This window comes from Dermacentor silvarum, chromosome 2 (assembly GCF_013339745.2).
Source record: "Dermacentor silvarum isolate Dsil-2018 chromosome 2, BIME_Dsil_1.4, whole genome shotgun sequence".
Lineage (NCBI taxonomy): Eukaryota > Metazoa > Arthropoda > Arachnida > Ixodida > Ixodidae > Dermacentor > Dermacentor silvarum.
This window is the reverse complement of record NC_051155.1, coordinates 155925574-156066168: the sequence shown is the minus strand read 5'-3', so window position 1 is coordinate 156066168 and position 140595 is coordinate 155925574. Positions and strand designations below refer to the sequence as shown.

The following is a 140595-nucleotide window of genomic DNA, read 5'->3' as shown; positions in this document are numbered from 1 at the left end:
GAATTTTTCTAGCGAGACAAACATTTTTGGTCGCCAACCTGAACTTCGGAGAACTAATTAAAAATAACCTTGCTCACAAATTATTTTTTAGTGGAACCTTGTGCGCAGTTGTTTATAGATCATTTGGAGGCAGTCACAGCCTCCCACTCTTTTATCTCGAATATCGCATTTATTTCGACACATTCAGCACCGAATTTCAACGCTCAATACAGTCATTATCGAAACCCAAAGCGCCGGGAGTGCAGAAAAGGCGGCCCCGCAATCACATCACACGGAAACTCCCCGCGACTAAAAGGGCGATGAAGTTTGAAACTGAATGTCGCGGCCATTCACGGGGAATACTGATGCGGCACGTTCTGTTTGGCAAGCATCTAGCCCCCATGTGCCGTATCAGTATTTGCCATGGCATATCATCCTTCAAACTTTCATCTCACACAGAGTCACACTTCGTCATGGGACGTTTCCGTCTGACGCAGCAGCAAAGCGCATTCGGGTTGGACGTTACCTGGATTGAGTGTGATAAATATCTCAAACTAAGTGCGATTTTTATTGAAGCGATGCCTACCTCGAAATATACCATATGCAAAGCAAGGCCCTAATAAAAAAACAGTTATTTACCAAATGCTTGCTCAGTGGTTTTTCTGAATCGCGCGTTATTAGCGTAAAACTATGTCCGCCTCGCCTTGAACACCTCTGTAAAAAGCTGATAGACTTTTTAGTAAAAAATTTGTAGCGTACAAAAAAGAAGAGGGAAAGCACCCTGTATGGCTGCATGAAATCTGACGCTGTCTGACATGCCCAGCTGGAGCTCCGACGCTCCTTATACCTTTATCGAGAGCATACGCCGCAAGAAAGCTTCGCAGTCTCGCGCATACCATCACGTTGAGTTACTGGCGTACTCCGCAGAACTCTAACCGTCGATTACACAGCCACGACCAATCACTATAACTGCAAATGCCAACAAACTTTTCACGACGTGACGCAACACTGATGTATCGGCCGTGGGTAGGAGTATACCCTTCACTAACTCCAACAGCCATCGTATTGGAATAGCGGACTCACCCATGTGCGCTAAATGTAATGTGAGGAGACCATCGATCATCTTCTGTGCAACTCTTCTCGCTTCGATAAACAACGCAAGACTCTCTCACCACACGATCTAGAGGTCACCACGCGCACACTGAGTACCACAACCGAGACACCAGACATAGACCCCCATTTACGTCATCTTTGGAATGCCCGGAGAGGGGTTGAACACGGTGATGGAAACGACAACGCCTCAACCGCAAACTTAGGACCGTACAAACCAAATTACGCGGGAATCCCAGAGTGTGCAGAGACCCTCACGAGTAATAACTGGCGAGGATTTTGCGACTGCCTCACAGGCACATTGAGCACCGCAAAAACGTGGTCGATTCTTCGCTCACTCACAGACCCCACTACAACAAAAAGAAAACCATTTCAACAACTGCACATCCTAATACACGAGTACAGAGACGATGCCTCGACACCCCAGGGAGCTCGAGAAGCATTCATACCCACAGGCCTGCCGCCGCAGTACCCTGACTACCCTTATGTAGGCGAGGCCAACGATTTGCTGGATTCAGACATCACAGCTGACGAGGTACGGGTGGTCTTGTAAGTCTACGCCGCAACACGGCACCGGTAGCCGACCACATCCGATTTGCCACTCTTCGTAACCTCAGTGACGCGTATATAACCACCTCACCCATATCTTCAATGAATGCTGCTCAAGGGTAACGCTTTCCCAAGCATGGCGACACGCCGACATTACACTGATCCCAAACAGGCAAACGGTAAAGGTTGGAAACTTACGGCCCATCTCCCTAGCATCCTGCATTGGCAAGCTCATGGAGCATGTACTCCTGCGGCGCCTGCAGCCCTTCCTCGAAGAAAAATAATTCTTTTCTCACTCTCAATTCGGGTATCGAGCTCATCTGTCTGCCAAAGATGTGATTTTACAATTACGGGATGAAGTCATAGGACCTCTGTCGCACGCCCAAACGAGAGCACTCTTCTCCTTAGACCTGAAAGGCGCATTCGATGATGTTGAACACGACCTCATGCTTCGCAATGTTGCACAGTCGCACCGTGGAAGTCGTATGTACAACTACATCCGCGCATTCCTTCGAGATCGCACAGCCACCATAGGATTGGGACCGCATTGATCCGGTACGATACGCCTTGTAGGACGTGAGACACCCCAGGGCTCAGTTCTTTCCCCTACTCTATTCATATCACGCTTTCAGAGCTCCCCCGGCTACTCGACCACATCCCCGATGTCGCCCATGCTATTTATGCGGACGACATTACTATCTGGTCGACAAGCGGTCCCGACGGAGCCATCCAGGATTGACTGCAGCAAGCAGTCGGCCTAGTCCTCCAAGTACGCCAGAAATGGCGGCTTAAGATGTGCTCCGCAAAAGTCCGAGCTCATAATCATTCGCCCCCGTAGCCGTTCTTGTACTCCCCCTATAACTGTGCACGTTGATGGCATACCCATACCACAGGTTAATCGTGCTCGCATCCTCGGCCTACACGTCCAAGCGGATGGCAGGTCTAACCGTACTGTTGCCCTTCTATCCGGACAGATTGAGAAAATTCTGGCCATGATCCGGTGGGTCTCCAATAGGCATTCGGGCCTTCGAGAAGAGCACCTGCTGCGCTTGGTCGAAGCATGCGTGATCAGCCGGCTTACATACCATCTCCCCTTTCAGTGATTGACCCAAGAGCAACAACTTCACATAGACGCAATGATTCGAAAAGCGACAAGGCTGGCCGATGGCCTCCCGAACTATACTTCCGCATGCCGTTTCCTTAACTTAGGGGCACATAACACACTAGGCGAGTTGCTGGAGGCACATTGGGTCAGTCATCGCCAGCGCCTCCTACTCACCCCTACTGGCCGCCATCTTCTCACACGGCTAGGATTCTCTATCCCACCACTTGAGACTGAAACCCGTCCAACGACCCCTATCGTCCGCGATACGCCAGGTACTAAGCATTCATTCATTGCCACGTTATATGCACCCCGAGCATGACAAGGGACAGCGAAAAGCCCGTGTACGATACCTTGGCCGCATGCTTGCAAAAATCCCGGAAACACATATACTTTATACACGGGCACAGCACGCACTCAAGAGGCCTACACCTCGGCAGTGTTGGATAGCACTGAGTCCCTGAGGGACTGTGCTGCAATGCGCGGAACAAATGCACCTTACGGAGAAATTCTAGGCGTTGCTCTTGCGATTCGATACGCCATCCGTGTTTCCGAGGAAGTGTATATATTGACGGATTCGCAAAAGGCACGCCGGGCGTTCCTATCAGGACATGGCATCCTGAGAGCAGCACACCAAATTCTCAAACAGATTCTGCAAAATGCATCAACCACATCTCCCCGCATCCACTTACTCTGGACCCCTGGTCATACCTCGATGCCGGGTAACCAGCACGCACATGCATTTGCCCGAGAAATTTCCCTCCGGGCGGCTCGGTGTGGTGAGGCGACTAGTCCAGGGTGGGGGGAGATCCCTTGCTTCGTTACAGAGACATCCTCCATCATTATACACACATTCGTCGCACCTACGGCGCACCACCACCGTTCTTCTCGCGAGAGGAAGCAGTGGCATTACGCCAGTTGCAAACCGCTACTTTTCCAAATATTCTCTCTCTCAATAAATTCTACCCAGATGTGTTATCTACCCAGACCGTTGCCCTGGCTGTGGAAGCTCGCCCACAATCTTCCGCATCACAACTGAGTGCACTGCAAACCTCTTTCCTCCCTTGCCAACACTCCTTTACCCTCTACGCCACAAAGACCTGTGGGACGATGCCCTCCGCGATGAACCACCCAAGGTTCTCCGAGCCATGATACAATGGGCTCGAAACATCGCCGGAATCATCTTAGGGACCCCGGACTGAGGGTTCATTCCACGCTCCTCTCTCCATTCAAATATTATTAATAAAGATGTTTTACTCTCTCTCTCTCCAGTGTGATTTGAACAGACTGGATGATAGGCCATTTACAGAAGCAAAAGCCTCGGGAGCCTGGCCTCACAGATCATCAGCCCAGAAAGCCATTCGAGCTCTTCTACAGTGCCTGAAGGCGACAAACCTGAGTACCCGATTTTAGAAAAATGTCGCAGTTTCACCCAAAAGGCGAAGCATTGATTGCGATAGCAAATTAGTAGAGAGCTATTCGGAGTAGAGATAGTGGTTTTATCGGCTGCATAAACTTGGGACACATTCGCTTACTAACTGAATTAACAATCGCGGTGTCAGCGCGCACAAGCAAACATGAATAGATCACACTGAATGACCGCAGACAACGACTGTCAAAACGCCGCAGCGGGTGAAGGCTCGCGCGGTCTATCGCTTCAACGGAAACTGAGCGGCGAATGCACAGCGCATACAAAGGTCAGAGCCGTGTGGAGATAAGAGACGGTGCGGGCGACCGCCAACGCAGGGCAAGTTGTGTAGAGGAGAAGTTGTTGGCAGAGGAGAAGCTGCCCCCCCCCCCTCCTTCCCGCGCGGCCTTCCCGCTTTGTTGCTTTCGCGTGGGAGATTGAGAGGCAAGATACGCCTTTGGTGCCGGAGCACAGCGCCGCCCCGCCTCCCTCTCTCCCATACCCCCATGGCCTTTCGCGCGACGGTCGCGTTTGCTTTCCGCCGTGCTTTCGCTCTCCGTGATAGCGCGCGGGGGAGTTCGCCCTCCGTGATAGCACGCGTCCCCCGAGCGCTTTCGCTCGCGCATACGGCGCGCGGCGACGATTTTATCGCCCTTGGCATCTATACGGAACCTCACGGCGACGGCGACGCCGACGGCAGAAATCCGGTTGAAGTGTCCATATAATTGCTATCTCAATAATATGCTGCGCCTGGGGCTTACTGCATGGGAAACTGCCATCAAGGCTCATGTATTCTCTCTCTCGCTCTCTCTTTCTTTCACTCTCCCATCCCCCTCCCACGTGTAGGGTAGCAAACTGGACAAAGTCAGGTTAACCTCCCTGCCTTCCCTTCCTACCCTCTTTCTCTCTCTCTCTCTCTGATCGGGAATAGTAAGGGATGCCAAGGTGCTCGATCTTTTTTTTAATTACAATCATGTAAAGCAAACAGACAATGAGGCCAGAGAAAGCATATGTGGGAAATTATTTGTAATCTATTATTCAAATATACTTGTTAATAAGGTAAACTGAATTAAAAGTGGACGAAAATACAACTTGACGCAGATGGGAGCCGAAGCCACATCCTCCAGATTACTCTTGCGGTGATTGCCTAGTTAAGCTACCGCACCGGCCACCCTCCCGACTACTTTTCTGGAAATTATGTATTTCTTATTTATTGATATTTTTGATACAAAGAGAAAAAAAGACAAATATTAGTAAAACAACATTTGGCGTCCTCCGGTCCTATTTAACCTTAACTCGCTCGCAGCCCGCAAAGCATAATAGTATACGTAGTCTCCACCCTTCAAAACTGGGACGAGGCCATCTCAAGTACGGAACTCAAGTTCCAGTCCATGGCCGTCCAGAGGGCCCGTGAAAGAGCGGAGAGGCTTGGCCTCCCGATTCCGACATGGGAGCAGCCAGCGGCGAGCCGGGGGCACCAGCGGGTCTCCACCGGCTAGTCCCTCAGGACCTCAATAAAAGTTAATTGTCTGTCTGTCTGTCCAGTACACTGGCTGCATAAACTAAAAGCAACATTTCTAGACCGTGCAAAAATATTTTATATTTTGTTTTGTGCCATTCATATCAAAATATACCACTCCTTCCCAGTATCAGCCGTTGTGTCGTCGCATTAGAGAGTGAGAGCGCAAGCGAGAGAGGAAACGACCGCTTAAGTTATGAGCCCATAGCTGCCGTTTGTCATTTGATAGGTGTGACATTTCCTGATTAGTTAGCTATCACCATCCTTCCAGTCCAATCTCATTAACTAACTGTTAGGTGCCTACTTTTCGCTCTTCGCAGTGTAAATTTTTACAATCCCTCAATGTAAATGAAATATGTTTTTGGAAGCAATAAATTATCTCACCCTTCGATTTATTTTTCATTCACAAAAATACAAATACCCAGTTCTCTTCCGCTATCAGTGATAGTGATGTACTCGAAATAACTGCTTAGGTGCTGAGCCCATAGCCGCCGTCCAGCAATGTGTAGCGATAACATTCCGTGGCTAATCAATTATTATCGGCCCACAACTATTCCCGCGCCTTCGTTTATTAATAACCCGACAAATATCTCACAAAGGACAGAGGGAAAATACGCTATGATTAGATTGCTCACAAAACCTGCTTCAGTTTCGTAACATTACTGAATCAAGTAAAATCTTACAATGACGATTGCACGCCAGCAGACAACCTCACATATTAGATTCCGTTTATTCGTGGATTCCACTCGATGGCTGGAACCTTTCTAACATCATCCAAATCACTCACTCGGTGCTCAAATCGTACAACACGGGAACTGTTAAAAAACATATAAAGGTAATAGTTCATTAACTTCGCAATATTCAAAGCCGATACATTACATGCATCCGTAAAGTAACTCAAAGGCGCATCGATGTGAAAGAATGTCGATGCTACAGAATCGTAACTTTCAACACTAAATCACTAATAATTGGTAAACTCGAAAACACGATCATATATAGAAGCGTGTAATGATCATGTTAATTGTAAAACGTTTGTGTTTGACCCTTCCCAAATTATTATGTGTTCGCTCAGATATGAGGTCCCCAACTGCTGTGAAGCAAAGCAGCGGTTGCAGTTTCGTGCATATCAAGATAAAGTTGAAGCAGCTTTTATGTTGCCTGTAGGGTCCGAAAAACTACATTCTCAATGAACGTTACTGACAATTGCATCAGCGCGTTCAACACTTGTCAGGCGTCCTCTAAAGAAATGATGTTCAACGCAAGCACTGGCAGTCAGAGTATGCATTCAATGGACCGATGAAAGGGTGGAACTTGGCATACCTCTAGCGGGACGAAGTTTAGATGACTATAATATTAATCATGTGCAGTAACGCGAACGGCATTCGCAGGTAAAGCATCGGACCGTTATTATTGTTACAAGTGTCTACAGAGAATAAATATGAGACCTGCAAAAGCTGTAAACACTTTCTCCAGAAGGTGGGTGCACCGAAAGTCACGAAGGATGAGCTTACAATTAATATCACTTAATTGTAGTTCGCTGACACATAAGGAACACATCAGGAGTACTTGGAGCATACAACCAAAGAAATGAAGAATTTGATATAGCAACTGGAACGTATGCAGAGTCAAGCAATGGATGATAGAAGCTTTTTTCGGTGTTTTCGGCGTTTCGGTGCAGATCTGCGCTTGCAACGTGCAGCCTCTTCCACTGACTCATGTATATCACTGCGGATTTCACTGAAAAGAAATCGGCACGGCCCCTCTCTATTTGAATAGATTCGAAACGAAAAATGGAATTGCACCAATTACGGCATTGTGGCATTGCGGCAATAACGTTGTTTGTGGCATTTAAAATACAAAGTAGCATCACGCTGACAGAGATGTGGTAAGAGGGTCATGACTTTTGACCTCGTCAGTGTGTAGTAATTAACAGAAAACGATATATGTTAGGACAACAGCTATGCACGGAGTCTGAAGACAAGGTATAGCCAAGAAAAATACGGGGGAAATTCGCTGTTCTTTCAACTGAAATTCAGAAATAATCCCTACAAGCTTTACAATTAAATTGTACGAGTGAAGTGCAGAAAAAATTATTAATATCTCTACCTTTCAATCAAAAGAACAAACTTTTCTACTATACTTTTTTCAGCTTCATTGTCTATCAGCTTTATGTGCTTGTTACAAAACAAAAAAGAAACAATCCCCTCGGTTTTCTGTATTCATTTGGCTCACAAAGAAAACAGGAACGACCTCTTACAGGTCATGAACCCCGCAACAAAAACCGATATTAATTTTCAACAAATTACTACTGAATAGAGTATAAAGTGCACAAAATCAATGCCTCTCAATACACCCTTTATTAATTTCTTACTTCGGCAACATCACCTTTCAAAAGTCACACTTACACTGTGGCTGTGCAATGTAAACATTTATGTTATATGTTAAATTTGTCCATTTTAAACGGTCTCTCAAGTTTCGAGTTATGGAACTGAGGCACCTGTTGTGTGTTGCGAACTAATGAGTTTGCACAAGTGTGGTTGTTTATTTTATTTTCTCCTTTTTTAAATTTTCTGATCTTGTCCTTCAGAAACTGACACCCAAAATCTGATGTCCTGAATATTGCTGCCATTACTCTAATTTTACCCTTCTGTCTTTTAACTCACGCAATATTTACTCAAATTTGTTCAATGTTTGTCTAGTGAAAGCAATTGAGTTTCACATCTATTTAATATGGGAAACAGGAGTTGACCGTGAGCTCAAATCGCCTCCTAATTTTCTATGTAGCTCCGTCAACACTTACAGGGCTTTTGCTGTCCTTCGTGCTGAAATAAGTTAATTGCTATAATTGTCGTGTTTCTTCGAATTTGTAGGGTATTTCTCATACGTAAATATCATCCGTAAAAGTGTTTCCTCATTATTGAGTGTTCCGGCACCCTTCAGTCATGATGACAGTCGACATGATAAAGAGACGGTCGCCGGGGTGACGGCCAGTCGCAAAATGCACTTACGAGAGTATTTTGTGAATACGGTCTCTGTTTTCTACATGGAATCCAGCGTAGTTGCGGCATGCCATCAAATGTCACGGTCCATCCGCAACGATAAAGAATTTGTTTTTCTGAATGTCGCACTCGACCACTCCAATAAGTCGAGTAGGTGGCGAGATAACGCACTTTGCCGCTATTGTTTGCGTCAACAGATGTTGCTCGTGGAATATTTTGACCTAGCAACTTCACCATGAGTACAAGGTGCGCTCAAACTGCGCATACGTTCTCAGGCATTAGCGGATAAACATGTCCGATAACGTCAAACGTTACTGCACTTCTGCCTTATTTCCATCACTTCTGAGAAACAATTACCTCCTCTGTTTCAGTCCCACTCTCCGCTGGACATAATAGAAGGTTGCACACGACTAGTCACGAACTCTGCAATAGTCTTATAGCTTTCATCACGGAACCACAACCAGTTCTGGTACAGGAAGTTTTTTGGGGAAGCGGATTTGGTCTTCAGAGACAGACCCCCCGCTGCCGCACATGACATCAACCAATCACATTTGCATTAGTATGCTCGTATACAACACAACTTATACTCACACGATATTCAGCGTGTCGGCTCGAGTACAGATGAACGAATCGTCAGAAATGTCCATAAAATACTGCATAACATTTTGAAAAGTTATTTGACGCGGTTTTCTTTTTTTTATTTGTTCGAAACTTCTATTTTAGCTTATTTCAATACTTTTTCAGCGTTAGCGTCGGTTCAATGTAAGAATCAATTCTCTCGATTTTATGCTTTTCTTATCATTCATATTTTATGTCCGGCTTATCCAGGTGATAACCCAGAAGCGATAACCCGCTTGAATTACTGACAAAAAATCGAAAAATGATTGGCATTGAAATGGAAGTGTGACATAATCCCTACTCAGCCATTCTTTTTTTATTCATTTCTACCGGCTCTCCTCCAAACCGAGATCAAGGGAACAGCGAGACTTCATCTTCAAGGACTTTCAAACGATGAGAAAGACATCTCGCCAAGACGAGCATTACATCTGCAAAATGCTTATTATTTCTACTTAAGAAAGCTTTTTTTTTTTTGTATACTTCAATGTTCTCACGAGCATTACGGAAGTTTCAAAAAACACTCCATTTCAACAGTTTATTATATATGCTGATCCTGAATCCACTGCAAGACAATGGACTCCAGCAAATTATATAACCGGATGAATTGGTCAATGTTCAAATAACAAATATTGACTCATGGCTGAGACGTTTCATATCAAGGAAAGCTTTGATGTGTGCGTGTCGATCCCTTCTATGTCTCTTTTGGAGTGCGAGAATTATTCGCATCCATGCAAGGACATTATCATGAATGTATAAACGCGCAGATTGGCTTTCTTGCATTTATTTTTTGTTCTAAGTAAAATTTCAGTTTGTTGTGTGTTCATACTGCGTCGTACTCTTCCTTTATTAGCGTCATTATTTTTGGCACTGTAGTGAAAGGGTTAAATCATGCCGCGGACTTTGACGTGCACTGTAGCTTTTTTCCTCTCTCTCATTATCATAAAGATTTCATTTTTATAATTCATACGATTAATTGTTTAATTAAAGAAGCTTAACCCTGTTATATGTTGGTGGTCACGGTTACAATTTTTGAATAGTGTTTCAAGGGATTTCACAATATCCATGTCTTCAATGAACTGCCCAAAAAGCGCACATGATACAACGAAGCAAATTTAGATTCGTATTTCGCCTATGTAAGGACATCATGCGGCGCAAAGTATGCGGCACTTCGTGCATTATGCATTCCCCATTCCCAACAGTATAAAATGTACTTTCCCACGCACGCCGGCCGACTATATAGGCAGGAATCTTCTTGATGCCATGAGCCGTACCTCCACTTTTAATATCATTTATTCTATGTACCACCTAAGCATTAATGACATGGCGTTCGATGCGCAATATTTTCCTTTCTTCTGAGAGGTGTAAACTGCGCTCGCTACTTTCCCGTCAGAAATGCTATGTCATGCTGATAACACAAATTCCTTTCGGTACCTGGAAGTACTCGGCGCGTAGCGTTAAAGAAAAAAAATAGCTTACCCTTCCACTCCGTGACGACGGATGATAAGCGAAGCTTGTCCGTTTGTTCTTATTCTTTCTAGGGTTTTACGTGCCAAAACCAGTTCTGATTATGAGGCACGCCGCAGTGGAGGGCTCCGGATTAATTTTTACCACCTGGGGTTCTTTAACGTGCATTACAACGCAAGCACACAGGCGTTTTTGCATTTCGCCTCCATTGAAATGCGGCCGCCGCGGCCGGGATTCGATCCCGCGATCTCGTGCTCAGCAACGCAACGCCTTAGCTGACTAAGTCACCGCGGCGGGTGCTTGTCCGTTTGCATAAATTAATCACAAGGGAACACTCCAGTAAACATACTGGAGTGTTCCCTTGTGATTAACGAGATGTGCATTGTGTGGATTCTGGTGACATCAATGAAGACGAGTTGGCAGTAAAACACATGTTTATTGAACATCGGAAACTTCACTGGTAAATTTTGTGAAAGTGAGCAAAGTAGCCTTGTGATCGCTCCAGTGTACTGCAAGGGGTCTGGTTATATAACTCGGCGTCACACATGTCGTTTGCAAATGTCAAATCTACACACGTACGTCTTTTACAGTAGTGGTTACGTTCGCAATGAAGGGCTCGTACCCCCTTAAGCAATGTCTCATGCCCCCGTAAACGCGGCCTTCTCATTACGACGACAGAAGAGGAGTAAAAATCCACGCTGGAATGATATGAGCGGCAACGGAGCCACCTATTGAAGACGACGACGACGAGCGCGGGAGCAATAGCACGAGCGCGTTCGGGGGGGTTGCGTCGAGCGGCGCCAACGTGCGGGCTGGGGAAGAATACTATGGTCCCTAGAATACTGGTTAGTCTGCCGTCCGCACGCCGCGCCGTATGGACAGGGCAGGACGCTTCCTCAATGAGAGCGCAGAGGGCGCTGCGAGCAGTCTCAATGCTACGCTATTTGCTCGAGCGAGCAGTACATGGCAATATGCGGTAGTGCGGTTGGCCGACAGTCTTCGCTTCGCAACCTAAGCGACCGTCAAGCGACTTTGTTTAGCGACGGGATCACTCGCGCGTCTGGTCGCGATCGCCAGTGGGAATGTGCCTTTACGTTGAGCTTCTGCTTACGTGGTCTGCTTGGCATCCGAGTGGCAATCGAAGGCACGTTGAACTTGCTTTCATACCTCAGTAGCTTCAACTACAAACTTACTGCATGTTTGAGCCAGAACAAACTTGAAAATGTCTTTGGCATTGTCAGGCAATTTTCAGGAACTAACGATCACCCTACTGATGCACAGTTTTTACTTATAATCAATTCACTAGCATTCTATAACCTTGAAAAACCACCTAAAAAGGAGACTGCGCTCCAGAACTTATCACTGCACTGGTTTCTGTTCACAAGGTGGAACCAGAAATTCATATTTTAATATTGGACGAATTGATTGATGCTGGAAAGTTTGGCGATGCCGAAAGTGCCCTGGAATGTTGCGCTTTGCGCAGAAGCATTTTCTGAGAACGCACTGCTCTTGTTACTGCAAGAAGCCATGACAATCTCGTATATTATGTAGCAGGGTACACTGCAAGGAAGATTTTGAAGAGAACCTCATGTAAGGAATGTGCGCTGTTGCTGACAACTGAAAAGCAGACAGCTATAGCTAACAGCGAAGCTTCAGCCTTCACATCGCAGTTTGACAATGGAGGCTTGCTGTACCCCTCAGGCCCTTTAAGAATTATTATTACTATCCTTGAAGACAGCTTCACTACATTTTTCAGTTTAAATAGACTGCATGAGAAAAGCATTCTCGACTTTAATGAATTTCCTGTTCAGGTGTGCATTTTCCTCCAATAAACTGTCATGTACATGGACAGCAAATCACTTGTGAGATCCTGAAGTTTTGCACTGTTGTGCGTCTCCGGTTTTTCACGAAATCTCTTAATAATGAAAAGACATCAAACAAAGACATTCTAAAACATTTGAAAATGAGAAGATGCATTTCACTAATTGCATCACATCTGAGACGCAAGCTCAACGGCCTTGTAATTGTCTTTGTCTATAATTTTTCTTCTTATTCACGAACCTCTTGCCAATTCATTGGTTGTTGTGTGCTGTAATTTGTTTACACTGTTTTCTTAAGGTTCTTCCTTCTTATATTTATAATTTGTTTTTGCTGTTTTTGTTCACTCTTAACTGGAAGTGCTATCTGTTTGTATTATATAAGCTTTGAACGAGCTTGGGTTTGATTTTGATTTTTACCCTTCACTATGACAAATTGTGCACCTGTACGTCATGTTAGTTATTATTTCCCTTTAAACCACTCCGGCCATAACCGCCAGAAAAAAGGGCAGCTGGCAGTATTGTATAAATAAATTCAGTGCTCAACCTATTCAAGGCTGCGCCGTCACGTTGTGTTGATGATACCGCTTTCTAGTATTTCATTATTCCTTGTGCTCAATAAACATATTTTGTCTTCTCTGAACAAAGCTGTCATTGTTTTATTTTGATTTGGTTTTTTGGCACTTGGGGAGCAGGGTAGAAGAGTCGTATCTCCACTCCACAGGCATGCTTGGGATGCGGCTCTGCAAAAAGTTTTCGCGAATGAATGCCACGTTACGCACTTAGCATCTCATCACACCCATAGCCAATATTGCTCTAATGCGGCACAAATACGCGGCGGCAGTCAATCATGAAAAGAAATTAATGGCTAAACTACGCCGACCGCGAGCGCGCTTCACCAACACGCAGCCGGGCGGGCGAGCGCCGCGCCATAGCATGAGGACTGCTCGCAGCGCCACCGCCACCTTCATTCGGAAACAGTCCTCGCTCCCGTCGGCGGAAGGCAGACTAGCCAATATTCTAGGGACCATAAGAATACGACGACGCTCGAGTCATTGCTGATGATGGTAGTTTCTGCGTTACATCACCGGCACAGGCTAGCGTATACAAGCTTCGCTTGAAAAGAAGGTGCACAAGATAGATGACGAATATTGTTTGGGGAGAAGATACGCCCCCAAGGGTGCAAACTTCTTTTAAGAGCGAAGCTGTTTAAGCTAGCCGTAATTTGTGGTTCGTATCGAGAAACTATCATCATCGGCAATGAAGAAAGAAACAAAATAAAGTAGGCTTTCTTGCCGAGGCGGGATTCGAACCCGCGTACCCACGGTCCGGTCTCAAGGCGAGCGCCGTAACCACTAGGCTATACTTTTTTCTTACATAGATTGTGAAACGCACCGCACAAACGACCCAATAAAAGAAAGTTATTTTTGAACACATAACTTGTTGCACAGAAAGTCGAAAAATCACAACGGATGTGATCCCAAACTTGTAGGGCACTGTTGGAGCCCCGTAACCACTAGGCTATACAGCCACGCTTGCAGAATGTGCATTTATCCGAGCCATATGATTGCGTTCGAGCTTCGCCTTCGTCCACAGCTGGCGCGTTCGCACGCCCTCGTGCCAATGCTTTGCGATGTGAAGAAGAGGTTTTGCGCGCTATGCTCGGGAGAGAGATTTTAAAAAAATGAGAGCAAGAGACAGAGAGAGAGACGCATTCATGGAGCGGGTCTGCTGGAACGCGTTATCGGCATTGCAACGTGGTGGAACGTGGTGTCGGTGTTGCAAGCTGCGCTATGCAACGCGCAGTGACGGCCGTAAGTCCGAGAGAGAGAGACGCATTCACGGAGCCGGTCTGCTGGAACGCGTTGTCGGCATTGCAACGCCACGCAGGCCGAACCTATAGATAGCTACTACCAATTAAGTTCCACCTAGCTACACGAGTATAGGCCTAGCTACAACCAAGTTTAAACCTCGACATAGCCAAGTTCAACCTAGCTACAATAAAGGAACGCAATCAATTGGTAAGCTTCGCTGTGCCTTGAGCTTTGCGCGGCGTAGTGCAAGCTCTCGTTTTCTTAGTGTACGTCTTTTAGTACATGGACAAAAAATTCTTCGCTTTGGTGGCACCCTGCAAAAGTGTATTACTTTGTATTCTGCGTAATTGTAGTCTGTTTAATGTATAGTTACTGTATATTCTTCTTATAGGAGCAAGTACTAGTAGTAAAGCTAGAGGTGGACTCGTTCGGAGTGTGCTGACACATGGTTATTCAAACAAGCAACACGCCATTCTAAGACAGATTTTGTTGTGGCATATGAAGACGCTATTCCGCTTCTGTTGACAAGCGTTTTCAATGCGTTAGCATTAGGAGTGTAAAGTGAAAGTAAAAGTGTATGTGTGTACCCATAATATAGCCCACAAAAGGCATTTTCTTGGAAGAGTAGGGAACAACAGATTTCATGTGTTGGAGCCGAGAACACTCTGATTGGTACGGTGGGTTTTCGGTATGCTTCGAAATTTCCGTACGTGTATACGCTGCATATCTTTTATGTACCGTGTGTCCCAGCTAACTTTAGCCAGGCCATTCGGCGAAAAACATTACTAAAGAAACACGCTGCAAGATGCAATTTTAAAACATACGATGTTCGCTCATTAGACCACTGACACACAAACACCGTAAGTTTTATAACTTTATCTTACAACGTGTCTTTTCTCTTTTTTTTTCTTTTTAATTGAACAGCTTGGTAAATGTTAGCTGGGACACACTGTAGACAATACGAATATTCTCTCCGCGACATTCTCACTTTTCAACAGTGATATTGAACTACGCTAACTGTTGCGACGTATTTTTATGTAAACCTTAAATATAAAGTAATATTGCCAATAATATAATAATATAATAAAATAATATAATAAAACAGAAGTATGAAGTTTACAACGCTATAATTATGGGCGATAACGATGGATATCAGAACTCAGTAAGCTGGGCCTATTAGGGCACCCGAAGCGGACAAAACTGGCAGAACACATCGCTGTGAAACACACGAAAAATTTGTGAAAGAGTAATTTCCCAAACTGACGTAAGCGAATGGACATTTCCTTGTAAACTCTTACTATAACAATTAGCTAGAAAATGTCACCTGCCATTCTACCATTGAATATTTTGTAAAATGTATTCCATCCATTCAGTTTTCTTCAATAATTGATTCATATTTTATACGAACAACTTTTGTGTCCTTCTATAAAAAAAATTATTATGTTCATGCATCCACTCCAGCTGTGGTCTTCACGGGCGTAAACCCTTTTCAAACAAAAAAAAAGTTAAAGCAAACTAAAAAAAGTTAAAGCATTCCGTCCCCTCATCCGAATGTCGCTACCGGGGCCGCAAATTGAACCAACGATCACGTGTTTAGCAGCGCTATGCCATAGCCGCTAAGTCACCACGGCGGGTAAGAAGAGAATTGACGCGATAAACATGGGGGGCCACGTCGCAGGCTCCGGAAGATTCAGTTACCAGAATCGTCCTGCTTAAAGTGTAAAGTTAGACGGCGTCAGCATGGGGTCTCGATTTCTTCCCCTTTTTTAGAATTTACCGACACCGATTATTTTCGAAAATGATTCTAGAGCCTAAATAAAAAAATACGATTCTGAGAATCACTACTATCGGCTATATTAGGCGTCAAAGAAAAACATTTATTATCGGTCGAATGTTTATCTGATGTGTGAATTTCAGCGTTGTTCCAATACTTGAATAGGCAAATTTAGCTACACGAGAAAAGTTGGCCCTGAGCTAAAGCTTCCTCTTAAGGAGCTCGTTACTTACACCGCGTCTGAGCTCTACTTCCGCGTAAATCACACGCATCCTCTTGTTGAGGCCACCGGACTCTCGATCATTTCCGAATAAACGATTGTATTCCCATACGAAATCTATAGTGCAACGGGCTTGCATCCGCTTGTGCAGTGGACACGCAGACAAACACCGGTCAGTTAGACGTACCAGCTGCCTGTGAAGGAGAGGGTACCTACTGCTCAAGGCGACAAAGGGAAACGTCGTTTTGTAAATAGGAGATTATTAAAAACACCAAACTTATCCTTCCACAATTTATCGTTTAACGCTTCCTCAATGAGAGCGCAGAGGGCGCTGCGAGCAGTCTCAATGCTACGCTATTTGCTGGAGCGAGCAGTACATGGCAATATGCGGTAGTGCGGTTGGCCGACAGTCTTCGCTTCGCAACCTAAGCGACCGTCAAGCGACTTTGTTTAGCGACGGGATCACTCGCGCGTCTGGTCGCGATCGCCAGTGGGAATGTGCCTTTACGTTGAGCTTCTGCTTACGTGGTCTGCTTGGCATCCGAGTGGCAATCGAAGGCACGTTGAACTTGCTTTCATACCTCAGTAGCTTCAACTACAAACTTACTGCATGTTTGAGCCAGAACAAACTTGAAAATGTCTTTGGCATTGTCAGGCAATTTTCAGGAACTAACGATCACCCTACTGACGCACAGTTTTTACTTATAATCAATTCACTAGCATTCTATAACCTTGAAAAACCACCTAAAAAGGAGACTGCGCTCCAGAACTTATCACTGCACTGGTTTCTGTTCACAAGGTGGAACCAGAAATTCATATTTTAATATTGGACGAATTGATTGATGCTGGAAAGTTTGGCGATGCCGAAAGTGCCCTGGAATGTTGCGCTTTGCGCAGAAGCATTTTCTGAGAACGCACTGCTCTTGTTACTGCAAGAAGCCATGACAATCTCGTATATTATGTAGCAGGGTACACTGCAAGGAAGATTTTGAAGAGAACCTCATGTAAGGAATGTGCGCTGTTGCTGACAACTGAAAAGCAGACAGCTATAGCTAACAGCGAAGCTTCAGCCTTCACATCGCAGTTTGACAATGGAGGCTTGCTGTACCCCTCAGGCCCTTTAAGAATTATTATTACTATCCTTGGAGACAGCTTCACTACATTTTCAGTTTAAATAGACTGCATGAGAAAAGCATTCTCGACTTTAATGAATTTCCTGTTCAGGTGTGCATTTTCCTCCAATAAACTGTCATGTACATGGACAGCAAATCACTTGTGAGATCCTGAAGTTTTGCACTGTTGTGCGTCTCCGGTTTTTCACGAAATCTCTTAATAATGAAAAGACATCAAACAAAGACATTCTAAAACATTTGAAAATGAGAAGATGCATTTCACTAATTGCATCACATCTGAGACGCAAGCTCAACGGCCTTGTAATTGTCTTTGTCTATAATTTTTCTTCTTATTCACGAACCTCTTGCCAATTCATTGGTTGTTGTGTGCTGTAATTTGTTTACACTGTTTTCTTAAGGTTCTTCCTTCTTATATTTATAATTTGTTTTTGCTGTTTTTGTTCACTCTTAACTGGAAGTGCTATCTGTTTGTATTATATAAGCTTTGAACGAGCTTGGGTTTGATTTTGATTTTTACCCTTCACTATGACAAATTGTGCACCTGTACGTCATGTTAGTTATTATTTCCCTTTAAACCACTCCGGCCATAACCGCCAGAAAAAAGGGCAGCTGGCAGTATTGTATAAATAAATTCAGTGCTCAACCTATTCAAGGCTGCGCCGTCACTTTGTGTTGATGATACCGCTTTCTAGTATTTCATTATTCCTTGTGCTCAATAAACATATTTTGTCTTCTCTGAACAAAGCTTTCATTGTTTTATTTTGATTTGGTTTTTTGGCACTTGGGGAGCAGGGTAGAAGAGTCGTATCTCCACTCCACAGGCATGCTTGGGATGCGGCTCTGCAAAAAGTTTTCGCGAATGAATGCCACGTTACGCACTTAGCATCTCATCACACCCATAGCCAATATTGCTCTAATGCGGCACAAATACGCGGCGGCAGTCAATCATGAAAAGAAATTAATGGCTAAACTACGCCGACCGCGAGCGCGCTTCACCAACACGCAGCCGGGCGGGCGAGCGCCGCGCCATAGCATGAGGACTGCTCGCAGCGCCACCGCCACCTTCATTCGGAAACAGTCCTCGCTCCCGTCGGCGGAAGGCAGACTAGCCAATATTCTAGGGACCATAAGAATACGACGACGCTCGAGTCATTGCTGATGATGGTAGTTTCTGCGTTACATCACCGGCACAGGCTAGCGTATACAAGCTTCGCTTGAAAGAAGGTGCACAAGATAGATGACGAATATTGTTTGGGGAGAAGATACGCCCCCAAGGGTGCAAACTCTTTTAAGAGCGAAGCTGTTTAAGCTAGCCGTAATTTGTGGTTCGTATCGAGAAACTATCGTCATCGGCAATGAAGAAAGAAACAAAATAAAGTAGGCTTTCTTGCCGAGGCGGGATTCGAACCCGCGTACCCACGGTCCGGTCTCAAGGCGAGCGCCGTAACCACTAGGCTATACTTTTTTTCTTACATAGATTGTGAAACGCACCGCACAAACGACCCAATAAAAGAAAGTTATTTTTGAACACATAACTTGTTGCACAGAAAGTCGAAAAATCACAACGGATATGATCCCAAACTTGTAGGGCACTGTTGGAGCCCCGTAACCACTAGGCTATACAGCCACGCTTGCAGAATGTGCATTTATCCGAGCCATATGATTGCGTTCGAGCTTCGCCTTATTCCACAGCTGGCGCGTTCGCACGCCCTCGTGCCAATGCTTTGCGATGTGAAGAAGAGGTTTTGCGCGCTATGCTCGGGAGAGAGATTTTAAAAAAATGAGAGCAAGAGACAGAGAGAGAGACGCATTCATGGAGCGGGTCTGCTGGAACGCGTTATCGGCATTGCAACGTGGTGGGACCTGGTGTCGGTGTTGCAAGCTGCACTATGCAACGCGCAGTGACGGCCGTAAGTCCGAGAGAGAGAGAGACGCATTCATGGAGCGGGTCTGCTGGAACGCGTTATCGGCATTGCAACGTGGTGGAACGTGGTGTCGGTGTTGCAAGCTGCGCTATGCAACGCGCAGTGACGGCCGTAAGTCCGAGAGAGAGAGACGCATTCACGGAGCCGGTCTGCTGGAACGCGTTGTCGGCATTGCAACGCCACGCAGGCCGAACCTATAGATAGCTACTACCAATTAAGTTCCACCTAGCTACACGAGTATAGGCCTAGCTACAACCAAGTTTAAACCTCGACATAGCCAAGTTCAACCTAGCTACAATAAAGGAACGCAATCAATTGGTAAGCTTCGCTGTGCCTTGAGCTTTGCGCGGCGTAGTGCAAGCTCTCGTTTTCTTAGTGTACGTCTTTTAGTACATGGACAAAAAATTCTTCGCTTTGGTGGCACCCTGCAAAAGTGTATTACTTTGTATTCTGCGTAATTGTAGTCTGTTTAATGTATAGTTACTGTATATTCTTCTTATAGGAGCAAGTACTAGTAGTAAAGCTAGAGGTGGACTCGTTCGGAGTGTGCTGACACATGGTTATTCAAACAAGCAACACGCCATTCTAAGACAGATTTTTGTTGTGGCATATGAAGACGCTATTCCGCTTCTGTTGACAAGCGTTTTCAATGCGTTAGCATTAGGAGTGTAAAGTGAAAGTAAAAGTGTATGTGTGTACCCATAATATAGCCCACAAAAGGCATTTTCTTGGAAGAGTAGGGAACAACAGATTTCATGTGTTGGAGCCGAGAACACTCTGATTGGTACGGTGGGTTTTCGGTATGCTTCGAAATTTCCGTACGTGTATACGCTGCATATCTTTTATGTACCGTGTGTCCCAGCTAACTTTAGCCAGGCCATTCGGCGAAAAACATTACTAAAGAAACACGCTGCAAGATGCAATTTTAAAACATACGATGTTCGCTCATTAGACCACTGACACACAAACACCGTAAGTTTTATAACTTTATCTTACAACGTGTCTTTTCTCTTTTTTTTTCTTTTTAATTGAACAGCTTGGTAAATGTTAGCTGGGACACACTGTAGACAATACGAATATTCTCTCCGCGACATTCTCACTTTTCAACAGTGATATTGAACTACGCTAACTGTTGCGACGTATTTTTATGTAAACCTTAAATATAAAGTAATATTGCCAATAATAATAATATAATAAAATAATATAATAAAACAGAAGTATGAAGTTTACAACGCTATAATTATGGGCGATAACGATGGATATCAGAACTCAGTAAGCTGGGCCTATTAGGGCACCCGAAGCGGACAAAACTGGCAGAACACATCGCTGTGAAACACACGAAAAATTTGTGAAAGAGTAATTTCCCAAACTGACGTAAGCGAATGGACATTTCCTTGTAAACTCTTACTATAACAATTAGCTAGAAAATGTCACCTGCCATTCTACCATTGAATATTTTGTAAAATGTATTCCATCCATTCAGTTTTCTTCAATAATTGATTCATATTTTATACGAACAACTTTTGTGTCCTTCTATAAAAAAAATTATTATGTTCATGCATCCACTCCAGCTGTGGTCTTCACGGGCGTAAACCCTTTTCAAACAAAAAAAAAGTTAAAGCAAACTAAAAAAAGTTAAAGCATTCCGTCCCCTCATCCGAATGTCGCTACCGGGGCCGCAAATTGAACCAACGATCACGTGTTTAGCAGCGCTATGCCATAGCCGCTAAGTCACCACGGCGGGTAAGAAGAGAATTGACGCGATAAACATGGGGGGCCACGTCGCAGGCTCCGGAAGATTCAGTTACCAGAATCGTCCTGCTTAAAGTGTAAAGTTAGACGGCGTCAGCATGGGGTCTCGATTTCTTCCCCTTTTTTAGAATTTACCGACACCGATTATTTTCGAAAATGATTCTAGAGCCTAAATAAAAAATACGATTCTGAGAATCACTACTATCGGCTATATTAGGCGTCAAAGAAAAACATTTATTATCGGTCGAATGTTTATCTGATGTGTGAATTTCAGCGTTGTTCCAATACTTGAATAGGCAAATTTAGCTACACGAGAAAAGTTGGCCCTGAGCTAAAGCTTCCTCTTAAGGAGCTCGTTACTTACACCGCGTCTGAGCTCTACTTCCGCGTAAATCACACGCATCCTCTTGTTGAGGCCACCGGACTCTCGATCATTTCCGAATAAACGATTGTATTCCCATACGAAATCTATAGTGCAACGGGCTTGCATCCGCTTGTGCAGTGGACACGCAGACAAACACCGGTCAGTTAGACGTACCAGCTGCCTGTGAAGGAGAGGGTACCTACTGCTCAAGGCGACAAAGGGAAACGTCGTTTTGTAAATAGGAGATTATTAAAAACACCAAACTTATCCTTCCACAATTTATCGTCACCCTCCACGGTGACTTAGCGGCTATGGCATTGCGCTACTAAGCACGAGGTCACGGGATCAAATTTCGGTCGCAGCATTTAGGTGTGGGCGAAATGCAAAAACTCCCGCGTCCGGTGCATTGGGGCCACGTTAAAAGATCGTCTGGTAGTTAAAATTAATCCGCATTTTCACGCACTACTGTTTCCGGGTCGTCTTATTTTCTTTTTCTTTTTTTTATTTAGTACTGAATACTGCGCTTGCATGCACAAGCCAACATCGAATGTATATAGCCTCCACCCCCCTTTCCCGTTTAAGTACAGCCGAACCCGAAAATATCGAACCCACATATAACGGATTATTGTGTATAACGAACACCAGTAAGATCTCCTTGAAAATTTTTTTACACAATTTTTGTTTGATATATCGAATTACCTATATATATAAAGCTTTATTGTGATCCCCTTCAGGTTCGATGTATCCGGGTTCGACTGTATGTATATCAGTGCTTTGGAGAACGTTTTGATTCAAAGATGTCGTCGATCGATCCAACCTGCACATGACAACAATTCACAAGGCTTCTATATAGTGTTTCTCGTTTCTCAGTATTCTCCGAGGTTCAGCCACATTTATAGCGTATACGCGTAAATACGGATGCGAGCCTCCCGCCTCGGCTTCTGTTGCACCCACGCGCGCTCTATCTGAGGTTACTGCCGTCGCCAACAGGAATACGAGGAACCGGACGGGCTGTCATCGGCCGCGGCACGTGCCTCGGATTAAAAAACAAAAAGCAAAAGCGAGCGCGACACAAAGATCGCATGCATTTCCAGTTCCGCCAGCAACGAGCCAACCCCGCCTTCTTTCATTCTGCGCTCGACATTTCGTTGCGCAAATGGCTCGACTACGTCCTCTGCTCACGCGTCGCGCTCACCAGCCTGCGTCGAGGTGCAGAAAGGGCTGGGGAGGAAGAGAGATTTTTAAAAAAAGAAGAAAAGGTAGCGTTGACGAGGGCGAGTGAAAGCAAATGACGCGATCGCGCGTGTCTCGGGTCTTCCCCTATCTCGGCGTGGCGTTACAAAACTGGTCGCCGTTTTCTTGCTTATAAACAGTCCGCACGGCTTCCACCGCAGTGATCCACGCTGCTTTCGCACTGCTTCGCAGGTAAGCGCCAAAGTTGCGGTCTGAACGATTTTTATTTTTTATTTTTTTTCTCGTTCGCCGATTGTCGTCTCCGACGTTGGTGGAAGATGTAGGTGTAGTATATAGTGTGGGTATCAGTTTCCGTGCGAGATCTCACAGCTTCCTCGGGATGTGTGTGCGCCGAACTAAAATGAGTTTTTCGACAGCGGATGTACTCTGTTTCCGGCTGATACTTCTCGCTCGTCCGCATATAGCGAACCCCAGATGTTCAAAGAAAAGTAATCCGGAGTTCCCCCGCTGTGACAACCCTCACAGGCCGCGTGTTTCTCCGGGACTTTAAAATCGGTAAATTAAATTTTCTCAAAATTCGCGACGATCTAAACTGGGAACTTTAGTCTGATAACAAGGGGACAATCTATCTCACGGCTACTTGGCGCAGTGTCATTCTTGAGCGGTGGTTAATTATATCCACTCACCCTTGAGCCAGCATTTAAAGCTCTACATCCATGCAAGTACCGTTTGGTAGTGAACGTTTACAGAAGTGTGAGAATTTCGAGGTATATATATATATATATATATATATATATATATATATATATATATTGTTTCGCGAAAGGTGCCTTCCAAAACAGGTCAAAGTTCGTGAAGCTAATGCAGAGGGTAAATATTTCCAACGGTGCTGCGCATCCTTCGCGATTGCTCAGACAAATTTGCATATAAAGCTGTAAGTTGCAAGTGCCGCTGACAGGAACGAAGGATGGGGCGCGCCCTATGTTCGCCTGCGTCTTGGCCGAATTTCTTGAAACTCGTGCAATGAAGAAATGTCGAATATTGTTCGTTTGAAGTGACGTTAGCAAACGACAAAAGTTTCGCCCTTTTTCTCGGCGTTCACGGGTGCTCCTTGCCAATTTCCTTTGCAGCTCTAACTCGGTCCATCGAATCACCATGAAGCTACTTGCGCTACCGCTCGCCTTACTACTGACCTGCGCTTTTGGCATGCCCCAGCAAAGCGGTGAGTGCTCGGCTTATTGTAATGAACAGGCTCTGAGCAGCTGCCCAAAGCCGTTAGACACACTGGTCGCCGACGAAACTGGTTTTTCTAGTCGCCGGTACGTTAAGGAGAGGGTGAAAAAAATCAACCTCGAGTGCCTAAGCTCACGAAGGTCATTGTCCGCCAATAAACATTATATGGCGGAGTAATCAACAGCGTAGTAAATACAAGGTCTAAGGCGAAGGTCACCACATAGACACCGCTGACCATGCAGGCAGAAACGACTCTTGTGCGCACAGCGCTGTTCGCCTGCATGCCCGTGTATCTGCTCCTCAATTTACATAATGCATCCCATACCTAACTTTCCACTTTTCTCATCATGTTAGCGAGATAGTAGTGTATTGTTCAGTTCTTTCTCAACTTCTTTTTTTTTTCTTTTTACATAGAGTATACCTACAATGTCATCACATATGGCTATAGCAGATAAAGAAGGGACTGGCTTGGCCTATAAAACAGACGTCGCATACAGTTGATACATAAAAGCTATTAACGATGATCAATGTTTTGAAGCCGTGCAAACTACATGTGAAGCTTCAGTAATATTTAACGTAGTAGGCTGAGCCGAACGAACAAGACGCAGAAATAAGGTGAGCTTCGAAGTCGGAAAACTACTAAAGCGGGCTAAGATAGGGCCTCACACCAGTGCAACTATATCACCGATATAAGCGATTATTTCATTGTTCAGGAGACAGCGGCCATAGTTGGGAAAACTTTATTTGTTCCTAATCTTGTAAAAGACGAAGGTCACTGATTCGATAATAGACCAACTCACGGCGATGTCAACTTCTAGTTTATCTGTAGTAGTCCACGAAGACAATCACCTGTTGCACAAAAAAAATGTAGTTTCGGCCTGAAACGAGAAATTGGTTAGTTCCACTTCCTATAAGACAATATCACCACGAAGCGCTTAAACTCAAGACAAGGCGGTAGAGCAAGGTATGCCATCACTCAGCATGCACGGTCGTTCTATGCACTTAGCTTGAGCGTGTCAACTACGCTGTCAAGATGTAATGCAGCTTGTGCAGGATAATGTTTTCGTAACGAAGCTGTAGCATATGCGGGCTACTGTCATAATACCAATTTAATTTCAGCAGTGCGGGAATCAAAACCTCAATCCACCTAAATGAGACCCTGCGTAAACGTTCGAAAATAGCAGACACAATTCGTTTTTTTTTTTTCATTTGCATTTATAGCGCGCGATACAAGATACGACTTCCATCGGAGCCCAAGAATGAGCGCATAATCGCTTGATATCCGACGTACGCTATAATGGAGTTCATAATCAAACTCATCACAGTACGAGTGTAACTATATTTTTTGCATGTTTGTTTGTTTAGGTAGTGGCACAATGGCATCAACAGCAAGCACGGCGGCGGGCTCGTCGTCCACCCCAGCGTCAACCAACACCAGCACCACACCGAGTACTCACGCGGGCGCGCACTCGGGTCCGGCGCCAGTGGTGTGCTACTACTACGGCTGGGCCAACACGCGACCCCACCCGGCCAACTACGGCGTCAACAACATCCCAGGAGACCTGTGCACGCACGTCAACTTTGCCTACGCGGGTGTCAACCCGGAAACCTGGGAGCTCAGGAGCGAGGTGCCTGAATACGAGAGCAACAGGGGTGAGCAGCCTTGACTCGTTCTTACAGCGCAAAAAATCCTGCCGCAGTTTGATTTTTTTTCTTTTCGCGAAGGCTGGCAACTGGCTCAGAATCGTGTCCGCAGTGTTTGCGGCTCGGAGAGGTATAGCACGTTTTGCGTATCGTGTCTCGCATGGAATACCGCTTTTCCTTCGCATCGTATATCATGTCCTACGTGGCACAGACGAACGCACGACTATGAAATAAATTTTTTAAAAAGTAATCGAACACGGAAACATTATTTCGTGAGTTCTATATGCTCACCTGTGACGAAGCTTTCAAATCAAGCCTAAAGTTCTTACTACGCAAGAATGTTTGGTATATGTGAAACGTTAATATACCACGTTGCATTGAAGGTACAGAATGAAACGCATTACAAAAATGTCAGATGATAACCGAAATTCTTTATTAGACGAACTGGTGCCAAGACAATGAACACTCAATAGCATTCATAGCGGCGAGCACTGTCGTCGGTCATCGAATCTTATCACGCGGGCAAAAGAATGCGTCCGCTGTTTGTGCGTGTATCGCGGTACTTTCCAGATTAATCACTGGCGCAGGCGTACAACACTAATCGTGACGGGCGTGCAATCTGATCACACCCTCCTGCTTCGCTATGGAAGTGACAACAACAATCGCGAGATTGCACCCAATCTGCGCCCGCCTGGCTACCATCGTTGAAGTTTTGGTACGCACCGTTGTCAGCCGTCGTTCCCTGTTGGATTACATCGAACACAGCCAATTATACGTGCACATAAAGGTTGCATGCAACACACGCTTTATGCCGCATGAAAAGACAAACACTGCCATAAAGTGATATGACACGCGGCCGTAACACACAAATATATTTTTGTTTACACAAGCTATTTATGATAATAGTGTACGTCAAACTTAAAACCGATACAAAAGCAGTTTGTAGCCACATTCCGATTTTTAAAGCAGCTCCTCGTTTAAGTCAGTGTTGTCATATGTGCGATCATTACCTGATGCCATGCCCGCCGTGGTTGCTCAGTGGCTATGGTGTTGGGCTGCTGAGCACGAGGTCGCGGGATCGAATCCCGGCTACGGCGGCCGCATTTCGATGGGGGCGAAATGCGAAAACACCCGTGTATTAGATTTTAGGTGCAGGTTAAAGAACCCCAGGAGGTCCAAATTTCCGGAGTCCCCCACTACGGCGTGCCTCATAATCAGGTCGTGGTTTTGGCACGTAAAACCCCATAATTTCATTTTTTTTTAATCTGGTGCCATGCAGCGGTACGTTCTATCGAGACTACCAGGGCTATGATTGTAGTCGCCGATCACCGAGTTTCCTTGGTCTGTCCACATAAGCACAAAAACATAAATGCGCATCCATTGGTTTCTTCGTAAACGGGAGTATTGCGAGGGGCTAGTCCTAGGCACCTTACTCCTACCACTGCAGTTCACCGGCAACGTCTGCACGTGTCCGCAATGGCCACGTCAATGCCCGCCATGTGCGCCACGATGGGGTGGGTTGCGCCGGCATTTGGCCTAAATGCAAGCAGGATCTGCGGATCCACGGTATATCCGTGGCTGCTACGCACTCCCCGATTTCAGGAAGCCGTGATCCCATATTATATACGTACCAACATTTACGCCAAATGCTGGCGCCCCTAGCCACCCTATAGAAGTTTGACAGCCTCTATTCATCTAGGCCATATTGGTGGTGATGTAATTTTTCGCTTGGGTTTGAGGCCTGCAAGTTAGCCAACTGATGCGTTTGATGTCAAAATAGAAGTGATTGATCAAATTGCCAGCAAGCCGGTATCACGTAGAAATACGAGCGCGAGGCGCAGAGACTCCTCTAAGCCGTTTTACTGCGTCAACAGTTCCACACCCGAGACTGCGTTTTCTCTGTCCGTGCCTCCTATATAGCTATCCACTCGTCACACGAGCTACAAATCTGAGAAGTATAAGCACCTCTCCTGAAACAGTCACCCAGATGTGCAACCTCAACGAGTTATGCCTCTTGCGCGTAGTCTGTTGTGAATATTCAGTGCTCAACTGTCTAATAGCTAATGCCTTCTTTGCAGAACTCTTCAAAAATTTCACGGCCATAAAGACCAAGTACCCCCAGCTGAAGACTCTCCTGTCGGTTGGCGGCTGGCAGCACCCGATCGGTGTCTTTTCCGCGCTCGTCGCGAACGCCGACAGGAGGGCGCTCTTCATCGAGAGCGTCCTGCTCTGGATGAAGGAGTACAACCTGGACGGCGTGGACATGGCCTGGCGCTTCCCTGGTGTCTCCTACCGCGGAGGATCGCCACGCGACAAGGAAAACTACGCCAGCCTCATCAGGGTGAGGAGGAATGGGCGATAATAGGAGCTGGGAAAATGAACGCTCGACAAATGTGGTTCCATTAGTTCTGTGCAGCAGGATAAAAGCAACCGCAGACTACTACTCATTTAGTGAGAAGACAAAGAAAATATTCAGTAATTATAAAAACACCCTTGACTTATACGATTCCTCGTATTTCTACCATTACCATTTCCCAGGGCATTGGGGCCGTTCTAAAAGACGAATAGATAAAGCTGTGGTACTATGGTGTGGTAAGCAAGCTTTCGCAGGAGGTGTTCACTAAGTTGTCAGTGGTTCTAAAGTGTTGCATATGAGTAGTCCCTTGCAAACTGACGCCTACATCACGTATACATTGCCTTCTCAGCCAGAACAGTATACGGGTATCCGGGCGGCTCCAGAGGTTGCCCGGATACGGGACTCAGAGTTCATGAACAATATTTTGCGATGAGAGGACGTTATCAACTGTATCACATTATTGCAACGATCTCTGGCGCTTTCCATATCTGTGTATATTCCTTTTGCCTCGCTTGCGGTCAAGTAGAGCTAGGTTTCTAGGCCCCTTAAGTTACTTTATTCCAGCGCCGAGCTCACTCACTATCTCGAGGCTCTCGGGATGCAAGCCTGCTTTGTCTTGCGCAGAAGCGGGTAAAGCCTCCTCGCGCCGTTAGCCTCCGTAATGCTGCACAAAATTAGCCGGACAAAATCTAGGGAACTTCGTCGCTGCGTAAAACGAATCACGCCACCCAAACTCTCAAGGCTAAGCGGTTTCTTGCCACCGAACAAAGCGACTAATGGGTTGTCACGCACGCTTTTGAGTCGCGTCGAGGCGGCGGGTGCAATAAGGTGCTGTAGCATTCTTGTTTATTTCTTTCCTGTGCGAATACATAGCTGCAACTAAGCTTGCAGAAAACGCGATGACCGTCGCGAACTACTCTAAAAACAAGAGTTGCGAGAATTACGTTGCGAAACTACAGTGGCAATAAGGCTCTCATCAAAAGAATAGCCAGTAAGGGAATTACCAGCCTGATCATATCGCCGGCAACATTCCAAGTGCGCGAAACAGGCCTGACGCAGCTTGAATAACATAAGTTTCGTCACAACTATAATTGAGGAAGAGACTACATCGGAGAGCATCAGTCGGATGACATTGCGTGCGATAAGATGGTAAACTGTACACCGACGCGGTATGCGTACAAATGCACACATGAATGCGCAATTGCGACCTCTACAACGAGAAGAAAAAATATTTTGTTCAAGGGCATTTTCTTGCTTGTGGGGAACAAGCAAGTGTTAGGCGGTCACGTTTGTTCTTGCGCGATAAAGGCAAAGTAAACCTTGCCGTTGCTCATACAAGGGCTCTTTCTCGTTCTGTTTTGTTCTTGCTCTTCTCACTTTGTTTGGTCAGTCATCTTTTTTTAGTCGTCCATGTCAATGCCAGCAAATCCACCTTCTTGGAAATTATGCCAGATATTTTGAGATCACTCAAGAATGCAAGCCAGTAATATGTTTTCGATAACTTTTATCCATCACCGAGAATGACAACCGCTCTTCGAACAAGAAATATCGAGCACGGAATGGTCAAACGAGGAGTGTCGCTGGTGCCATACGTTTAGACAAGAGTATTTGTCTTCGTCAGGGCAGCAACTGCTTTCCTTAGTAGCGTTTATGCCTGCGCGTAGCTCACTGATCAGCCCCTCTTAAGGGAGGAGGATGATGACAATCGCGGTTCACACTTCCGGTTCAATATTTTCACTATTCTGGATGTGTCTGCCTGTAAATCAGCATAAAATGCGTCACGTAGTCACTTTATGTATACATGCAGTCACTATAGTGAAGCCGCTTTCTGTATGGTGGAGCTTCAAGGGGTGTTCTGCGTATCTTCGAAGTGCGGATAGGTGGCTCTTCAATCTGCTCGCAGCACATTTGTTTTCGCAGCAATCTTCCCGCGCACTGCACAAGACTCCTGGTCACCCCCATGTTCTCCGAGAACAGCGTGCAACATCATGCCCTTGTATCCATGCAGTATTTATGAGTGGGGAAATCGTGAGCTGGAGCATTTTTCCTGTTTGAGACAACAAATGTCTGTGTATTAATTGTAGTGTACTTTCTTTTTCTCACCAACAGGAGCTGGCTGGTGCTTTTGAAGGAAAAGGCCTGTTGCTCACGGTCGTCATGCCAGTTACCGAGGAGTTCCTTGATCCCGGATACAACATTTCCGAAATTTCCAAGTGAGTGGCGTGCTATGAGTCATTGCGCTGGCTGCTAACGGCAGCCATTGATAAGTCCTGTAAAGCAGATTTTAGTCTACTTTATTTTTTACTCACACCCCAAGAAACGGCGCGATGTTTTTAACTGTCGAGTTACGCATATATAGCGATGAAAACGTCGAAAAAAACGTCGTTCCTAAATCAAGCGAGGATTTTTCGGATGAAAGAGGTGGAAGTTCGCGTTTTAAATGGGCAGCTTGCTTAATTGGAGCTAAATACTATGCCAGAGCCTAAATGCAGCACGACTGTAGGGCTGAAAGCTCGACAGCTTGACCTTATTTAATCGAAGGTAACAGAAGGTACTTGAAAGACACGTCTTCTATCGACAGCAGGAAATGTATACATCACCACTGCTACACTTTCGTACTGCCAGCATTTATGGAAAAAATATTTCCACACGACTTAACACGGCTAGTCAAAGAGCTCTTTCTATACGGGTGTCAAAAGAAGGAAAATGCAGTCTTTGGTGACCGGAGATCCCGTGGCGTATTGAGATTACACATTCTGCAGCCATAGGGTCTATCCCGCTGACACAAGAGAACGCACTTCACGAAAAAGCTTTCATACAGCAAATGAGCTAACATTGATTCTGATGATGATCAACACTCTCTCCACGCTTTAAATATCTCCTCATCGAAGGTACAATGGTTTCTTGCTCTTCATCATTTGCCCTCAGGTACGTCGACTGGATCAATGCACAGGCCTACGACCTCAGGGGAGCTTGGAACGGAGTTACAGACGTGCACACTCCACTCTACTCCAGGTCTATTGACGTCGGCCCGCAAGCAACATTGAATGTGGTAAGTGTACATCCGAGATTAGAGTCCGGCCTTTGGACTAGCCTGACTAGGATTACTTTCTTTATTAAATACGCACTGGATTGTGCCTAATAGGGCTTCTTTTACTAATACATTTAGCCATATCTGCAAATAAATGAACAAATCGCAACGCGCAACCAGACAGCGACGAGAAAAACGGAAAACGACGAGCGCTGACATCCAACAAGCATTTTTCTCTGAACGCAACATATGTTATATGCACACTCGTAACTTCTAAATCTCAAATAAAAGTTAGCAGAGACATAGCCCCAGTTTGGTTGCACGCTGTGATTTGTTGTATCATGGAACACTAATGAGCCTGGGTTCACGCCCTGGTTCAGTGAACGCTCCTGTTCTCCTACCTGTATTCGTGCTTGAGGCTGTCGTCAATCATTCGCGAAGTCATGTAAGACTGCTTACTTGTTGTGGCCTTCACACATAGAGCGTTCACGGTAGTTGTGGCTTGTACGTGTTCTATTTCGTGTGGCCCTTTGTACTGCCTTGTAATTATTGCGGATTTAACCCGATGCCGGGGCTGCCTTTGCGGACATTCTAAACTGTCATGATCGTGGCATACCGAAAAGGAAAGAGCACGTGCTGTGTGTCAATGACCCATAGGGCTACGAGTGTCGGTCCCGTCAGTCGTTGCCAGAACACTTCATCTTGGGAAGTGACCGCACCCACAACGTGCCCACGTGGCTTTATTACCATTACACGTTTATCGCCCAATTGAGCAGGCATGTGCATGCTCTGTTATCAGCACCTTCTTACATTTCTTAAAATTATTGTCTGCCTCTACAGTCACCGTCTTTCACCTCTTTCATTTTCCTCTCCCATGCCGAGTAGCAGGACAGAACCGTGCACGCATCAAGCTGACTTCTGGGCTTTCTTCCGAATGATTTCTCTCCTAAATTGCCTCTCGGAAGTCAAATCATTTGATAGAACTGTCGACTTCAGTGGCTCTTTATCCACGCAGCAGTTTCAGTCACGCTGAGCTTACTTTCCGTTGCCTCTCAGCGTTTCCACAAGTTTACGCCGTTCTATACCTTGGGCGTTAATATTGTTGTTGTTTGTTGGTCCTTTCGGGCGTATCCTTCGGCTTACCTTTACAAGTATAGAGCGATCTGTTCTCGGCACACCTTCCGATCACGCGCGCCCGTTTCCTTGTTTTTCCGCAGAAAGACGGCCTTGCCCGCATCGTGAGCGGCGGAGCGCCAAAGTCCAAGGTGGTGATGGGCATCGCCTTCTTCGGCCGGGGATTCACGCTGCTCGATCCGCAACAACACGGACTCCACGCCCTCATCAACCGCGACGTGCCGCCGCACGCCGGGCCCTTTGTTAGGAGCAACGAGGTCTTCGCCTACTACGAGGTCAGTACAGCCGAGCAACTCTCCCTAGATCTCGCAGGTCGCAAGATACGCATATAGTTAGCACAAGTTACGAAGCGCGAATCGGCAGAAGCGAGTGCGAGCATGTCCTTCACGTGAAAAATGCACGGTAAGACGTCGCTGCTTAAAAGCCTGTCGCTAACAATCTCCAGTCTTATAGAACTCGATGTCCAGGACCATATAATAGCAGTTCAACATCAGTTGTTGAATGTTAAACTTAGTTAAATGCGAAGCATTTCTTGGCGAACATTTGCCACTTTGACAGTATCTATCTATGTAGCCCCCTACGTCTTGGTGCTCTCATGGTCGTTTCGTTAACTTGGCATGTACCAAAATTCGCATAGTATTGCAAGAGTGTAGGACGAACATAAATGATAGGTCATGACATGAATATCATGACATGCGTGTCATCTAGGTCATGAAACAGCCGCCTAAAATGACAATGACCTCGCGAAAAAACATTAAAACTCAAACCACTGAAAAAGGTTCGGACTTGGCTACTAAGTGAAAGAAAAGGCTGAAGGATGATGGCAGAAGTCGTAGTCATGAGCATGACTCCGCAAAAATGGCAATGACTCTGCGAAAAAACATTAACACTCAAAAACCACTAAAATGCGTTCGGACGTGGGTACTAAGTGAAAGAAAAGGCTGAAGGTTGATGGTCGAAGTCATAGTCATGAGTACGACTAAGGCTATCGCCTTAAGGTCTCCTAGGCCTAGCTAAAGGGACTCCTGAGGAACTCCTGACATGAATGTCATAGCATGTGTGTCATGTAGGTCATGAAACAGCCGCCTACGTCTTGGTGCTCTCGTGGTTGTTTCGTTAACTTGGTAGGCTCCCCGCACACTGCTTCGCGTAACATCGATTTTTTTCTCGTGAGTCCTTCTAGTTCGCATTTGAAGATGGTTACGCAGTTAGTAGCACTGAGTAAATAAATCTGGCCTCTCTCCTACTAATAACCTCAGAGATGATAATACCAAATTTTCGGGATCTAAAACATCTGACACGAAATAAAAAAGGTAATTGAGCTTTACTTGGCAGAGGGGATTGTTTCCTGAGCACTATTTTATACACAGCCACCCTCGCAATAGCTACTCGTACTCGTCTGCAAAGTATTTATCATTATTGCAACTTCGATGTTAGCAGGATACTAAGAGCGCCGCCAACTTTATTCTATGAGCAATATGTCTTCATTTCATTCTGTCGCCACAGATTGTCATGGCTGCCGTGCTCTGTTTTAATTTCCGCATACGCAGTTGGTTCACATTGCGGTTCGCACGTGATTTCGCGTGCCAGCGGCACAGTGATCTAAACAACGTAACGCAGCGCGCCCTCAGGTTTTCTGTCTCTCGTTCTATTTAACTTGTACAGCTGCTCGCCCGCCGGCACCTGCCGCGTGACAATTCGGCAAAGGTGCGTCAGATGGCAAATAATGACGCGGCGAAAAGGGCGCGCTACGTCATTGGTCATGTATATCCACAACGCATACTGACAATGCACTCGAAGCTCCACATTGCTTCTTACCGCATGATGTTGAAATTAACGAAGGAATAAGATAGCGCTGCGACAGATGTCGGACCCTGCTCAAGAGCGACACCCACCCGACGCAGTGGTCTAGATGCGATGGCGTTGCGCTGCTAAGCACGAGGTCGTGGGTTCGATTCCCTTCGATGGGGGAGAAATGCAAAAACGCTCGTGTATACGTAGATTTAGGTGCACGTTAAAGAAGCCCAGGTGGTCAAAATTAATCCGGAGCACCCCACTGCGGAGCACTTCATAACCATATCGTGGTTCTGCTACGTGAATCGTCAGAATGTAATATTTTTAAGGGCTGCACGTCGTGATTCATACAGTGAGGTGAATAGGCTGCGTTACTCTGGAGTCTGCACAAACATGTCTATGCTATCACTGGTGAATTCTGCCGTGTTTTTCCCTAAATATTTGTCAAATGAAGTGACGTGGTAAAATTTTCATTCGTCGAATTCTTCATGCGCGTCCAGAACACGGCCCAGGAGCAAAAGCACGACTTTCTTGCAAATCTTACTCATGGTTGGCATTCTACCGTGTGCGGCAGTGTGAAAATTGCCGGGATGCGAGGTTTGTGCTCGCACATGCTTGCATGCTGACTTTGTAGATATACTTTACCATGCCGGCCTCGTGGTATATAGCCGGGCATTATTTGAGACCGCCGCATTTCCATTTTCTTTGTTGTGGGCCTCAAGGAAGAGGATTTGGATCGCAAGGGCTTGGAAACCCGTGCCAGAACCTTTCACTCTTTTCAACACGTTACCTGTTCACGTAGTCTATAGCCTCCTCCGTAGCTTCTTGTCACTTGACAAGAACAGGAGGCATAAAGAAATTCATACCCACTCTGCACACCATATCAATTAACTAATCTAGCTCTGTCGTTCGCACATTTCAGATCTGCCTCAACTTGAAAGGAAACTGGAAACGAGAGTTCGACGACGAAGGCAAGTGCCCGTACGTCTACTACAGGGACCAGTGGATCGGTTACGAGGATGCTGTCAGCATTCAGCACAAGGTACGCATAACCACTCTCTTACGCCTAACCTAAGCTGGGCTGCGCAGCGGTATAAGAATTCTAAAAAAGGCGGAAGCTTGCACTAGGCTGCGCAAAGCTCAAGACAAAGCGAAGCTGCCCGAGTGATTGCGTCGCTTGGTTGTAGCTGGGCTCTCTCTCTCTCTCTCTCTCAAAGGAAGTTGTGCTGCAATCGTCAGTACAATGCAACCATATGGTTCCCATAAATGCATGTTCTGCAAGCGTGGGTGCATAGCGCAGTGGTTGTCACGCTCGCCTTCGGACCGTGCGTACCCGGGCTCCAATCCTGCCTTGCCAAGAACGTTCATTTTGTTTTATTTGGTTAGTTAGTTAGTTAGTTAGTTAGTTAGTTAGTTAGTTAGTTAGTTAGTTAGTTAGTTAGTTAGTTAGTTAGTTAGTTAGTTAGTTAGTTAGTTAGTTAGTTATTTCGGGCGGCGAGCGTAGACGCGCCAGGATGACGTCACGGCGCATGCGCAGTAGTACGCAGCTGGCGGGATCTCGGTGGAGTCGTGTCTGTGCGGCGTCGCCGGTTGCCATGGCTACGGCGCGGCAGTTTCATGGCACACGCACAAATTACGGCTGGCTTAAACTGCGTAAGAAGACAATGACGGTCGAGCCGATGCTGATGATGATAATTTCGTGGCACACGCACAAATTACGACTGGATTAAACAGCTTCGCTGTTAAAAATTTCCTACTTTGTTTCTTTGTGTCCATGTTACCCTAACTGACAGCTGCTATACGTGCAGCGAAGCTGTGAAAAGCCAATTACTGAGCTATAATAATCAAACAGAAGTTCAGCCATCAGTTGCTAGTTTGATGCATAATACTTCACTCTTGCTTCCGGCTACAAGTAGGTCGTATTTTTCTGGGTATAGCTAGTGGTTTACCTCAAAAACATTGTTGACCATTTCACCTGCAGCTCTTGCCAAAACTTTCAGTCCCCTTCCTTGTGGTGGCTTTCATGTGTCATTCATTGTTAGTGCTGTTCTTATGGTAATTATTATTGCCAGTTGTAGTTATGACCACGTAGAAAACGCACACTAAAACATTTTTTTACCATTCTTCCGCAATTGCTTTGCGAAAAAAAAACTTTCCCTGTTGACATGTCATAAAATAACCTGCGTACTGCTTTAGTTTCATGGAGTTTATCTCGCACAATATTTTTTATATATAAATTGATTCACGGGCCCGTTTAATGCTCGTTTGCTCACTGCTGACGTTCGCGTTCATGTGCCACAGAAGAGACAAAATCGCCATGATTTTTTATACGTGTCCGTAGGGCGGCCACAATCCCACGTCAAGGATCTTGGGTGCTGTTCTGCGCACTGTCAAATTCCTCCCGACTGTGAAATCCACCATTTTCTCAGCTCTGATTGGCTCGCATGGTTGGCTCAAAATGCAAGCATTGAAAAATTCAACAATATGGTGGAAATTGACAGTGTGCAGCAAGGCCGTGATCCAGAATAGTGACCCCTTCAGCAGTTATTCTCATCATATCGACATGCTTGTGCGCGTCTGTCCTTAGCGTTATCGTTACTTTAGCTGTTCGTTGCCATTGTCATAACCATCTCGAGTGCGTCCATCCGAAGGCCATGCAGAGTGTTTGTTTGTTTGTTTAAATTTTCAGTCCGAAAACTTCGCCTGTGCCATATTATACGCCGTAGTCTAGGGTTACTGATTAAGTGCCAACAAATGTGGTTTTACATCCACGAAAACCTCAGCCGCTGAATTTGCTTTTTCGGCAACCACGTCCGTGACTCGAACCCACGTCCTCGGGCTAAGCTGCAAAACGTCATTGGCGTTGAGTGATCACAGCAGATGTTTTAGTGCAGCTCGCGCTCTAAATCAAATTCTAAGCATCCGTGCCAACCTCTTAAAACTCGCGTCTGAGTCTCTATAGCTACCGGAAAAGTTTAAGCGTGGTCGTGGTCCTGCTCGTGCGGCGCATTGATGGCTTGTACTGGAAAACGGAAAGAATATTTTGATAACTTCCTTGAAGTAAAAGTTGTGGCGAAACAATATATATATATATATATATATATATATGTATATATATATATATATAATGTGTCTGTCTGTGTGTCTGTCTTTATGTATATATGTCATAAGAATCCAATAAACGACACCAAGGGCAACATAGGGGACATTACTTGCACTTACTAAGTGAATTAAATACATCATTAATTAATTGAAAAGTGAAAATGGTTGAAAAAAACAACTTGCCGCAGGTGGGGAACGATTCCACCTATTCCTATTACGCGTGCGATGCTCTTACCAATTGAGCCACCGCGGCACCGCGTTCCCATCCACGTTCTGGGGTATTCATGTTTTACTACTAGAACTAACCATGGGAGTGTTAGCCAGCGCCACCACTCACAAACCTTGGTGAGAGCATCGCACGCGTTATGCGAAGACGTGGGACCGTTCCCCACCTGCGGAAAGTTGTTTTTTCATCCATTTTCATTCTATTAATTTATCATTTCTTTATTTCACTTGGTAAATACAAGTAATTTCCCCTATGTTGACCTTGGTGTCGTTGTTTGTTGGCTTCTTATGATATGATTAATAAAATCGGGCCCCTCGGTTTCCCTTTAATCTCATTCATATATAGTAAAATTAAGATCTCAAAAAGGTACACGGACAAGGCTGAACAACACAAGCCCTCACTAAGTCAGAATTCAAGGTCTGCTCATGCGCCACCCAAACATCACAGGGGTGCTCAAAACGAAAAATTTCCGCCAGCACTTTATCAGACGTAAGGACCTTGTCAACTCAACGTTTCCAGCAACCTCGCCTCTCCCTTCCTCAAGCTATAGTTAACCATTAATCTATGCACATATGAACTGCCCAAAGCGTCCCGGTGACATCTGCAGCAGTACAAGAAGTGGCTTTGAAACTTTGGGCGGAGAACATAAGAGGTGAAAGAGCTGCTCAAATTTGCGCTTGCTTATTCTTCCAGATTGACTTCCTTCAACAAGAGGGCTACCGCGGTGTCTACGTGTTCAACAATGACCTGGACGACTTCCGGGGCTTCTGCGGCGAACCCAACATCCTCCTCAAGACCATCAAGAACGGTTTGAGCGAAAAGAACGAGATCCCTGCGTCGGCCTGAAGGGTGACGTCCACAGTCGCAGTCAGGACGGTGGCAACCTAGTCACTATGTCAAGCACAACTCTTTCAGGAATCTTTCAGGAATGCTACCGCTGTGAAGTGGAACAGGCTGCATGATTTCGCCCTGCGTATCGATTGATGTTACTCGAAAACACCAAAGCGAGCCATGCCAACGCATTCACCGCCAAAAACACAGCCCCACCTCTGCGCTGGCACATTTCTCATTACACTTGCAGCACATCACAGTGGAGTTGCTACGCACACGCAAGAATCACAACTATTTTACGTTCGAAACAAAACGCGTGAGCAGCTGTGGCTCGAGTAGTGATTTCGAGTATAAGAACTGTTTCATGTTCTTTTATCAGAACTGTCTAATTGCCACAGACGCCACATTGTTTGGAATGCGTGTTGCAGTATACACATGGTTATCTGTGCCGTGGAAGTCATCCACGCGATGACAATAAAGGCGTGTCACAACGAGTTTGCGTAGTGTCTTGTTAATGAGGGTCAACAACAACCCCGCTAATAACGGTACCACTTAAAGCGGACTTTCGCTTACTACCACTCCTTTTTCATTATCCAGCAAATGCTGCAATAAAAAGCTTCTGGTAGTCATTTAAAGTACACCAACCATATCTTCGTACCAGTTCGGTTGGAACAAACGTGATGAATTTTAGTGAAGCTGCGCTTCTGCAAGAAAATGCGCAAGGCAAGAGTCTCGCTAGCTTACACACCAGGAAGTGTGAAAGATGGAACGCTCGCTGCACAGGTAAGCACTGGCAGTGACCTTCGGGATGGTTTCAAATTTCAACATGAACGCCCTTATCCGTTGAATGTGTAAGCGCGAAGGGCATCCAGATTGTGTCCTCGTCTGTACACAGTTCTGCTCTAGTTTCTTTCCTTGTTGTTTAAAAGAGGCAAAGAGGTCACAGAAAGACGGAGCCTTCATTTCATCAATTAGACTAACAAGGGAAGCCTCAGCCTGAAAGAAAAGTAATAAGACTTGAAATACTTGTATCCCCTTTGTCGGAACGGTGCTTCTGGGCTGAAGATTCGCTTCTTCCTCACTCCTCTCTCCCCGGCAACGAGGCGGCTCACAACGTAGCTCGAGGACTTACTCGCCGAGCAAGTGAGCCGGCCCAGCCGGGAACGAGAGGAGACCGCATGGTCAGCTACAAAGAAATAACCGACTACTATCGGCTGGGAAGGGCCCGGTACCCACCAGCTCATCCCGCGCTAACCAGGAAACAGGCGGTGACCTGGCGCCTCCTGCAAACAAACATGTATCCAAACCCGGTGGCCTGCAGCGGATTTTATCCAGGGCAATACAACGATCAATGCAAATTATGTAAAGGTATGGCGGATCTGCCACATATTCTATGGGCATGCTCGAAGGCGGCTCCTTTCGAGGGCCGCAAAATTCAAAACCGGCAGCAGTGGGGGACCCTGCTGCTCAGGTCAGACCAGCAAGACCAGGTCTGGGCCGTCCAGCTAGCCGAGGCAGCCGCTGAGACCCAGGAGATCTCGGCCCTCTGCTAGGTGGAGGGAGGCTGCGTTCGCCCTCGTGAATTGCTGGCACCAATAAAAGTTGAATCTCTCTCTCTCTCTCTCTTTCTCTCTCTCTCCTTGTAAAAACCTGTGCTGACACCTTGTTGACACCTGACATTTTTTTTTTCTGTGGCCGTGTGGATGAGATTTTTGTCTCTAGGCTGAAGCTTTCCTTGTTCACGCACTGTTAATCAATTTCTTTTTTTTTTGTTCGTTTCATGCACCTTCATAGCGTTTTGTTTTCTGCTGCAGTCTTAAGTTATTGCTTTTTTTTATGATTACCGTCAATGACAACTACATATGCGAGGTACTCACGACATTGGTGACATAGTCTCTGCTTTAGGAAAGTTGAAGGCTAAGTTTGTCCAACGTGCCAACAGACTGATGAATAATTACGTTATCATATCGGAACCAAATTTCATTGGTCACCTGTTAATAAATGCCATTATCTCCGAATGAAACACACATGCTGCACTTTGTTGAGTTGATTATAAATGGTTATGAGGGTGACTTTCATAATAGCAAACCTCCATTACAGCGAACGCTTTTCGCGTCATGTAGTTTTGCGCACACAATGAGATGTCAATAAAAGAATTTATATACTATGAGATATGTACAAAGCACAAGTATACATGAGCAGATGAAAGAGTACCTACGCAATGTGGCCGACAATGTGTTAATACATATTTATCATCCAAATACATCTCTTTGATATAACAGGCACCTTAGTGATTGTTTAGTAATAGGTGCCTTAGTGATACTTCATGGCACTGTCTGGCTTGGGCATCGTTTTATCGGTCGACATATCTGCTTCTTGGCCTACTATCACAGCGCCCTCTCAGGCATGCGCCCTCTTCGGTATCGAACAAACCAGCTCTACTAAAATGAGCCTGTTGATAGAAATTACGGTGCCCGTTAGAAGGAACTAATGGCACTTGTAAATACATATCGATACCAATGAACCGCATTAGGAAGAGTTGCATATGGACTATCGCCACAATGCGAACAGTTGACCATCAATGCACTTCACATGGAACTTCTCCGTTGAAGGCATCGTACTCTTGCCGGCGAGCCAAGCATTGAAAGCGCTTTGGTTTGCCGCCTTCCCTGCGCTGCCGCTGGTCTGAGTTCGCTGTTTCCTGGCAACACTGGCCTCTGTAACACAGTATGCAAACATCAAATGTTTTCCAAAAGCAACCTATATTTGTAAAAAGAGTCGGGCGAGAAAATAAAATAGGGTACAGACTCAAAATTTCTCGCGCAGTATATTGCTACTCGAGTTAACACGCCTCGATACTCTGGAAAATGCAGTGCTTCCAAACGTTAACTGAAGCACAATGCATTTCACTGCGTATTTTGTATCCGTACTTCTCAAAGCTGGTGCTAGGCACAGAGCGAATAGAAAATAGTTATGCTTTGCGTACTGGCTGATTTCAGTTCTGTCATTGCAACATAGTCGTTAATGGTGGTTAATTATAAGGTAAGGAAAAATATTTCATTTATTATTGTTATATGCAATTACCCATAAATATTGATGTCCACCACTGCTAGCAATATTCTCCAAGAAATATATTGTCTCCAATCCCCTGATTTTGCGTAATCTTCAGATGCAGCCGTCGTTGAAACACCAGCTATCGAGGCCAAGCATTAGCTGAAGCTTCAGACTCGTGGCTCGGTCTAGTACCTGTACAGCAAGCCATACTAGTGCAACAGCGTTGCGTACCGTGCTTTCCATGTCTTTGCACGGACGGGCGGACCGGACCCGACCGACGTGCTAGACTGAGGCAACACATGACGTAAGAAAGACGGCATTGTGGAAAGCTCCGGATCAATTGTCACCGCTGATACTCTTCAACACGTCATTAATGATCAGTAGGCAAGGGCTACTGCATTCCACCCCTATCAAATAACAGCAGCCACAGACGGATATTGGACCTGCGACCACATGGCCAGAGGCAAAACGCCACAGCCAGTGAGCGACCCTGGCAGCTAATGTAAAGAAAATTCAAGCGGTAGCAGATGTTCAGCGGGTGAAGCAAAGCACAAAGGCGGCAAGAAAACTTGCATCTGCGAAGTCATTGTTGCTAGCTATTCATGCACTTACAACGAATTCTCGCATCGAAGTACCCCGTGTGTATCCAAATTACCACAATATCGAGAGGCATCATCATATAAGGAGCCTGCAAACACCACCAGCAATTGTGCTCTCACGCTGTCCCTGCCCTCGATATGTGAAAAGTTGCGCCTATTTATGTGGCTGACTGTGCACTCTTTGGATGCACAAAGAGGTAAACGGCATCTTATAAAAATGCATTTCTAAAATGCTGTCATGCATCACTTCGTTCGTCATAATATTTAGCAGCCCTGTAAACGTTTATATTACCATCCTCCCCGAGGTGAATGTTCTGGTTGTACTGAGAAATATTCATTATGCCGCAAATGCGGTAAGCGATTCTTTAAGATTTTCTTTTCCTGCTCTACGAGGGGCAGCACTATGGTAACGTCAGAATGGGCATATCAAAAATCACGTTATCTAAAGCCTAAAAGAATGCACTTCACGCTAATTTAACGGATATGGAGCGAACGCTTTTGTATATAACACATTATACACTTATATAAATGCCAGAGATGTGACTGGTATTCGCGTTTTTCATGGCGGCAGCTGTATACCATTGTGCTTTCACTTTTTAATGCAATTCTTTTCACATTTTTAATGCCGCTTGTAGTATAACAGTCCAAAGTGTATAACATACGTGCCTGCAACTATAGCAGGTGGTGGCTGACTCACGAGACTCATGAAGGATGCACGTGCCTAGCGACTCACTATTTTGGAAATCCAAGCGGTTACATTCCATACAGTCTGTATCAGTCTGTACCTGGAAACACAGTTCCCACCCCAACCTATCTCGATGACGCATTCACCCTTCCCCGCCCTTTGCTAAATCATAAGCGTTACCATCGGTCTATTGAAGCCTACTGCAGGGCAAAGACCTTTTCCAAAGATCCCCAGCTATAATCGTGAACGTACCCCTCATTATTTTAATCTCACCACTCCGTCTGATTGGTAGTCTTTGTTTCTTCGACATTCAACACCACACTGTTTTCTTATTCTAGACCGTCATCTATACTAAATTATTTTTTATTGGAGTTTGATCCATAATGCATGGCCGCTCAACTGCCCTATAAAATAGCAACAGTGTCATCAACGCTAGGATCCTATATATGGCGTTTTTTTCTTTAGCAGCACCATTTTTTTCTAAATTGCCTGTGGCAGATAGCACAAAGATGACGTTATCTAAAACTTAAAAGAATGCTAGCTCTTTATGGTCAATTTAATAGATGTGAAGCGAGCGCCTCTGTATCTAACGAATTATACACTTGCGCTAAAAAAATATCATAGAATCGTTTCCCGCATTTTCAGCATAAGGAATTTTGCTCAACACATCCAGAACATTCGCCTCATAGAGGACGGTAATGTTAACATTTACAAGGCGGCTAAATATTATGACGAACGAAGTGCTGTAGGACAGCCTTTCATAAATACATAGATCGCTAAATTACTAGATAAAGCCGCCATTACTTCTACGAGAAATCAAAATGCTTAATTGAATAATTTACTTAAGTACATTAATTACTTTTCTAATTAATTAATTTATGACATATATTTCAATGTACGAATTGTAGCTAGTGAGTTAGCAAGCCATATCGACTTGGAACGAATGCTGATGAGGGCACTGGCTTCGAGATATGCGTTGTCAAACTTGCAATAAAAATACACTGTTCCACTTACTTTTTTTAGGAAAACAGGTGTTTTATGGACTGAAGCACAAAAATAACTAGAACGACAATACATCTCGTCGGAGACTTTGAGAATTAGTACCTCGAAACTGGTGTAATCCTAAAATTTCGCTCCAAGTGGAGACGACTTGTGAACTCACCGGCTATACTTCGTAGACTGAAATAAGTGCAACAAACTAATTAATTAAAAACCTAATTACTGTATTTATGCTAATTATTCAATTAAGCATTTTGATTTCTTGTAGGAGTAATGGCCGCCTCGTCGTCTGATTCAGTTCAAGGGTTAGAATTGTGCTATCTACCAGAGGCAGTTTTTTTTACATTTCGGCGCAGCTAAAAAAATTCACCGACGATTACGATACTCCCTAATGCGAAATTTGAGCGCAGCTGTATACGTGTTTTCATCTCGCGATATAGTGGCTGGTGCGGACAATCTGTCTCGTACGGCACTTTGCAAATGGAGCGAAGTGTGCTGCGACTGGCTCGCTAATCGGGAGACCGCGAGAGGCGGCGCGTGGTTGACGCGTGGGTGCGATACACAGCAGCCGCGCAGACAGACACATTCGCTCATGCAGCGCTTTGTTTCCATATATGGCATCGGCGGACGCGCTCGCCGCATACCATCGGTGAACAGGCGACGTCGCGCTCCTCTGGCGCCATCTCGTAGCGGTCGTCGCAAGTCTTGCGTGGCACTACGCTTTTCCTCCCACGCTGCGCTCCACCGTCGCTTTTTATCTGTCGCTGTGCACGTTCCCTCGATTACTCCGAAGGACAACGGCAACGATCGCCGCAGGAATGGCCGCCTAATTAATTAATTAATTTAATTATGGGGTTTTACGTGCCAAAACCACGATATGATTATGAGGCACGCCGTAGTGGGGAGACTCCGGAAATTTGGACCACCTGGGGTTCTTTAACGTGCACCTAAATCTAAGTACACGGGTGTTTTCGCGTTTCGCCCCCATCGAAATGCGGCTGCCTAAGAGCAGCGCTCTAAAGAAACCACCTGGTATAGGGAAATAAGCTTGTTGGGTTGATGGCAGTCATATTATTGACTTTAAACATCACGTGATAGGCTGTCATTCATTACCTCCCTTTCCATTTCATATATCTCGGTTAGCGGCATGCACAGACGTCGAGTGAACTCTCCGTTGCGATCTTTATTTTAATTGTAATTTTTTCATATATTTGTCTATTTTACCATTATTATTTATTCATTTATTTCTTGCTTTCATACAAAGCTAAATTGAGTGATCGAGGTACTCTTACCTCAGTCTCTCCACGGCAACCCATGTATAACAAAACGGAACTCAACAGCTCACCATGATACCACAGTTACTGGACGCGTAGATTCGGGTGCCCTTACATTCTCTCAACGGGTGCCCTTACAAACTCCAATTTGTTTTTATGTTATCCTTTTCGTACTTCTGCTACCATTACTTCTTGTGTGACTCTTATACAGGTACTACTAGTATTTCTGATACTTTATCCGTGCCTGAATCCGTGCCACTTGTACACTCCTCACGTTTCACCCCACCTGAGCTCGTCCCCTTCGGCGAATGTACTACATACCAACCGAGGTCCACACCGGGATAGCCACCCCACCTTCTTTCCACGAACACCACCCACAAACTTTACATCCACCAGAACAGAATGCAACCAGAAAGCAGTGTGGCCGTACCCTGCTCCATTTGCTTCCTGGCAAGCCATTCCTTGCACTTTCTCTCGGACAGAGCGAACGTGCGCTCTTCCCTCCGCTTCCGGTCTGTCTCGGCGTCGGCGAGTCGACGACGCTCTTCGGCTCGCCTCGCCGCCTCCTGCTCCCTCTTCATGGCGCACCACGCGGCGAAGGCGCGCTCCGCCTGAGACCGCTGGCTCGCCTTGAATTCGGCCGCGGAGCGTGCCTCGCTCAGCGCGACCCTCCGGGCTTCGCGCTCGTGCAGGGCGCGTCGCCTCCACTCGAGATCCTTGCGCAGATACCACAGCGTCCACGCACTCGGCGCCTCTTCGTCCGCGTCGTCTGTGCTCGACACCGACGACGGGGCAGTGGTGGCTGCAACACTGTCGGTGCCGTGGTCGGCGACACACTCCCCGCAATCGTCGTCCCCGTCCTCGCAGTCCAGAGTAGGACGCGACGCTGAGTCACCGCGCTCGTCCTTCGAGAGATCGATGCTATCGGCGACATCTGTGGGCACGTCCACATCGTCGTTCCCGTCAGCGAGGCTCGCAGTAGACTGGGGTGCACCGGAGGCGGTGGAGACTGGGCTGTGAAGCGGTGTAACAAGAGTATCGATCGTGCAATGCAGAACTCGACCTTGCGTGATGTGTGTAAATTATTCGGAGCAGCATAGAACCAAACCTTGGGGAGGGAAATGGGTACAAAGAAATTCTACGAAAAAGGAAAGTGACGAACTCGTGAACTACTTTCGCAAAATCAATTTGGCGTGTTATCAACGCTATCACAGGTTCTCATAGCCGTATTTTGCGACTTGGCCTCGATATACTTAGAAGCGGTATGATATAGACTTATCACACACGTTCTAAGCAACACTTGAATGCGTGTGCAGCGGGGGATCACCGAGGTGCCTGCAGTGGGGGACATATAGGCATGTCATGCCTATACTAAGGTGTTGTATACGCTTCGTTATACATTATAATGATATAATGACACTACAATGACCAACCGACCGTTAACAATTCTCTTCCGTTGTACACAAAGCATAATATGTTAAAGAACACTTCATCATCGCACAATCTCGACCAAGTCTGCAGGACCGAAGCCGACTCCCAACTTATTTTCCTTCTATAGGCGGCCTATGTGCGACTGTCAAATAAATGGAGAAGTTGTGGGCAGAGCCGGCGGATGCGCCTCGTGGAACAGATAACAACAAAATAAGAAGCCATTATAGGGTTACTACATCTCTTTCTTTTAGTTTCATTTCAATAAAAGGTAATAATAAAATAGCAAGTCATTATTATAATCCATTTCGCACGACGTTCCTCGCTGAAACACTTTCCTGCAGCTCGCGAGACACGTGCTCTGTCGAGTTCATTGTACTTCACGGGCAGATCAGAAGCATTGAATATTTCCATAAGATTAAATACTCTATAAGCGCAGTAGAACGTGTTTCGGCCGGGGATCTTTCGCTGCCACGCACTATTCCACAAAAGCTTACCATACATTCTTACCTCGAACCTGCTTCCACAGTTGCAGCTTCCATGCTTTTCAAGCACGACGCAAGCTCACCGACGCTGGCCATCAAGCGACAGCGAACTGGAACGGCGGGTCGCCTTGGAGACAGGTTTGTTTTGTGCATGAACCGCGAGCGCTTCGATCACCGCTCGGTCCCCTAAACCATAAACGCGCTCACGCACGCGCGCGTGTGTGTGCGTGCGTGTGTGTGTGTGTGTGTGTGTGTGTGTGTGTGTGTGTGTGTGTGTGTGTGTGTGTGTGTGTGTGTGTGTGTGTGTGTGTGTGTGTGTGTGTGTGTGTGTGTGTGTGTGTGTGTGTGTGTGTGTGTGTGTGTGTGTGTGTGTGTGTGTGTGTGTGTGTGTGTTGTGTGTGTGTGTGTGTGTGTGTGGTGTGGTGTGTGTGTGTGTGTGTGTGTGTGTGTGTGGCGTGAGCTCGCGCGCGCGCGTATGATAATGATGGTGATGCCGACGATGACATTGGTTTTCTTTTCTACTTTTATTTTCTCTTCTTTCTTTCTTTTTTTTTTTTTTTTGTAAGGATAGGATCACCCCCGTGGCCAAACACTAACGGGCGAGAGGAAACGGTGAAAGAGGAAGTGCCTACTTGCCTTGTTATGAGCCATGTTTTGAGTCAACAGCTTTGCTTCTAAACAGCACACTCAGCAAGAGACATTTCTAAGTCTGCTGGTCACAGGCTTTCATATTCTCACGTTGATGTTGATTTCTTTTCTACATGACAGGTACCCACGAGCGGGAACTGGCCACATAAATGAGGAATCAAATCATCATTTATAAATAACAAGATTTTTTAAAACGTAGAATAATACACTTATTTAGTGAGAAAATATTACGAACTTGTCTAAAATAGCGATTGAAAAAAACATGTGAGAACATCTCGCAGAGAGATAGAACCCCTAGCAATGTACCCGGCATGATGCTTCTATAAACGTATACAGAGTGGCAATGCAAATTGCCCTGCCACTGCGGCCAAACTGCACAGCTTCAAATGGTAATAAATTTATATTATTCATTGAGAACGCAAGGTTTTTTCATACTCTTCTTCTTCGTCTACGCCTACCGAATGTTCCAGTGCCGCTGAGAGGCAGCGAGCAGGGGGCGTATTCTGAAACGATCCGCCTCCGCCAACGGTGCGCGCTGATTGGCCATTTTAGCAAAATTGGATCCGCTGATTGGCCGGTTGAGCACGTCATTATAGAATTTTGCGCAACCAGCCAATCAGTGTGCGCCTGACGGCGATATTGTCGCCGGCGCGATATTATCGCCGAAGTGGATCGTTTCAGAATACGTCCCCAGCCGAGCGTGCGTGTAACTGAATAACGCTGTCACTCGTTCTGCTCGTCGTTCCAATTTAATTTGACAAGCCTTTATTAGATCCGCAAGTCACGGATCATCTCATACGCAACACCTCCTGAATTCGCAGATTGGTTCGGTTTGGTTTGGTGCCTATAATTCGCAGTGTTTACACCGATGGTATAAGTTTTCTTTTTCTTTCTAGTGCACATCATGACCAAAACTACAAGCCAGCATGGATCCTAAACTCACATTGAAAAATTCTGCAGGTTGACTTGTTGTTGGGCTGGTTGGTGTTTGCTTAACGACATGTTCTGTCGCGAAGGCACAATCTCAAAGAAGACACACAGACACACGTCACAGGCGCTACTTTGTTGTTAGTACCGCCTTTGTGATCTAATAATAGAGTTATCTAATGCAGATATACAGTGAGGCACTTACCGTGATTTTCCTCTATCTATAATCACTTCCTCCTCCCAAGGCACAACGTCTGCCTGCCATGATGAAAGGAATCATCATCAACAACTCTGGGTGGCAAGATCAGAGAAGAAGATAGGTGCAATTCGCGTGCACGTCGCCATCTTAAGGCAGCTGCGTTCGAACCGAAGGAACTCAAACTGCGGCCATGCGAGGCTACGCGGGCATGGTTATAACGATGTTTGTCGCGCTCTTCTCTGTACTGTACATGGTTCCCCTAGTGCGCACCGTAGCGCACCTGGTATCACTCACCATTGTCGTGGTAATCGCCTCGCACTACTTGGCCGTCTGGCTGCTCAAGATATTCGCCTACAAGCTGGTCCCGCCCAAGGGCAAGGTCGTCGTCATCACGCGGTGCGACAGCGGCTACGGCAACAGACTCGCTCTGGAGCTCGATCGACGAGGCTTCACGGTAAGTGGACTCCGCGAGCGCTGCCCTTCGAAGAGTCCCTGCCTGTACGCACACATTTTTACATCCTAGACAGGGGTGCCTATCGTAGTTATGCTTAGTTACACGGAAAACGTAATCGCGGTTACATTGCACGTACGTATTTGTCATGGTTAGCTGAACCGTCGCTATGTTTTTCCGTGTAACTGAGCATTACTGCAGTGGCTAGTCCGTAGATGCGGCTCACGGTTTATCTTGCCCGTGTAATTAGGCACACTTCTCCACACACTTCGTTTGACGTGACCAAGATGGCAGACTGCTCACTAGAATCGTAATTAAGGTGTCAGCATGCTGGCTGACATCATACCTGCCTCTCTCTGCACCGTCCAAACTCTCAAAACGCGTGTCGCAGCTTTAGCAGTGCTACTAGGAGGAACGCGGCTATTTCGGTTAGGGCAAGTTCGCCTGTGAGAGAGCCCGCTTCGCCTGTGAGAGAGCCCGCTAACGAAATTTAGCATATCGTCCTTTGCACACCCTAGCGCACGACCTCGAATAAACAAACATTTTTAACATGCGTGGTTGTTGTCGCACGAGCGATCCACTACCCGTGCAAAATTATTAACGGCGGTAATGGTCCCTAAGTTCCTTAATGTTTTTTTTTTCTTTTTCTGTCTAAACTAAATTCACCTATATATAGCCCCCATATTCGTTTCAACTAAAATCAGACGGCTGACCAGAGAAAGCTTCGCCTGAAATAGGTTCCACACTGTTTAAGATTTCATTGTGCGTGGGTGGGTGTGGTTCTGTCACACGGATGGCAATCGCATAAGGCTTATTCGCACGTGGCAAGAAGCTAACTGGCCAGCGCTGTCCGCAACAGCATGAGAACCGCGCTCCCGGTGCCCCTGTCCCACAGGACAACCAGTGAATATTGGGAGATGTGTTCTAAACAAGCTCCGGCGAATTGTTGGCCAACGGTCTGGTAACACACGCAACATCTATAAAAAAATTGGAGGACGCTTTAGCTTCGCCTTTAAGAGTGGAACGCGATAGCGTTATCGGGCCCCGTTCGCATCGCATTTTTTTTATCAGTGGCCTTCACTGCAACACAGAACGTGGGAAAGCCAGCTTACAAAGACCAAGCTTACACCGATCCCTTTAAAGTCGGCTTCACTTTTAAACAGAAATGCATTGCTGGGCAGACGTTTTTCTAGGAGCAATATAAGCCGTCTTATATTAAAATGTGAAGGCGCTAGCACATTTTTATTGATTGTTTGCTATTACCCCGGCGCGCGCGCGTGTCCAAAACGCATTAGGCTGGCGAAGTCAAAATTTACCCTGCCGAGCATGCGAGCGCCATCTGGTTAGCATTTTCGCAAGTAAACTACCCGAGAGCGCCATGTTGGTATGGTAGAAATGCTGGAAAAGGGGTTTGTGTTTGACCTTCCTCGTAACAGAATTATGTTTTCTCGTACATTCAAATCACAATCCGACGCCCCCATGTCTGTAGGTTGTGGTTAAATCGTACTTTACCATTTTTCTGATGGATTTCACTGTGAGAAATTCAATTTTTGTTCACCAAAACCCTGCACCACGTGGAGGGCTGTGATATGTGAAGTGCGCGAGGTGATGCGAACATGGTGCGTGGGATGGCCGGGAGCAAAAGACGATGACAAAGATGAAGTGCTTCATGAGTTTGGCTCGAGCACGCCGAGCGTCGCAAGAAAAAAAGCAACATCTAAAGAAAAGTCCCCGAGAGACTAGGAGAGAAGAAGAAGAGACGACAGCATCTACGCTCTACGCGAACACGAGCGATCACTCCGCAATGCATTGATACATGTATAGATTGCGGAAGGACTCAATCCGTGAGTTTAGATTTGACGACCGGCGATTGTATTCGCCACTATAGTTGCGGCGAACATAATCGCCGATGTTCCATGTAACTTGTGTTCCGTGTAACTTTTGTTCCATGTAACTTGTGCGCAGGTTCGCCCAATAAAGAATTGAATTCTTAGCACTTTCGGCAGTGTTTAATTCTTCACCGGCTGCTTACCAGGCATACTTGTTTGCAAAGCTTTTAGCATTACTTTACGATTTCATATACTAAAGCGTCTCTTTGAAAACAAATCGCACGTTGACCACGTATACTCCGCAAAGTGCAAGAACGCGTCTATACTCACGTGCATACAGTATACAGAAAAACGTATACTTCGGCATACTGTTTCTGATTACTCCCAATTATCACAAAAAATGTGGTGTCATTTATAGCGAACATGGAAAAAAATAATCTACGCAAATGTAAGCATCCGCTTGTAACCGAATATGGGCTAATAAAAAGTACAAGAAGCGGCTTCACAAACAAAACAGCCTTGTTATAAAATTGGGGCAATCTTTTATTATGAAACAACGACACTAGCATAAACAACTGCTCGAGTGGCTGCGGATAAGCCACTTTTTGGCACGCGAAAAAAATTCTGAGTGATTGTTCTTGTGTGGGGAGAAATACTGAGTGAATGTACCAGCCACTTCACTGTCTGATTGTTGTCGTTCTTCTTGTTGTCGTTGTGATGATGTGATAATGTGATGTTGTGCTCCCGTAAAAGCCGGCGGCTTGCAGTAAATAAGTACGTTTTCAATGAGCGTACGTAGAATATGATGCAACATGCAACACGAACCGACTTGGTACGGCGTTCGCAAGCTTTTTGCGATCGTTGTACTAAAATAGCATATATAATGATTCAGTTAACTGCTACCTTATACACTTCGCAGGAGGGAACCTGGGCAACGTACCCGCTTTATTGCATGCCAAGAGGTGTGGTTTTCATAAAGTCACATGAATCTTTTTTTTCCTTCTTATATTAGTACATACTTACTGGATGCTTTGAAGCGAACCTTTTAGATGCGAAGCAGGTTATGGCGGGGGTTTTGTCCGTCCCTCCCGCGGTGTCCCACACCCCCACAGTGCATGCGCGTTCCCTCCCTCTCTCTTCCCTCTCCTACGCTCCCCCCGTTCTCTCCTCTAGGAATCCGGAGTGGTGCGCACGACAGGTGGTGCAACAGCTGCATACTCCGCTGGGGACGCCTCGGTAGTTCCGCGGTATGAAAATGACGGAGCGCGCGCGCCTCATTCTCTCCTGTGCAGCGCCGCGATGAGCGCTCGGGCCGCTGCCGCGAAACCATCTCCCGCTCAAGCTTCGCATCCACACATGGTTCCCTTTAGCGGGAGATGGAGTAATCTTTAGGCGAGCCCCCAAGGACATTTCTGAAGCGCCACCACCGCCAACGCTTGCTGCTGCTGCTGCTGCTGCTGCTGCTGCTGCTGCTGCTGCTGCTGCTGTGCTGTTTGCTGCTAGCTGCTGATGCTGCTGCGCTGCCTGCTGCTGCTGCTGCTGCTGTCTGCTGCGGCTGCTGCGCTGCTGCTGCTGCTGCTGCTGCTGCTGCTGCTGCTGCTGCTGCTGCTGCTGCTGCTGCTGCTGCTGCTGCGCCGCTGCCGCCGCCGCTGCTCTGCTGCTGCTGCTGCCCGCCGCCGCCGCCGCCGCCGCCGCCGCCGCCGCCGCCGCCGCCGCCGCCGTCGCCGCCGCCGCCGCCGCCGCCGCCGCCGCCGCGCCGCTTGCCGCTGCCGCTGCCGCTGCCGCTGCTGCTGCTGCTGCTGCTGCTGCTGGCTGCTGCTGCTGCTGCTGCTGCTGCTGCTGCTGCGGCTGCTGCTGCTGCTGCTGCTGCTGCTGCTGCTGCTGCTGCTGCTGCTGCTGCGCTGCTGCTGCTGCTGCTGCTGCTGCTGCTGCTGCTGCTGCAATCGATTAGTCCAGCCTTAAGTCTACACCATCTAGAATTTCACATTAGTATCGTGTTGAGCTATTCACGAAGTGAGCTGGTTTTGGTATAGGTGGTGGCCGGCTGCGTCAGCACAGGGAGCCCCGGCACACAGCAGCTCAAGCTGCAGGGCTCGTCCAACATCCACGTGGTCGATACGGACGTCACGCAGACCGAGTCGCTGGCCGAGTTCGAGAAGCACGTGCGAGCGCTTTGCAAGGACGACAACCACCTGTGGGCCGTCATCATCAACCTGAGCGTGGTGTCCCTCGGCGAGCTGGAGTGGTACGACGACGACGACATGCGCTGGACCTACGAGGTCAGCTTGCTCTTCGGTGGCACGCAGACCTGGGATCGAACAAGGGATGTCACTGGAGCCATCGTTTTGACTAGGATAATTCCTTCAACAGTCCGACAACTCCTTTCCCCGGCAGAGTTTATTAAGGAACGCAGATGACTTGACGGAGAAGAGTCCCCTTGTCGAAATGTTGGCTCCAGCGACATCCCTCCTTAGACTACTGTTGATCTCTTCAAGTCTTCATTTCTCATTTTCTTGCTAAATGTTTTGAATAGACGGCGCTGGTTCGGGGGAAGGGGGGAGGGAGACTAAAGAAGGGGGAAGGGAGGAAGGGGGTGGACGCTACGTCAACCTGAATGCCTTTAGGAGCACCTGTTGGTTCTTGTGCACGAATAGTAATGCTCGTGGCATTGGGCGTCATTTTTTATATATTTCTTTTAATACCTGTTCCTAGGATATAACATGGCTCGATATGCATTTTTTTTTAGTTAATGCGATGTTCAGTAGTCAGGGACTAAAGGTAAGCATATTATTTTGCCTGACGTCGTCTTAGGCTACTGTGAGCACTCTTCAAATACAAATCTAGAACAACTACCGCCATGTGACATTGAACGAAAGTCCTTTGCAGGGTATCCAAGGCTCGCAGAGTGAGGAGGGTCTCACGAGGAAGCATAAATAACGAGTCACAGATCTGGACGCAGAAAGAAGCATCTTAGCAAATCACCATTTCATCGTCCTGGCTGCTTAGATATAGTGTACGTAAGAGTTCTGCAACCGCCGAACTGTCACGTAGTTGACGTTTTAGATCAGGCGAAATAAAGCAGAATCTGACTGCAGGTCAGTTATTTACTTGACAGTAAGAATATATGTGCCATTTGGGCACCATTTATATCATTTAAAAGATAACGGATATTTCTGCATCTATACTTAACGTTTCTCTTTACTATGCATATTTCCTACGTTTTACTTCCTTCGTCGATAAATTGACATACACCGTGCTTTCCAGAAGTCACGTCAAATGCCACTGGTAAAGCCTAGGACGCAGAAACAATTGAAAACGTGCTGTGAGCAAATTCTCAGTATAGTTCCGCCTGTTAGGACATTTGCGGAAACTAGAACAAAAGTATGACAAGGTCATACATACGTATGCAGTGTAAGCTTGCACAGCAAGATATAATGAAGTTACGTTGCCGAACCATTCTTGTCATGCCGCTCCCGCAGGTGAACGTACTCAGCGTCGCGCGCGTGGCCAGGATTTTCCTGCCGCTGCTGCGCCAGTCACCATACTGCGGCCGGCGATTCGTCATCGTGAACAGCGTCTGGAGCCGCATAGCAGTGCCGGGTACAGGGCCGTACTGCATGAGCAAGTACGCACTACGCTGCTTCACCGAGGTTCTGCGCCGCGAGCTGCTCAAGTTCGGCATCTACGTGGTCGGCATCGAGCCGAACCTGTACCGGCTGCGGCAGACGGAACCCAACTCGCTTTTAAAGTCGTACAAGTACATGTGGGAGAAACTACCCGATGAGACCAAGGACCTCTACTCCAGGGTAAGTCGTTCGGAGGGCCGACTTAGGTCGCGTACAGCCGCGTGTCTACATTATCACCAAGGGTTGTATCTAGTACATTCTTTGTCAAAGCTCTCCTGACTGTACTGTTCACAGGGCCGGACTTGTCTAAGAGCACGTACTGGTGTCCTATAGTCAAGTTTTCATTACGTGTGTGTTGTAAGATGTATTACGACGTAGATCTTTTCTACCCCTGTAAAATGACAGAAATGAAGATGCGTCCTTCCTAGAACAGCCACTGAGACGACAACTCCGTGAACGTGTACAACAACGCACGCCAAAAGAAGATCCACTCACTGCCTGCACGCTTGTCGTGCGCATGTCAAGTACTCCTGAACGAGGCCCGCACCGGTACTGCACTTACGCCGGATGTACTTGTACGATGAGGAAAGAAGACATCTTCCTGACAACACGGCAGAACAGCTACCACCCATAGAGGCATTGCGTAACCAAGGAGTACAGGAGGCATACGTGAATATCTTAGCAAACATCTACAATGATTCCACAGCTACCTTTGTATCTCCAGAAGAAAAGTAGAAAGTTACCTATCAAGAAAGGGGTCAAGCAAGGAGACACAATCTCTCCAATGCCATTCACTGCATGCTTAGAAGACGTATTCAAGCTCTTGGACTAGGAAGGCTTATGAGTGAGGATCAACGGCGAATATCTCAGCAACCTTCGGTTTGCAGATGACATTGTCCTATTCAACAATGGAGACGAATTACTGCAAATGATTGAGGACCTTAATCGAGAAAGTGTAAGAATTGGGTTGAAGATGAATATGCAGAAGACAAAGATAATGTTCCCTGGCAAGGGAACAAGAATTCAGGATCGCCAGTCAGCCTCTAGAGTCTGTAAAGGAGTACGTTTATCTAGGTCAATAACTCACAGGAGACCCTGATCACGAGAAAGAAATTTACAGAAGAATAAGATTGGGTTGGAGTGCATACGGCAGGCATTGCCAAATCCTGACTGGGAGCTTACCACTGTCGTTGAAAAGAAAAGTGTACAATCATTGCATTCTACCGGTGCTAACATATGGGGCAGAAACTTGGAGGTTAACAAAGAAGCTCGAGAACAATTTAAGGACCGCACAAAGAGCGATGGAACGAAAAATTATAGGACTAACGTTAAGAGACAGGAAGAGAGCGGTGTGGATCAGAGAACACATGGGGATAGCCGATATTCTAGTTGACATTAAGCGGAAGAAATGGAGCTGGGCAGGCCATGTAATGCGTAGGATAGATAACCGGTGGACCATTAGGGTTACAGAATGGATACCAAGAGAAGGGAAGCGCAGTCGAGGTCGGCAGAAAACCAGATGGTATGATGAAGTTAGGAAATTTGCAGGCGCAAGTTAAATTACGCTAGCGCAAGACAGGGGTAATTGGAGATCGCAGGGAGAGGCCTTCGTCCTGCAGTGAACATAAAATATAGGCTGATGGTGATGAATAAGCAAAAGAAATAAGCGAAAAAAAGCTTTCCGACACCCGGGCCTCCTGGGTGAGAGCCAGGTATCCTAACCACTAGACCATGCCGGAGACAAGTTTTAACATTTCATAGACCCTTCAAATAGGATAACGGCGCCTTAAAATGCAACTCGGCGCATGCGCAAAGAGCAGCGGGAGTGAGATCAAGTGCGAAAAACCTGTCCCATTCTCCGTCACCATCTATCGGCACGGCACGCGCAGGGCCTGCGGGCCTCGCATGCAACAAGAACATGCTGGGCGAGCCTCCTTGTCGACGTTCGCCAGTTCCCACAGCCCCTGCAAAAGATAGCTGTCACCATAGCACTCCAAATTCTGGCCTTTCGGCGGTGCCATCTTAACACACTGAAGAACTCGTCTGAGTTAGGGCATCTTTAAATGCTTCATTTTATTTGCCTGTTCCAATTCCGCTTGTAAAAAAAAAAAACACTTCGTTTATGCTCCTAATACTCGGAAAGCAAGCCATCAAGCAGCATCTTCGTAAAACTGTAAGCGTCGTATAACTCCCACACACTGTAAAAACCAGTCGTCATTTTAACGGTCATGTTTTTATCACTTCTCACAAGCCATCTGCGTCATTCCGACAAGACGCTTCTATCGCCGTGAACAAGGAGAGAGTCACGAATACCCCACGAAAAAAAAAATATAAGAAATTACTCGTGATAATGCGATTCGATTGGCTGCGGTGTATATTACGTTGGGGTGTACGCCTCACAAAATGAGGGCCTGCCCTATAACATAATATTTATTTAGTGCTTTTTTGTGACTTGATAATTAATCAACTTCATTGAGCCGACAAGTGTTTTCGTGCTATGGGGGACCATTCCTTAGTTCCGGAATCCATGGCGCCGAGCCGTCTTGTTCTCCCAGTACACCACCTTGCGCTGGCCAGGCGGTTTGGTACTGGTCAGCTGGTGTTCCCACTGCTCGATGGAAGGTTGGGAATGGGGTGGTAGGGGCGTGACACGTGGGTATTTCGACATTATATGGGATAGTGTACAGGGTGCTGTGTGGAGTTTGTATTGACAGTCAAATTGAGTAGGGAACATGGCGTGTAGGAGTGTTCCGTGTGGACATGTGTTGGTCTGCAGATGCCTGAGCGTAACTGTTATCATTTTTTTCTTTTCTTTTTTCTCGCGTAAGGGTGGGGTGCGGTAACGGGTATCGTCTGCGGTTAAGACGGTAGTGACTTAGCATGTAAGTGTAGCGCTGTGGTGCTAGGTTTAATAGACCCACTGAGACTCAGTCGCCCGGATGTAGGGCAGCCCGGTGTGCGTGCTCGCGGGCCGATTCGTGTACCTGCATGGTTAACCTTCAGGGATGCGCGCCCTGGAGTCCAGACCAAGTGTATGTCTGGGGTGACCTTGTTTCGTAATGTGCTAAGTGCGGGAGTTGTGAGTCTGCCGAGTTGGAAGTGCTGGCTGGCAGCTCGCGAGCCTGATAGTGTGGTTGTGGGTTCCTATACGCAGAGGGGATTGCGAGCACTATATGGCAGCCTCTTCACCTATTGTGGAATTAGTGTGCGTATTGTCCCGGCAACGATTTCTCCGCAATGCTGGTACGGTAACAACGCTGATTGATTGCATAATATGGACGATTAAGTAGATTGCGGTGCCGACCTAACTGCCCCTCAGTCACGGTGCAGTACTAACTGCACCGTGATAGAGGTGTGCCATGAAAGGGTCCTTCACACGGCTGCATCCGTGCGATTGACTGTGTATTGGGTGTTTCCGTAGGCCCCTTTCAGGGCCATAACACGTGCATTCCGTCTGATCCCACGCATGATCCCCACAGATACACTGAGCTAATCAAAATGGCATTTACGGGATTTATGGGCTACTTAACGTGGCTGAGAGCTCAGGCATGTCTCACGTGAAAATAGCATGCAAAAAGAGATCACTCTGCCGCAATCCCGCACGTTTACGTGGCGCGTGAGAGCTTTCTCGGAATGTACATATTATTCGAAATCGATTAGCGCTATTATTGCATGTAGATATTGCTAACTGCATGTAACCAGCTTCAATTTCTCTTCCCATTTGTCCTTTCTCGCGCAGAGTTACGGTGATGAGATGGAGGCCAACATCCGGAACATAATAGTGAACGAGCCGGACCCCGTCGTACGAGAAGTGGCCAAGAAAATGCTCGACTCCGTACAGACGGCGCATCCAAACAGGCTCTACCAGCCGGACCTGTTGATCCGCAAAATCCTGTACGCCGGTTTCCGTATGCTGCCCGACGAGATCACGGATTTCTGGCTTACAGAGATATCCGGACTTATGAAAGCTTGATTATTAAAGAAACGTACTGCGGTATAAGCTGCTGCCTAGTTTTTCTGCCTAGTTGCACTGATTTAACGCTCGCAACTTGTTAAGACCGGGTTCGATTCTGGGCAGATGGTCGTCGATCGGTGTTTGTGTCGTGTACGACTCAAACCCATCAGCGTGTGACGTGTTTACACGCAGTTCTTTGCAACAGTCGTACGCAACCGAAAGTGACAGCTACATAGAGCTTACGTGCTCGATCAGCACGGAAAGTAAAGGCGAATAGAGTAAGCTTGCCAAGACGATGATTGGGCAAGAACAACGTTTTCAACTCTCGACTTAAGTACCTAGCATATCTGTAGATTTCTTTGTGGAACTTGCAGAACAGAGAATGTTTTAAACGCCTGCATTCTTACTTTGCGGGTAAGTCAGTGTTTCTGTCCGTTTTATGAGCCATCTCATCCAAAAGGATGGTGGCACTGTTACAAAGTTGACTCTAGGTTCGTGGACATCGAGAATAATGTGCTCTCGTGCTGTATCATGCCTAATGAAATATCCCAAGTGAACACCTTGTTGATGGTGCTTATTATTTGGTAGTAGTAATTTTAGACGAGTAGTCAAACGGCAGAAGGGCTACAGTTCCACAATACTGCGGTTTCTTGTATTTTGCTAACAAATATACAGGGTGTCCCAATTATCATTCATCAAGATTTAATAAATAGCAATTGCGTAACTCAAACAAAACCTAGTGCATATTGTTTCCAGTACAGTGGAGTAGAAACCATTAATTTTTTCGTTACGAAGATTTATTTAGGTAATTGTAGTTAATTATCTAACTCGAGAAGTACTGTCCTAATTATCAGTCTCAATGAGACATTTGTAGGCACCCCCAAATGACATCTAACTGCAGTATTTTCAGCGACGTACTCATTGCATACTAATATTCTTTCCGGCTCATAAATAAACCCCGCGAAATATGAAGGCTACCGCGTGACTGCGCTCCCAGCCGCATATAAGCTCCCCGCAGGAGCATATACAGATATATATATATATATATATATATATATATATATATATATATATATATATATATATATATGCTCCAGGGACACTAAGCCGCATCATAAAGCAGCTCCCTCGAACAGACTCCATTTCAATTAGCCAGAGCGAAATAAAGGAAATAACGAAAAACATCGTGATCGCGCTATAGTGCCTTATCTGCCGCGCCCCGGCCGGAGCAACACGTCGCGTATGGTGTTAGTAGGAAAACAAGCTGTGATAGCTGTTGTCTTAACGTAGATAAAGTGCACGGATGTTTTTTTTTTTTTTTTTTTTTTTTTTTCCACAGAACCTATCATCACAGCGAATTGACAACGTCAGTGCAAAGATTTAAAGGTGCGTTTTTGTTTCGTCCCAGTTGCCATGTCTTTCTCTAATGAGCAGAAGGCAAACATGATCCTTGCCTTGGGATCTGTAAATGGCAGCAAGAGGAAGGCCGCAAATATATATCCGTCATGGAAGTGTGGCGGTAGACCCAAGGCATCGACGATCATCAGATTTATGAAAACCTCAGACAAACCGGCAGCTACAAGAAACAGCGGCGGAGGACTCCATCTTTGAGTCCTAGCCCTCGCACGGATGTTCTAGCATTTAAAAATTAAGCCTCACACCTTCATGCTACCTTGCGGGACGTGGCCGCCCAGGCACCAATTTCGAAGTCATCAGTTTCGGGGATTCTAAATGACTCGGCCTTTCACCCGCACCACCTTAACCTGCACCAATGCTGGGAAGACAGGGACCTGCCGAATCACCTAGATTTCTCGAATTGAGTCCTCACAAAAGCCGACGAGTCACCGGACGTTTTGAGCAGCATCATGCGGACAGATTAAGTCAATTTTTGCAGAAACGCCAAGGTAAATTTGCATAATGCACACTATGGGAGTGACTTGAATCCACACTCCATGGGTAAAGCGCATTCAGCACCAGTGGTCGTTCAATGTGTGGTGCGGAATTTGCGCCGGTGCTATAATTGGTCCCATCTACTTCCATCACATATTGACTGGACAGAGTTACGTGGACGAAATCCTTGAAGGAGTTGTGGATGAGTTTCTCGGCGAAGTCCCGCTGTTAGGTCTTTAACTTCTGTGGTATGTGCAAGATAGGGCGCCAGCACAGAGCAGCAGCCGAGCACGAAACTGGCTGGATGCGACTTTTCATGCGCAATGGATTGGAAGGCACGGGCCTGCAAATTGACCGGCTAGGACACCTGATCTCCTTCCACTCGATTGCTTTCTTTGGGGTTATGTGAAAGATCGTGTTTACATGATCGAGGCGATGACGTCAGATATGCTAATGGCAAGGATAACGGATGTCTGTCGTAGAATTCCAGCATCGGTCATCAAAAAAGAAATGTCGCAGTTTCACCCGAAAGGAGAAGTATCAATTGCGATGGCAAATTAGTAGAGGATAGGAGTAAGGATAGTAGTTTTGTCAGCTGTATAAACTTGGACATGCAGCAGCACCAGCAACGTGCAGAAATGTTGTCGACGCCGTCGGCGTTTTATCCGCGTTCGCACCGAACGCGCGTGGCGTTGGTTGACTGTTGCCGGTGCCTCTGGGGGCGGCAGCTCGGAGGTTTTCGACGAGATCAGAATCGGACACTCGTCGAGCTGCGTCGGAAATCTTACCTACCTTCTCGCCTCGCAACGTTTTATTGCGATAGCAATTGTATGGACACTCCAAAGCAGATTTCTGCCGTCGGCGTCGCCGTCGCCGTGAGGTTCCGTATGACGTCAATGGAGATGAAATCGTCGCCGCCGAACGCTGTATGTGCGAGTGAAAGGGCGCGAGGGACGCGCGCTTTCACGGGGAGTGAACGCACGGCGGAAAACAAACGCGCGTTCTGTGCCGTGCTCCCTTAAGGGCTGCAGAAGTAGGCGTCTCTTTCCTCCTTTACAATCACCATATATGTAGAGCAAACGCGCCTTCTTCTGACGCAAGAAAGGCCGTGAGGGGGGGGGGGGGGGGGGGGGGAAGGGAGGCGACGTTTAGCTGCGGCACCAAGTGCCTATTTATATCAGAGGCTCCGGCAACAGTCACCAACGCCGCACGCATTTTGTGCGAACGCGGGCAAAATGCCGACGGCGTCGACAACAGTGCTGTGTGTTGCCGGTGCTGCTGCATGTCCAAGTTTGTACAGCGGATAAAACTAATATCCTTACTCCGTATAGCTCTCTACTAAGTTGCTATCGCAATTGATGCTTCGCCTTTCAGGTGAAACTGCGACAACTTTTTTTATATAAATACGCATTTGGTGCCGCAGCTAAACGTCGCCTCCCCTCCCTCCCGTCCCCCCGCGGCATTTCGCGCCACGGAACAAGTCGCGTTTGCTCTCTATATATGGTGATTGTAACGATGGAAAGAGACACAGCCCTTCAGGGAGCACGGCGCAGAACGTGCGTTTGCTCTCCGACGTGCGTTCGCTCCCCGTGAAAGCACGCGTCCCTCGCGCCCTTTCACTCGCACATACAGCGTCCGGAGCGCGGCGACGATTATCGCCGTTGACGTCATACGGAACCTCACGGCAACGGCGACGGCAGAAATCCGCTTTGGAGTGTTTATATAATTGCTATCGCATTAAAAAGCCACTGAAGGTGCAATAAAAAAAATTAAATTAAATTATGGGGTTTTACGTGCCAAAACCAGTTCTGATTATGAGGCACGCCGTAGTGGGGGACTCCGGAAATTTGGACCACCTGGGGTTCTTTAACGTGCACCTAAATCTAAGTACACGGGTGTTTTCGCATTTCGCCCCCACCGAAATGCGGCCGCCGTGGCCGGGATTCGATCCCGCGACCTCGTGCTCAGCAGCCCAACACCATAGCCACTGAGCAACCACGGCGGGTCACTGAAGGTGAAATAAAGCGGACTATATTACGTAGCTACTAAGGGAGGCCTATTCGAACACGTCCTCTAGGCTAGAGATGGTTTTAAACGGTGCTTGCCAATGCACAGATAATAAGGACGCACTGAAACCCGATGTTGTTTGTTTGTTTGTTTGTTTGTTTGTTTGTTTGTTTGTTTGTTTGTTTGTTTGTTTGTTTGTTTGTTTGCAGACGATCTATATTGACAATTCGGCCCATTTGGAAGTGCTACATTTACTTTCTTGAACGCCTTGGTTTTGCCTTTTCTCTACACGTGGGTCGCTTCGCGGTCTGTTTATTTCGCTTTTATTAGGGGCGAAGCTCCTTATAGCGGCACCCGTTCGTCCCCGTCGTTACCCTTCTAATACACTGTACCGTCGTAGTAGGTAGCCACGTCTAGATTTATGAATTGCTCAATAGATGGCGTTGTGTGTCCGTATATGTATGTATACCCATATATACATATATATGTATACGTATAGTATAACCGGAAGCCGACTTCCGCTTCCGGTTCCACTTCCGCTTCCGGTTCCACTTCCGGTTCCGCTTCCGGTTCCGGAGAACGCTTCCGGCGTTTTATGAAAAAAATGACAGCAGATCCACGAGGTGAATGATGATGAGTGGGCGAAGCTCCGGAGGGAATCATCGGATCTCCCGCTTAAGGGGACGCTAGCACAAACGCGTTAGAAACGTGCAGTACTCTCTAGTAAGGAGGAGCGGCCACAGCGTCTTACGCAGCCATTTACACATGCCGGAACGTGCACCGCGTTTGCCGACGTCATCACATGACTGCTGAGAGAGCATACCCCCCGTATTCATAAACGCTCCTCGACTTGAACTTGACTTGCCACCGCTTTGGGCAGCGCGTTCGAAACGCGTTGAAGGTAAGGTGGAGAGGCCACAGCGTCTTACACCAGCTTCTTACACGGGCCGTAACGCGCTAGAAACGCAGCCTTTCGTTAATGTTGGGTATTTATAGCCATCGTGGTGCGTTTGTCCATGTCCGCTTCGTGGCGTAGTGGGCTAACGCCGCGCGCTCGGAAGCGAGGGGTCCCTGGTTCGATTCCGCGCTACGGACACAACTTCGGAATTTTTTTCTCATTTTTCTCAGACTGGTTGCACACTACTACTACTACTACGACGACGGGGACGGAACGGGTGCCGCCATAAGGAGCTTCGCCCCTAAAAAAAAAAAAAAATCCGAAAGTTGAGTCCGTAGCGCGGAATCGAACCAGGGACCACTCGTTCCGAACGCGCGGCGCTAACCACTACGCCACGAAGCGCACATAGACACACGCACCACGATGGCAATAAATACCCAACATTAACGAAAGGCCGCGTTTCTAGCGCGTTTCTAACGCGTTTGTGCTAGCGCGTTACGGCCCGTGTAAGAAGCTGGTGTAAGACGCTGTGGCCTCTCCGCCTTACCTTCAACGCGTTTCGAACGCGCTGCCCAAGGCGGTGGCAAGTCAAGTTCAAGTCGAGGAGCGTTTATGAATACGGGGGGTATACTCTCTCAGCAGTCATGTGATGGCGTCGGCAAACGCGGTGTACGTTCCGGCATGTGTAAATGGCTGCGTAAGACGCTGTGGCCGCTTCCCCTATACTAGAGAGTACTGCACGTTTCTAACGCGTTTGTGCTAGCGTCCCCTTAAGCAGGAGATCCGATGATTCCCTCCGGAGCTTCGCCCACTCATCATCATTCACCCCGTGGATATGCTGTGATTTTTTTGTTACCACGAACCTAGTTTTGCAACACGTATACTCTATCAAAAAAATAAAGCCGTCACCTTTATTTGGTTTTGGTCTGAAGCAAGTTTCAGACGCGAAATATAGCTGCGCGCGCACTCTTTCGATGCGGTGCAAGCAGCACCGGGATTTTTGAACATTCTATGCCTATTCCATTGCTTTTCGCGTTTCCTACGTGGTCAGAGCGGCGCTTCGGCCGCGTTATCAATAGTTATCGAGGGGCCTTTGTTATCAGTGTCATCAGTCGCCCTTGAGAGACGGATAATAAGTGTGACTTGCAAATGAGAGGAAGGAATCGTTGCAAAGCCGCGAAACCTGCTGTTGGTGCTCCTTCCGTACTATTATCAAGGTGATGCGCCCTCTCTTCGGGTTTGCGACAGGCAATTCAGTTGCTTTCAATCAGCACATTGAGAGCGTTGCTTTATGATGTGGGTGGGAATGCAGTCACGTGGCAGTTTTCATATTTCACGGGGTGTATTTATTAGTCGGAAAAATTTAGTACCCAATTAGTACGTCCCTGAAAATACCGCAGTTAGATGTCATTCGGGGATGCCTACAAATGCCTCATTGACACTTTGATAATTAGGACAGTACTTCTCAAGTTAGATAATTAATTACAATTACCTAATTAAATCTCATTAACGAAAAAATTACTGGCGGCTACTCCACTGTACTGGAAGCAACATGCACTAAGTTTTCTTCGAGTAATGCAATACCTCTTTTATTTCTTTAGTCTTTGTGCATGATAGTTCGGAAACCCTCTAAACGTCTTGCTTTACGCATAAAGCTCGTACACGTGCTTACATAAACTTTTATATGCGATTTTTATCGGCAAGTTATTTGCGCAATCTCAGGATTTGTGAGACATTTTGTCCGAGTTCGTCGAAAAAAAGCAGCCCGTAATCGTAAACCTTATCTTACCTATAAGCACTGCATCGGCGGTGACGGCAGCCAATGAGCTAACTCTCCTACTAAACAAAAGTTTTGCGAACCTTGAATCGCGGCAGTTTCACGAGGAGCAAAGAAGAGACACGCGTGGTCACGTGCACGCGCTTCAGCGCCGAGCGAGGCAGGTGCATTCGAACAGAAGCGGCCCGTGAGCACAGGGACGATGCAGCGCTACGTGAGCATGCTTTTTGCCACGTTCGTTTTCTTGTTCTGCGTCCTCTACATGGCACCTCTGGTGCACACCGCGGCACACGTAATTTCTCTCGCCCTGGTCGTCGTAGTCGCCTCGCACTACGCTGCCGTCTGGCTGCTCAAGATGCTCACCTACAAGGCGGTCCCGCCCAAGGGCAAGATCGTCGTCATCACGCGCTGCGACAGCGGCTACGGCAACAGACTCGCTCTGGAGCTTGACCGACGAGGGTTCACGGTACGTGCTGGGTCTCGCAACCATCCTGTCACATTCCTTTTGTGCAGCTTCGTCTGCGTCTTGAAGTGCTAAAGCCATCCGGCAGGAGTCATCCGCATAAAATGTACTTCTCGCGCGACAGAGTACGGACGTCGGGTGGAGTGTAGACAGCGTATTACCTCATGTACGGCACCTGTTGCCATTGCGAGCCAACGAATCTACCAGCTCTTGCAAGTCAACGCCCCTAAGCAATTGCTGAAAGTTATTTTGTATTGCTGCTTCTACACCAGCTGTTGTGAGAGTAGATTATTAACGAAGTTTAAGCGGCGTGTACACAAGACTCATTTCTGCTACGACGTATTTCATTCCGCGAAAGGCTCCGGAATATAGCTCGCATCACAGCCACATTTCCGTATCAATGTGCCATGTAACCGCGCACATTTCTATACTCGTCTGTTCTTCGACGAGTATGACGAGGATGAAGAAACAACTGTCTCCGGAAGAAGTCGCGCGGCAGGAATGACGACGGGAAACAGCTCGAGCGTGAAAAAGGGGAGCTGGTGGCTTCAACTACCACCACCTCATACTGTAAAGCTAAGTAAAAGCCTAGTTAAAAGCTAAGTAAAAGCAAATTTGAAGCCTCCAGCTCCGCTGTTTCATCAGTCTTCGCGACGTTAAGGCAGTGAAGCTGCGTTGATATATATATTTTTTTCGTGACGTTGCTCACTGCAGGCACTTGGCAGTATACATATAGTCGTTTATGCAGTAGAGGACATCGCTAATATGGCGTCTAATTTCCGACGTATAGTTACTGCCCGGTCCTTCCCTTACAAGACCAACGTAACATAATAAAGTGCAACTACGATTCGTTACGATCTCTGCAAATATGCATATTGATCAGGTGCTCCAAGCATGGCTGATCTCGTACACTGAAAGAGCGCCCGCGCGAATCTCTGGTCGAGAACAAAACCGATGGACGGCGATGGAGCCGCTCGAAAACAAACCTACGCACGCATGTTGTTCAAGCGGAGCAGTTACATTTCAAAAATTTTTTCCGGCATTCGCTTGTGTTAAGTTATAATTCACGGACACAGTTTATCGCTGTTCCCTGTACGTCGCCAGCAGAAGAGAAAGCTTCGCTTCGACACAGAACCAGTGCGAAAGACGCACGCGGTGTTTTGTTTCCGTCAGCGAGGCGCATGTCCCTCGCCTTAAAAAAACACAAAGAAGAACATCTAAACAATACAAGGCTCCTCGAATATGGCGCAAGAAAAAAAGTATATTTTAAAGCTACTCCTCGAAGAAATATGAAAGGGAAGATTCGAATCCGCAAGAACTCGGATATGTGAATGCCTATGCCATCGTAAAAGTTTTCACGAAGACTGATAACTTGCTTCATATTCACATGTCACTTTCGAATCCACACTAACTACACAAGTAGTTATTACTTTTTTTTTTTAAATACATCTGCCTTCTCTCATTGCTCGTTTGTGTACGCAGACACCTTAACATCTGCTCCTTCAATTAACCTACGCAGGTAGTGGCCGGCTGCGTGAGCGAGGGGAGCCCCGGCTCTCAGCTGCTCAAGCAGCAGCCCAACATCCACGTGGTCGATACGGACGTCACGCAGCCCGAGTCGCTCGCCGAGTTCGAGAAGCACGTGCGAGCGCTGTGCAAGGACGACAGCCACCTCTGGGCCGTCATCATCAACCTGAGCGTGGTGTCCCTCGGCGAGCTGGAGTGGTACGACGACGACGACATGCGCTGGACCTACGAGGTCAGCTTAAGCATCTACTGCTTTGTCCTTACCCTTTTGGCGCACGCAAAAACGTGAAGAAAAACAATTCAATGGCTATTTGGCGGTAAATGCGAGAGAAATGCGTTAGCATTACTTCGCACCTCCTTGAGGTCCCGAATCTGATTTAAACCGCGTTCACCATATTACAAAGTGTTCAGGAGCTTACACCGTCCCTCATCAAGGAGCCAAGTGCAACTGACGGTGGTCCGGAGCAGACTATATATCATATACAGTTCCGGTTCATGTGTGCATAGCGCGCACTAACCGCGTCTGCATCTAAGTGCTTCATCTCCCTCCGTTTTCCTTGTATACGCAACTAATAATATACGCCCATAATCCTTCCGAAGACAAACGCATGGCAAACATAAGTTCACTCTCCGCCGCGCGCGCAGGTGAACGTGCTCTGCGTGGCCCGCGTGGCCAGGATGTTCCTGCCGTTGCTGCGCCAGTCGCCGTACTGCGGCCGGCGATTCGTCATCGTGAACAGCGTGTGGAGCCGCATGGCCGTTCCGGGTACCGGACCGTATTCCATGAGCAAGTACGCCGTACGCTGCTTCACCGAGGTTCTGCGCCGCGAGCTGCTCAAGTTCGGCATCTACGTGGTCGGCATCGAGCCGAACCTGTACCGGCTGCCGCAGACGGAACCCAGTTCGCTGCTGAAGTCCTACAAGTACATGTGGGACAAGCTCCCCGATGACGTCAAGGAAATCTATTCCAGGGTGAGCATCGCGTTATTACGACTGGAATAACGTATATAGGTGGCAACGATCGAGTGCACCCGTAGTCAGATTTGTCCTTAAAAGAAACTGAAGCTTTTGATAGTCTTCCCGTCAGTTTAATACATCATGGTTTTCTTCTATATAGCTCGGCGCATACGCGTTGCGAACTCATCGGCTCCAATTTGTAAATAGCAGTATGTGCCTATCGATTAGTAAAGTTTGTCAGTTACTCACTCAGGTTTGGTACTACTAAAAGAGGTCTCGTACTGATAAAGTTTGAGAAACACTGACGTAAATAAAATGTAAAACATGAAACACAGATGCTGCTTATGCTTACCGCTGTTCTTTCTCTGTTTAAATAATACTCAATCGATATCGGACGAGTGTATTCAGTGACATATGCTGCACTGCCAAAAAGCAGCACCGCACGCCCATTTGCGACGAGGGTTCGAGCTCTGCAGTAGATCATTTTTATCAGCTATCCAATGCAGCATTCCAACACTATATGAACACTCCAAGTGACATTTCCGTGAACGCGCTAGTCTGTTTAGCGCCCGATCTAATCACGTGCGGTCAGTTTTAGTATGAATCGAGTTGAGCGAATTTATTAGCTGTCGCCTACACGACAGCTTTCGCCGCAGAACTCTTTTCCTTTTTCTAACCACACAAGTCTAAAACAACGTATGTGCGATTGATGGTCTTAAACATATCCTACACTTGTAACCAGCGGTTTAAAGTGCAAGAAATTCAAAGTAATTGATAAGCCAGTCACTGGTTTTAAAGGGCACCTCACCAGGCACATAGCAAACTTTGGTTCTACGCTGGAAATTGTTACATGACCTCTAGGGAGCGTTCTACCGCAAGAATTTTTTTATTAGTTCATTAATAGCAGAGATAGAAACATTTCAAGTGCTGCGAACCCATGATTTCAGAAGCAACCGCAAGCGAAATTCCTTCCTGCGTTCTCCCCATACCGGAGCTGGAGGATCGCGCGACGCATACGTCACGGGCCCCGCCTTTTCGTCACTTCCGGTGAAGGTCTCGTTTCGCATAGCGCACAATTTTGCGTGCTGGGCACGAGAACAGCCGACTAGCGGTATAAGTCAGTGCTACACGAAACTAAGGTAGACGCAAGCGGATCACAGTGCATGATCGCGCGCCGGAGCACGGTACAAAATGACTTAGTTTCGTTCTCTGGGCGCGCGACTGTACGACATGGAACAAGCGTACAAAACGAAATTACATATCTAATGTTATGATACGAAAACAGACACGCAGACATTCGGTTTGTAGGCTTTATTATTTCGCTAAACTTTAGTTCGTCTATTTAAACAACAAAAGCTGATGTTGCCTTGAATATTTTCAGTCACCTGCCACTGAGTGACGTCACAGCACGGCGAACTACGTAGGCGCACTTGCGCGACTCTCCGGCTGGGCGCCCGCGAGAGAAGGGCGCATGGCGTTTGGTTTGAAATTTCAGCTCTTTTCCCGGCGTGTAGTGGTGTAATACTTTAAAGGCACAATCGTTAGCGCACGTTGTATGTATTGCGCTTGTCAATTCAAAATGACCAGACCTGGTGAGGGGCCCTTTAAAGAGACGTGACTTGCAAAACTACGTTGTCGGCTGCACGTGCGAGTTATCAGTGTCGCGTGATTCACGGTATGGTCAAAATGATGTTTTTTATCTCTCTCTCACAACAGGGCTACGCAGACGAAATGGAGGAAAACATCCGGCGAACAATAGCGAAAGAGCCGGATCCGATTGTTCTAGATGTCGCTAAGAAAATGCTGGACTCCGTGCAGACGGCGTATCCCAGCAGGATCTACCAGCCCGACTTGTTGAGCTGGAAGATTCTGTATGCGGGATTTCGTTTGCTTCCTGACGAAATCACCGATTTCTTGTTCACGGATATTTCTGGGCTCATGAAAGCTTGATTAAAACGGTCGTACGTGTTTGTGCCGATTGAACAAGGTGCTTTATTATTATTTTCTGTGTGGAACTGTCTGTAACGAGATTTCGACTAGTGTGCGAAAATCCTCAACTGCTCGAAGCGGGTTGAAACAGGGCCGCTATATCTTACAACGAGCTCCAACAGGTTATCCTGCCAGGAATGAAGTGCAGTGGGAAAGGAGGCTAAATTTACTCTACCACAGAGCTACGCACTGCTCAGTCGATTGTGGTCTCCAATGTTAAAAACGGTGGTGTCACACTAGAGCGATCAAAAAACCACACCAAGTGAATTAACCTCGCACCGAGGTTGCGTGAGGCTCTGCGGAGCTCCACCCTCGACGACCAAACATGGGCGACCCAGCACGCCCGTGAGGCGGCGGCGAGGCAAGCCCTCGACGAGCCCTGGCCGGGCTTAGGCCCGGCCATGGTTCCACAATAAAAGTTTATTCCTCCTCTTCTATGATCATCCAGGGAGATGTGATCTGCTTTTCGACAATTGCTATACATATAATATTGTCACGAGCCTTCAGAAGTAGTATTGTAGGTTTAATAAACCGTAGTGCAGCTGGCTCCTGGACAACTCGTCCATCGGGGCTGGCTCTCGAGCAGGGAAGAGGCGCGCGGTCTTCTTCCTTCTCTTGGGCTCGACCCACTCTTGCCACCTACAGGTGGCAATATCCCCCCCTTCCGAACAAAAGCATCGCCTCGATGCTAAGAAATAGGCGTAAGAAGAAAAAAAGGGCAGGTAAGGCGAAAGTACACAAAGAAAAAGTTAACGTCACACCGGCACAGTCAATGAACGATGAAGCATTGGTACTGAGGAGCATACCACTAAAGAACGGAACATCACATCCCGTCACTTTTACGTTTGAGAATAGTAAATTGCAGGGCTAGTTCGACGAATTTTGCAAAGGAGAGCGCAGAAGTGGTATGGAAAGAGATACAGGGCAGGAAAGACGCTCTTTTACGTGTATTTCACCAGCCTGAGCGCTTGCAATTTCCTTTAACTAACGTGCTCCTGAGGCCTGTAATAGCATCCTTCAAATAGTCACGCAACAAACACTCTGCCTCAGTAAAGTCGCTTTCTAGAGACACCTCTCAGTGTAAACGCTTTTAGCCGTCCGAATCATCACGCGTTTTGGAAACAAACTGGACATCCGCCGGACGTCCAGTTTCGGATACCTCGGACGACGTACCCGTGGATATCGCACATCGAATTTTTTCGGCATCATCGTAACAGAGCTGTCTTTTCGCGTGCTCGAATTGCAATTCGAAGCTATCATGTTTGCAGCTCATGTTTACGTCGTACTTTGCGAATTTCCTGTCGCAATTCACTTTGAAAAGTTCAGTTAGTTAAATGAGCCAGGCGGAAAGCCTAGAAGAATGAGTACGTATACGCGTGAGTGCGCGCGCAACGTGCGCACATGATGTGTCTGTTCTTGATGCGTGTGTGCTCTGCCCGTTGCATCTGTTACAGACATATGTCCGTAAAATGTACGCAGCACGTCCCCATAATATCCCTCGCGGACATGCAAGGAATCAATAGGGCGTCATGACATGCGTGCATATCCTAGGGACGTGTCGAATACGTCCTGCGGAGTCCCTCAGACGACCGTTCGGCCACACTTTCCTTGTCGTATTCCTTGCATGTCCGCAAGGGATATTATGGAGACGTGCTGCGTACATTTTACGGACTATATGTCAGGTCCTTTTGCAATGTATTACGTTCGCAGCAGATAGTGTGTGACGGATGCAACGGGCAGAGCACACACGCATCAAGAACAGACACATCATGTGCGCACGGTCATTGTTGTCCCTGGCCTTTACTGCCAGTATGTGAAATATACCTCCTGTGCGCCGTTAAATTTAATGACCTATCCACACTGCAGTTTCCCGCAGTGCGGAAACGTATTTACCATAATATTCCCCCATGTCATGTATATGCTACGCTGAGTTTGGTGCCTCCAAAGGCTGACTGAAGTGCGGGAAACCTAATACAAAGCCCATAGTCACGTTTTTAATATGCTAGAGTGAAGTTTCAGCAGTGTACAGTGTATGAAACCATTTGCTAATTAACTAATCAGTACAGTAATTAAGTTGTAACTGAAAACATTAGTTTTTTTTTTTTTTACTAATGTACACTCCATGGCCAGAAATAAATGTCAACAATTTGTTCCAATTTTCCTTGATGTGGAACTGTGTTTGGGCATTACAGGGTTAAAACAGCAATTCAGTTTTTCGACACTAGTTGCTAGGCACAGAGTTTTTTTTGCACACGGTTATGCTTTGCGTACTGGCGAAACTAGATACAGGAATTAGATGTCACCCACCGTAAATAAGCAAAAAGCGAAAAGACTAGTTCATTATTGTATTGGCGACTATATATCACACTAATTCTTACGTCTGCCACTGCTATGGATCTTTGTCGACAAGGATAACTTTCCCTCGGATCCCTTAATTGGATTTAACAATTCCAGGGAGACAGTCGTCACAAACATTCTGGTATATACGAGGGTGATCCCAAAAGTAAGGTCTCCAGTTGTTATAGAAATAGAAAGAAACGTTTATTTTCAACAATTGCATCATTTTAAAGCTTGAATTTACATTCTTCTATTTTTCTCATAATTTCCATTTCGGTTGATGTATTTTTCTAGGTACTGGGGGCAGTTTATGTATGCCCATGTCATGCCAACTCGCCGCCATGTCGTTGAGGAAGCGTTGGAAGTCGTCTTTCAGCTCGTCATTGTCATTGCTGAAGCACCTTCTGGTCAAATGTTCTTTCAACTTACTAAACAAGTGCTTGGTAGCCACTGGGTGCCAAGTTCGGACTATAGTGTGGGTGGGTGATGATGTCCCATCCAAACTGTTGCAGGAGAGCGTAGGTTTGACGGTCGACGTGGGGTGGAGCGTTCTCGTGAAGAAGGTTTACGCCCTTGCTGAACATTCTGCTTTCATGTGCTGACAAGTTTTAGTGTGTAAGAGCCCAGCCCCCTATTCTTTATTTCGTTTTATCACACCCTGCCCTCCCACCTTGATGCTACCCTGGGTCCACCGCTGCCTCTAGCCAGCGCCATTTCTGGCCTCTTTTCTCTGCTTTGGAAAGCAAGAAAGTTTGAATTCCCCAAAGTAACCAAAAGATCTGTCTGAATCAGACAGCTTCAATATATGTTGAAAACAATGTGCCGGCCAAAATGTTAATTTTTTAACTAAATGTAAAGGCACTGCAATGCACAATCTAAAATGCACCTCCTAACTATAACTGCAAAAGCACAGACAAACACATACAAGAAGCTATTATTATGAAGTTCTTAGAGCAGTCAAGCAAAACTAAACACTGTTTCACACTGTGTTCTTTGCAAACATTTCATCATTTTGGTGAAACTACTACTTACTGCTTGCTGATTCTGCACTCTTACACATCTGACTTGCATCACACCAAGTGTATCGCCTAAATATAACATGCATGGCAACGAGAAACAAGCGTAACAAAATAATGAAAGAAGCTTTCTTTGGTTGTCACATTGGACAAAAGGTTAGTTCTGCAGCATGACAAAGATGAGATTGTTTTAAAGCAAGAAGCAATTTTAACTTATTACATAGCGATGTCAAATTTATGTGCTGAACTTCTGATGTACTACAAGAGTTTTCAGCACTGAGCTGCAATTCCACATATATGAGTGAAGCATGCGCATTAAACATATGCACCTATGAATCCAAATACAGGACCTGTGCGTGTGCATATCTTACTATATATTATTGCATTGGTGTTTTTATTGCATGCTGTGCTGCAACTCATAAGAAATTCGAATGTATTATTTGACAATACTGCCGATACAAGAAATTGAAAGACAGCCAGTGAACATCCCCTCTCCCCCCCTTAAAATTTGTGTGCGCAGCTGCCACCAGTGTACAACATGCAACAAACTCATGCAGTCCTTCTTCCCAGCTGTTACGGTTATTTTGCTCTAGAAAAACAATGAATGTTTAATGATTATTGAAGACAACCCACCAGCACGTAAAAAACGCATCATCATCATCAATCACTATCTCAAAGTCAGTCCGCACCTTTGAAAAAAACCTGGATCCATGCGTGGAGTACACCATTCTTCCATGAACAAACTCAAGAATGTTACAGACACTTGTGAAGAAGCAATTATATGGACGTCCATCAAACGTCATTGCAAAAAAAAAAAAAAAAAAAAACGTTCATTCTACAGCCAAGTAGCTGTACTTCAATAGCATTATAGCATCCTACCATTCAATAATTCTCCATAAACATTTACATGAACATCCTCCCCCTCCCACAGTGATCTGTGAACCATAACAGCCTTGTGATCTACTGATGCTGCCTACTAAACCATTGAGGCTTTGGTCTACAATCACTGCCTATCCACTCAAATGAACTTACGATCTACCGATTTTATCTACTTCATCATCATCATCATCATCAGCCTATATTTTATGTCCACTGCAGGACGAAGGCCTCTCCCTGCGATCTCCAATTACCCCTGCCTTGCGCTAGCGTATTCCAACTTGCGCATGCAAATTTCCTAACTTCATCATCCCATCTGGTTTTCTGCCGACCTCGACTGCGCTTCCCTTCTCTTGGTATCCATTCTTATGATGTATCATCTGTATATATCTCTACCACAGAGGTGATTATGCACCATTGTTTGTATTCCATTAGTAATACACCAATGGGTTCTACTCAAAGCATGTGATCCCGCAAAGCATGCAATCAAGCAAAGCATGCCAATAAAAACCATACTTATTTGTCATTTTTTATTCTTCTGTCCCATTGCAACCCTTGCTAGAACACTTATCCTGCATGGGCATCAGGATTGGCACACCTATGCTTTCAATTACACTGCTTCCGCAATCAGCCCACTGGTGACATTAGAAGCTCAGAACCGTTTAATTGAATATGCAATTTAGTTTTCTACCCTAACACCATACAGCCTCAGAGAACAAGAAATCTAGAAAAGCTATACATGAGCTACCCTCTATAACTTGGTAATATCTCTAGAAAATGACACAACTGTCAGATATGTAACGTTTATTACAGGGTACAAAACTTACTACCACAACACTATAGTACAGACATTGGAAGTTTTGACAGAACAGAAAGCAAATATCATTACCAAGAGAATATGCCGCAACTGTATTTATGCTTTTCGTGCTTACCAAGCAGTATTGTGTCATAAATTTGCACTATACAAAATGTATTTGGTCAGCTACAACAGCTCCAGTTCAGTCATCATCCATAAAACAATGTTCCCAGGGCAAAAAAATTACTATAAAGAAATTTGCGGCTATATGCCATTCCAAACAACAAACACAAACACATCAGACAGCGCAGCTATATAACAGAGTTGCCACACCCCCCTCAAGTCCAAGGGGTGTTTTGCCAGTACCCAAAATGTACCTAAAATTTTGCAAACACTTCAGTATACCCAGTGCAACACCTTCACAATAGCCGAGCCTTCTCAAATGCTTCACTTAATCCATGCTTAGTATTTCAATACTTTCCATTATATCTGACGTGTTTCTGCATTCTACACTGGCTCTACTAATGCCAGCATCTACCTGCACATTCTGGTGACCTGGAAGAAGGCTTCACTTCTGGCAGTTTTTAGTGGTGATTCATCACCGACTCCTTGGTCATACAGCTGCTTGGAAGCCCCGACAGAGGCTGCATTGCATCTACTGTTTGACATTTGATACCAGCCATGCCGCTGCACACCACCGTCAGCTTTCATTGCCAGACTTCATCACAGTCACACAAAAACTGATGTGGCATTCCCTTTAACAGCTTTGCTGTAAAATATATTTTTACGGCTTGCAGTTTAACACAGGGGTCTCAAACACGCGGCCTGCGTTGCCCTACTGAGTGTAGGGCCCAGCAGGGCTTGAAATCAGCCCTTGAAAAATAGCAACGGCTCTTCCAGAAAACAGCCCACACGAATGGCAACACAATGAGAGCAAGTTTTGTTATTTCATGGCTAACAGCTAAATCTTCTAAAACATTTACGGAAGGTGTCCTCATAGAGAAGTGCCTGCTAGAAGTATGGGATGCTGCTTGCCGCAGCATGAAGGGAACTTTTTAGAAGATCAACCTTTCGCGAATGCTGTCGCTGAATGTGTTAATGAAATTAGCGTAGATATTGAAGGTCGTCTCAAAAAGTTGTGCCAGGGGTGTGTCATGTTTACAATCACTGTGCACGAGAGCACCCACGTTATTGACAACGCTCTCTGTGCAAATTTTACCGGAGGCGTTGACAGAAGCCTTAACTTCACAAAGGAACTGCTGACCTGATGTCAATGAAAGGAACAACCACTAGTGCCGACATTTTGTCAGTGCTTGAAAAACAGGTTGAGTGGGCAGAACTGCCGTTTGAGAAGCTTGTCTTCCTCACAATTGACGACACTCCTGAATGGTTGGACGCAAGGACGGGCTCGTCTGGTGCACCAGGCACAGCTTGCAGCACTAAACAAATTCTGTTGGAGTCCATTGCATTGTGCACCAAGAGGCACTATGGTGCAATTCACTGCATACGAAGAACACTGTGTTTAGCACGGTGAACTTTATTCAGTTGAAAGTGCTGAACCGTCGTCAGTTCATTTCTTCGTTAGAGGCAAGTGACACTGGACATAATGGCATTGTGTACAACATTGAGGTGCGATAGTTGAGCCAGGCCAAATTGTTTAAGGTATTTTTTGAGTTGCTGAATGAGATTGACTCATTCATGAAAGCCAAAGGCAATCAAGTCGCCAAGCTGTCGGATGCAAAGTGCATGAATTAGTACCCTAAGATTTCTGCCGGACATTGGTGGGCATATAAATGGCCTTAAAATGTAAGCTTCAAGGCAAGAACAAAGCCATCACTGCAATGTTTGATGCCATCCTTGCATACAAGGCAGAACTGCAGCCTTGGGAGCATCAGGTAAGGGGCAGGCAATGCTCGACCATTTTCCAGCGATGAGTTCGCAGGAAAATTTATATCAGCATTGTTGGGATGCTTCTTGTGCGCTGCTCAATGATCTCCAAAAAGAATTTGAAGGCCAGTTCCAGAATATGACCAGCCTCTCTAATAAGTTCCAAGCATTCCTTGCTGACATTCTCAGTGCAAGTAGAAGGCGTGACTTCCATACAGATTGAACTGATCAAGATGCAGGCCATCACAACGCTCAAGCAGAAGTTTGAAGATATCGGTGTACCAGAGTTTTTACAAGTTTCTTGCCGTACACACATCTCCTGCACTGTGTAAGAAAGCTGGGAGAATCTCCACCATAAATGGAAGCGTGTATTTGTGTGAGCAGCTTTCTTTGATGAACAAGAACAAGTTGTCCCTGCATTCAAGAATGACTTATGCACATTCGCGGTTGATCATAAAGACTGCATCAGCCCAGGATGTAGTGGCGCACATTCCTGCCTTTGTCGCAGCGAAGCCATTGCTATGCATCAAGCCAGCATCTGCGGAGGCAGCAGCGTGTTGGTCAGTGGAAATGAAGTTTTTCTTGAGGCAATATTTCCGAGATCAACTCCTCCATTTCGACTCTCACATTAACCCTTTAAGGCCCAGTGATTCCAAATGGAATCATCAATTTTGTAGCTTAGTGGGCAACCCCGGGTTAAAAAAAAAAGGTTGTTCTTACGCTACAACTCATATTTAGCCCTTGCTCTACATATGCTGGCAAGCTGGTAGACTCAAGGAAGTGCTGTCACCTCTGAACGAAAAAATAAAAAAATCACTTGCACTGTTCTCGCCATTCGCTGAGATCCCGTCTTCTTTTCACCGTGAAGCGGTACGACAATTATTTTATTTTTGTCTCGAACATTTGGATTTGGACTATTAGGTGCTATGCTATCCCTTCGCAGTAAATTTATTCGGCAAAAAGTATTTGCGGGTACCGAAGAACTTTGCGAATCTTGATGATTCCAAATGGAATCATTGGGACGTAGCGGCCCTGAGTACTCACGCGATACATTTTCGATTGACGTTACCTCAATGACTAAATCGCGTGTTTGTTCGCGCTCAAACGGCGTTTTCATGCTGTACCTGGCGATGTTTTGGGCGCGTGTTACCTGATGGATCATTATTGCGTCAGGAGCCTGTATTATTGGTGGGGCCTTGCTCTTTTTTTTGTGATTTTGCTGTTGATATGAGCTTATGCCGTGTAGATAAACTTTTTGGGGGGAAATCCCTCCGTAATACGGAAACAACTTCTTTCGGAACACATGGCGACAATCAGCGCATGCGAGTTTTATTGCAAAAATCAAGAAGTTGCGAAGCTTGTGCTGATCCCTTGAGGTGACATTGATTCGTCCGATGAAAAAGAAGTCAGTCGCACGAAGTAGAAAAAATAAAGAAGAATGTGCTCTTACTCCCACATTCAGTGCGAGAAGTGTGGCGCTCACCTCTGCCTCAACAAAGAAAAGAATTGCTTCAAACAGTTTCATCTAAAATAGACTTTTCACGTATTGCTTGAAACGACGCATTTCAAGTCCCACTGATTCCATTTGGAATCATTTAATAAGTTTCGATTGAAAAGTGTGAGCACAGATTTTTAATTTTTTTTTAAGTACCACGATCATGCACATCTCAAATGGTTAAGACCATTTTTTTACAATGAACAGAATTAATTTGGGCCTGAAAGGGTTAACATGCCGCAGTGCGGCCAGCGAGGAGCTTTATGAAATATATGCAGCCCGGTGCAAGATGAGAGTTTAAGCTGATTAGGCTGACATGAATAGGCTGTCTAGTTGCCTTCTGGATAACTGACATGCACAGTTGAAGGTTGTATCTGGCCGCTTCAGATCAACAATACATATATATATATATACTATATATATTTCTTTTGTGACCTCTCTCATACTAAATAGTAAAGAAACAGTGACTATAATAAGAAAGGTGTCGATAGTGTGCTGCGTGCTTACCCAGCACTGAAAATATTAAGTCTTACTTTTAGCACTTTCATTCAACAGGGCACTGCCTCTATGTATAACGTAGCACCCAAGAGCGACAAGTACAAAAATAAAAAGAAAACTACATTTAAAGTTCGTTGCTTACATATGCTGAAAAATATTGTCAACAGTGACACTAAGCATTTTTTTTTTAAATGCCAGGTTTTGTTCTGGGTACACAGCATTAGAAAATTGGGCCTTTTATCCTGCGGCTCAGGTACGATTGAAGTTCAAAGCATGGAGCCCATGTTTACTCTCTCAACAAAAGCTAACGACAAATTTTAAAAATATATTGTGGACTACTGCTGTTTGTTTTAAATATGCTGATGCAAGAAATATGGTAAAAATGTAATTTTCAGCAGATGTAATTAAATGGCATCTCAAAAAGATATTGTCCTACTCTGATGTATGATTCATACGACAATGCGACTTTCACACTTCCCATAAGTAAGCAAACATGTGGCAAGCTGCTTATTTATTCTTTTCTCGGGGACTGCATTTCACCCGCTAACAACTTAAAAGTTATCGCTCAGCGCAAGACCCACCTGTACGATTGGAGCTTACTCGAATGTTATTGTTGATTCTATCTGCTGTGTATGTTCTAGCCGAACCTTGTATAATCAGATTGCATGTGCGGCAGGAAATGTGTAGTATTTTCTGGAAGGCACGTAGGCATCAGTGATTACCCTGCAAATTTCGACGAGTCATGCATAAAAGCCAATGCGCTTGACCCGCAGATCAAATTTTCGATGATCGATGACTGTGCTTACCGCTATCATTGCGCTTGAGTGTTGTTTTCTGGGCACAGGTTCGCCCAATAAAAAGTTTGTTTCGTGATTCACAGTTTTGCTACTGTGTTCTTCGTCACTACAACATGACAATATCATCAATACTAACCAATCCGCATAGGTCAATCCTGTTAGCCATTCCCCAAAACCACCAAGGTATTACAATAAGGGATGTGTGTAGTATACTTGTGTTTCATTCCAGGCGATTCAAGTTTCCCGGACAAAATGCCCTCCATCTCATTCAATGGCCACATCTACTACTACTTGTCAACTAACGATGATACTGCATAAACTCGTGTAATGGCCGCACCCGTGTGAAAGCTGCACCCAGAACTATGTAAAAAAATCCCCCCCAAAAATATATTTTACGATTACCCATGTATAAGCCAAACCCTTGATTTCTGTGAAGGTTGGCAGTGTTATCTGTTGTGTGGTGCAAGAATTCCAAAGCTTCTTTTTCTTTAATCGGTGGCAAAACAAGGCAGCCGTGCCGAGTTTTCAGTGCCTCCAGGTAGTGTTACGATTGACGTGCGACACCCCGTGCAAAAAAGATTATCGGAGGATGTATCCCTAATTTGCTATGGTTGTATCGAGTGGTCCTCAATCTGGCGGGCGCCCGCAGTGATTACTGGCCCCTTTGTGTGCGTGTGCCCAGGAGGCGAGGAAGTCCGCCTTCCAAGAACTGTGCAACTCAGGAGCCTCGAGTCGCCGCTAGCGGAGGCAAGCACGTGCAACATCGCCTAGGAGAGAGGGGCCAAACCCCCGACTGGACTCAGTACATGTCACATGACGTTGATGTGAGCAAAATCCTGCCTACGATTTTAGCGGGCCTATTTAAGTGGCCCCGCCATGTATTTTCTCATTATTCTCTTCTTTTTTATCCTTCATCAACCATGAAAACAGTGCAAGTTTCGCACTAGAAATCGTCTTGCCCCTGCCTGGTCGCCATGGTCTACCGAACTCCTGCAGCCTGCCGGCAATGCCACGCTACCCAGTAGTAACGCCGGTAGAGGTTGAAGTAACTGGAGTCGCAACAGTAGCAAAAGCCCAGCCTCCGAGATTTATCCGCTGCCTCCAAGATGCTGCCATCGCTGGTCTGTGGGGCGTCGCCATTTATTCCAGCCGGCAGGTAACACGCTATATCAATAGCCAAGAATACCCTGAGCCAGTACAAGCTAGTACTGTAGTTCAATAAAGGCAAGCACCACCGAAAATAATTACGAAAAAAAATGTGTCTTTTTCTCCGTGTAATGGCCGCACCCCCAATTTTCACCCCAAATCTCGGAAAAAAAAACCTACGGCCATTACACGAGTACATACGGTATTAATCAAGAAGATTTTGCAAGTGCCTTTTTCATTCCGTGCCCTGATCATTTGCCTTAAACTTTCCAAATAAGAATGCAACTTACACGTATTTAGGCTGCTCATTCCGATATGTGACAACAGCATAAGGCTTCTACAAAAAGCAGTCGATAGTACTGTCCTCAATGCTTGCCCATTAAAACTACAAACATAAATTGCAATTCATTTTTTCACAGGTACAAGAGAACTCTATTAGAATACACAAATTGTATTACGATATTTGAATACAAAACTGCATTGCAACACACATGGTGATCAACACATTAGGTGATGATAAAAATAATACATAGTATCATATTACCACTTTGATGAACAGCATGTACAAATAACTTAGCGTGCAAATGTTGAAAGCAAAATATAAGATGTGTATAATTTCACACATCTAACTGCTCAACAAAACTGATGAACAGCACCCCAATCAAGTGAATACTTAACAGCAACAATAAATAGCAACTTCGCCATCCTTTACAAACCCCATGTGTAATGAGGATATTGTTGACTTTGCTACACTGCAGCTACATTTAATGCATCTGCATACTGTCGACGTCAGCCAAGATACTAGCATGACTAACCAAAAATTTTGTCATCAGCAACAACAATGAGCACCTGCACAGATTTCATATTTGTGACACATACTTTTACTGTACAACATTCAGTGATAACTTGAGAAATATATATCATAAGCGAGTGTAACTACTCAATACAAGCCCAGTGGGGCACATGACAGTATACTAGATGCATGGAGGAGTGTGCGCTTCGTGCTAGTACTATGTTGAACAAGGCCCTCCATGCATTTGCTACTGAAACTCTTGCATTATTAGCTTATTCCACTATCTTTATATTCGTACTTGTCTGTTCGTCCAGCCTCAAACAGCCCTAAGCTGTGACATGTAACCATGTAAAGATCATTTAACTTATCTTTGTATGTTTTCATTCGAAATTATTACGAGATAGCTAAAATGCAAAAAACAAACAGGTTCAATAAAGCAAATTCTCTGGCTCTGCGATAACCCCATAATCAGATCGCAATAAAAGATACTGTACATTTCACAGCATTGAGTATTGCAGGGTGATAAAAATAATTCACGAAATCACAAAAGTAAATTACCATAAAACAAATCAGCACTTGGAATGATGTGCCTCCAGCAAAAATAATGAGGCATAATGTCGGTCACAACCAGTCACACGTGTCCACCAGCAGTTACTTCCAGTAACCAACAATTTCACATCACCACGTAGCGCATGGAAACGTCTAAATACATTAATGAACATACACTAGAATGGAAGCACAGGCTTCCAAAGTCTTGCAATGAAGCAACGCAAGTTGCAGAAGCTAACCCAATATGTTGGTGGCATGCTCTGATGAGCAACAAGAAATGTCATGCTCCTTCCAGACGACAATGCTTCCTTCTGTGAGGTTGCCTGCTCATGACTGGGGTTCACCCTGGTTCACGAGCACAGCTGCCTGGCAGTGGAATGTGATGTGCAGGGTGGCAGGAGCCTGTTCCCAGGGTTCGCCGTCCACTTGCACGGGAAGGTGTTCCAGCAACTCCAACTGCCCAAAGCAAAAGAAGCAAAATCACATCTGACATGTTCACACTGGCTTAGCTCAACAGCCAATAAATTTGCAACTACTTGTGTTCATCACATTCACAAATTCAATTATAAGTAAAAATTTCAGTAACCAATGGTGCATTTTACTGTGAACCCTTCTTTAATATGGTACTTGATGTTAAAAATCTATATAATTCAAACTCATGGAACATTTCCTTTAAAGATATGTATAGACATATAGCATAAGATACCGATTCCACTGACTTCTATCAACCAAGGGAAAAGGCTGGCTTCAGGAAGGGACATTCTACAATGGATCACATCTATGTCATCAATCAGATAATTGAGAAATCTGCGGAGTACGATAAACCTCTCTATATGGCTTTCATAGATTATGAAAAGGCATTTGATTCAGTAGAGATACCAGCAGTCAGAGAGGCATTGCATAATCAAGGAGTATAGGAGGCATATGTGAATATCATCAGAAATATCTACAAAGCTTCCACAGCTACATCGGTTCTCTACAAGAAAAGTGTCAGGCAAGAAAGAAACGAGTCAGGCAAGGAGAGACAATATCTCCAATGCTATTCACTGCATGCTTAGAAGAAGTATTCAAGCTCTTAGACTGGGAAGGCTTAGGAGTGAGGATCAACGGCAAATATCTCAGCAACCTTCGGTTTGCAGATGACATTGTCCTATTCAGCAACAATGGGAACGAATTACAGCAAGTGATGGAAGACCTTAATCGAGAAAGTGTAAGAGTGAAGTTGAAGATTAATATGCAGAAGACAAACATAATGTTCAATAGCCTGGCAAGGGAACAAGAATTCAGGATCGCCAGTCAGCCTCTAGAGTCTGTAAAGGAGTACATTTATCTAGGTCAATTCCTAACAGGGGACCCTGATCATGAGAAGGAAATTTACAGAACAATAAAATTGGGCTGGAGTGCATATGGCAGGCATTGCCAAATCCTGACTGGGAGCTTACCACTGTCATTGAAAAGAAAAGTATACTATCATTGCATTCTACCGGTGCTAAAATATGGGGCAGAAACTTGGAGGTTAACAAAGGAGCTCGAGAACGAGTTAAGGACCGCACAAAGAGTGATGGAACAAAAAATGTTAGGCCTATTGTTAAGAAGCAGGAAGAGAGCCGGTGTGGATCAGCGAGCAAACGAGGATAGCCGATATTCTAGTTGACATTAAAAGAAAGAAATGGAGCTGGGCAGGCCATGTAATGCGTAGGATGGATAACCGGTGGACCATTACAGCAACAGAATGGATACCAAGAGAAGGGAAGCGCAGTTGAGGACGGCAGAAAACTAGGTGGGATGATGAAGTTAGGAGATTTGCAAGCGGAAGTTGGAATCAGTTAGCACAAGACAGGGGTAATTGGAGATCACAGGGAGTGGCCTTCGTCCAGCAGTGGACATAAATATAAGCTGATGATGATGCTGACGACTAATTCCACACCAATTTGGTGCACATTAATCAATACGTCATAGGGACGGCCACATGTGCAGTGTTTCAGGAATGAGGCTAGCACAGGTGGTGCATAAGCACACAATGACATCACATTTGGTAACATCACAATGTTGCGAGATCACAACACTGTCGGTTCAATCAAATGTAACCCAAAGTAATCTGATCTGGAGCACTTTGCATGCAGCATGAAGAACCAGCTATGCCCCCACTGTGCGTCCGTAGTACGGTGTCACCAGCCCTTTAGTTAGCAGTGCCACCGGTGGTGGAGGCTTCGTTCACAACATGTGAAACAGATGACAGTCCAGAGGAGAAATGCACTGTGCATAGCACAAAATTGGCATGTGTTGCTGTGATGTAGCATGTGTTGCTATGGTGTTTGAACTGCGACACTCCATAAGTTACTTTGAATATTAAAAGAGAGGCTGCCACCCTCTGAGCTGTTTGCACGTTATGGGATCAAGCAGCACAATTGAGGCACTGAGCGTAGTTACCGGTGAAACAGTGAGGGTGCTAAGAAACTTCCCCCATTACGCTATGAAGTGCGCTCGCCAAGTGTAACATCTGTTGATATCTCACTCTTATTGCACTAACTTTTATCGTAGTAATCCTCATACATGTTGCGACATTGCTGTCCAAAGCCGACACCAATATTACCAAAGATTAATCACAGCTTTGATTTGTCATCTTGCCTATATGTTCACACTTCCTGCAGTGATCCAGCCGGTCCAACGTGTCAAATTATAAGAGGAGGCAGAAGAGACTTTTAAGCAATTCTAATGACCCTGCCCCCCCCTCCGAATGTATCGCACACTTAGTTTCTATAGGTTCGCAGTAGAAAACAAGATGCATCCAAATGTGCACATTATTTTATAACAAGAAAAAAAATGTATCATGTCTCTGAACCTGACAATTACGAAAAGATAAATACTGCAGTGTTTACCCTTACAGAATAGAAATTTGTTTTCTGTACATCGTTGTCATTATAAGACGGCTCTTTATCACAACGGGCCAAACTTGCATCTTGCCTGTGATCCACGACATTTGATATTCTGCATTTCTTGAACTACTCCACAACCATCCACAAGATGGTGCCACACGCCAAGACTAACAACTTTCGCCTATTCATCCTGCAACACATGCACGACTCCGACACACTGAAAACATGTCACATGGCATTTTTGTCACTAACTTAGCATGCAGAATAATTTTACCTTTGCATTACCTTTCATAATTAACCGGTGCAATGTCATCACTGACTTATGCGAACACCTTTGTCAGCATGTTTCAACGACAGTGACAATGATGCTAGCTCTGACAGTAGGCTGTTGACAATGCCGCAAATGCAATTTTGGTTTTGCATCTGATTGTAATGCACAGGCAATTTTTTAACTTGTTTTCTTGAAAAAGAGATGCACCATACACTATACAACTTTTTTATGGTGAGGAAAAAACTACTCTCAAACCCAGCATGCTGAATGTCACTGCATACATTGCACACCTGCTTTCCTCCTCTCTGGCTTGCATAATCCGGCATTGACACACTTGCACTGCCTTGTGTCGACAGGACATGGAGCATTTCAAAGCCACTCTAGCTAATTGTCAGCGCACAGTTTGCTATGTCAGGTGAACAGTTTGCAGTCATGGGCTGCACAAACAACTACCAGAAGCAAGAAAAGCTGGGAGACTAAGCTGTGTGGGCCAGCTGCACTCGGTGGTTGTGCAGCTGTGGCTTATTTAGCTCGCATCACTTCTCCACACAAAAATGTCACCAGCACCTTTGGATCTCCTGTGTACAGAAAAGGAATCATGCCTACAGAATGTGTGACACGGCATCGACAGGCTTTTCGCATACAGTGATGCTTGGTGGTTTGTTCAAAAATAAAAGTTTATTTCTTCACTTTTACCGCAGATTTATAGAACCACATTCTATGAATGCCCATGCAGATAGTCAAGTGGGTTTGATAAGGGAATTTTTCAGCACCATTTGTGCAGACACCGAGCGACAGCATGTGCACTATTACAACAACATCGCATCACTTACTAACAAAACTGCACACAAAAGCTCAGCAGGGTGACATCACTTGGAAGCTGTCCCATACTGTGAAAAGCATTGATCACACATGCTCACTTATCGCCTACTTTTGAAACTTGCATTGCACGCATTTGTACTCTGTATCACCTGGCTCCTTTGTGCTCACATTTTCAATTTTACACAGATTTTTTTCTGTGTTTCGAAGGGCTTTTTTCACACAGGCAAGCAGCGCTGCAGTTGGCTGCACATTACAGCATGCCGGCAGAGCCTGGCCATATGCCAGATGGTACAGCATAGAACGCTTATAACTAAGTTGCCAGAGTCATGAATATCTGCACCATAAGTGGTACCGCACTATAACCAAAACAAAATTTTTCGAAGGCTGACAACATGCAAAGCATGTAGACCAAGCAGCCACGACGTGTACCCAAATATTGAACCATGCAACCAGGATGTTTGCATTCATTTAAATTCACGAATGTTGAAAGGTTAAAGAGGCCCTAAATCACCCCTCGGGCTTGGTGAAAAAACAACCTCCATGGATAGCACAGCTGTGAACATCTCAGCCAAATTTGGCACTTGTGCATGGAGCGTGGGGTTCACAAGCGGAGAGCGAAGTCACCTTTCCTCAAACACACTCTTTTCAACAGAGGCCTTCTTCTCCCCTTTTCGGGGCTGTCGGTGACCGCCCCTTGACGTCAGCAAGCAGATTACCATAGAGCGCTGCCATTGGCCAATTGTTTACATCAATAGGATCGATAGATGGGTGAGTTGGTATGGTAACAATTTCGTTGCAGTGCAAAAGGACGAAGACAAGGTACATAGGATGAGCACTGACACTCAACTGAAGATTTTATTGAAAAATATTGTATAGAGGCGACGCACATGGAATCCAAAGGGACACGTGGTCAGATACAATTACGAAAAGTTAACAAAGCATAAAAGTTTATGCTTTTATGCTTTGTCACGCATGCAATATCTGCACTTCACAATGTCGCGCATCACAACGGACGAAAGCGAAATGCACTCACGGCTATGACCGTCACGAAATTTCGAATAGATGTTAAAGCACAGCATACAGCCAAATTCTGGAAACTTTTTTCCTGCAATGCTAGAGTCCTAAGGAAACCATGTTTACTTTCTGCACACAAACTGAAGAGCTGAAGAGCGACAACGCGCACGCGTTCGGTGCGAAGCATGCACCACTGCCAAGCAGCCTGAGCTAAGCAATCCACCCACACCCGCAGAGAGCACACATACACAACACGCCGCCGCCTTTTTCCTTTTTTCCAGTTTTTCTTTTACGTTTTTTGTTCATTTGCTACATGTCTCCTCTTTCTCCTCCTCCACATTCACTGTGGCCACTCTCCTCGCTCTCCCCTAGGCTGGCACACTTCATTGGGAAGCGCGCTCGCTGTCTCGCTTGTATGAGGAATTTTCCAGCAGCCACATTATAACCAGCATTTCATCTTACGCAGTTGCGCCATAAGCGGTATGCATATACAGTTCAACTTTAACAAAGTCGGTAAAATCAGAAATTTGCTTCGTTACATTTAAATTTTGTTGTATTAAAGTTCGACCTTTTATGCAAATAAATACAGTCACTCAATTTTTCGTACATGGATGAGGCTGGAAAATTTGCCGTATTATCACGCATTAAAAAAAAAACGATTTGAATTAGACAAAAAATTTATTTTGTTAGATTTGAGAGTCGGCGACACATGATACGGTTTTATGCCTTCATTGAAGATATCTTCACATCAGCGGTATGAATTAAACAAAGACAGCCACATTTTCATATCCACTATGCCTCTGCGACTGATAATGTTGACCGCAGTGGGACAACGCTATCACGAAATGTGCCGGCAGCGGGGAGTGAACGCTTCGTCTGCCTCTCACTTTAATGCGTCTCCAAAACTTGAGATTATGCAACCTCCATTACTAAACGTGCGGGAAGACAGCGCACATGATGCCACGCCACCTCAGCACGCCCACTCTCTGCACACATGGCAGAAAACTTCTAAACAGGGTGCACGGGCTGCGCATGTGCTAAGCCCCGTTAACAGCCATGCGAAGCCAAGGCTGCACTATAAAAGGAGACGCACGCCAAACATTCCCCCCCTCCCCTCCTTGTACCATAGCTCACTTCGCTACCCACCTTTCCCCTTGCTCACGCAGGAAGAGTACCGTATTTTTGCACGTATATCCTGCACCAAAAAGTCAAAACATTTAGCACTAAAGCCGGGGTACAGATTATGTGTAAATTTAGCCATGAAGCCACACCTTAAGGCAAGGTTTCTGCCATTCAAAGTTTCCTTATCTCCTAGGAAATCCCACTCTCTCCCCACCCCTGCGTGTTGAAGCTCCCTTCTACCCTCTTTCGTGGTCGCCCATTCTCCTCCTCTTTACGGGTCGCCACTTTTGCGTTCAATAGTTAGCGAATCGCGCACATGACGCCAGCAAACTCATACGTCACCTACTCTCGTCGAGCTCCCTCAGTCAGCACGAAGCGCTTCGCAATACGGCAGTGAGCCAAATCACTGCAGAGATTTTCGGCTCGGTCGTGTTTGCCCCATCGTCGTTGCCCGTGCGAGGGCTGCTCCCTCCGCACTGTCACCCTCTGTTACGTTAATACTAGATGAGAAGTAATCTGATTCACGTTACATATGACGTGACAAATTAGTCCGCGATACCGTCCGACGTGTAAATCCAGCTTTATCAGCATCGCCAAAGAATGGGGGAACGGTGTGAACGAGTTGTGCATCCACGGAGGGAGACTGTTTTTGCAAAGATTTGAGTGTTAATGTATGCAGTTCTTTCCACGGATTATACACGCGGATTTTTTTTTTTCTTTCCTAGCTGTTGTAATTGGGGAGTGTGATTTATACGTGGTGACAAATTATACGCGGAAAAATATGGTAAACTAAAACTGGTAAGCTTTTAAACTGGAAAGCTAGCAGAAACATTGTGTCAAATGTGGCCAGTGTTCGAGAACCTTTAAGAAAACGGCAAATTTGTCAGCATGCAATCACCGTGCCGGCACCCCCCTTAATTGCCAAGGCCAACTCCCACATCGTCCCTTGCAAAGAAATGAGGAGAAATGACTATCAAAATTGCTTGCAATGCTTAACTTCAACAGATGGTGAAGCTGCTGCCACAGAGTAGGCGCCCATTACAGCAGCACGTCATGTATAAGCGCTTTTCACACATATAACTTTCATCATCATAGAACTTTCATCAGAATGTATGTCAACATCGAAATAGCTCACCTGACAGAATGCAAAAGCCACATCACATTGCTAATTGCTAGCAAGCACAAACAAGCCAAAATTACAGACTTTTGGAATTTCTTTCCGCAGCATTATATCCCATGTTTCATGGTTTCTACATTTCCCAACGAATTTCTGCAACAACAAAATTTTTTACGTGCCTTGTCAATTTTGTTGTGGCAGGTTCTTGACTGTATAAGGCCTCACTGTAGCCAGTTGTACGTGCGGGCAGATGAAACAATGAACATGACTCACCTTGACTTCCTTAGCTTGTCCAAGCCGTACAGGTTCAGATATGCCAACTTGAAGCTGTGCCACGTGAAAGGATGAGTACAGGCCTATTACTTCCACGAGACCATCATCGTACCTGAAAAAGTAAACATTTATGTCATATGAGGGCTCATATTGTTCAAATAAATGCGCCCTTACCAAGCACAAAGCTTTATTTTATCCATATTATCTTATGCCTAAAGCACGGCATGCATTCCCACTTCTTTTAACTCCACAAAGCATACTATATTACTCTTGGTATGCTGAATTTGATGGTTAAAAACTCCAATTTAAGCGCTGTAGGCCCAATGTAGAGCCCGTACTAGCGTTCTTGATATGCTGGGTTTTGTCAAGTAAATCAATTACTAAATAATTAATTACTGTACTAATTCATTTTTCATCAACTATCCTTTCATTGTTTTGTACATACTCACCATGGCCAGAAACAAATGTGAAAATGTTGTTATAATTTTTTTTATGAGAAATGGTGTACAGGACTTGTGGGTTTAACCACACTGTCGTAGGACAATTCTGTTAAAATTGTACGTTTATGAAATATGATGACATACCATGCAAACTACCATAATTCAAAGGTTAATGACATTTTGTATTACATAACTTAATGATATTTTGTATGACAGTTATACATTTTGTATTACATAACTGTCACACCGCAAAGCAGACAGATTTCCTGAACCTTGTCAAGCTGCAGATAGCTTTTTTTTAGTCCAGGAAATTTCTGCCCTCACGAAAATGCATCGTTTTTTTTTTTTTTTTTTCAGTTTTCTTTAACATCAGATCCCACGCACTGCGAAAATTGGTGTAAGCGAAGCATTGTTTGGTCCCCCACTTGCGCTAAGGTTCTTGTTATTTATAGTCATAGTTGTGAAAATTAGCATTTCAGTCGTCTCTGCACACGATTGCGAAGAAGAGTGGCAAAGGTGAGAAATAGGTGTGCACTACTGTCAAACCTCGATATAACAAACCTCGATTTAACGAAATTCGCGATGTAACAAACTATTTTCATTTCTCAACCTTAATTCCATTGAATTAACGAAACCTCGAATTAACTAAATTCACAATATAACAAAGTTTTTCGCTGCAAGTACAACTCCGTTATATCAAGGTTCGAATGTATTAGAAGCCCCCCACAGCTTCCCCTTCATTGCCACAGAAAGATGTCCGCAAATACAGGAAGCGCTGGGACCATGCATACCTCTGAGGCTGAGCCAGCTGACCGCCTGCGCCCATGTGCCATGGTCGTACACCTGCGCCCCAGCAAGGGATGTTGAGCACGGTGATGGCCTCCAGATGCTCCAGATTTTTGGGCTCCCCGTCCAGCCAAAGGCGCACCTTGCGCGGAAGGTCCCGGCACTTTTTTTCAAGCAAGTCACGGGTGCCGTACGTGATGTACAGGAACTGCATGTACATATTTACACATTCGCATGCAGGACAGACTGTTTCAGTACAGCCCACATTGCATTTTATGCCCCCTAAGTGCCTTCAGCCCGCAAGCCACATCTTCTCACAAAGATTAATATAGTGGACGAACAAAGGACGCCTCCCTGGGACCAATGCGAGACACCACTTGTTTGATCCCTGCTGATCATTTCAAGACCTCATTTTGTGAACCTTGATCTATGAATATCTTCTCACAGAGGATTTAAGTGCAGTGTGGCATATCACTACGCTAAAGGGTTTGGCAACCTATCCCAAAGAGAAACAGAATTGCCTGGGCGAATGTGGTAGCATCCTTTGTTAGGCTTAACAGTGTCTAAAGAGATAAGTGATGAATGATCCCTAACACTTTCTACTCGAAGCAGGATAACAATAAACAAAACTCGGCTTCACCACTTATTTCTTGAAATCAACATGAGTGATACAGCAGCTGAGATAAACTTGGTCTGAATTGGGTGGCTCCGACTATCCCAGACACCACTACATTGTAATGTTAGCAATGCAAGTCACACTAACAAACATGATGTAATAGTGTGGTAGAGAAAAGGATAAAGGCAAGTAACATAGTGCTAGTGCCTTTGTACTTGTTATAACTTCATTGGTCACATCATGAATATCTACTGACCTGCCCTCTTGCCTCTTCAGCGTTACCAAACAGCTTCAAAACAAAAGCTTTAAAAAAGGGAAAAACAAAAGCAAGGACGGACAGGACAGTACCCATTCCTCGTGCTTTTTTCAAAATCAATGCATTCCGACTTTCTTCACTTGCAAAATGCCCAAACTTTGCTTTGTGCCAAGAATTGTGTTCATGTTCTTTCATGAGCACTTCAATACTGCTGTATGCTGTTTACATTAGAACCTTATTAATACATACCCACTGAAAACAGACTAATGGTTAAAACGTAGTTGCAACTAATCCCCAACTTAGTATCCATAGAGCCTAACACTATTGGTTGACTGAGTAAGTCATACTGGCTCCATATGCCTACTGGTTAGTGCATACTATGATCACTTTTTGTAGAGGCTAACCGTGTCGCCTCGATTTCCAGCAGGGCTGACGATACGCTGTGCAGCAAGAGATCTGGTCTTTTTGGAAGCAAAAGAGCTTGTCCTTTTGGAATGTACCAGAGTTTTCAGAATGTACAGAATGGGCCGTGGCTGCGCATGGATGTCAGCACAGCTGGACACATACGCAGCCCACACGCACAGTTTTTGAGATAATCTGCCGCGTATGCTAAGAGTGGGTGTTCCGAGATGGCGTGGAATTGTGTGCATTGTCTTGCCACGCATTTAGTACTGGAGGCTGCGTAATCTCGAGTTTCGGTAATGTGTTGAAGCGAGAGGCAGACGAAGTATTCGCTCCCCACAGCTGGTGCTTTTCGTGACAGCGTCATCCCACTGTGGGCGACACTATCAGCTGCAGGGGTGGAGTGGACACGAAAGTGTGGCTGGCTTCCACACCGCCGATGCGAAGATATCGTCGACATGACATGAAAACCTATCTTTCGTCGCCAACACATTCAACAAAATTATAACTTTTTTTTTCATTCAAGCTTGCTTTTTCCGATAGCCCGACAATTCGAAAAATTTTGCGGCCTCTTCCATGTAAGAAAAATCAATCAGAGACTGTACTTGTTGCATAAAAGTTCAAATTTCAATGTAATGAAATTTCCACATAAAGAAGCAAATTGACGATTTTAGCGACTTCATTACAGTCGACGACCGATAATTCAGACTTCATGGGGAACGTAAATAAGTCCTAACTATCGAACGTCCGAAAAAATGAATGTGCCCAAAAAAGATAATTTTATTTACGCTTTAATGCCCCTGTGCAAAGAAGAAGTGGTCCATTCGTTGCTGCACACACTTCCGCTTACGTGCAACCAAGTACGCCTGTATTTCTGCCAGTTTTCTGTTGTCGCTGTACGCTGATGCAAGGACTGCAAAGACTCAAGTCAGATCCGCATGGCACATCATCATCCGAGTTAGTGTCGCTGTTTAACGGTGGGAGAACTTGCTAGATTATTTCGTCATTGTTCAGTTCGACACACAACACCGCACTGTCGACGTCTGCAAAGTCTTCAAATGTAACAGCAGCAGGAATCGGCACACTGCAGCCTAGCAGGTCATCAATGATGTCCACATTTGAGCTCATTGTGGTAGGCGGCAGTTCAGGCTCTTCAGTTGCGGAGTCGGGGTCATTCGTTCTGCCACTCAAGACTCATTCGGACTCAGACTGCGAGGGGACCGTTGGTGCCATTTGACATGGCCTGTCGATAACTTCATGAGAAAGACTTCTTGGAGCCAGCAGAGCAGAGCGCTGTCTAGAACACCAACTAAACAAACAGAATGGCGAGCGCAGGCTGGGATGCTGGATGCTGGGCTGGAGCTGGGATGCCAGAATAGGATGTGATAATCGCGACGTTGATGCGACCTCACAATTCAGCAAAGCCTCCAAGATCAGCATTTGTAATTTAATCTGAGGCGTAGTGCTGCGACCGAGGCAAGGGCTTGGGGATTACAATTTTATGTGTAATCTCTGAGGCCATACTTCATGTCTCATCGAGGTTGCCAGACGAGGTAATGGTGGCAGAATCCGCGTACGCTACAGTCACGGACGGGATCCGGATAATCAATGTAGAGCTGGTGGCTGTCCGAAATATTGGTCATCTTTACATAAGTCTACATAAGGGATCATTGGCGGTGCCACGAAGCTGTCCAAATTACCAAGCATGTACAGATTATCGGAGTCCGATTTACCAGTCGGCGACTGTATCATCATCATCAGCCTATATTTGCGTACACTGCGGCCACTGCATATCCAGGTGTCCTGGTATCCAGGCGTCTATCTCCCTATAACGCACAAAAAAGTCCCCCTAGATTACACTTACAATTTGGCTGCAGCACCTTTACAGAAAGTAGCCTGCTATAGATACATACGTCTAACAATAACCGGTAACTTATTGTGGAACTTACACATAAATAACAACTGCTCTGCCACTTTCTGGAAACTATGCCTTCTACGCCACAAACTAAAAACTGCCCCGCCTAGTTAAACTACTCTCTTACTTTTCTTTAATTAGGCCAAAACTTGAGTACACTTCTATAGTTTGGGACCCTCATACAAAAATTAATATTAAGAACCTTGAAAGAATTCAAAGAAAAGCAGTCAGATTTATTTACAGTAAATTTAGGACTACTGACTCCCCCACTGCATTACTAACCACAAACGGCATTGAACTATTACAAATTCGAAGAAAGTAAAGTAGACTAGAGTTTCTTTAAAACTTAATTATTCATAGGCTACCCTTAGACACCGCAACATACGTATCCCCCTTAATAAGCAGACCCACTCGACACCACTACTCTCACGCTAACACCAATTTTCGCAAGGACTGACACTTTTCGGTACTTTTTGCTTTCCCCAAACAATAGCTGACTGGAATATACTAACTAGTAAAGCATTCCCCCAGCGCCCGTGACCTGTATACCATTTGTGTAATTAATGGTGTTATTTCGTGTTAGAGTTTTATTATAACCAAGTTGATCAAATTTTCTTAATCGTCTACCTTATGACGACACAAATTGTGTGAAAAGCTTGTTACAAACTTGTTTCATCCTGTACCTTTGTGTAAATAATCTTGTGTATGCTGCTCACCCTGCTTGGACTTCTTGTCCGTAGTATTTTATAAATAAAAATAAAATAAATAAATAAATAACTGTAGTCCCTTAATTCTTGAGAGCAGTTCATTTGAACTTTTTTTTTTAGGAACCTCAACTAGATGAGTAGGTTGTGCAAAAAGTTTGTTGTCACAACGAACACTTTCAGGTTTTCACAATTTTTTTTACGTGAATATAGTCAGGGCCCGGTCACATGGTCACAATTGAGGGCCCCAACATTCAGAGTTTTTAGATCAATGTGAATCATCTTTTTTACTGGTGGAATAATCAAAAGCCAAAAACCCTAGTGATAACACAATCATGCCACCATCCTCTGCTGCATCTTTGAGGACTAGTCCAAGTTTGCATTGCTTGTTTGCAATTCAGCAAAGACTCCAAACCTCGTTAATTCAACCTTTATTATTCAGAAAATTGGATAATTCGGACTCATCCTCTAGTCCCAGCAGGCATATGCATTATTTAATTCAATCAAACTCTCATTTATTCAGACGTATTAGGCCGCACATTGGTTAAGTCGGAGAGCTCTCGGAGCGCGGTGAGCGTGGCAAATGTACGACACAAAAGAGCAAAAACGGCGCCAGCACTAACCGAAATGAAGAGGCACAGTCCGCATCGCCATAGTCATCAACAAAAATCCTACATGAGCGACAGCAACACCGGAACGCTTTGTGCCTATTAGTACCTTTAAAGCCTTCATTCTAGCATTACAGCCGTGCCTAACACCGCGTTGGCCCGTTGCCTTCATGTCTGCATAGTCGTCATCTGTGACAGCATCGATAGCCTACACGCTTCCGTCCACAGCGGTTGCGGCAAACATTAGTTTCATTCTGACTCGATACGGGCGTCAGCCACATGCCTTCGTAACTGCATAGTCGCCATCCATGATTGCGTCGATAGCAACCATGGTTTCGTCCGCAGTTTTAGCAGTGAAAAGTAGTTTCATTTTGACTTGATGCATGCATCGGTCGCATGCCTTTAGAACCACAAGGTCGCCGTCCATGATAGCATCGATAGCAGCCGAGGCCTCATCCAGTAGTTTCATTTTGACTTGGAGCAAAGCTGCCAAGGATGAAGAGCACTAGCTACATCGCAATGAACGGACAATTTGCTGGTGCCCAGCTCACTGGCGAATAAGTAATTGGGACTTGCGAGTAGTGAAAGACAGGTCTCAGATTAAGATGCACACTGCAGCTGCGCTGCGAAGAAAGTCTGGAGGCGTTCGCCGTTGCGAGCACAACTCAGTCAAGAGATAACGAGAATTGCAGCTTCCACACTGCTTTTGTGCAAAATAGAAACAGGATTTACTGATTCATTCAGCAAATAAAGGCATGTTGACGTAGTAAGCATTTGTTCATTGTTTTCTTGATACCTTCAATAATTCAATATTCCGTTAATTCAAACATTTTTTTTTTCGGTCCTGTGCATTCCAAATTCACGAGGCTTTACTGCAGTAGCGCACCCAGGATCTCTGCCAGGGGGGGGGGGGGGGAAATTTTTGTGGGGGGGGGGGGGGGGGAAGCAAGCACTTTGCATAATATACAATTTCCCTGCTTTAGCTAGAGGAATCCAACAGGAGATAAAATGCCTAATAATAATAATGATACCAAGGATGATGACAATTGTTTATTTCTTCAGCCTTTTTCTCAAAGTAATTTAAGGGTGAATGAATAAATACAAGACAGTGATATAGTGTTTTGTTAATCAGGAAAATTTGACCTCAAGCCACCTCCTGAATTGTAATGACAATGTTAACAGAGCACGGAAGGCACATGTTAGACTGGTGGGGCTGGACGCGCGGAGGGGGGGTTACAACACCCGAACCCCCCCCCCGTCGATGCGCCACTGCTTTACTGTATACGCCACACTCATGCACTGCCTGCAGGCACGAAGACAGCTCATGAGGGAGGATCAGAGGCACACACATGGTAGCAGTTACCGCAGTTCAAAGGAATGGTGCCAGTTCTCATTCAGTAGACTGTCATACAAACATGCACACACATGCATCGGGGAAATCAGGATGAGTCGATACGTTATCCACTCTGCCACTGTGCTCGCCACCACAGTTTTGAAATGCTGCTTGACGTCACCTGTGCTTTATCAGAGAGTTGTCTTTTACTGCTTTGAAAAATGTAAAGAAAGAAAATATGTGCAAGTCTGACGCCTGTGTAAAACTGCGACTATGCGAAGCTTTCGAGGCACTTGCGCAGACATTGATGCCTGACGCTGCTGCCCGACGTTTTTTTCGCTGCATAGCGCTGACTTTCTCTTTCAGCTTCCTCGTTTCTTCAGAGGTCTGTCTAAGCATCAGGTGGTCTTGTCTCACCAGCACTCACACTTATACAAGAGTGCCCATAAACACTTCCATGAAAGTGCGTTGCTTGGCGCACTACGTTGATCAATACATTGATGCTTGAGCGCATAGTGTTTCAGTTCGTATTCTGCATGATGTATGCAGAGTGAGTGAGTGAGTGAGTGATGCATTCACGCTTGAGTTTTTTTTTTTATGGGTTATGTGTGCTGTGTGCAATGTGCTCTAGAGACGCCAGACTTCCACGCTTAGCATGATCGATGTGTTCTTGTTGAGCTTTTTTGTATAGGCTCTGTGCGCTGTGCTTGAGGTGTGCCAGAAAACCACCAAGTAACCCTGGTACAGTATGCAAAGAAAGCTTCACTTTAAAGCCTCTTAGTGCATATTTTAAACAGCATCTACTGTGGTGTCGCACTGCTATTTTTGTTCACAGTAGCACACGTAAAGAGATGCATATTTGTACTTAGCTATGCCGTGTTCCTGCCAGCTACATATTAACGAGATCGTACTGTACTTGTATCAGGGTTCGTACAGGTTTCCATGGAAAAAATTCAAGATTATTCCAGGACTTTCCAGGACCTGTCACAGGTTTTTCAAGGACTCAAAGCGCCATCCAAAGTAGGATTTCTTTACTCTAACATTTACAAAAATGACTAGTTTTATTGCACTTACAATAAATAAATGTATATCACAATTATAATAAAAATGTCTAGCTTTGGTAACTTCTCAAGATCACAACACAAAATGAATGCTTACAACAGCGGCTGAGATTTCTCCAGTATTGGCCGAGTAAAAGTTCACCAAAAATATTCAAAACAATCAGCATAGGGTTATTGCGCTAAAATAAAAAGAAATAAATGTATATTCCAATGATGTTAATAATCTCTAGCTTGGATTACTTTGCAAGTTCACAAATACCAAAAAAAAAAAAAGTTCACAAATCACAATGAATGCTCCCAACAGCTACTCTGACTTCTAACTCCAGTATTAACTGGACAAGCTTTTACCGAACATTTCCAAACCATTCAGTGTAGTCTTGCTACACATCCATTATCTTGATCATTTCTCAAATCCGCAATATTAAAAGTTAACACAACAAACACTCACAACAGCTGCTCAGGCTTCTGCAGTATTAGCTGGGTTGGTTCATCAAACATTTCCAAAACATTCAGCATACCGTATTTTCCTGTGAATAAGGCGCATTTTTCTTTTTTGAATTCTTCATCGGTGCGTCATATAGAACGGTGCAACCTATGTACGTTTTGTTTTTTCCAGAAAAACTACCGTCAAAATCGGATCCGCTGTTATGGCCACGCGAAGCGCTCTGGTTGACTTAATTGCTATGGGTTCTGTGTGCGCTATCGAGGTGCCGGGTTCTCGTGATCAAGTTCCCGAGCGCCTTGCGAGAAGGATGGAGCAGCAACGCAAGCGGCGGTAGGCCGACCGCGAGTCGATCGACGCCGAAGTTGTCGCATCTACAGATCGCTAACAAGATACGGCGCGCGCCGCTGTGCAAACTACGCAATTGCTATGAGAGTACAAGTAAAGTTACTGTATATGCTCATATACAGTAACTCTAAGTACAAGCAGTCCCCCCCCCCCCTTCCCTCCCATACTGCCTTCCCACTTTCCTCCCTTGTGCGCGATTCGGCTCACCGTCACACGCTTTCACTCGCACATACAGCATACGGCGCACGGGGACGATGTTATCGCAGTTGGACTTCATACGGAACATCGCGGCAACCACGGCGGCAGAAATGCGCCTGGAGTGGAAATACATGGCACCCATACGCTTGCACGTGACCCGCAGTCATGGTGCGAAACATAACTTTTTAAATTGCTTACCAAAAGAACAGGTGCATCTTATATACCGGTGCGACTTATATACATTTTTATTTTTGGAAGGGGGGGTGTGTCTTATACAAAGGTGCGAATTATAGACCGGAAAATACGGTAATGTTATTGCACTTATATTATCACAAATATTATAACAGACCTCCACCCAAAGGCACTGAGCATCAGTGGTAAAGTTGCTCCATTATAGCTCTCTTTAGCTTCACTAGCTTCACCTCGCGCGCAAGAGTGAAAGTGGGACAAGGCAGACCGATGGGCGAGGAGTGAAACGAACGATAGGGTGAGGAAAGCAGCGTAAACACTGCCAGCCAAGCCAGCACAGAAGCGCGGCACGGGTCTCTTGCTTCGTTCGTGGTTTAACGCAGTAAAGCTTTTTATTTTTTCCGGGCAGTTCTGCAATACGGAACCATGTGTGCCCACGCCGACGTATTGTTTCTGAAATGGGAAGTTTGTCAGATCGACGCCGATCTACCACAAAAAGGCGGTCGCAATGTCGATATCAGAGTGCATTCCTCCCGAAATTCAAGGGTTTTCAAGGATTTCAAGGACCTGTACGCACCCTGTTGTATGGGCTGCACCTATGAATTTTTATATTTGCAGAGGTTGTCTTTCAGGCTGCAAAAATAAAGCACTTTACAAACACCTCCTTACAAAAAACATCTCCTTTGTCCTTGAAGCGCCACAGCCTGTCAACTTTTGCAATGACCAAATGAATATGTTTATTAGTACTGTCCAAGCACATGTTCGTTACATTGATTCCTAACTGGTGCACTTTGTTTTTCGAGGCACAAGTTCTAGGTGTCAGAATCCCCATAACTGTTTTTTTTTTTTTTTTTCAGTTGCAAGCATTAAAGAAGCCCAAGTTGAGAAAGAAGCAACGCTACATCAATATCCATATAATTTTTTTAAAGCTGCATTTTGAGGAAGTTGTATGCGCCAGGATGTATCAGCATAGGAGTTCACAGGGTGTGCAACAAAAACTGAATTTCTGCGAAGATTGAGGTTCAGTAAATCGGGGTTAAAGTCTCAAGTCATATATGTAAGCAAGCTCTTCAAATACTGGCTTCATGCCCAAGCTAGCAAAACAGCTTTCTCTTGGAACCTGCCCCCCGTAAGTTTGGCACTGATAGTAGTACTTTAAATGTCAAACATCCCACCAAATGTCTCGCACCGAAATTTCATGAAATGGTTATGGTGTACTAATCAAGCAATTTCCAATCAATGTACTAGTAACAATGTTATTGCCTTTTGTTTACCTTGTTGAAAAGGCGATTTTTCCAAAAGTAGAGCCAGGATTGCCGTGTCTTGTGGAAGTTGAGGGTAACCAGGGCATCCACGCCAACGGAGAAATAATTGGTCATGTACATTTCCTGCAAGAAAAGTGCAATCACAGGCAATGTGAAAGAAGGAAGCACATCCAAAACTGACTGCTAGGTTTTACTCAAATGAAGGAATTTCTGTATACAGTTGAATTCCTGCATAAGTTTTCTTCCCCGCCAATCTCCAATAAAGTTTAATGCATCAAAATATGCACCACAACTAATTCTGTGATGAGTCTATTTTGGAGACTACCGTGCCCCGGCAGGAAAAAAAAATATTACTCGAGAGCTACTCCTGTGAGTCTTGACGGTAAGGAAATGTTTATGACCAAATAAAATGCAGCACCCCAAAGTAGTGCTGACAACGGCCATGCAACAGCCTACTGTCAGAGGCAGCCACTGTCTTCACAAGATGGTGACAAAACCAAGTTCTTGCGTAGTTGCCTATGATGACGTTTGGGTGGCCGGAATGGGGACGTGCTAAAAGGGTGGCACATTTCTGCAAGAGGTGGCAGCTCCGTCATTATCACACGCTGTTAGAAGATATTTACTGACAGAGCAGCTAGCGACGCCGTCCACGTGGCACTGAGCACCATGCCGTAATCAAAAATTTATTTTGAAATTCAAGAAATTGAAATAGAATTCCAAAGGCATCAACAAAATGCTGACCTCCAGTTTATTTGTCGAAAGGGAACTTAAACTACACGCAATATCTTATTTTAAATGCAGAAAAATAGGAAAGTACTGCCTCAGTAATCACTTGTACACTGTGTGAACTCTTATTTGCAGCACAAAAAACAAAGATGTAAACCTCAGTGCTCAACAGATGTGGAAAGTAAAAAGCACACAGGCAGGAGCGGGATATACCCCCTGTTTTCTTTTCTCTCTCTCTTTTAGGAGCGAAGCACCTTAGGGTCAAGGCTTGTCCGTCCGTGCATGTTGTCCGTGCTCACGGCCAGCGTTGGCCGCGCCGTAGCCATAGCGGAGGGCGGAGGAGGGCGGCGCAGCGCATGCGGTCTCCTCCTCGCCAGCTCCTAGCTCACTTCCCGACCCCTGCTTCTCTTCTCTCTGCAGCGCTCTTCTTCAATGACCACGCAAAAGACGTCGAACGAGATCCCATAGTAACGAAAGCAGGCGTCCTTTGCTTTGCCGAAACGTGGAACGCGAGACCGCACATCAATGGATTCTTCCCCGTCGTCTGCACAGAAGAAGCAGAGTGTTCAGCGGGTGGTGTTGGGATGTACGTGAAATTGCCAGAGACCGCGGTGGATCTGGACCTACCAACAACGAGCCTATCTCACAACGGCAAACACGCTGCAATAAAACTATCCGACGGAACCGTCGTCATGGCAGTGTACTTGGCCCTGAATCTCTCCCGAGGCAACGTAGAAAAGTACATCGATCTAGTCATGCACGATCGCATGACTAGATCGCAGACTAGATCGCAGACTGTTCTTGTACAAAGTACAAGAACAACCCCTTCAAACTTGTCGGAGACTTCAACGTAGACATCACGGACAGCGACTGGCTTGTGCAGTATATGACGTCTTGATACGCTCTACGATGCATTTCATATGACTGGAAACAACCAACAACCCCCAGGGGAACGTACATAGGCCTTGTTTTTGACAACTTCAGGCTAGATCCAATCGAAGAACCATGGCCACTACATTTCATGGACCACAAAGCAGAGATAATGAAGGGAAAACGGAATCCAGAACTCAACACGACATACGAGTTATGACAAATGAAACATTGTATATACTGTACACATGCATTGTCACTCATTTGCATGCGCGAATGGGCAATGTCACGGGTGATTTACGGTAAGAACGATCCCCAGTGCTTCGCCCACTCGTCATGATTCCCTTTGGGGGGGTGCGTGAATTTCTTCTTTTTTTTTTTCAGAAACACATTTAATAAGAGATCGCCTGTGACAGATTGCATTATTCCTCCTTTTCAAGTATACTTATGGAAGGGGCAAATGTTACTTGTGCAACAAATTGCAATGTCCGGGTGGTTCATTAAAAAGATTCACTAATTAACTTTTTAATTATTCCCTTTAGGGCACATGTTTCAATGGCGAAATTGAAGCCAAGCAGTAGTGAAGTCATGTCTGCTTAGCAGAACTATTTTAAGACTTAGCCTCATTTTTGACATACCATCGACTTCCGTTAATTCGACCCTGACGGGACCAATAAAATCATCAAATTATCCAGTGGGTCGACTTAACATGCAGAAAAAAAACGCCAGAACAGACTGCAGATTCATTTGGCAGTTTATGCCCGATTCTAACATGCCCCTAAATGAAATGTGCGCAAAATTCCTACGTGTCCAAAGTAACAAACTAACATTGAAATGGTGTTAAACCTCCTAAACAAAGCAGAAATATAACGCGAACCCAATTTCTTTAGCAAGAAAAACAGCCAAGGGTCTATGTGTTGCACAATGGTGGCCGGTTTCCTAAAGCATACATCGATGCTATACGGTAAGGCATATGAACACCACGAAGGCGGTTTTGATTTCGTGTCCGATTTCACCGCACAGGCAATTTTCGACCAAATTGAAAAAAAGAAGGAGGCGTGCATTATAATTGGATAAATATCATAATCAGACATTGTGTGTTATGGTTACCGATTGAAAATCTTCCTAGGATAAGCCAAAAATAGGTGTTTTCGAAGGGAGATCGATGGGTGTTCAACACATTCACTGTACCCTAGCCTCTGCTGAGACACTGCAACTAAACGGGTCGCATTGGGGTCAAAGACCAATTTTAGCATAGAACTAATGAAAGTTCGGGCCCATAGAATGTATGAGCGCTGGCCAGGACCTTCGGTCGGGGTCAGGTTAACCAAAAAAAAAAATGTCCGCCCTTCCACTGGGGTGGAGATGGAAGACCAGCGAAGCTGTACTATGGTGGGAATTATGTATTTCCAATTATGACTATTAAGATGTAATGGTGTAATTGGTATTTGAGCTATCAAAGAATGAGAAATATAAATGATCCGGTGATTTTCATTTATGTAGTGACCACAGGGACCATGGCCTTATGGTCGCTACGGTACACTGCCATAGGGTGTACGGCAAAGGTTGGCACGGTCTTCATAAACACGTCACCAAGACCGAGCGCGTTTGGTGCGAACCAGGAGCGCTGCCAGGGGGGGGGGGGGGGGGGCTGATGGGGCTTCAGCGCCCCCCCCCCCCCCCCCGAAATTTTTTCATGCTGTCATGCACCGCCGACCAAAACAACCACCACCGGCGCCAGGAGCCCCATCCGAGCACAAAGTTTCAAGGACTTTTCGATAGCGAGCGGGTGCGTTGCGGCATCTCGCAACGGCCGTGGAATCTACGGAGCGCATGGATTTCAATTCCGAAACTTTGTAGGTATAAAGTTATCAACTTTTGACACGAAAGGTGCACTGACATTTCCAAAGGTATGCTTTAGATTTTCAATTCTGGAACTTTATGTGTTTATTGTTCTTATAAACTTGGGCCAACATGCACGCACTGGAGCCCTCGTGTTCAAGCTGTTCCAGAAATGGAAGCACGCGCTCGCAATCTTTCCACATACACACGAAAATACTAAATATCATCGTGACTCAGCTGGCAGCTGATAATTTTCTCCAGACATTTTCAGGAAGCGCGCCCAATGTGATCGATCAGCTGGACCAGGGCAGGCAAAGTAAAATAAGAGGAAATAGAAAAAAGTTAAAGGCCTATTATTAAGACAGTTCTTTTTTTCCGTGCAACAAAGTCTGGCTCTCCGTGGTCATAGGGACAGTGGTCCTATGGATTTAAGCAAGGCCCCCTGCTGAAAATACTGGTATTTTCAGAGAGAACATTTTCAAACACGAGATTACTGAAAAACTACTTGAGCTCCACAATGTCTCAGGAACGCACGGTTACGCTAGCGCTTCTATATGCCCACAGAGACGTCGTCATCAACGTGTCCGAAGTCATTGACCGCTTCTCTAAACTTCCCCGCCGAGTGAAGTTTGTCCTTTAGATAGCGAAACAGCAAAAATCAATGCAAGTAAAAAGCGCTGTTCCTGTAGGTCCACGGACTCGTATTTATGAAAACGTATGACTGTTCATTAGCTTTTAAAACTGCAGAAATTTTCACAGTTTATTGTAACTGTTAGCATCATGATCAAAATTATCATGCGAATACGAAAATTACAAGGACATCAATAACCAATTTTGACCGACCTTGCCAACTGAAAGCCCGGCCCAAGCAGCGTTTCCCAACAAACACACTCGAAAATTGGGTAGTTCAACTTGCCGCATCATCTGTGGCTTTCATTTGTCCTTTTCTTACCTTTTTGGCTACCTGCTTTTACTTCTTTTTTGAAACGAAGCAATACCCTTCTTTAATTTTGGGTGCAGAATAATTGTTCATGCTGTGCAGGCAGTTTAAATACAGATTTTCGTACTGATGTTTGCATCTTCCTCTATTATTCTACCCATATGGTGCTGTCGCGACCGCAGCATGGCCAAAGTACATACAGTGAAAGCTCGTTAATTCGCAGCTCATTAATTCGAACTTTCGGGTTAATTCGAACTGATGGTCATGGTCCGGCCACAATATATAGGCGTCTATGGGTTAACCAACTCGTTAGTTCACGCGCGCATCGGCTCCTCTATCGATAATTCGAACTGCACGCCACTGCGTGGTGGTATTTTATACTGCCGCCGCAAGCTTTCAAGGCTCAACGATAGATGGCGCGAGCGCAGCGGCGTCACTGTCGTCATTGCGCTCGCTCTTCGCATCGTGTGGTGGTTCATGCCGGACGTGTCTGCGTAGTCTCCGTGTCCTTTGTGTGCCGCACATTCAGTCGCTAGGCCTCGTGTACGTCAGAGCTACGAAGTCGTTCGGTGCCGTGTCGTGGGTTTTGTGATGGTGTTGCCTTCGGCTGCTGGACCTAGCATATCCGCACTTACTACAGTATGACTTCTCGCGGAAGAGGACAGAGCACCAAAACGCTCAAGGAGAAGGTAGAAATCCTTCATGAAGTGGACGGTAGCAAAACAAGCAAGCTTGAAATCGCAAGGAAGCATGGCATCCCCAAAAGCACTCTTTCAACGTATATAAAAAATAAGAGAGCGATTGAGGAGGCCTACGCAACTGATGCGTTCACTGGCAGTCGCAAGAGGCTCCGCTCGGCGAAGCACCCGGAATTGGAGCGCGCAATGCTCACGTGGATCAAGGAAATGAGGAGCCAAAACATCCCACTGAGCGGCCCTATCGTTATGGCGAAGGCAGCAGACTAAGCGCTTCGCCTGAACATTGATGATTTTAAAGCTTCAGAGGGCTGGCTCCATCGTTTCCGAGAGAGGCACGAGATTGTGTTCCGCACCATGTCTGGTGAAGGCAAAGAAGTGAACAGCGAGACATGCGCAAAGTGGCGAAGCGGTGCTTTGCAAGAACACCTTCACGCGTACTCGCCGCACAATATATTTAATGCCGACGAAACTACATTATTTTATAAGCTGCTGCCGAGCAAAACGTTGACCTACAAAGGCGACAACTGTGCTGGCGGGAAGAGAAGCAAAGAGCGCGTTACTGTCTTGGTCGCAGCAAACATGACTGGGGCCGAAAAACTACCGCTGCTGATCATAGGGAGGGCCCTGAAGCCACGTTGCTTCAAGAACATTCGCACACTACCGGCAGAGTATACAGCCAACTGCAAGGCATGGATGACGCGGGAAATATTCAAACAGTGGCTGATAAAGCTCGACCGCAAGTTTGAATTAGCTAACAGAAGGGTGCTCTTGGTAGTCGACAACTGCTCAGCGCACGTGGTTGATGCGGACTTGAAGGCGATTAAGCTCATGTTTCTGCCGCCGAACACAACGGCAGCCCTGCAACCAATGGACCAGGGGGTCATTAAGAACTTAAAGTGCTTTTACAGGCGCCACATGTTGGAGCGTTTGGTGTTGTGCGCCGCCGCTACGAAAGGCTACGATGTGACACTGCTCACGGCCTTGCATATGTTGGTGCGGGCTTGGGATCAGGTCACGGCAACAACTGTTGCCAATTGCTTCCGCCACAGTGGCTTTTGTGTAACCAATGAGGGCAATGCTTGCGAGCCCGACGAGCGCGAGGCCGTGGTCATTCCTGTCGGATTGCGGGATGGACGTGACCTTCGATGACTACGTCGATGCAGATCGCTGTGCAGCGGTTTGCGGCACAATCACTGACGATGATATCATCGCGCAGGTGACTGGTGGAGAAGCGCTGTAGGTGCGGATGACGACGAGGATGATGCACCCACGCGGCCCTCAGCTTTGGAACTAATGGAGGCTATGCGTGTCGCGCGTCTACTCTTCAGCTTCGAGGAAGACGCAGAGGATGCTTTCTGCCCCGTTCGCGCGTTGGAAAACAAGGCTATGGCGATCGCATTCAAAGAAGAGAAACAGACACTGATCACGGATTATTTTCGCAAATAAATATTTTGAGTGATTTTCCAACAACCCGGTCTCAATTCCTGCTGTTTTTTCAATGAATTTCGTTAGTTCGAATTTCGGTTTAATTCGAACTCATTGGGCGTCCCTGCAAAATTCGAATTAACGAGCTTTTACTGTATCACGATTTCTGCAATTATAGTATTGTTCTTGCCTGGATCGTCTGTCTTTCTATGAGTAAAGTTTACTATCTGTGACTGCACAACATGTTTATTTGTCTTGTTTGACGCATTATATACAGTGACGTTTGCTTAGATACGTAGATTTATTGGAGACTTATACATATATTTAAATATCTTGTTGCAAGATTTTGTGTATACAAGCATTGAATTTTGTTTCCAGCAACACTTTTATGTCCTTTATCAAGATGTATCTTCGCATTTGTATATTCTATTCTATCTTCCCATTTCTAATGTATATCTTGCAGAACTCCTGATTTTTGTATGTACTCACTGTTGCGATTATAATTTCGGCGCAATTAGTCACAGGACGCACCAACAGAACCACTGAACTACACAAACTCCACAACATTACAGAGATAGCAGGAGACACTTCCCGGCCACCACATCAGTCGTTTAACCGAGAGTGAGCCCTTAGCAGCTTCGCTGTAAAAATCAAGTTAACTGGAGCCAAATTAACAAGTCTAATGTTTTAATGTATTTGTCCCCAAAATCTGCTAAAAAATGCAATGGTATTTTTTTCTGCTTGAACCATACTTTTGGGAAAGGTTTACCTGGAACACCAATGCACAGCGCAGCGTACTCGGAATATCATGAAAGCGGTGCCAATTTTACGATTTCTGATAGGCTAACATGGCTTCACTACTGCTCATCTTCAATTTCGCAATTGCACATGTCCCCTAAAGTGAATAATTACAAAGTTAATTGGTGAATACCTTTAATTACCTGCCTTGACGCTGCAATTTATTGTGCAAGTAATGCCCACTTCTTCGGATAATCCATGTGGACAGGCTGAACTGCTCTATGTGCTCCAGGCAAACTTTTCTTAAAATTTGGTCTAATCAAAAAGGTAAAACACACGGCATGCTTGTAATAATTTTGTTCACATCCTTTGTCACCCACTTAGGCACCTACCACACTTCTTTTAGTCACTCTGGGGTTCAGAGAAGAGGATTGAAATCCTTTGACAATTTAGCAGCAAAGAAAACTCACATGGCCAACACGTTTGCAGCCAACTATATACCTTATGACAAAGCTTGATTGTCTCAGTAGAGTTTGAGACTGAACTGCGCACTTTCTTGCCCTTATATAGTTTTTCCATGCCTCAGTTTTTTATTCCTTTCTTTCAGATTGCAAATTCCTTTTGTTTCACCCCACATGACAACCTGCCCATTCAACTAGTACACCAGGCCATCAAACAAGTCATCCCAGCCCCACGATACTGCACCGTGCCTGCACCACCACATTTCTACCATCCTTCTTTTTGCACACTGCTCAGGACTGGAATGACCTTCCGTAACGAAATAGCGCTCATTGACAATCTCCCGCACTTCAGAAGCACTACTGAAGAAGCAGACTCATTTATATTGTAGCGCCCGCTGACGCCACAACGTGGGGTGCTCTGGTCGGCGCGCCGGCTGTAAAGAAAGAGAAAAATAAAGAAGCGCAGCAGGCGCTCCAGGCGCAAGCTCGGCACGCGCAGTGTCGTCCTAGAAGCTAGCCACGCTGGTCGTCGCAGCCACCGCTCGGCTCGCCGCCTTTGCCCTTCTGTAAAAGTAGGGACGACAGCACGGCTCGTCCAGCCGCCATCATGTCCCTCCTACAGTGGTGACCCGGGAGAACGTGCCTAGCACCGAGCGACACAGTGCCATGGCCACCTGGCCGGAGCCACAGTTCGACCCACCACTGCAGCCGTTATCGTCCAGCTACGTCGGCGCATGGTTCGCCCAGTTCGAGGCGGCTCTGGAGCTGAACCACATATGAATCCAGGAGTTCAAGTATGCAGTACTCCTCGGCGTCCTGCCGCTTCCTCTCGAGCTCCACCTCGGCGTTCCATCACCTGGCCCGCGCCCGTACGACGAACAGCGGCAGTCCATCCTCAACTTCTATGGCGCTGCCTACCACCCTCTTCCAGAGGTGGACCACACGGTACGCGACTCATCTCCTCCAACACTCTGACAGCCAGCACCAAGCGCGTCTGCTCCTGCGCCCGTATGCAATCGTCCTCAGGCCACCTCATCGCCTTTATTGCCACCGACGATGACACGTGGCCGCAGAGACATCGCCGACCCAACGCCGGCTCCCATGCCCCACGCCGTCGGGTCTGGCGACAACGACGTCGCTCCTGCCATTCGGCCTCCTACCAACCCTTCACCGGATTTATCCACGCTGCCGGCTGAGTGAGCCTCCGAGTCAGTGCGCAAGCTCTACCCCATGCCGACTCCGCAGCCTCTGACCTTGTCAACTGTCGACACACCACGGCACCTACAAGCCAGCGAGAGCGACGCAGCAGCAGCAGCAGCGACCTTCGTCCCTGCCTGCTCTGCGCTGCCCGTCCTCTCCTTTGGCCGACTTGCCGTTGGGCCCTTCCGGCGACCGCTCTAACAAGTCAGACGATGAAGCCTGTGAACAATCGTCGCGCGACGCGGATGCGGCAGATGGACTGACACCACCATCCCGCGACGCGACTGCAAGACACCTGATGGTGTCTCGCAGCCGCCACCTGATCCTATCCTTCGTGTCGTGCCCAAGTTGGAGCTCGCCAAGCAATATGACCAGCAGCTGCTGCCACGGCTCTCCCAGATCTTCGCCAACCTGCGCCGGTGCTGTCTTTGAGCGTTGCCCGACGACGCCTTCCTCGCCATCTCAAGCGCCACTCGACTCCAACGCCGTTGACCGTGGCAACATCCAGGCTCCGGCAGGCGCGTGCCGGACCCTCTTCACTTGACTCGGGCGGTGTCGCGCGCAGAGGTTTGCAGCTTGCGACGTCTACCGCATGTTGGGCAAGACTGGACAAGTGCATGCACAAGCTGCATCCACCAGAGCTCACGCATCTGCGAGCGTGTGACGACCGAGTTTGCGGCTTGTCGTGCCCACCAATGACAGCGCTCAGTCCCCGTTCTTTCACTTGACCTCCGCGAACTGCTGCCTTCACACTCTCCGTGCTGTTACCGTTCGTCCGCAGCGCCACTCGCAGCCTCGTCCACCGGAGGGCTTGGCTAGTCCCCTTTGCTTCAATGGACTCGCACTACTTGAACTGCCCACGGACCCTTCTCGCACTTAGTAAACTTGTTTCATTGCTGTTCTGTCTGGGCGGGGGGCCCTGTAGCGCCCGCCGATGCCACAACGCGGGGCGCTTTTGTCGGCGCTCTCAAGGTGCCGGCTGTAAAGAAAGAGAAAAATAAAGAAGCGCAGCGCGTGCTCGAGGCGCACGCTCGGCACGCGCAGTGTCATCCTAGAAGCTAGCCACGCTGGTCGTCGCAGTCACTGCTCGGCTTGCCGCCTTTGTCCGTCTGTAAAAGTAGGGACGACGGCACGGCTTGTTAAGCCACCGTCATGTCCCTCCTACAATATCATAAACATCACTGCTATAGATTCCTATACCTGCCAAGTTCGAAGAACCTAAATCCGGGAGATCTTCCGACCGAGTGGGGCAGTCTGTTACACAACCTCCCCCCCTCCCCCGACGTCTATATTTGCACGTAATGACAGAACTTCATAACAATTTTATTCACAGATATACAAATGACCTCATGAACATCAAGGTCTCACTTTTGCAAGCATTTCGTTGTTGCTAATTTTGCCTTCAAAAATTCTTTAAAATTTAATTAAATTCTCGGGTCTTACGTCTCACAACCACCATCTGATTATGAGGCACGCCGTAGTGGGAAACTCCGGATTAATTTCGACCAGCTGGGGTTCTTTAACGTGCACCCAATGGACGGCACATGGGCGTTTTTGCCTTTCGCCGCGGCCGAGATTTGATCCCGCGAACTCGTGCGTAGCAGCTCAATGCCAAAGGCACTAAGCAACCACGTCGGGTGTTTAAAAATTCTTCAGAGAATGTTTGATTGTAAGAAATTCCATTTCTTTCACATTTTGCGAGGACGAGATTTCCAGCGTCGTAGACGAGCGACACATGGAGGAGTGGCACTGCGTCCTTGTATTTTTGCCGATGTTAAATTGCCACTCTCACTCTGCATTGTTCTGTGGTATCAACAAAATACCCAGCGTCACTTCGGCTGAGCACTCCATTAAAAATACTTGAAGATACTTGTTGCGCTCGCGCTGGCTTTTAAAGCCATGACTGACCGTAGGCCTACGCAATGCCAGAGCGGCTGATGCCGACAATGATGGAGAGTTGCGTGTTGCTAGTTGCAGAACGCGGAATTCGCTCGCTAGCTTAATGAGACTAGGGCCATTAAGGCACTCAACAACCCCGTCAGTGTAAGAAGCGGCTCCGTGGTTAACGAAATAACGCATGTATAGGGTTTCCCTACTACTTTCTCAACAATGTTTTGTGTGATTAACTTCCAACTGGATTGGATTGGGTTGGATTCTTTTGCCAATGTGGCTTGACAAAGCGCTGGACGCGCATAGAAACGGACACAAGTGCAATTTCCGGCATATTTTCCTGTCAACCGTACAACCGGGAGAAATAGGCCAAATCCGGGAGTCTCCCGGGTAATCCGGGAGACTTGGCAGGTATGGATTCCGCATTTTTTATACCCACCCCTCATGTAATGTCTCTTTGATGGGACCCTTGAGATATTAAAAAATAAATAAATAAACTAAATTTGGGAGAACTTTATCCATCTGCATCAATTTTTTGTAAAGACGTGCACTCTGCATTATAAGGCAAATCTCTATATATTTGATGCTGCACAGCAGGAATACCTCTGATGGGACCTGCTAGTGAATAACAAATGCAGTGAGCATGTTTCATATGCTACAGTTACCTGCTGTACCTGTGATCACATGAAAAATGTATTCAAATACTTCTACTGTATATAGAAACTGCAGAACTACTGAAGAATACTTGCTTGACATGGTGGTGCAAATCCCAATCGCCGGTGGGGAGATATGTGGACTCTCCACCTAAAAACAAGAAAAAAGCACATTGTGAGTGCTGTGAACATTACTAGCTCGTATAGAGGCTATTTTCTTCTTTATTAATGGGATAAGTATAAAATTCTCTCTTTAATGTTGCACAGAGCTCGACATAAGTTTGCTATGAAAAAATACACAATGCATTTCCACAATTGAACTCGGAGTTCCTTTTTCTATAATGTCTAAAAATCAACCTCATGCTACATTCAAAAATGTGCAACAGACACAGCTGTTTTTCGTGCATGTGCACAGTGACATGTGCCTCTGGCATAAAGCACATGAACAATGGATCAATGAATGCCTGGGGAAGTGAAATTCCCAACGCAGCACTTCCCCACTTTGATAGAGGCTTAACATTTATCAGGTTGCACAGCCCACAGTACGTAAGTAGGAGCTTAGCACAGATAACTGATAGCTCAAAGAGCTTAGAAGTATCCATTACGAGTATTCTGAGCACATAATTTCCGTTTAACCAAAAGTGTGCAGTGTCAGGTCATATTATACAGTCGAGTACAGGGGAAATGATTTGTTATGTTTAATTGAAATGTAGAAATAATAACGTAAAAAGAAATGAAAGTGGAGGAAAAGACAACTTGCTGTAGGTGAGAGTTGAACTTGCATATTCCGCGTTACCTGTGCGAAATACAGCGTGTACAGCGACTACAGCGTGTCATGCAGTGAAGCATACTAAGCAAGAAAAGGTGCCACTGTTAAGGGACATAGCACGTATTTCTTAATTTACACACGCACATGCGTCATTTCCCGTCACAGTACGAGCACCGAGATGCACCGAGAATAAGTTTGCTGGCAGGCCTTCAGAGTTTTAGATAGGCCTCCACTACTTTGTTGACTTTAAAGGGGCCCTGAACCACTTTTTAACGAAGTGGAGAATAGCATTTGATGTGAAAATACGATATTTCAGAAATGCTTTGCTGCAAAAAGTACTTCAATGCGTTGATCAGAAGCGAAGTTATTGGCAGTCAAACACGGCCTCTACTGTGCTCTCATTCCTTCTTCAATGCCTTGCACTCTGAAGACAACGATGGAGTGGGGCGTGGCCACAATGCTCCGCCTTGTAAATGTCACCGTGGCGTGCAGTTCAAATTTCATTTTGGATGTTAACCTAGACACCATGACTTCCGATTTTAGTGCCTACAACGCGCTAAATGTAAGCCAAACGCAGTTGACCTCTGCGAGCCGCAGTGCTCTTAGCCAGTGGACTTTTGGCACCACCCAGCGGCGGCCACGGTATCTACACTATGTAGCTGACCGCAGCTACCGATAGCAGCCGAGTATGGGAATCCATACTCGGCTGCGGTGTGGATCAGGGAGCAAACAGGGATAGCCGGTATTCTAGTTGACATTAAGAGGAAAAAATGGAGCTGGGCAGTCCACGTAATGCGTAGGATGGATAATCGGTGGACCATTGGAGTTACAGAATGAATACCAAGAGAAGGGAAGCGCAGTCGAGGACGGCAGAAAACTATGTGCGGTGATGAAGTTACAAAATTTGCAGGCGCAAGTTGGAATCAGCTAGCGCACGATAGGGGTGATTCGAGATCACAGGGAGAGGCCTTCGTCCTGCAGTAGACATAAATATACGCTGATGATGATGATGGGAATCCGCTTTATTACGAAATAAAGCATCCAGAACAGAGTGAAGAGCATGGCTTCTGTTGAAAAGAGAGTGTTTGAGAGAAAGGTGACTTCGCACTCCACTTGCGAGCTCCACACATCGCCTACAACAGCAAAAATTGGCTCAGATGTTGACAGCAGCGTATGCTACTTGCGGACTATGTTATTTAACCAAGCCCGAGGGGTGGTTTAGGGCTCCTTTAAATGTCCCCTCGACTTTCAAAGTTTTTCATTTAATGCCTTCCTTTTTGCTAGTTTTCCCAAAACACAGATGGTCTTTCTTTGCTTCTCAGTGCACGGCGTGTGCGCACGCATATAATTAAGAAATGCGTACTAGGCCCCATTAATGGTCTCATATACGAGACACGCATGGTGGGAAACGAGGGCTCAAATTGCCACAGCAACGTCAGAAACAGCTCTGAATGGCTGCCAGCATGCATATTTGGCATCTAGGTGCTCGTATTGTGACCAGATATGGCGCGTGCGTGCCTTTACACAGTGCAGTCCACTTATAACGATATCAAGAAAAACGAAAAATCCTATCGTTATAACCGATCATCACTATATTTGGACTGCCGTAAAAAAAATTTAAAAAAAACTGCTGAATATACCTTTGTAGTCCTGAAACCAAATTTGACACTTGTGATAAGATATTAAGATATCGACGTTGTCGAAAGTAGGCTGTAGAGAATAAAACGTTTATTTATAATTCTAAATAGCACCTCAATCGTTCGGCGCACTGAAATAGAAATCTGCACTTGCTTTCACAGAAGTTTCGGATTCACAACGCCGTGTCCATCACGTCCAGCTGCTGATCAAACACTGGCGGCTATAATTTAGTGTGCATTAAATCAATGAGCATCCCGATTGATGACATTGCACTTTGGTTGAACATTGGGGTCGGTGTCAGAGACAAGCCATTGTCAATATCGTCGTCACTGCTGCTGCTGTCGTCACCTCCGTTGCACGACACCGCTGTCTGTCGCGACAATGATCGCCCCGTCGGAGATCTCTTCGCAGAACGAGGCAGCACTATTTGCACTCAGAAAGTCCTCCATCGAAGCCCCACCTATTTCATCGTCAGCAGCAACGTGCTTCCAGAGTCGATAACGTCAGCGGCTTCTACCGTGTTAGTTTCACTCCTGGGGGTTTGGTCCTGGCGCTCAAAGCCCGCCTTTTTTGTTGATCGGCATGGCCACTGCTTCTAGCCTTCATGATCGTGGCGCTCCCGGTTTTCATAATCGTCGCTATCATCAACAGCGCGAGCTCGTACTTCTTCGAGTCTCACAAAATTTGCAGTTTCGTCTCGACAGACGCAGCTTTTCGCTTTGTCGGCGCACCGAGGGAGGGAGCTACAAGGGAGTTTAGAGGGATAGCAAGGGAGCCACTGCCACCGAAGCGACGGCGTTGCCAAGGCCAAATGTGCTTATCTGCCGCCGTTGCAACTCTGCAACTGGGACTACTAAGTGGTTCACTTGGAAAAGGGAAAGGTTGGCGCTATTTTCTGCAGCCCTTGAGGGAGCACGGCTCAGCGCCATTGCAACTGGGATGTCATCCGAGCCGTGAACGCTGCCCTCGGTGACACCGAAGTGCCGCCCTGCGGCGCAATTTCCGATGGCCTCGGCAGCTAAAATAACTTTCCTTTTAAAGGCAGCTGGGTACAACTTTCGCGGTCCCGACATCGTGCGAGATAGACTAGCGAATGTGCAGATTTTTTGCGTGGTCAAAATGGCACCCGCTGAAAGCAGCAGCAGCCTACCGACGCCCCCGCAAGATGACGCATACTCCGCTATGAGTCTTGATGACGATAGCAGGGACAAAAACGAACCCGAAACTCCTAATTTTATGCTGAAAACTCTGGGATCTGCATATAATACGAGGCAGAAATTTTACATGGTAAAATTTAGAAAGAAACCTCGTATTATACGCGGGTTTTTACGGTAATTCGCTGTGTGAGTGAAAATTGCACCATGTGAAGTGGCCTTTAGGCAATGCCCATATTCTCTGGAGAAGTAACGTATTACATTTGCGTGGGTAATAAGGGGAAACTACTGAAAACAGAGGACGGTGTAATGATTGCCATTAAAGCTAACAATGCCATAATACAGCCATTTTTACTAGGTTTAACTAAGGCCTTTAACATAGCACAATGATCGATTCATTGCCACGATGCAGGCCTGCATAGAAACGTGCCAAGACCTGTGCACTGTTGTAATCGGCTACACACTGCACTATGTGAAACATTTTAAAATGAGTTCAACGACGAGCTTCACCAAGGGGATAAGTATAGCACTTGAGCAGCAAAATTATCTAGACAACTATCACTGTAGTTGTCACGGCCACTGGAAGTATCTAAATGCACTTTAAGATTGAACTTGTCTACACCCACCATCAAACTACTACTTTTGTTTTCACATTCGAATTCCATCTTGTCAGCCTCTATCTCAATGGCTTTCCAAAATAAGACAACCTTTGCAACATTCTACTTTCTGCGTAAAATGCACATACCGGTCAATGTTCTCCACTTTAGCTTGGTTAATGCTGTCCACGACGTCGATGACATTGATGTCTGATGAGCTGTAGCCCTCGCCCCAGCCGAAGACCCGTGCAAAGTCATTGCCAGTGCCCAGGGGCAGGACACACAGAGGAGGCAGAGGCTGCAGACCCCAAGCAATGCAATGTCATCATCGCTCCCCACCATATGGAATTACATGCGCACTTAAAAGGTTTGACTGAATTCTGGGATTTAATGTCCCAAAGAAACACAGAGGCTAGAAAGATCATAGCGGAGGTCTTCAGTAATCTTGACCAACCAGGGGTTCTTTATCATGCTCCAGAGCTTGGTACACAAGTAATTTTGCATACTTTTAGGTAGATAATATTTGGTCTAAAGTACCGGCAGAAGTTGTTGATGCAGGATTGCAGTTTAGCTACGTTTCATTGTTGAAAGATACAAAATGCATTGAATCCTATGTTCGTTCACTGGGGATACAAAAATATTTCCTTGTGGGGAGAATTTTGTTCTCGGGCTTTTGTTATTGCGGGCAACGACTGTATAAACTGTGACCTTGAACTCAGCTGCGAAAGGCCATAGCTACCGAGCTACCATGGCCAGTACACTTAGAGATGCAGTAGGAGGCAGATGCAATTATGCCAGAATCTAAAATCATACGGGGTTTGAGCTTTTTTTTCTGTTGAAATCTCTGACATAACCAAATGCTTTAGCAATACTTCAATGTGGCATCATCGCATGGGTTTCTATTTTAAACCGTGTAAACCAAGCTTCTACTCACACATACCTGGCGACCTGTGAACCTTAACATTTCAAAGATTCGGCGAACAAATCAGCGAAGTCTAAAGGTGGGAAAGGGGGGGGGGGGGTTGTTTGTATGCATTTATTTTGAAAGCTTGCGCAACGCACATGCCTTCTGTAGAATACATACAGACTTTATTATATATGGTTTACCTTTTGATGCCACACACAAGTAGCAGCCAATATGTAACAGCAGGGACTGACAAGCAATGGATAATTTTTAGATCACAGTGTATTTTTTAGCAACCTTGCTGTTGGTGATTTTGTCTGCTCCAGAAAACTGTATGTAATGTGTGACATGAGGAAAGTACACCTCCGGCATCCTTTTCCCATTCATAAGGCTTCCAACAGAAAGTTTGAACACCGACAAAAGAAATTTATTCGCAAACAGAATCATTTTTTCGCAATGCTTGACAAAACATTCATAATATCGTAGAACCATGCCAAACTCGTAAACTTTATGGAAAATTCAGGATTGTTGGCAAGTATGCTCACAGTAAGACTGGCCCTATAGCAATTCTAGAGGTGTAATTATCAATTACTGGATATTCTGGGAGGGAACAAAGTTTCTTTTTGAACGAATTTCTACAGCTAAGAAAATATAATGATATTTGTGACAGCTGTCATGCAAACTGGGTGAAGTGAACCTAACAATTACAATAGACTTCCGTTAATTCAACTCTGGTTAATTTGATTTTTCAGCTCATTCGATCCCGGCCGAAAGTCCCGGCCAGCGCCCATGCATTTCTATGGGCCCTAACTATTGTTATTTCGGTCCTAAAATTGGCCCTTGCCAGATAATTAGAACTTGACTATTCAGGGCGCACGCGCCTGATCCCTATGGTGAGTCCTATAGCGACCGCTTTAGTGGCAGCATCTGTCTCAGCTATCTTAGGGGGACAGTGAATGAATTGAGCACCACGTCAGTCCACGTCGAAAATGCCTATTTTCGGCCTGCCCTAGGAAGATTTTCAAGCAATAACCATAGCTTATAATGTTTCATTACAGTATTTACCCCGTTTCTAACATGCATCTTCTTTCTTTAAAGAAAATTGGGCCAAACATTGCCTGCGCGATGCAGTTGGACACGAAACCAAAACTGCCTTCGCAACATTTGCATGCTCTGCCGCCTAACACATATGTGCTGTGGTGAAGCTGACTTTAGGAAGCCGACCGCCATTGTGCAACAATATTTATTGCTCAACATCGGGTGCACATTAGATTTCTACTTTGTTTAGGAGCTTTATTGTCATTTCTACATTGGCCTGCTACTTTGGACAAATAGAAAGTGGGTGCACAATTGATTCGTGGGCGTGTTAGAATCGGGCAAATACTGCCAAATGAATCAGCTGTGTGTTGTGGTGTTCTTTCTGCAGCTTGTTTCATTCAATTTGCTGAATAATTCTATCAATTCAGATGGTCCTGCTAGGGTCCAATTTATTGGAAGTTGACTGTACGATGGGTACCCAAAAGTAACTGGAATTAATTTTAAAAAGCTATTAATTTATTTATTTTTTACAACACAACCTTACCACCTTCAAAGTACTCTCCATTACACTTGATACATTTGTCCAATCTGCGATTCCACTGTTCAAAACATTTTCAAACTCGTCTGTTTTGATGTATGATAGTTCCTTTCAACTCTTCTACGTCATGAACTAGCAGTCTTTTCATGTTGCTCTTCATTCTAAGATGGCTGCGTGAGCTGGTGCATTATCATGGTGGAAGAACCAGTCCCCCCCGACTTCCACAAATCAGGCCTTATTTAGTCGCACACTGTTATGCAATTGCTTCAGTACTTCTGAATAAAAAGCTAAAATAGCATGACTCCCTTGCTCCATGCCCCTTACTCACCTGACCTCGCTCCGTGCAACTTTTTTTGTTTCCTCGAATGAAGAAGAACATAAAAGGACTGCGATCTCAGGATGTAGAAGAGGTGACTGGAAAAAAACAAGAAAGGAGCTATCAGCCATCAAAACAGACCGAGTTTGAAAAATGTTTCGAAGAATGGAATATTGGACAAAGGTATTAAGTGTAATAGAGAGTACTTTGAAGGTGATACGGTCAATTTGTAAAAAATAAATAAATACATAGCTTTTTTTAAATTCCGGTTACTTTTGGGTACCCCCTCGTATTGTGGTAAAAATGTGAAAGTACAGCCACACTAATGGCAAAATCCACAGGGATTTGCACCACCATAATGGCTGGCATCTCTTCTACCAAGGCAGCCATGTGATACCTTCAGTTTTTGCACTTTCTCTTCATGCTACAAACAGCAGTGATTCTGAGAGAAGCCAGATGTTTGGCCCATGCACCAATGCTAAAGAAAAGCTGCCCTTTATTAAGCTCCAAGTTCCGTGGCACATTATAAGTCAGAAAAAGGAACTCTGAGACCCATTTGCCACACGACAAGGAAATGTTGCCGTTTTTCAACTTTCGCAGTGCACATTTGGCAGCCAGTGGCACACCACAGAAGTTTTGCCTGCTAGTGACGCTGTGAATGATAAAGGATGATCAAATGCCAGTCATGACGTCACAGTAAATGCAATGAGAACATACCTCTAGCTTCAGCCTGTCCATGACAGTAAAAATCCAGTTGATTGTGCCATCACCCCCAGCCACAATGATCCGACATGTGTGACCTTTTATCAAGTGGCACCACTCGAGCGCAGATTCTGGTGGCAGGTCATTCAAGTCCACCACCTGCAAAAAGAATTCACAGAATGACTTAATCGTAATAGCATTTCTCCACCATCTATTCTCAATGGATGAATACTTCTCATAACAGCGGTTCAGGAGCAACAACCATAGAATGCAGTGGCAAATACAGAGCTATTCAATGCAAAAAGAATTTGTACAGATGCACCATTACAGTCACTCATTTCGGTTATGCCATCGTGAAAACCAACTTCCTTCACTACTGGCACCTTTCAGCAACTACGGTCTGGGGCACGGAAGCAAAATGGGCAGGCACGAGTGGCTTTCTGGGTTGAGCTTGTAGTAAATTCTTAAGTTGTCGCCAGGTGCACCGAACACAACCTATGTAGTTGCATCGGGTGCTGTCAAAGAGGGTGTCCAACCTTCTTCAAAACACACAATGTTGACAAACGGCAATGATAAAACAATTATAGTGCAAGCAATACCCAGCTTCCAGTTTTCCACAAGGTTACCACAGCAACAAGGTAATTATAGCAACAGGCCGCAGTAACGAGTGAGAAAAAACAAAGTTGTTGCAAAAGCTAAGCTGGGAAATAGCTACTGCTGTTAACTGTGGCACTGAGGTTCTGCTTTTGAGGGCCATACTAGCAATAAATGTAGCAGATTAAAGGAAAGGGCGAATAAAGAAGGGACAGAAGTGCCCTGTTACCTCTTCAGTTATCTATGTTTGCAACATGTCACACTGACCGTTCGTATAGAACACCAACAAGGCAAAGCAGTTACCTTAAGAACTGCTTCAGTGGCCTATATCTTGACCTTCCTTTTTCCTCAAAAGAAAAAAGGAACTAATGAACAATGTTTTCTCAAAATATTACAAACTTTTAGCGAGAAGAATAAGGGAATTTGAGGGGCTAGATTTTATTTTGGGGGGGGGGGGGGTTAGAACTGTATGAAGAAGGCCGACAATGAAGCCAGATTTTAAAAGCATAGGGGAAATTATCTGTCATGCGAGACCAACGGTTAAAAGTACATTTCACATCCACTGCTATGGCAGTGAGCAGTGCTGGCTGTAACAATCCCAGGGCTAATCTTGCACACATACACAAATACCAAAGAAAGTGGACGGGAGGATGGCCACCGCAAGAGCTTAATTAATAAAGCACCGCACGCATAACGCAAAAGATGTTGGTTCTTCTCCTACCTGCAGAAAGTTATTTTTTTGTCCACTTTCATTTCGCTTTTCTTTATTATTTGTATGTTTCAATTAAACATGATAAATTTCTCCTAACATTTTTTGTTCCATGGAACGAAAAATGTTAGGCCTAACGTTAAGAGACAGAAAGTGGTGAGGATCAGAGAGCAAACAGGGATAGTCGATATTCTAGTTGACATTAAGGGGAAAAAAATGGAGCTGGGCAGGCCATGTAATGCGTAGGAAGGATAACTGGCGGACCATTAGAGTTACAGAATGGATACCAAGAGAAGGGAAGCACAGTCAAGGACGGCAGAAAACTAGGTGGGGTGATGAAGTTCAGGAAATCTGCAGGCGCAAGTTGGAATCGGCTAGCGCATGACAGGGGTAATTGGAGATCGCAGGGAGAGGCCTTCTGTCCTGCAGTGGACATAAATGTAGGCTGATGATGATGGTGTATTTCCCCTATGCTATATCTCGCTTCATTGTCTGCTTTCCCCATATGGTTATAAGCATTCAGAGTTCACATTCAAGATTACAATAACGTTTCAATGTTCCCTTTTGAGTGGATGCAAACTTTTCATATCAAGCAACTGCTAATGACCTGTGCCGGATTGAGGATGCCACGAAAGGCACTGAGCACATGCTCGCCATCATTGTTGCCGCTTCGACGATTGGCAACTACGATGAGCGGGCTCCAGGGGCTGTAGCTTGGGGGGCTGACGCTGCGCACAGCCAGGTGGCGCCGCCCTTTCCAGCCAACCATGCGCAGTAGAACGCAGTACGGTGGCACCACACATGCCCGGTGCCGGCCCAGGTCGCACACCTCAGCAAGCTTGCCCGTGCACCCTGTGTGCACCGTCCGCTGACACCAGCAGCACCGGAAGTCAGTCAGCGCTGCCTCCAGCCCACACAGCTCGTCACACACCGCACACCGGCTGTTTGGAGAGGTATTGCCTGTGCACGTTCAATGAGAAGAGAGCCAGAGGTGCACTGAATGCCCTTAAAATAACACTAAAGGCAAATATTTAGTCAAGCTGAACCAATAGGTCAGTTCTACCCTGTTTCCAAAGCAACACTTTTACACCGAGAATGGATTTCAAAAGCGACAAAATGAAGACAGGACTGGTAACACCACTGTGAAAATACAGTACCACCTCCCCATGATGTCTACATTTATAAGTGGCAAACTGTAGTCAATCACTGATAATAAAAAGTTAATTATGCTAAAACATTTCAAATTCAGTTTGGCCAATTTTATTGAATTTTCCTACAGTAGAACTTAAGGTGCAGTCTTAGATAGATAGGGTTAAATGGGGCTTAACTGGAAAGGTTGGAAGCAGTAATCTTCCAGCCACTCCATTACACTTACATGCACAAAATAAAATTGATTTAAAATAACAATAATAATCAAAAATAAAAAGAACACATTATGGGGCACAGACACACACACTTACAAGAGTTAGAGAAAACAGTCAGCACTTCTTACTACTTCTTACAGGACTGTGGTGCCCTCTCTGAGCAGGTCGTAGGCATAAAGAAGGTAGCAACACTTCATAAGGCATCATCTCCAAGATGTCAGCAAAGCTACATAAGGGCCTTCATGTATCACAAGAAATTTCAATGGTTGAAGAATCGCGTAGCATGTTTATTCGCAACTTTCTCTGCAACTAGTTACCCTCGTAGTGTAAAATAAGCTTTGGGAGGTTATTGCGGCGGAAAAGATGCAAAAACATTTAAACGAATGACTGGACAAAAAAGACCATCATGCGCAACTTGCAACTTCCTGTCCGGTCATTTCTTTACATTTTTTCGCGTCTTTTTCACTGCAAGAAGTATGAACCAACTAGCCCAGCAACAAGTAGTATTACATTATATTTGAGAGGTTAGAAGGGTAATTAATCTAACAATCTAGACTGATTTAATGCTAGCTCTCAGTGTCCCTATTGTAAACAAGAGGAGACTGCCTGCCTTTCTGCTGTCCCAAATTGCAGCCACCAGAAGCCATTATCCTGCACGTAGCCGCTAATAATACCATTCTTGAAAATCGCAAGAATATCCTTGGCTGCTCCAAAATGCTAAGAATTCTCTATACCTAACTGCCGCAGTAGCGCACCTAGGATCTCTGCCAGGGGGGGGTTGACAGTTTGCCAATACCATCTAAACAGCACTAATTTCGATTTCTTCACGGGAAATTGTCAATAAAATGCGCTTTTTGCGAGTGTGCAGACGATTGCGCGTCTTACATCTTAGTTGCAGTACTCAAATGCGTAAGAAAAGAAAAGGGGTTAAACAAAAGGGGGGGTTAAGTCGGCCTCAGGGGGGGGTTCCAACCCCCGAATCCCCCCCCGTCGGTGCGCCACTGAACTGCCGCCACTATGACTATACTGTTTCAGTAGTTCCGTGCAGCACTGTGGAAGCTACAGGCTTCTTCGACCGCCCAGGAGGCCGAACACATTTTAGAGGTGTCCTTCCAGCCTTCAGCGTCCTGTTGTCTGCTAGCGTTGAGCGCTGCAGCGCAGGCGGCGGCAGCATCTATGAACACAGTGCAACTGCATTGCAACTGCGTAGCAAGATAAACTGTTGTGATAGCAGCAGGAGAAAATCTGCTGCCTATTCGCTCTGACACCGAAAGGGTAAGCGTCTTCAAGATATTTTGAGATAGAGAGACGGCGGAGGGTTGCAGACACGGAAGCAGGGAATTTAGAAGGAGCACTTGGCAAGTGTCGCACGGGATGGTGGGGCCATCTACTAACCCCTCATGTAACATCCACTTGTATACGATGCACTTGAGGAAATTCATAGGTGTCACCTGGCTCACTGACAGGAGCACTACCCAGGAGGGAGTCTTTCGTGGTGTTGTGGCTGTGCCGACTACACATATGAGCTTAACCACGGTCAAAGCAATTTGTTGTTGGTACTTTTTAGAGGCTAACTAATGTCTATACGGCAGTGTTGCAATAATTTTTTTTGTTCCTTGCAGGATTTAATTCGAACAAGTGGAGAACTCTATTTCCACTATCGTACAGCCTCAATAAATATTTTATTAAAAAACAAAGCAAACTCGCACAACAAACAGTAGCTGCGACTTGCAGAGAAACTTTCAAGTAAACATCTGCCAACAAGATCACTTGTCAAGGCCATTTAGTCAAGTAACAGGTTCCGACCTATGGCACATCTCGCTGCTCAGGAATCTGCGATCGCAAAGTTTCATAGCTTTTGCTCTGCTGTGAGGAACTAGTGAAACGGAGTATAGTTATCAGACAAGTCCCGCATGCAGCCACTGCTAATCCTGTTCTGAAAATTACCAAGAAAATGTCTCACCGTTCTGATAACAAAGAATTATATAAATACATTAACCATAGCAACAGTATGTAAACAATGACTAAAACTGGCACAAAATGTGGTGCTATAAACATTAAACCATATCTGAACATACCTTTTACCCAATGATGTTTGATGGAATCACCGCTGCAGGACAGAACCTTGCATCCGAAATTTTTGTCAGCTACACCACGACAGCAGTGATCCACACACAAGCCACAGCAGTCGCAAAAGAGGCCATCCACAATGAGATTCTCACAGACGCTGCAGTATCCTGTGCGGCTAAGGATGTCCGTGACAGACCAGCGGTGTCCCTTGGTGATGTCCCATGCCGGCACCTCGTAAACTGGAGGTTTCTTAAAGCACCTCCATATGAGAAAGATTATGAATAGCAGCATTCCTAAATAAACTGTAACCTGAAAAAAGAGACAGAAGTGTTTAATGCAGCACAGTTGCCCTTCAATATGTTTTGCAAGTGTATGTGAATGCATCAGACCTCAAAAGTGTCACGACACCATAATATCGCATGCAGATATTGACAACCACAGCTACATATTAAGAGTTGACACCTGCTTAATATCAAGCAAATGTATTCACAATCTTGATGCAAGAAAGCAGCACTGACAGGAGAATTTCTTTCATCTAAGTGGTGACACGCTGTCTTTCCACAGTTCCCCGTCCGAGAATATGTGTGATGTAGCATATAATCTTCACGTGGTGTAGGTTCCACGAGAAAGTTGAACCTCCGAACTGTTCAGGACCACAGCCAGTAAAACCAAGTAGCACTATGTTGTTCGCACATACTAGTAGGGAATTTGTCATTGCTTTGTTGTGGAGAAACACAAGTGAACGAAAAATTGCATTCCCGACAGCAGAAAGTAACCAACAGTTTTATTGTTACCGCTCTGAAACCAAAACAGCAGGGCATATGTGGGGATGAACAAAAACCTTCCGAACATGCATTTCTGGAGTGTTTTCTGCCACTATATTAATCAAAGAATGTTTCACATGAAAAGTATTTTGCTCTGTCCTGTGCCCCCCTTGTGAGGAATGAGACAGCACAACGTAGAGGAGTGGAATGCCTGCCCCACCCCTCCTTAACTGTGTTACATGCTTTGGTTGTTATTTTAATTGCAGAATTAGTCTTGGTAAGTGGATATATATTCTTGCATATTTATAATGTTCTCCCATATCCTTATTGGAACACAATTACAAGATGCAAGCACACATACTAAGGATTAAACTTGCTCAGGAATAGCAGCAATAGTGCTGCGATGGAACCTAGACGTTCGAGTGACAAGTCCATTTCCTTGACATCGGAAGGAACTGAGCTAGAGTGCGACTTATCCCTCCCCGACAATGACCCAAAAGACCCTCCCAGCAACAGACTTTCAAGAGGCGTGGGGACAGGTTAAAAACATGACCTTTTGTAAGACTGTACGTACTTCTATGATTTTTAAGAAAAAGATAAGTCATCGTTTTTCGAGGGCAAGGATGAGCACTGATGGCATGGATATAGCTGCAAAAGTCTGCAGCTACATTGTGCTAAACCTGCCAGAGCAACAAATGACAGGGGGTCAAAAAGACAGAGGTCCTTGTTGGTGTTCAGTGTTGACCTGCCCACGTCTCCCATTACTCTAGCAGGATGTCCGACTCCTCCCAGTGGAAAGGGTGGAATGGGTTACATTTCGTTGTTTGCCCATATTTTTCTATAAAACCTTCAGAATGCCTTGGAAGAAAGAGTTCCAGTGTTATTATAACCAAATTTCTGGTGTAAATTTAGAGCAGTTCAATTTGTATCTGTGTGTCAAATAAACTGGGCAAGGCATTCATATGTAAAAACTGTCCCATCCCTCTCGCCTCTCCCTTAGATTTCAAATCAGAATAAAAAAAATAATCTGAGGACATAGAATTCAGCTTTTCCTCACAACCCGCGTCCCGTAACCTTCTGATGCCGACAGCACAAGCACAAGCTCAAAACCGACCACAATAAAGAAAGTTTTCAATGCTTGAAAGCACGATTTATTGCAACAGCAAGATCCGACTGCGCTACGACAAAAATTTTCTCCTAAGGTCGCTCAAAATTCCAGCAGAAAAATAATGTTCGAAATGAAGTCAAAGATATTAGTAGAATACAATAATAAATCCGGTAAGAGCTGACACACCTCAGATAATCTCGCAAAGCTTTCGACCGAGAGCAAGGCCACCGATATTGGGAGCAGCATTCTCTCGTAGCAGCACCTACAAATGCAAGGAGGGCTTGTTAGCAGCGCTACATCGTGGTAGTAAATGTACCGATGTGCTTGATCGTCATACAAAGGGTAAGGCGTGCGATGTAGCAAGTGCACAGTCATGCAACGTTTACAGCTGATCAGTCAGAGGTTTATTATGCATACTTACTGTACTTCGGCGTATCAAATAAAAAACCGTATCGACAGCCTCTGTAACCAACACCCGTACAAACACAGGACGTCACGTTCGGACACAAGACTGTCACGGACGAAAACTAGACACATCGTCCCATAACGTAGTATAATTAAAGGTTGTACGAGGTACCATTTTTGGAGCGGCATCCGCCATTTTACAACAAGGAAGTTCACGAGCGACTGGCGCTCTGGCGCGCGCATGAAAACCAGCGAAGCGATCACTACGCACGTGGAGCTGCTGCGTAGTAAACAAACCAGCTGAATCCGGCGTGAGAAGTAGCGCCCTCTGTAAGAGGCGGGATCTTTTGAAACCAGTTCACAACACGCGATCTAATAGTGAACGCTAGAGGCGTAACTGTGTACAGTTTTAACTACGATTTTTCTATCTCTTATGCACCTTCTCACCTATCCTCTCTCCCTGACCTTTCCTTCCCCTCTTCCATTCACATCTGCTGGCCACCGTTCAGCTGTCAGCTTCTAAGGTAGACAAAGACAGTAGTGTGGTCACCAGACATAGGCGTATTTACCGGGAAGGGGGGGGGGGGGGGGGGCACTCCCCCCACCCTCTCGGCTGCACACTGGGAAGCTCAACAAAGCAATAGCTGAGGTCAAAATGTTTTTCAGAATATATTGCCAACGTAAGTAATGCTTTTCTTTATTACGTATCCCCTGCTTGGGCAACGAGGATTATCTTTCATGCCTCGGCACGACGCGCTGTAGCGGACGACGTGTGGGATGCGCCATATGGGCAGTTCCCGCCATGACAAGAATGCGCTTCTTGCATCATGCGCAACTTTTTCTGACCGCCTAATCATATTTGAAGACAAACACAAAACCAGATTGCCATATTTAACCTAAGTGCGAGTGATCTCGTCTGGATAAAGTATTATAATCAGTTGCGCTGAACGATTGCATGCCTTACGGCATTAAATTGTCGGATTATCAAATACCGGAACTATATAATCTCTGTCCAGAGAATGTCGACATAGCATCACAGTCTCAGTGTCTTTTCACCATCAATAAACAAATGAAACATATTACAGGTCTGACTGCCGAATTTCATTGTGTACTCACGAGTTACCCTAGATATACTATTTTGCAAACGACCTTGTGGAATGTGCTGAGCCATTGCGATACCATTAGAGCACAGACCTCAATCTTTTTCTATTGGCATATGCTACTTCTGACGTTGTCTGCCCATTTCATTTTCAGGTTGTTTCTACATAAGAATTACACTAGTGCATGTTCCCTGGCATTTCATTTCATTATTTGAGGAAAATGGAGGCTACTTTTTTGGTTGATGCATACTGAAAATTAGAACTGTGTTGGCTACTTATGTGCGTTGAAAATAATTACGAAATACTCGCTCTCACCCAATTTATATGCGTTATACAGGGCATTCGGTTGATTTTCCCGGTTTCTTTGGTAAACTACATGCGATTGCGTGGCACGGTGTTCATATTCAGCGGAAGTAGGAAGCATGTTCCGTGTGACGAGCTATAAATGTTTAATGTGTGAGGGTTCATTACAGCCTTTGTAGACAGTCAATTATTCAAGCGTTACAGAGAGTCATACTACCCTTATTCAAAATGTTTCCCAGACTTCTAAAAATACTGCACGAGATATGAACCTCAATTTCGTTGCGAAATTTTCACGTTCCTGCTTTAAATGCAAGCGTTGCAAATTATCACTGAATCCTTGCTTTCCCTATTTCCGTGCTTCATACCAGGCTCCTTTGTTTCTCCGGTGCTGTTGGTGAGCTATAAACAAGGCACTGCGTTTAGATTTGGAAAATATTATGGGCGTTGTATGGGTAATGTGTAGGTAACGTTCTAAATGGGTGGGCTAAATGCACCATTTTGCAATAGATCACGTATGCGGGTGGTACGGAGCGTTATTAGTGTGTTTTACGAGCGGTGTAAAAATTAGACCGCTGCTCGCACATAATCAAAATGACAACCGAGGTCAAATTTTGCAAGCAAAAAGGAACGCTACGCGAAATTTGTGTACGATGTTAAATGTGTGTTGATCGAATACAGCGCTTGCAAAAAAAATAAAAAAAAAAGATTATTAAGCTAGCGTTCGAAAGGGTAGCGTTGCCGTTAGCAGCTACGTTTCCCAAATTTCTAATAGCACACTGCATTTGAGAAACATTATACTTGGAAGAAATAGGCGCATATTAAAAGCAATCTGTAACGAAGTTTTAACGTTTCTGGTTTATTTAGAAGCGTTAAAAATATTTATTGAACCCTCGCTTTATCGTTCTTTTATGCGTGATATATTGGGTTCACCTGGTGTCCTCAATGAACTAGACTAGGAAGCATTGTTATAATTGGTGACAGCAAATACCAGGTGATGTGTGATATCTACAGGAAAGGTAAAAATGGATGGGCGGGTAATTGGTTCTTTGGCAATAAATTACGTATGCAAGTGCTCTATAGAGCTCTATGAGTGTGTCTGGCGAGAGGAGCAGAATTTATCCCACTGCCCTGGCAAAACTAGATGTTTCACCAAAATCAAATTTAGCGAAAATGGGTGGAACGTAATGAACGCGAAGTTCATGGTTGCCGTGGTTGTTTAGTGGCTATGATGCTGGGCTGATAGATAAGCACGAGGTCGCGGGATCAAATCCCGGCCACGGCGGCCGTATTTCGATGGGGGCCAAATCCGAAAACACCCATGTACTTAGATTTAGGTGCACGTTAAAGAACCCCCAGGTGGTCCAAATTATTCCGGCGTCCCCCACTACGGTGTGCCTCATAATCAGATTGTGGTTTTGGCGCACGTTAAACCCCATCATTTCGTTTATTTTTTTAAATGTGCGTTGATGAATTACTGGCTTTTTAAACATTCTAACGTTAGCAATGGCTCGAAAGCGTTACATGCAGGCAAGGTTTCAAACAGAGCAGTCATATACGGGCAAAATTTTAAAGGGTGCTATATAGTCACACAATAAAGAATAAACTGAAACCCTTATTGCAATGCCCTGAAAGAAACAGCGTCGCTGGAAATTGTGTTGTAATTATGGAAGGTCCCGCTCATCTGCAGTCGTTTTTTTTTATCGTGAATATTACAAGATATTGGTTGTACTTTATTGTGTACAACCTCGACAATACTATTGTCACGTAGTAATGACGGTGAATAAAGCAGTCGCAAAACTGTAAATGACGAAACAGACTTTATTGGGCGAACCTGTGCCCACAAAAGCAAGTTGCACTCGAAGCACAACGATAGCGACGAACACAGTCGGCGATCGTCAAAATCTAATCAGCAGCGAAACGCGTCGGCTTTTATACATGAGTCATTGAAGGTTCCAGAGTAATCCCTGGTGCCCGAGTGTCTTCCAGAATGTACTAGACAATTCGCGTCGCTCATACAATCAGATTATATAAGTGTCGGTGACAACAGACAACGGATAGAAGCATCGATAACGTTCGAGAAACTTCCGATACATGGAGGCACGTCCTGCGCCTGGCGATAACGTTTAACCACAGGTTTAACATTGAATTGTTAGCCGGTGAAAAGCGGCCACCGGTGAAAGATAAACAAGTACACGTGTCACTATTGACTCACGTAGAAGTTTGTGCTATAGACTTAAACAGAAAGTACTATTGTTTGTTTGTTTATATAATAAAATTGTTTTTAGCAAGTGGGTATTTTCATTGCGCTGTACTGCTGCTACTGTACAGGTCAGGGACCTCTGTCAGGCCCTCATTGCCTTTTGTCCCTACACCATCTTGAGATTTTATGTAATTTCAAGCAATACATTGAAATTCGAATAATTATTTTGGTCTCCCATGTGTTATTGGTAATCAGGTCTATGTCTTGTGAATTATAAAAAAACAACAACACGCTAATATATACAAGAGAGAAAAAAATTATTCAGGCTACCTTTCAAGCGTAGAGACCTTGAGCGACGCTACAAGGTATTTAATTTCCACGGTTTCGACCGGAGCACCTGTCGTCGTGAGGGTTTACAAACAGTCGCACTTCGGCACTTATATATATATATATATATATATATATATATATATATATATATTGCAAGAAGCCAACATACAACGACACCAAGGACAACATAAGGAAAATTACTGGTACTTACTAACTTGCCACAGCTGGGGAACGATCCCACGTCTTCGCATCGCGTGCGATGCTCTTATATATATATATATATATATATATATATATATATATATATATATATGAGTGTGTGTGTGTGTGTGTGTGTGTGTGTGTGTGTGTGTGTGTGTGTGTGTGTGTGTGTGTGTGTGTGTGTGTGTGTGTGTGTGTGTGTGTGGGGGTGTGTGTGTGTGTGTGTGTGTGTGTGTGTGTGTGTGAAGAGGAAAGAAGGGTCAGATGCTTTACGGTCTGCTCCTCCGCGCTGGAGAAATAGTAGGTACGCGACTGTCACCAGACGTTTCCGTCCTTCCTGGTGTAAGCACCATTGCAGGACAGCAAAATATTTCATGCAAAATCTGTCTCAAGCCGTTCTCTTGAAAAACGTTGAAAGCTTACAGCAGCGAATGCATTTCACAGCGAAAGGCCAAGGTATCACCGTCATTGGAGAAGGTACTCTGAATTATTCATTAGGGGCGGCGTCAGGATATTCTTTTATGGGGGGGGGGGGGGGGGGGGGGGGGACTTATGCGTTGTGTTTTGACTATGTTTACTTTCCTCTCTTCTTTTGTAAATGTTACAATCAATCGATCGGAATTCCGGGATAAATCTTGTTACATATGGCACCTACGCTTCCTTCAGTCGCTCAAGACTCCGATAAACATGCACGGTGTTCTGCTTACGTCAGTGAAACGTAATAGATACCGAGGCTGCGCACGTTCAACGGATGTCAATCATTGCGCAGCTCTTCACTTCTGTGCATTACAATTTCTCCCACAATTTCTGAACGTGTTTCTTATTTTAATTGTATGCAACACACTCGTCCGAGAGCACAACAGGGTTGTGATGCGAATACCAATTGCTCGATGGCTAAAATCTTTTAACAGCTTGACTGGGCTGCAGGCCTTCTAAACACATCAGTGTGAACAAGCTATTCCAGCGACATGGTAAGATATAAATTAAAATTTACCGTATTCACACAGCAGTGCTTCTGTTAAGAAAATGAAACTTTATATAGCACATGGTACAGCACATACATAAAGACGACACGCGTATCATGCGTGACATGTATGTGTGCTGCCTTCGATCGGTTAAACAGCACTCGCGGTTATGCGACCTCAGCAGGGCAAAGCTTAGTCTGCCGAAGAGGCCTATGAGCTGAAGGCGCCTGATAAAAAGGCTATTACATCCGAGGCACGAACTTGCCGGTTCACGCAAGCAGACCGAACAATGAAGAAGTGCAGCCCATTTTTAAATCTATTTAGAACCGTTGGAACCATTTTTATCTTATCGTGGTAGTTCGCGCGGTATTTCAAGCGCCTATTCTATCACAAGCGAGAGGGTAATTGCTTGTGGTCAGAAATAATAAATTGTAATGCTTAAACAAGGCCGTCCTTTGTAAGCAGCGCTGCTCTCATGCATCTGCCTTCAAATTATAAGACATCAAAATTGACATTTTGTTTCATACCGCCTACCTTGGATCAGCTTTTCGGTGCTCTTGGGAGAGGGAGTGGGGACGCGAAATTTGGGGGGTGGTGGCCGCCCCCCCCCCCTTGCCACCCCCCCCCCCTCCCGGGCACCGACCCTGTGATTTATAAGTATACCATCCGCGAGCGGCGATGCTTTACCCAGCAGGCCGATTTTCTAAGAAAGGGGAACAGTTGTGCGATCTCTTTTCAGGGATCGCAATAGGTGTCACGGGAGCAACAGCATATGGGGCGGTGTAACCGTCGTAGTGACAACTGTATACCACTGAAACTTCACTCATAAAATTGACTATTTTTGTTTTTATTCGTTTTGTGCAGTTTGTCAGACTCTCCGGTAACCCAGCGGGCCGAGCCATATTACTTGCCATGCTGGGACGTAACCCCACGGTCGTCGGTCCCGACAGCTGTGAAGCGGCCCAACGACGTAAGATCCAAGATTTCCATACACCGGACGCCCCGCAATATGCCTCCGACCTACAACGAAGGACGAAGACGAGCCAGGGGTAATTGCTCTGCTCGCCAGTGCCCGCTTGGACAAGGATTGAACATGTTTCGTAGACGCTGCTTCGTACGCTCAAGAAGAAGCCTTCTCCTCAGTGGTCATCGACTGTGATTCCAATGTCATCCGCTGCGCTACTATCCGCACTTCTAGTGCGAGCGTTGCAGAGCAGGTTGCCATTGCTCTTGCATTGACGGACGGCGTACATGACACGATTTATTCAGACTCCAAGGCCGCTGTATCGACGTCTGTGTGCGGTCGCACGAGTGTGTATAATCTCGAATGAAAAAACACACTGAAAGCAGTCAACATAGTGGACAACTTCAGCGTGACCGATTAGCGAGGAATACAGAAACAAAAACAAAACAAAAAAAGTGTGAAGACGCATATCAGCAGGCAAAGAAAAGGTTGGATAAGGGAAGTGCTGGGTTGCACTAATTCCCCCGCACTGGGGGCGCAAAGGCAACAGCTTAACACCCAGGAATTAACAGGCACCACTGCGGATGTTGTCGGTTGGCGGCATCAGAAATTTGGGAGCTTCGAATATCGTGTTTCAACTAGTCGGGACTGCTGAATGCCAACGGCTACTGCCCTCTCTACATCCTTTGCGTTCTCCAGTGTCGGACTCGGCTGGTATTTACTGTACAACAAGCCTCTGGCCTTCGTCTGCCTCTGGCCGCTTTCTTGCTCTTCTCGTGTGAACAGCCGGAAATGAAATAAAAGCAGCAGCCCTTTCGCACACTTTGGGCGTCGCCAAGATTAGGGCCCTAATCCACTCGGCAAGCAAACAAAACAAATTTATAGAGGTTAGGTACACACACATACACGATCACACGCACAAACACCATGTTTTCATGTCCGTGCCCTTAATGTTACATTCCGTAAAGATACACCGGTGTTCAAGCCGGCCTTAGAATACAGCACTGATTTTGAGGTTATATGAGAGGGAAAAGGTGATTCGATGCAATTCGCTTTGTTATTGGCGAGGTTATTATTTGCGCTAGAGACTCCATTTGTACAGAGTAGTTTGGCGTTAACCGAATCATTTCGTGATCAGCGTAGCAAAGTGTGTGGCAGTCAGTGAGGCTGCCACCATTGTTGTCGTGGCCTGAAAACATGGCTCATACGCCCGAGGCGGATTGGCCCACACAGGTATGTATAAACCACATGCAGCAACAAGAATGCACCATTTTGTAAAGCAAGCTTGTACGTGCCACCCAAACAATGAACTTCTATTTGGCACCATATACAAAGAAAAAAGAGCGTCATGATTGTTGCCCCCCCCCCCCCCCCCCCCCCCCCCCCCCAGCGGAACCTTCCGGACGCATTCATGAACTTGTGGATGGCTGCTATGTCTGAGCCGTGGCACTAACATTTTGGGAACATAAATGCGTTGTTCATTGCAGAAAAACGGGTCGCAATTAAATTCAAGGTGCCATAGCCACATATCTATACGGCGGCAGAACTTGCAGCCCGCCGTGCCGCTGTGAACTATGTCACTGCACAACCAGCAGACAAATGGATCGGGTTTTGTGACTCAAAAGCCGCTCTTGACAGTGTCAAATCTGCTTTACGTCACAGTACATATGAACAGATGATATCTGAAATAAGAAGCATAAATTATCATGATCTGGAAAAAGGGCACGATGTCATCTTTCAGTGGCTTCTGGGTCATTGCGGCATTGTATGCAATGACCTTTCTAACAAGGCTGCCCGGTCTGCCCACGGAGTCACCCAGACGAATTCAATTACACTAGCAAGAATGGAAGCTGCAAGAGAAATTCGTTTTCTTGCTCGCACAAGGACACAAGCTTTCTGGAGCACTCCGAACGTATAGAATTGCCACCAACGTACCCTGGATCCTTTGTTACTGCTTCAAGTGCAAGCTAGCCTATCCTGCGGGTATTCAACAGTGCTCTACAACCTATGGCTTGTTGTGGCATTTACGAAGGCGCATTTATTCGGTCTTGAAATGGCCAATACACCAATGTGCGACACCTGTGGTTCTGAAGAAAGTAACGAATACCTGTTGTGCACTTGACCTCGCTGCGACGTCCAGCGCATCTCTTTACAGACCCGACTAAGCCGACTGGACAATAGTAGACCATTTTCTGAAACAATATTCTTGGACCCTGGCCACATTCGTCGATGGCGCCGAAAGCTATTCGTGCGCTACTGCAGTTCTTGAGAAACACCGGCCTCAGTGACCGATTGCAGTCCTGCGATGCGCGCAGTGCTCATTCTCTGCTTGTTTTTCTCCTTGTTTTCATCTTTATATTCCTCCTTTTTAGATGCGAAGCAGCTTATGGCGGGGGCTTTGTCCGACCCTTCCGCGGCGTCCCCCACAGCGCATGCGCGTCCCCTCCCTATCACTCTCCTCTCCTACGCCCCCCCCCCCCCCCCCCCATTTTCTCTCCTCTACGAATCCTCTACTGTACGGAGCGGCACCCACGTGCCACACCCCCCACAGCGCATGCGCGTCCCCTCCCCCTCTCTCTCCTCTCCTACGCTATATGGTATAAATATAGTATAAATGTTTTCGTTACATACCGTTTTAGCAAGCGACCTCCTCTGACCGATTTTAAAGACGCCTTACGTCAAAAAAAAAAATGTCACAGTTTCGCCCTAAGAGCGAAGCAATGAATGCGGTAGCAACACAGCAATGTCATACGAAGTAAGGTGAGCGGCTTTGGTAGCAATATGAATTCTAGTAAACATGAGCTGATTAAGTAAGCAGTTGTGCTGCGGCGTAAGTAAGTAGACCGACATGAAGAGAGACTCGATGACCACGAGAAGGCGCGTGTGAAACGGTGGTGTTGGTGAGAAGCGCTTCCCGTGGGCAGCGCGTGCGAAGGGACACACCTGTAGCGCTGCACTGCCGACCCGGGCAGCATTGCATGTGTAGCGTGCGTTGGAAAATGTGGCTCGACTATTACTAACTGATTGAACAAGCGTGGTGTGAGCACGCACAAACAAACATGAATAGATCACACTGAATGACTGCAGACAACGACTGTCAAAACGCTGGCAGCAAGCGCATACGCCGCAGCAACGGGCGAAGGTGCGTGCGCTATCGCTTCAACGGAAACTGAGCGGCGAATGCACGGCGCATAAAGGTCAGAGCCGTGTGGAGATAAGCGACGGTGCGAGCGAGCGACGAGCGCGGTTGTTGGCAGAGTAGAAGTGCGCCCCCCCTCCCCCCCCCCCGCTCCCTCCGGCGCTGACTTCCCGCTTCCTTGCTTGCGCGTGGGAGATTGAGTGCGCTCGCTCTCCGTGATAGCGCGCGTCCCCGCACGCTTCCGCTGGGCAAACGGCGCGCGGCGAAGATTTTATCTATAGGGAACCTCACGGCGACGACGACGGCGACGCCGACGGCAGAAATCCGGTTGAAGTGTCCATATAATTGCTATCGCAATAAAACGGCAATATTGCGCAAGACGCCTGTAGCTTATTAAAGTAACGCAACCTATTCTTGTGTCTCGTTGTGTTCCAGGAAACACGAGTTACCCCAGTTGGTCCGAACGTCTATTTTGTAGTTGTAAATGTATATTATACGCTATGCGACTACCTCGACAAAAAGCAAATATTCACCACATTTTTCACCATGCGAAGGCTTCAGCTAGATTTCTTTCTTTTTTTTTTGCCTAACTTGGAAGAATTAGCCAAACTATTCCTACTACTTTTCGTGCAAACGTACAGGAATGTCCACTGGTCAAATGAAACTCAAATTCCTCCAATTCTGTGCCTCATGTACTTATTTATCAACTTGGAGGCGTGAAAAAATGTTTTGCTATCAGACACAAAAAATTTGCTAGGAACTTTCTGCTGAATATACTGAAGCAATAACTACCACTTTATTGTTGCAAAATGACGCCACAGTGTTTCGACCGACTCGCTTTTACTGTAAAGCTGGCTTTGCTGTGAGCAGCGTGTTAGGGCAGAGAAGCCAGCACCCTGGTTCTGACATGCCGTAAGCACTCTGTCATAGGAGCGACACCTATACAGAATAACTGGAATACATTTTAGATGTCGGAAAATTATCATACCTTTCGACAATGGCATTCTTATCTGCTGAAAGCAGATTTTACCACAGCGTAGAACAGAAACAGCGCGAAAAGAACAGAGAACGAAAGAATCTGACTCCATGGCCACATGGGCTTGAGAACTTGATAATAGAGCGAACAGACATGCCTTTAAGCCTTGCATTTAACGCCATTCCACATCATAAATGGCTGTGATACTTTTTTTTTACTTTTGTCAAAGATTGTGCCATGCGGTAGCGCTATTGTACTGATACCTAGGGATTGCCTTCAGACGTATTCATTGACGCTGTCGTTTAAACCTTCATTTACTCCACCTACCTCATCTAACTCATTAAGGTTCACCCCAAATCATGCTTTTTGCGCAACTACACGGTACCAACACGAGCACCGTGCAAGACGCCAGCCGCAGCAAGCGTGAACGTAAAATGGTATATGTGCAGTGTGTCCCAGCTAACTTGAGCCAGAATTTAAGATACACCGGTGCGCTATAGAACGACGCAGTTAACAGGATGTTTCTGGCCACCCTAAGGGTCAAGTCACACTATTTTTGTATTCTGTCTCAATGCATAGTTAGCGAAGTTTGGTTGACCAACTTCGTAAGTGTGAAATTTAGAGCAAAGCTTCCAATCAGAAAGCTCTACACAGCGTTTTAAAAAGCATTCGATTCAGGAAAGTTCTACCCCTACTTTTTACGTAATAATTATTCCGCGTACTAAAAAAAAAAGCTCGCGAGAAAAATAAATTGCCAACCCGCTAGCTCATCGCGATCATGATGCTCTAAATAATGGCGCGTATGAAGAAAAGGCGCTTGTAACATATTGCGCGGCCGCTGAGGTAGGGAAAGGGCAGCTATGATTTCGTGTTCTTCAGCCTGCTTATCATTATCATGAACCGTCGCAGCTGTTCCTTTTGGCACTGCCAGCGAGACCGATCGCTAGCGTGAAGTTCGCTGCAAACGTCTGCGTCACTGCCTGTCACTTACTCAACGTCAGGACACTAAGTCGAATGCACTATTTCTCATGTTCAGCATGTTTGAAAGCACTGCGATTACTGTGTGGAAGCGGGTAGTTATGTGTTTTAAATCGCAGCTTTCATTGCGTATCTGATCACGTGATTTGACGAGTCGCCGTCATCGTCTGTCTCGCTGAGCAGGAACTGTCGTTCAATAACGAAAGAAAATCACGAGCTCGATGGTTGGTTCCGACACAGCGCAGAAGCCCGTGATGTTGATCAAAGCTTCGCTTACACCGACTCCAGCAGTGCGCAGGATCTGCGTTAAGGCGAAAGCCTTATATGTGTCGTGGTGAGATCTCCGTTCCAAGGCCGTTTCAAAACCATGTCGTCGACACGAAATGGTCCTTTTAGGATAAGAGGCGATAATGGACACAATACCGCAATTACGGGTGGAATAATGATTAAGCAAGTGAAGTAAAGTGATATTGGGTACGCGGAGAGGTGAATGAGGTGAATTAAGAGTGAATTGATGATGAATTAAAGGGGTTTAGTTGGGTGATAGGAGTCAAACAAAAGGTAATGATGAGATTGAGTGAGCTAAGATAATGGATAGTAAATGAGAGTGAATTAAGAGTGAATCAAGGTGAATCAAGTGGTGATAGGGTGAATCAAGAGTGATGAAAATTGGAAATTTGGAGTATTAGAGCAAACCAAGTGTTATGGACGTAAAACCAAGATGATAGAGTGAATGAAGGTGACCCAAGCAGTGATCTGGTGAATAAGGAGGGAATGAAGTGTGAGTTAAGGGTGTATCAAGGGATTACGGAGTGGAGCAGTGACTTGGAAAAAATATATGCGAGATTTGAGGGTCCAAGTGATGATGAATCAGCAAAAAATAGCGCTGAGTCACGGTTCGAATTTGGTGAATCATAGGAAGGATGACTTGTAAAAAAACATGATGGCTTGCAAAAATGACTAAATTATGGTTTCAGAGTGATGATGAATCAGCAAAAAAAAGTGCAGAGTCAAGAGCCGAGTTTGGTGAATCAAGGATGACTTGCAAAAATCACTTTGCAAAATGTGTAAGAAATGTGAATAGAGAAAATAGAGAAAAAGTCAAAAGAAATTTTACAAAGCGTAAAAAGTGGTCGTCGTGTCAGAGTTAGCGGTGCTCGGGCTTTCGCCTTCAAGTGGTCTTAGTTGTAGCATAAGGGACCCCTAGTAATTTTCTTGTTTTTCACGCAGAATTGTTCTAAAGCGGAGATTTATATGTCTAGGCGAAATCGTATATGGGTAGGCGAAATCGTCTGTATACAGAAAACTATCATCATCAACATTGGCTCGAGCGTCGTCATCTTCTTCCGCAGCTGGCTCGTTGACGCCTCTCGGATTGCGCTCGTGCTCGTGCTCGTGCTGGTGCTCGGCACGCGCTCGTGCCAGTGCTCCCGCGTTCGTCGTCGTCGTCGTCGTCTTCCACAGCAGGCTGTGCTGCCGCTCATCATTCCAGCGTAGAATTTCACTTCTCTTCTGTCGTCGTAATGGGGAGGCCACGTTTACGGAGGTATGAGCCATTTCTTAAGGGGGTATGAGTCATTCATCGTCTTACCTAACGGACAAGTTTAATTTGAATCAATTTAATTTCGAAGAATCGCAAGTGGCAATGGTGTGCGAATGCTGCTAACCACGCCACCACGAAGAATCGAAACATCTAACGCAAGTGACAATAGACAGTTTTAGCAGAGCGTTCACGGTCCGCTCCACTCAGACCGTCGTGTCCGAACGATTCGCGCAGAGCCGCTCAGCGGAACGCTAGCGGGAACCCTAATGCGCGTGCGCACAACGCTCATATCGGCAGCGGAACGAAGAACGCTGCCCACGGTCCGCTACGAAGCCATTTGAGCGGAGCGTTAGGATGCGTCTACAGGTTGCTTTGCCGTATTACAGCCGCGCTGAGCGCGCGTGGCCGGCGTCTCTGGCAGACGCGCTTGTCAAACAAGCCAAATCAACGCAGTTCATGCAGCCAGCGGTGTGCGTGAAACGTTAGCGGAGCGGAGCGTAAGCAACGCTCTGCTAAAACTGTCTAATGGCGGACTGCGGGCATACCGTCAGTGACGTCGTTCTCTCCGTCGCAGCCGAAAGTGTGCGTAACCTCATAATTGAGAAATACTTTAATGAACCCTCGGGATTGACCCAGTGATAAACACCGGGGCCGCACGTTTCAGCTTCGCTGGTTAACCATCTTCAGGGAGTGGAAGGGCCGACGAATTTTCTCAGTACGTATTAAGATAAAAGAAAGTGCTGAATCAGACGTTTTCTTGTAAGCTCTGTAAGTTTCTCCTTGTTGTTTTTTTTTCTTTAGTTTAAATTACCAATTGTTCTTCACTAAGCCTTATGCATTATTTTACATAATGCAAAAAAGAATTGAGTGATTGGCTCCATAGAGTGGCCAACAGTCATCTGCTATAACGCACGAGCACACTTTCAAACCTCGGCTAAAGTTAGCAGGGATATTTTGTATATTCTGTCCCGGTGACGCAACGGATGAGGGGGATTATGTTGGCTACTGCTGGCTGTGCTGGTTCAGTGGCTATGATGTTCTGCATGTAAGCGCGCGAACTCATGGGTTCGGCTCCCGGACTCGGCGATCGCGTTCTAATGAGAGTGGTAGCAAAGACGCTCATGCACTAATAGTTACATGAACTTTAAAGAAACCCAGGTGATCCAGATTAACCCTGAGAATAATCCAGATTTCCTACGGCGTTACTATTGCACCAGTGTGCAAATCATCTGAGTTGCCCATGGCCCATCACATGCCGACGACCTCGCTGTCCAACTATTGTTCTACCAACTTTCCGGAGCCAGATTACACCTTGCTCTTCCCGCAATTGTCTCTCTCTCTCTCACCCGAAAAAAATGTGGAGATCGATAGAATAAAATGTTCCACAGGTTTCCACACATTAATATAAATATGGTGCAACTTGAACTATTCCGTTTATCGCTACATTTCCACAAAGCTTAACTTGCATTCGTCCGTCCGTATGCTGAGTGAATGCAATTTTATTATGCAACTCTGTTTTCTAAAGATATTCAAGACATTAAATTATGGGGACAATGCGTTTAACCTTCAGTGTTGTGACACTACCAACTATAGTTAAGTTTGAAACAGCATCTATATATACTAATACCAAGAAACCGTCAAACATGGCAGCGAAATTATACTTCAGTGCTCACTGGACGTTTCATGATGTTTACATGCTTTGCAATATATCCACGTCATTTTTGAAGGTCTGAAGCTATAAGAAACCTCTCTTCATGAAGAAAAGTTGAAGCTGACT

The 140595-nt window shown here is 45.7% G+C and overlaps 5 protein-coding genes across 7 annotated transcripts; 3 read left to right on the top strand and 2 right to left on the bottom strand.

Moving 5' to 3' along the window:
• The first annotated feature begins 22829 nt into the window (after window positions 1-22829).
• LOC119441954 (endochitinase-like) lies at window positions 22830-38586 on the top strand. The gene is made up of 9 exons (XM_037706636.2): window positions 22830-22972; window positions 23872-23963; window positions 25340-25627; window positions 27697-27959; window positions 30084-30187; window positions 30903-31026; window positions 32223-32414; window positions 34856-34975; window positions 37955-38586. The coding sequence occupies exons 2-9, from the start codon at window positions 23897-23899 to the stop codon at window positions 38105-38107; spliced, it is 1311 nt and encodes a 436-aa protein (XP_037562564.1). The 5' UTR covers window positions 22830-22972; window positions 23872-23896; the 3' UTR covers window positions 38108-38586.
• Window positions 38587-45045: 6459 nt separating this feature from the next.
• On the bottom strand, window positions 45046-46687 carry LOC125943194 (uncharacterized). Its single transcript, XM_049661764.1, has 2 exons — window positions 46642-46687; window positions 45046-45717 (listed from the first exon to the last, which is right to left on the bottom strand). The coding sequence occupies exons 1-2, from the start codon at window positions 46671-46673 to the stop codon at window positions 45087-45089; spliced, it is 663 nt and encodes a 220-aa protein (XP_049517721.1). The 5' UTR covers window positions 46674-46687; the 3' UTR covers window positions 45046-45086.
• Window positions 46688-48462: 1775 nt separating this feature from the next.
• LOC119441141 (short-chain dehydrogenase/reductase family 9C member 7) lies at window positions 48463-58296 on the top strand. The gene is made up of 4 exons (XM_037705822.2): window positions 48463-48844; window positions 52704-52949; window positions 54150-54476; window positions 58036-58296. Exons 1-4 carry the CDS (start codon window positions 48581-48583, stop codon window positions 58267-58269), a joined length of 1071 nt encoding a protein of 356 aa, XP_037561750.1. The 5' UTR covers window positions 48463-48580; the 3' UTR covers window positions 58270-58296.
• A 6566-nt stretch (window positions 58297-64862) lies between these two features.
• On the top strand, window positions 64863-69755 carry LOC119441953 (retinol dehydrogenase 5). Its single transcript, XM_037706634.2, has 4 exons — window positions 64863-65289; window positions 66806-67045; window positions 67459-67785; window positions 69487-69755. Exons 1-4 carry the CDS (start codon window positions 65026-65028, stop codon window positions 69718-69720), a joined length of 1065 nt encoding a protein of 354 aa, XP_037562562.1. The 5' UTR covers window positions 64863-65025; the 3' UTR covers window positions 69721-69755.
• A 5022-nt stretch (window positions 69756-74777) lies between these two features.
• Window positions 74778-126425, bottom strand: LOC119441951 (diacylglycerol kinase epsilon-like). 3 transcript variants are annotated; one of them, XM_037706631.2, is made up of 11 exons: window positions 126292-126425; window positions 125901-125976; window positions 123851-124151; window positions 121016-121368; window positions 119121-119264; window positions 115757-115905; window positions 111547-111601; window positions 100017-100130; window positions 90676-90878; window positions 89445-89556; window positions 74778-82405 (listed from the first exon to the last, which is right to left on the bottom strand). In XM_037706631.2, exons 1-11 carry the CDS (start codon window positions 126360-126362, stop codon window positions 82277-82279), a joined length of 1707 nt encoding a protein of 568 aa, XP_037562559.1. In that variant the 5' UTR covers window positions 126363-126425; the 3' UTR covers window positions 74778-82276. The 3 variants fall into 3 exon arrangements, with proteins under 3 accessions (XP_037562559.1, XP_037562560.1, XP_037562561.1); XM_037706632.2 differs by having other exon boundaries at window positions 126136-126367; XM_037706633.2 differs by lacking the exon at window positions 125901-125976 and having other exon boundaries at window positions 126136-126367.
• Window positions 126426-140595: the final 14170 nt, after the last annotated feature.

What these genes read in the sequence shown, in the direction of transcription:
- LOC119441954 (XM_037706636.2), top strand. Translation starts at nt 23,897, where the DNA reads ATGAAGCTACTTGCGCTACCGCTCGCCTTACTACTGACCTGCGCTTTT. An exon ending in TGAATACGAGAGCAACAGGG is followed by an intron (nt 25,628 to 27,696) that starts GTGAGCAGCCTT and finishes CCTTCTTTGCAG; the next exon opens with AACTCTTCAAAAATTTCACG. An exon ending in CTGTCAGCATTCAGCACAAG is followed by an intron (nt 34,976 to 37,954) that starts GTACGCATAACC and finishes TTATTCTTCCAG; the next exon opens with ATTGACTTCCTTCAACAAGA.
- LOC125943194 (XM_049661764.1), bottom strand. Translation starts at nt 46,673, where the DNA reads ATGGAAGCTGCAACTGTGGAAGCAGGTTCGAG. An exon ending in ACTGTGGAAGCAGGTTCGAG is followed by an intron (nt 45,718 to 46,641) that starts GTAAGAATGTAT and finishes ACCGCTTCACAG; the next exon opens with CCCAGTCTCCACCGCCTCCG.
- LOC119441141 (XM_037705822.2), top strand. Translation starts at nt 48,581, where the DNA reads ATGCGAGGCTACGCGGGCATGGTTATAACGATGTTTGTCGCGCTCTTC. An exon ending in ACATGCGCTGGACCTACGAG is followed by an intron (nt 52,950 to 54,149) that starts GTCAGCTTGCTC and finishes CCGCTCCCGCAG; the next exon opens with GTGAACGTACTCAGCGTCGC. An exon ending in CCAAGGACCTCTACTCCAGG is followed by an intron (nt 54,477 to 58,035) that starts GTAAGTCGTTCG and finishes TTTCTCGCGCAG; the next exon opens with AGTTACGGTGATGAGATGGA.
- LOC119441953 (XM_037706634.2), top strand. Translation starts at nt 65,026, where the DNA reads ATGCAGCGCTACGTGAGCATGCTTTTTGCCACGTTCGTTTTCTTGTTC. An exon ending in ACATGCGCTGGACCTACGAG is followed by an intron (nt 67,046 to 67,458) that starts GTCAGCTTAAGC and finishes CCGCGCGCGCAG; the next exon opens with GTGAACGTGCTCTGCGTGGC. An exon ending in TCAAGGAAATCTATTCCAGG is followed by an intron (nt 67,786 to 69,486) that starts GTGAGCATCGCG and finishes CTCTCACAACAG; the next exon opens with GGCTACGCAGACGAAATGGA.
- LOC119441951 (XM_037706631.2), bottom strand. Translation starts at nt 126,362, where the DNA reads ATGCGCGCGCCAGAGCGCCAGTCGCTCGTGAACTTCCTTGTTGTAAAA. An exon ending in CGGATGCCGCTCCAAAAATG is followed by an intron (nt 125,977 to 126,291) that starts GTACCTCGTACA and finishes TTGCATTTGTAG; the next exon opens with GTGCTGCTACGAGAGAATGC. An exon ending in CAGCTGGCTCAGCCTCAGAG is followed by an intron (nt 89,557 to 90,675) that starts GTATGCATGGTC and finishes TTACTTTTTCAG; the next exon opens with GTACGATGATGGTCTCGTGG.